The sequence below is a fragment of the Calonectris borealis genome, chromosome W (assembly GCF_964195595.1).
Source record: "Calonectris borealis chromosome W, bCalBor7.hap1.2, whole genome shotgun sequence".
Taxonomy (NCBI): Eukaryota; Metazoa; Chordata; class Aves; order Procellariiformes; family Procellariidae; genus Calonectris; species Calonectris borealis.
In genome coordinates this window covers 53,872,787-53,994,682 of record NC_134351.1, presented here as the reverse complement: position 1 = coordinate 53,994,682, position 121,896 = coordinate 53,872,787, and the positions used below count along the sequence as shown (strand labels likewise).

General features: G+C 42.3%; 1 protein-coding gene across 4 annotated transcripts; it reads right to left on the bottom strand.

The window, feature by feature from the left end:
- Nucleotides 1-288: 288 nt before the first annotated feature.
- LOC142075115 (chromodomain-helicase-DNA-binding protein 1-like) lies at nt 289-71,540 on the bottom strand. 4 transcript variants are annotated; one of them, XM_075136139.1, is made up of 38 exons: nt 71,198-71,540; nt 70,101-70,140; nt 69,461-69,661; nt 44,593-44,800; nt 42,396-42,497; nt 40,993-41,060; nt 38,586-38,729; nt 38,033-38,286; nt 32,491-32,716; nt 31,443-31,543; nt 31,004-31,182; nt 30,392-30,519; nt 30,093-30,309; nt 29,392-29,481; nt 28,328-28,518; nt 27,045-27,233; nt 26,712-26,874; nt 24,856-25,008; nt 24,496-24,567; nt 18,721-18,870; nt 17,914-18,062; nt 17,535-17,631; nt 17,349-17,444; nt 16,156-16,332; nt 15,793-15,953; nt 13,932-13,973; nt 12,826-12,956; nt 12,253-12,391; nt 11,385-11,535; nt 10,254-10,376; nt 9,751-9,885; nt 8,285-8,542; nt 7,223-7,363; nt 4,905-5,083; nt 2,887-2,983; nt 2,622-2,679; nt 1,437-1,647; nt 289-1,238 (listed from the first exon to the last, which is right to left on the bottom strand). In XM_075136139.1, exons 3-38 carry the CDS (start codon nt 69,511-69,513, stop codon nt 875-877), a joined length of 5,397 nt encoding a protein of 1,798 aa, XP_074992240.1. In that variant the 5' UTR covers nt 69,514-69,661; nt 70,101-70,140; nt 71,198-71,540; the 3' UTR covers nt 289-874. The 4 variants fall into 4 exon arrangements, with proteins under 4 accessions (XP_074992240.1, XP_074992239.1, XP_074992237.1 ...); XM_075136138.1 differs by lacking the exon at nt 71,198-71,540 and adding an exon at nt 70,758-70,877; XM_075136136.1 differs by lacking the exon at nt 70,101-70,140.
- Between the last annotated feature and the right edge of the window lie 50,356 nt (nt 71,541-121,896).

The window sequence follows — 121,896 nt, the reverse complement described above, 5'->3', positions numbered from 1 at the left end:
AGAACACCCCCCCCCAAAAAAAAAAGAGTATCCGAAGCATCCAATAAAAAGGGGGCACTAAATGGAATAAAAATGTTCCTTTTCCCCATTTTTGCAGTCTGAACAGTGATTTCATAAAGATATTTTATTAAAAAGTGTTAGTATACTGACTAGTATACTGACTTTGTTTCATACTTGTGACAAGAAGGCCTGAGGTGGTGGGGAAAGGAACAAGAAAAAAAAAAAAAAAAAAGAGAGAGAAAGAAAGCTCATTTAATTAGTTTGCAATAATTTTCAGCCATTTATTTTATTTTGTAAAAAGGCATTATTACAACTGATCACAAACAGGAGAAATCCTGGCTATTTTACAGTTATAGGTACAGAACTTAAATATTCAAGCTTGTGATGAAAAGCGGCAAGGTGGTTGCAGTGTACAATGTAAACAAATAGCTTTGGAAAGTGAACAAAGTCCTTGAGAATTCTTTACTAAGAAAACAAAACAAACTCCTCATTCCTTCCTTAAACATGATCACAGGTCAGTGTTTAAAAATTCATTTGCAAACACAATTTAAACTGTGTTCAGCCTAAAAACCGTTTTATGAGATCCAGTCTGAATGGGGCAGTGTTGAGGTCCCTGTAAAAGTAAACATTTTCTATTTCTTAAAGAGGGGAAGAAAAAAAAAAGTGCCACAACATTTGCAGCACAGTGCAGCATAAATTTTAAATACAAAAATATTTTTCTATTGTTGGGATAATAGACCTTGCATCCTGGAAAGAAGTAACAATACTGCTACTGACAGAATATCCAGTCCACATCTTTCAAGTCACATAAGGCAATTACTGTGTTAGCTTACTGTATATGGCTAAAAGAAGGTCCAGAAAATGTCAGTCTTTGTTATGTTTTCCGGCTACTCCATGTATGTTCAGGTGTACTTTTGTGATCTGATGAGTGTTCAAATGGAGATCTGTGTCCTAAAGGAGATCTTGAACCATAAGGAGACCTCTGATCTAATGGTGACCTTGGGCCACTACCAGAAGCTCTGTGGTCCATTTGCCAGTCTGAGTGGTACCTATAATCTCTGGAAGATTTATGATGGCTGTACTCTGAAGTGGAACGGTGATCTGAATGTATCCTGTGGTCTGAATGGGAACGGTGATCTGAATGAGGCCGACTGTCTTTTAAACTTCCTTCCAGGTTTGACCTGTGATCTCTGCTCCTGTGGTCATCCAACTTCCTATGTTTACTATCACTATAGTATCTGAAAAGATTTACTTATATTAGTATTACTGAACACATAGTAAGAACTACAATTATGTCAATTCAACAGAACTGCATTAGAGAAATTTCTTTGCAATTCTGCATTACTCAGAAAAGATGCTTTGGTGCTTACTACAAGCATACTGCAAAACCAGGAAGGGAATTCTTAACAGATTTTACAATTGCTGAAGCAATTTACCTGCTGTCTTGTTTATAGTGATCCCAGTCTCTGTGGTCTTTTCCATTGCTGAAGGCTGAATAGGACCTTTTCCTAGAGTCACTTTTCTTATAAGCATCCCCCTGATGCCTGTCCTTATGATGATCATGGTATTGTGACAAATGTCTATCAGAAGAATAACTGTCCCTGCTACTGTCATCATGGTTTGTATTCTCTTTCAGTCTTTCAACATCTGTTTAATAAAGCAGAGGTTATAAGGAAGTCTCATACACTATAAATTTTTTTCTTCACCAATTCAAACAGCACTTCTACCTGTCAGATTTAAAGCAATTTAAAAGAGCATTATAATTTGACAGAAACAAGATCTAAATAATTGAAAGACAAATGCACTAATGTGAATGAACTGAGAGAAACCTCAGAAGTAAACAGAAGGCAAGCAAGCTAGAAATGTAGATATGTAGGGCTGAGAAACTAAAATTTTCCACCTTACAGACTGAATGGAGAGGATCAGTGTGGTCCAAATGAGCAGTGAGCAGAGACCAGGTGCCTTTAGTAGAGCAGTTTTAGACAGAATGGTAGGAAGTTCCTCTCTAAGGAGAGATAGCCCTAGCATGAACATCAGTTTTAGAGGTACACCTTGTTAATGAAAGGTTTTTAGTGGTATTCCTAAAATACATTATACTAATTTTAAACCCATGATAACATACTCAAGGTTTTACATAACATGATATAAAAACAAGTATTACAAGAAGGCAAGTGTGGGAGCACAGAAAAACAGTATTATTGTCAACAATAAAAGACATCCCATATAACTGATTGCTAACCATGACTTCAGGGAATATCTTTCTTATGATACGGTGACATTACAACTGCTAAAGACAGGTATAGAGCCTCCAAGAAGTTTATAAGTGTTGAGTTGGCCTCTCTCCCTCCTCAAAATTAAATACAAAAAAGTGTGTTGGTTTTTTTTTTAAATTTATTTGCTTTAAAAGAATGGCCAAATAACTTGCTACTAAAATCAGTAAGTACCAAGTTCAGTCTGTGCTCAGTTGAATTTCATCATCAAACTAGTGAAGTTATACTAATTCAGCCTATCCCTATGATATCCAGCAGTATGGGAGTTCTAGGAGACAGTTTTAAGCTTATTTCATTTTACATACCGTCATTTAAGATATCCAGCACAATAATATGCTCAAGATTTCTTACCTGGATTTCTAATTACATTTGTATTCACGTTGCTGCTAATATTCTGGTCACTGTGTTGCTAAAAGAGACAAGTACAAAAATTGTCATTGATAAATCCCAAAGTTGCATCTGAATCCTTCAGAAAATATCCTAAGAAAACAGACTAGTTTACTATGAACAGTAAAATACACTTCAAATGTATTGAGTGTACTCAACTGATACTTAATAAAACAGTTATAAAACTTAGAATATATATTTGTATATTTAGAGAGTCTGAAAGTATTACCTGAGATTCTTGGCGTTTTTTGATTGCATGTTTATAGAGCTTGTGTAGCTTTCTGGCATCAAATTCTGTAAACTTAGAGACAAAAATCCACAAGTTTCTGAGGAAAAAGAAGGAGAGGTTATAATTCTTCCATATATTAGTTTTTATTGTATCATACAACAGAACATGGACTTAAATGAAATTATTTCAACAGTACTTCAGTAAACTGAAATCATTGTAAAGTCTGTTACACAGAATATTACCTAGCTGCACAGCAAACATTACTTAGCTGTATTTCAAACATTTGAGAAATTAATCCCTTTAATTAATTTGTCATTTTGTGATATTTATCACAATGACTGCAGAATGCAAAGTGCATGAAAAGTAGTATTAATGGCAACTCTGTTAACAGAATGATTTGTGCAATTGCATAAAAATGTAGTTTTCAATTTGTTGTGCAAGTCTTCTGAAAGATTGTTTGAAATATTTCAGAAAACTTGAGTATTTACTACTCAGTAAAGATTCTTCCAAACTTGAAATCTCTTGCAGTGTAAGAAATTTGACCTAAGTGCCTCATTTCCTACAGATATCAGGGACAGGATTTTTCCACAGAATTCCAAAGCCTGGTCAAAGGTTTTGAAACCAAATGAGAAATCTGAAAGAGGATGGAAGTATCATGACAAAAACTTTGATCCTAATCTATGCTATGAAAGAAGAAAGGAAAACAAAATCAACTCTTTTGGTGTAAAGAAGCCAAAACCCTAAAGACAACATTTGCTTCTATGATCACAGACACCAGATCTAAAGTCTAGAATTCTTTTAGCAAAGTTTACAGGTGGGGTGCTTAAAAGACTACAGAATACTACTGTTCTAATTAGTGTTTAGTTCAGAAACATTTCAAGTGTGTAGGCTCAAGAAGCATCTATCTGCTCTTTCACTGTGATGATTTAAACATAGTTTTGGCCTAGAGGTTTGCAAAAGTAGACACAACCAGCCAATGGTGTGCCCAATGACATCTGTATAAGAAATATAGAATTAATACCTTTACTAAATTCTATGTCTTATTAAAGACAGATGAAATACATATTTTAATAATCTATGTATGGTACTGTAGCGTTATTATGAATTAATATTATAGTAGCTCTACTATGAATTTCCACTTAAAGAAATATAAAATTTACCAAGGTGTCTTTAAGACATGGATATTGGTTTTGTATTTCAGTTCACCCTAATATTTTGAAGTAAAGCAAGTACAAACAGCAGAAATATTCTATGTTAACAACAGTCTGCAAGGAAATTAAACACTTGACTGAGTGTCGTATATGGAAGTGCAGGATAGATTTGCAACCATAAAGGATTAAAGTGCACATTATGATAAAACTAACTCAAATTGTATTAAGAACTTAACAACAAAATATAACAAGTTTATAAACCAACATTTTTCTTATTTTTTCCGAAGTTATCACCTCACAGATGCATAAGAACTTAAAACTCTTCTTTCATTTTGAAATACATCTCTCAGTATTTTATGATAAATGTTTTTTATAAAGTCATAGTTAATATCTGATCTCATTTTAGAGTATATTTTTAAAAAGAATAAAGGATTCTGCAACTCAAAATCATTCAAACTTCAACACACAAATTTATAATGGCCTATTTTTAGTATGAATAAAATAAAAAAACCCAAACAAACAACAAACAAACTTCAAAGCTGAAAAAGCCAGATTCTTTAATGAGAAGAACTCTCTTCCACTAAACATTAAATATACTCTACAGTTATTTTCTGTTTGCTTCTGGTTTTAAGAAGTAAGATGACTCCACCTACTGGACAAAATGCATTGCTATGCAAGTATGAAAAAGTGAATCCACTAAAAGCTGGAGCCATTTATAATCATCTTTTTATAAGTCCTTATTTAATACATCAGAAAAATACAAGAAAGGGAGAATAAGAAACAAGAGAAATAATTAAAAACTATCCTGCTTAATAGAAGCTATTATGGATTTTCCTTTTTCAAGAAAAATAATGCAGAATAACTTACTTTCTCCACTGTTTAATTTGTTCAGGATTTGTGTACTCCTTTAGACATTCAGTAATGTGGTCCCCAATTTTGATTAGGCACTGTCTAGTATGCTCCAGCTGTTCCCTTTCAGAAAGGCCTTTCTCTGGTCTATCCAGTTGTTTCAATGCTGCTTTGACAGGCCTCATTCTTTCTTTGCACTATAAAATGTAAAAAAGGAATACATTAATTCAAAGGAAAATAAAAAGATTTTAAAAAATTGTAAAACATGACCCACCCTTACTGTGCTATTTATACAGGCAAAGACAGTACTGTTGTAAGCCAAATGAAAAACAAGTCTTCACTCACAGCTCTTTTAGTTTTACTACAAGGTTTCATTTGGAAAAAGTAGTATTTTAAATGCAGTTGAAAATTTACTCCTATATGAAAGCATTAGATTGTATGTAACAAATATTAAAGATTTAAGAAAGCACTAATTTAATATAAAAGATTTTCTGAGGGAAAGGAATTATTATAACTAGGTTTTACAATCATGGGTTTAACTTTCAGCACGAGTATATAGGACAAGACTTATTTTACTTTTTAGGACCTTGAAAGCTATACAAACTCAGTGTCAAGATTAAGTATGAAAATGTTTAATATATTTTAAGTAGATACTTTCTGCAACAATGAAACTTGGCATTCAAGAGAGGATCAGCATTCCTTCTCTGAGCAGTTTTTAAGCCCGAGTTCTATGCAGATACCGACAGAAACTGAGTTATCTAGGATAAAGCTAGTTTAGGTGTGTCTAAATTAGTAACAGTGATGACAACACAGATGTATCCATAGATATATTTCATATGTGCATACTTGAATTTTCACACTAATTCAAACGTGTTAATAGTAAATGCAGATAAATCAGTTAGCATGCTTTAAATTATAGACACTTGCTTGGAAATACCATTCAATCACAACGGCAAGGTAGACAGATGAAATACATATTTTTACCTGTCACAAGGTAGACAAGAAGTCAAATGAGTTAGTCTCAACAACCCACAGCAGTAATTTCCATTTGAAAAGGTAAACATGCTAAATTAGATTGCATCTGACCATGGCATAATGATGAATATACCTTCCAGAACAGAGGGCCTGGCCAAAAAAAATGTTCTATACACAAACCCAACCTAGAATTGCTCCCACTAAGGAAGAGGGGCAAATCTGTATATCCAGAATCAAAAACATGAGGGGTTTTGGAGAACATCACCATCACTGTGTCAACATCTAGGGACAACTCAAAAATCAGTGAAGCTGTTCCATTACCAGTTCATGCCATTAAGTAATTAAGCAGCTACATTACATATCGCACTAACCACAGCTTAAAGCAACCTTTAAAAAGACAGTTTACAAAGTACACTGCTTAAGCGTAGAGGTGAACAGAGAAGCGTAATTGTACATGGGAATCAAGTGATTTTCAGTCACCTAGACACACACAAGATATCCTGGAAATTATGGATGAGTCACTTATAACATTTAGATAAAAAATAAAAAACAAAACAAAAAAACCCACGTACATAAACTGGTCAGTACCATACTGATGAGAAAACAAGATAATTTGCCTCTCACAGCCAGCACCACAGTAGACCCAGTAAACCTGTCTGGCAGTAACAGACAACTGTTGAGACCTGAATGATAGAACTTCCACAGCAGAAAAGTAGCTGCTCAGAGTAACTCCTTAGCATCTTTCCAAAGGCCCCAATCGACCTATAAAACTTTACATAGATTGAGTTTACCTACATTTTTTTCTTCCAATATTGATTCTGTCGTGGTCAAAAGTAGTGATATAACTTAAATTCTTTTGGTATCAGAGATATTACTCTGGCAAGATATTTCTAAGGACTTTAGGATTTGTTCCTTCCTCTAACGCAGGAAGTCTGTAATACTTCAAGAACAACTTTGAAACTTAATTTCTCTTGTTAGCTTACAAAGAACAAAGGGGTATTTGATAAGGCCAAGCCAGAGACTACAGCAGCTGCATTAAAATTCATTTGTTTCTGTCCTTTAATTCATATCCATGAATTATTCTTGAGGACAGACCTTCACAGTCTGTATTTTAAAACTATTCAGCGCACAGATGACTAGACAAATACTCTTCACTATACTGCATAAATGCAATAAAACTAAACTGCTGGCCTGAAAACAAAACTGACTTTAGTATAGTGTCGATAACCCTTCGCTGATCTAAGATTTTACTGGCAATAGATACCTGTGTTATAATGCCTAATAGCAGAATCAAGAACATCAGAAATTGTGTTCATTTAGAATATCAAGTGTAAACACTAAGTTATCAACAAGGGACTTACCACACTGAATGTCTTCTGATCCAGTTCTTCAGATTCTTCAGATATAGGAACTGGTTCACTAGTTGCAGTAATATGAACTGGAATATCCAACAATGAAACTTTTTTATTTTTTTCTTTATTTTCAGATTTTATTTCATTTACCTAAGAACAAAATATGAAAATGTATCTGATAAGCAAACCTTATTTTTGGGCTGGAATTATACTGTAATTAGGCAATCACTGTAATTACTGCATTCTCTTCAATAATAACAAGAAAAAAAAAAAATCCTGACATTGGGCCCCTCACTACAAGAAGGACATTGAGTTACTGGAGCATGTCCAGAGAAGGGCAACGAAGCTGGTGAAGGGCCTGGAGCACAAGTCTGATGGGAAGCGGCTGAGGGAACTGGGACTGTTTAGTCTGGAGAAGAGGAGGCTGAGGGGAGACCTCATCGTGCTCTACAACTACCTGAAAGGAGGTTGTAGCGAGGTGGGGGTTGGTCTCTTCTCCCAAGTAACTAGCGATAGGACAAGAGGAAACGGCCTCAAGTTGCGCCAAGGGAGGTTTAGATTGGACATTAGGAAAAATTTCTTTACTGAAAGAGTGGTCAGGCCTTGGAACAGGCTGCCCAGGGAAGTGGTGGAGTCACCATCCCTGGAAGTATTTAAAAGATGTGTAGATGAGGCGCTTAGGGACATGGTTTAGTGGGCATGGTGGTGTTGGGTTGACGGTTGGACTCGATGATCTTAGAGGTCTTTTCCAACCTTAATGATTCTATGATTCAATGACAGTACCTTTTATTTTCTCTCTCCGAGGGATGGAGGAGGAGAATGGACAAGTTTCTTGCACCACTTGCACTCTCAGTCCTACTAAGCTATGCATCTTTAAAGAGGTAATTTCCCATTTCATTTGCCTGTCCTTGTAGTTACAAGTGGTAAAAATAAAACTTCAAATGATGCAAAAGATTTCAATGAAATGACAACTGTAAAGTAAATAATCCAAAATACCTTTTCAACTCAAAATTGGTCACAAAAACCTGGTGGCCTTTTCTAGTGCTATATAAGAAAAATAAACCTAGTTACCTTTTCTTCCTTTACTTCTTTTTCTTTCTGTGTGGATTCTTTTACTTTGTTTTCTCTCTTTTCTTTAATATTTTTTAATTCTTTCTTATCCTCTTTTTCTTTTTTCTCCCTTTTCAAATCCCTCTTATTTTCTTTTTCTTTTGTCTCTCTTTTTTCTTCAGCTTCCTTCTTTATACCAATATCTGGCTCAGGCTTTTCTTCATTTTCTTTTTCTGCTTTTATTTTTTTATGTGGATGTTTCACTGAAACAATCTCATCCTGTAATACACAAGCATATATGTCACATCAAATTGAGTTCCTAACTATACAAGTTTTGTAACCATCAGAATAAAATGTACTTTTTATCTGTGTGTGGTTTCTTTAGACTTAGGTTTAACACCTATCAAATGGAGCTGGATGCAGTTGCGAAACAAAATGAGGACTACTCACTCATTTCCTTGATGTGACACAAAACAAGTACTGATTGGGCAGGGGTAATGGGGGGGTGAGAGATTAAGTCCATTTAACTTTCATATCCCCAAAGAAATCTGCCCCTGTAAAAGGTAGTTAAGCTGCAAAGAGCTAAAAACAATAAGGAAGTAGGCATCACAAGACTGAGCTGATTTTTCAGGGCATGGTGATGATAAAAGACCTCTGTTCTGGTTAGCTTTGTTCCAGTAACTTTTTACTGACCACAAATTAAATATTCACAGTCAGAGGAGAAGGGAACAGAGTTCCAGCTTTCTCTTTTCCAGAGGTGTTATGAAGAATCTGGTGTTCTTTCAGCTACCTTCAAAGTCACAAAATTAGGTGCAACATGGCCCCTAAACTTTATCTATTTTTTTTTCTTTTCTTTTTCTCTCTCTCTAATGGTTTCTGCTGTGTGATAAATTTAAATAAATGACCCAACAAAAACAGAGGCTTAAAGGAATACATCAGAAGTAATAAAAACATAAAGTTGAGTAGTCTATTAGAATAATGAAAGCCCTGACATACACAGAAGCATTCACTTGCATGTCTCAAAACATCATTTATTCATGCTGTTCTTTCTAATCAAGCTTGATTTTTTTTCCTGAGCCTGAACAAAAGTTGCTACCTGAAGAATCATTATCAGTACTAATAATGGATTAGTCAGAAACATTAGTTTTATATTCAGATGTTACATTAAAATTGCATTTCTAGCAGATACAATGCTCAAGTCTTTAAAGAACATTGAAATTGCACAATGTCACTTGTAATTGGGCAACAACATTATTTTATGATATCATAATTTGGAAAACTAATCATAATGTCTGAGCTAGAGGCTTATCATTAAATTAAAATAGATATAATCTTCCATGTGATTATATTGATGCAATATTAACTGCCACAGAAGGAGGATGCCATTCAAGTGCTTCAATTTTATTAAGTTAAACAGAAGATAAAATAGAAAGCATTACTAATAGAAACAATTGAATAGCCATCTTTACCATATAAATGATGTTTACCTCATTATCCTCATCATCTTCATCAGATTTTTCTGAGGGTGGTGATGAGGAGTCACTTTTTATTTCTTCTTTAATTTTTGCAGCCTTTGTTGCTCTATTCTTCTTAGTTCTTGTTTTCCTCCTCTTTGAATTGCCCTGAATGCAAATTAGTACCTTTATTATGTCAACTGACAAGTGTCTTTGCACCACAGTTGCAGAAAAAGATTTGTTTTTTATGTTAAAGAAAGCATTCATTTTATTTATTGCCACTAATGACCACCACTTTTCTCAGGACTGGAGACCGAGCCTAATACAACAATAGAGAATATATACAAATAAGAGAGAATAAAACAATATTAAACTTGCAATTCATTCCTTGAGTTAGTCTCATATAATATGATTAGCAATACAGAGAAAAACTGAACAAAGCAAAGAAGAGTGGAACTAAGAATAAAACAAGTATCTGCTGACATGCCCATAAGCATATTATGTTATCTCACTACTGAATATCAATCTTTACTTACTGCACCAGTAAGTCTTTGCGCTTCTTTTCTTGCAAGGTCTTTATTCAGTAATTTAATGAGGTAATCTGCACGGGTCTGTAACTGCTTGGCCTGGGGTTTCTTATCTGGATCATCAGGTAAAATCTGAGGAGAGCAATGGCAGTATCAACTACGAGTACACATTATCAAATTAGGAAACTGCTAGTCTGGAGCACTGGGAACAGAAAAAGCTGAATTAAAAAAAAAGGTAAAAAACCCAATCCACTCCAACTATACCTGACCAGCATGCTTCAAGGAATGGAGAATTTCTTAAATGTTTTATTTTTCCCCAAACACACAACTAACGTAGTCTTGGAAATGGTCTCACAAAATTTACAGTAAGCTCAAGAAACTAGCCTCAGATTTCTGTTTCCACTCTCATAGTTTATCTAAAAAATTCAGAGCTCCTGTACCACTGTCATCCACAGATCTCCTAGCTCTGCCTTGTGCTTCTAAATGCATTAACTCATTACCACAGGATATTTCAGAAGCCAAAAATATAAATGAGTGGTTTCATAAAACAAGCAAATTAATGGAAGGCAGGGGCAGGATATCATTAAACAGATTTGTATATAACCCTAGCTCCTCAAATCCCAAAGCTACAGGTTGTTGGCAATGTCATTGAGTTTGCTTCACTCCAGTCTTTCCCTAAATGTTTCTCACTACTTCTAAGCAGCCATTGTACTACTTCTAATCTGATGAGTATAGCTATTCTCATGTTACGAACGAAAAACAGTTTCAAGCAAAGAAACCAGGGATAGGAAAACCAAACCAAAACCCCAAAACAACCTTCCCTCCAAAAGATCAAGAATAAAATTAACACAACTAGAGCATTTAAACTAGGGAAGCAAAAGATGGAAGAAAAAGAATTCAAGTGACAGAGATCCAAATACATAGAAATACAGAAACATAACAGACTCTAAGAAGGTATACTTCAACTGAATACACAAAATCTTGAAATCTAATAATTTACCAGAAGGATACAAAGGAGGTACAACTGACCTAACTTCTGTGCAATTTCAGTTATCATAAAATAAGCTTTCAGTAACTGTTCTTATTAGTATTATTACCTAAACAAAAAAAGTCCTTGATGAAATTTTGTAGATGACATACCTTCTGTGTCAAACTGAGATCAGGATCCATTTTTATCATTTCCCAGCTGCCATAGCCATATTCATAGATACCTATTAACAGATTGGAATCATCTTCCTTACCCCAATCTATATCAAAATGAGCTGCCTTGGTGTGGCATGGGATGACATATCTAGTAGAAATAAATTAGAAACATAAATAAGCGATCTTCTCAAACTTAGCAAGGGAGAGAGGAACATGCCACACATCACTAAGGTCCTGGTATATTTAGGTAAGTAATCCAGATATCTATCAGGTTTTCTTACAATTTCTATAAAATATTTATTGAAATCAGTACTGAAACATGTTTTAAAGCAGATCAAGATTAAGATATAAAGAACAACAGACATCTATCTGTGGCCATGAATTGAGTCAGAACTGGCTAACCATGAAGATAAGCTTAAAATATTACTCAAGTGTAACTGCTAACTGAATAAGCAGATAGTCTAGGGACTATGATACACAAGGTAGCAAGCTAAAAAGTTCAGAGGGCTAAACAACTACCAACAATCACCAGTTACTCCACTTTGACAAATATTGCTTTCTCTCAGGCAGAGGTGACACAAAGCAGCTCCTCAACAAGCCTAATTTCTAGTCTGGAATAATTAAGAGTAACTGAACCCAGTCCCCAATGAATACAGTTCAGAAGCCAAAGCAAATACTGGCCTCTAAGGAGAGGGAAGAAAGAATAAAGAAAGGATGTGGAGCAGATTGCTGCTGCCAGTTCTTAGAGAGAATGGAGCAACACTGGTGTCCCAGTGTGCTTAGAGTCTGGATTACTTAAATATATGCATAAAAGCCTTGAATAACTTTCTACATTATGGTTTCCTTTAGGAAAAGAAAAAAATACCTTTTCCTTTCTTCTGGATCTGAAGGAATGGATTTGTGCAATGGTGCCAACTCTTCTTCATGAGAGATGACTAGCTTTGCATTCACCTGCACTCCTGATATTCGGAATGTTGGGCCTTTAACTTTCCCAAGTCTACCTCCTTAAAATAAAGGACCAAATTATTAAAATATTTAGCCTTTATGTGTATCTTATAGACAAACAAAGAAAAAAGAAAGTTTGATGCTATAGCAGCAGACATTCAATTATAGCAAATGACTTTTTCTTAACCAAACGCTTTAATTAAACTCCAGAATCTCAAGGTCTTCCAGATAATAATAGCAGAGTAATTTTAAATTTCATGGTAAAGCAAAAACATGCTGCATTCTACTGCGACAACTCACTCAGGGAAAGGGGGGAAAAAAATAAACCCAAAAAGTCTTCTTACTATAATCCTTTTTTCTAAATCACCTAGCATGCTAACATTTTGTTAATGTTTCCCCCTAACACAATTGTTTTGTTATAATCAGAGTGCAAGAATTATTCAGACCTCTTGACACTTTTTATTCCTCTCCCCCATCCCCAAACACACTTTACCTGCTCTTTCTTGTCCAAAGGAATTGTCCTTTAAAGCCTTAATGCATCCATTATGTACAAGTTCTCCCAGACGTCTAAGGTCTGTCTCAGATTTATCAACTAGCTCAGCATCTCTAGCTATAGCATCTAACCTGTAAGAAAACAAATATGTTTTTATAGCTCTAAAACTTTAGTATTATGAATGACTCCTTCAGATTTTGAAACTAGAGAAGCGATCATGTAAGTTATCGTTCACCCACACTTGCTATGTTGTGTACAATTTTGATCCATGCAGTTAAAAGCAGCTATAGAAAAGAATACAGAAACTATAAAAAAGGGTGTTTCACATAGAGGACAATACAACAGGAACTATAAAGGACCCTAACTATACAGTTTTGAGTTACATTACTACACATTCTTTTAAATAGAAAAGGAACTATTATATATAATAAGATCATATAGACTATAAATACTATTAAAGAAAATGAAGGTGGGAAATTATTCTCAAAATACAGAGTAATACAGAAAGCTTAAAATAAGAACTGACAATGAGAAAAATGCAAAACTGGCAGTTAGTCTGTTGAAAGCCTATGGCTTTATCCACTCTAACAAGAAAACTGAATGACTGCCACTAATGCAGATTAAACAAGACAGTAGGTAAAGTATAAAGAAAAACAAGCAGTCTTGCAAAATTTCTTTACTGAAAGAGTGAAAAAAAAATTTCTTTACTGAAAGAGTAGTCAGGCCTTGGAACAGGCTGCCCAGGGAAGTGGTGGAGTCACCATCCCTGGAAGTATTTAAAAGACGTGTAGATGAGGCGCTTAGGGACATGGTTTAGTGAGCATGGTGGTGTTGGGTTGACGGTTGGACTCGATGATCTTAGAGGTCTTTTCCAACCTTAATGATTCTATGATTCTATGAAAATTGAAAGATTTGTCGTACTGGCTGTCTACATGAATACCATATATGAAGAAAGGAAAAAAAATTAATTTAAATTCATGTTATAGTCAAGGCAAAAGATTAGGCACACTATTTTCTCTTCAACCTAAGGTTTCTTGGTGTATTGTTCCAATTTTAATGAAAACAAGGTTCCAAGTTGCTATACAAATATAATCAAATAAGTTTACCTTTCAAGTGGGCCACCAAATTTCTTGTAACTCTTGATAAACCTAGTAAAAGAAAATAATTTTGCATTTAAAAACATATGCTTAACTACACTGGTTTTAAAAATGTATTTGTAAAGTCTTAGTACAAGGCTATATGGACAATGCAAAGAAAATAAGAACTAGAGAGACTAGGACAGCTTAGTATATCAAGATAACCCCATTTAAAGCCAGAGTTCTATTTGGTTTAATAACTGATGTAAATAAAACAATAGAAGATACAATTTATTTAAAAAATTACTTTACTAATTAGTTTCACAAGACCAAGGATTCAGCAACGTGATGTGTCTAATCATAAAAATCAAATGTGGGTTTATAGTAAATAGAGAATTCAGACATTATGTTACGCCTCTCATAATAAAGATGAGCTAGCTGCAATTTTAAGGTGATTTTAAGACTTAGGAAAACATAACATGAAAGATAAAGGAATGCAAGCACAAGAATACTCCTGACAAAAGCAGCAAACCATTATACGTTAGATGAAATGAAAAGGAAACAAGGCTCTTTAAGGTTATTTATATATCAAAAATATTTTATAAGCTTTACAGTATTTTAGAGAAACATGAATACTTAAATTACAGAAGCAAAGTAGCATTTCACAAACCAATCAAAGTAAAGCAAAACAATTTCTCCTCCTTCTAACAAAGTAGTATTTTTAGCACCAAATATTGATGGGACCAGCTGTACAGATTCACTTATGTACTGGTTTTTGCTGAGATAAAGTTAATTTTCTTCAGAGCACCATACCTGCTAGCATGTTTTGGATTTGTGATCAAAACAGTGTTGATAACACAGGGATGTTTTAGTTATTGCTGAGCAGTGCTTACCCAGAGTCAAGGCCTTTTCTGCTTCTCACACCACCCCACCAGCAAGTAGGCTGGGGGTGCACAAGAAGCTGTGAGGGGACACAGCCGGGACAGCTGACCCCAACTGACCAACAGGATATTCAATACCATATGACATCACACTCAGCAATAAAAACTGCAGGGAAGAAGGAGGGAGAGGGGACGTTCGGAGTGATGGCATCTGTCTTCCCCAGTAATGGGGAAAAATGGGAAACGCATGACGAAGCCCTGCTTTCCAGGAAATGGGTAAATACCTGCCTGCTAATGGGAAGTAGCAAATGAATTCCTTGTTTTGCTTTGCTTGCACATGCAGCTTTTGCTTTACCTATTAAACTGTCTTTATCTCAACCCACGAGTTTTCTCGCTTTTACCCTTCTGATTCTCTCCCCAATCCCTCTGGGGGAGATTGAGCAAGCAGCTGTGTGGTGCTTAGCTGCCTACCAAGGTTAAACCACAACAACTTATCAAAATGGATTTTGTATTTTTTTTTTTTTTCAGTTTTAAAAAGCACCATATAACATTAATTCAATTACAATGGCAAGAAATTTAAAACAAAACAAAACTCACTGAACCTTTTGTAGGTACTTCCACAAAAATGTGCGCATTGTTTCTTCAACTACAGTTTTTAGGTTAAATGATGGGAAGTAGAATATTTTGTTTGTGGGGTTAAAAAAAAAAGCTCACCCATTTTAGAAACTGGTTTTTGAAATCACTGTCTTCAGGGGATGCAGGAAGAATAATACATATTAAAAGATTGTAAAACAATTGAGAACATTTTTCAAACCCAAAATAGGTTCAAATTCTGGACATAACAGTTCCTTATGTCAGCACCCCATACACAGAGTAAAGCCTTAAATGCCTAGAATAAAAATTTTCAACTAAATTCAGGAAAAATAGACTGCTTTCCATATTTTTAAACTCTAAAATGATAAAGAAATATGTTTTGTCCCTTTAAACATGCATGTCCCCCCACATCTTACCGCCTAATCTCCGCATCACTAAATCCTTTAATATTTTCTCGAGGAATAGTTCGTGGTCGTCCACGTTTTTTTGGTCGTTTTCTTTCTGAGATGGAGTCACTATCAGATCCAGAATATCTTCTGCTCCTACTGTGTTTCCCTTCACTTCCATTAAAGCTGATCTGGAATTTCAGATTAAGTAGTTCAAAGCTATGTGACTAAAACATTTTATTAATGTGTTATCCAGCCTGTCAAAGGGGGGGGGGCATCACACATGAAAACCACCCAACCCAAAAGTAAAAGCCAAAACAACAGCAACGAAAAAACAAACAAACAACACAACAACATAAAAATCAAAGTTAGTTGGTCAAAACCCAGAGATACCTGTTTTGCACAGTTTCTCATCCTTGGGAGCATATATATTTCTTCAAGCTCTTTTTGTCTTTCCTCCTCTTCTATTCGTCGTCGCTGGACTTCTGGAATGATTTCTTCCCAGTTTCTTAAATTTTGTTCTGGTTCGAACTCAATGTCATCTTCATCCATATTGGAAAAGTTAGCCACCTTATGTATTGGAACATAAGTATTTTCACCAAATCGATACATGATTTTATTTAAACAAAGAGTCAGTAATTAATATTTTAGGAAAACTTAGTTCAGAATGGCATATTTTATTTATTTATATATACACAAAATGTACACATATAAAATGCTTCATGAAGCACTGTCTCTAATGAAAGTATTTTCATATATGAAACACACACACTTCATGCAACATGGCTGAATATAAAGATGAGAATCTTTTTCTTCTTTTACAAGTTGAGTAATATAGAAACACTATGAAATGCCTCCCTAATAGCTGTGAATGTTGTTTAATTTCCTTCAAAGCAGAAAGCAAGTCTAACTGAATGCCCGAGTTAATATGAAACTATAATAATGTAGAACTAAACAAACATTAATAAACTGTAGAAATCACAATATGTTGCAAATGAATGATTAGCAGGAAAGTGATTTAGTACTCTACTGATCTAAAAGAGTCCTGCCCTGCTTTAAACAAAAAACAAGCAAAAAACACACCACACACACCAAACCTAAACAACAACAACAAAAAGATCCACAAAAAAACCCCAACCAAAACCACCACACACAATTTGGACCCACTTAATATTTTAAGTGTTATCCAGTTAAGCATATCTGGCATTCACGTTTACATGGGGGCTGAATGGAATTTCTAAAAGTCATCAACTAAGAAATCCAAACTTCATTCTCTGTTTTCAGAAGTACCACAGGTGCTTAACAGCATAAAGCATTAAATGAAAAACAGTCCTCCCCAGTATTCTAATAATTAAATCAAAGACTAATGTATTTGTAAATACATTATGTATTTTTAAAATGTTTGCACTGGCAGTAATTACCCTGTATAGGTGAAAAGACATTCTATGCCAAAGAGGTGACTTATTGTTGCACCTATTTCATAAGAATGAAGAAAAGATGAATAGGTGCACAAAAGAAGAAGAAGAAAAAGTAGCATTTACAAAGGAAAGTATAATTAAGGGAAGAGGGAGGGAACAGAGCAATACCTTGAACTGTGAAAGCAACTCATCTCCTACAGTTAGTGGGCCTGGCTCATTTTCTCGAGTTTCAGCCCTCTTCAAGATTTCATCTATATCCATTTCCTGAAACAGAAGTTTCTCTTTACAACAAAATAATTCATACGTATTTTTAGTTTCTCTGTCCATCAAGTGTAGATGCACTGTTCCATTTACCTGAGGCTCCTCTTCTTCCCCTTCAGGTTCTTTAAAAAGTTCCTCAGCACCGAACTTCAAAATTGCTGATAACTCTTCCTTATTAAAAGGTGTTGAGCTGAAATACAGAAAGTTTCAGATAAACACTTTATCTTAGTGAATTTTTTCAAATTACTATAACCATGAGTCAATCGAACTTCTTTTTGACTTAAATAAAAGCTATATTTAATATGTAAAAAAAAATAATGTACAAAGACAATATACTTTGCAGTCTTTACTTACATAACTTCTTACCACATATTTTTTGCCTTTTATTAACCAAGTGAAATGATTTGCATTTTTACTCAAATAGTCAGGTATACTTAAGCATAAGTTAATATGAAAGAATAAACAAATATACCTGGAAGGAGTAGAGCCTGTATGTAGTACAGTTTTCCCTGTAGTGTCCATTCTCTGAATTACTAAGTGATCCAACACCATCTTTTTCTTAGCTCTTTCAAGAATATCTTCTTCTACTGATCCTTTTGTGACTAGCCGATAAATATTAACCTATGCATATTATAAAAAAGGCTTTATTTACATGCTCATAAATTACACATGAAAACAATATTCAGATAAAGTTAATAAAAAACCCTTGAGCAACAACAGGGAGAAATGTTAGTCGTGATTACAAATCTTCTAAATCTTATTGAACTAGTATTTCATATATGAAACCAGTCAATCATGTTACCATAGTCTCTACATAAACTATTTAAAAAACTAAAAGAAAGAAATTCTTAGACCTCTCCTCTTTAAACTTCCGTGGTTAGGCACAAGCATGGCCACAAGGAAAAGTGTCATATCTGATTACTACTTGAAGTCTTCTGCAAGAAAGAAACCCAAGGAGAACTATGAAGTATTTAAGTAAAATGGATGCGCCTGAAGTATAGCAGTTACTTTCTAGAATGACATGATGCCAATGAACATGGGACAAGTCCACAATTCTTCTCCCTACCCATCCATATACTATGGCCGCCGTGCAATCTCTCCATACAGGGAGATTTTTTTTTTTTAAAGGCAAATTAGCATTATTAACATTTTTAGACATTCTTGCAAGTATTACTTATTCTCAAAATACATGAGGACTGTGATGGCCCAGACAGACAGCTTATGGCTACCATATGAAACCCTTCTTCAGGTTTGGAACTTAAAAGACAAGTGTGTGTACCTGTTTCTTCTGTCCAATCCTATGAGCTCTAGCCTGCGCTTGCAGATCATTCTGTGGATTCCAGTCAGAATCAAATATAACTACAGTGTCAGCAGATGCCAAGTTTATACCTAATCCTCCAGCTCTGGTAGACAGCAAAAAGCAGAAGTCCTGAAATAATAAAATAAGAAATAGCTTTATACATATTAGCTATACTACTCTTCAAGGAACCAATATGACACTTCTTTATATGCTCTGTGGAGCAGACTATGAACTCATACACTCTTTAAGGATATCATAAACATATGTTACACTTGTAATGCAATAAGGTGCTTGTTGTGGCTAGAGCCAGAAGATCTCTATTAGAATAAAACAGAATAGACTAGACTATTTCAGTAGGAAGGGACCTACAACGAACATCTAGTCCAACTGCTTGACCAATTCAGGGCTGACCAAATTAAAGCATGTTATTAAGGGCATTGTCCAAAGGCCTCTTAAACACTGACAGGCATGGGGCAGGCATCGACCACCTCTCTACGAAGCCTGTTCCAGTGTTTGACCACCCTCTCGGTAAAGAAATGCTTCCTAATGTCAAGCCTGAACCTCCCCTGATGCAGCTTTGAACCATTCCCACGCATCCTGTAACTGGATCCCAGGGAGAAGAGATCGGCACCTCCCTCTCCACTTCCCCTCCTCAGGAAGCTGGAGAGAGCAATGGGGTCGCCCCTCAGCCTCCTTTTCTCCAAGCTAGACAAGCCCAGAGTCCTTAGCCGCTCCTCATAGGATGTGCTTTTCAGCCCTTCCACCAGCTTTGTTGCCCTCCTCTGGACGCATTCAAGGACCTTCACATCCCTTTTAAATTGTCGGGGCCAGAACTGCACACAGTACTCAAGGTGAAGCCGCACCAATGCTGAATACAGCGGGATCATCACCTCTTTCGACCGGCTGGTTATGCTGTGTTTGATGCACCCCAGGATGCGGTTTGCCCTCTTGGCTGCCCGGGCACACTGCTGACTCCTGTTGAGCCTGCTGTCGACCAGCACCCCCAGGTCCCTTCCTGCAGGGCTCCTCTCCAGCCACTCCTCTCCCAGTCTATACTTGTGCCCAGCATTACTCCATCCTAGGTGCAGAATCCGGCATTTGGACTTGTTAAATTTGATCCCATTAATCATAGCCCAATGCTCCAATCTATCTAGATCCCTCTGCAAGGCCTCTTGTCCCTCAAGAGAGTCAACAGCACCTCCCAGTTTGGTATCGTCAGCAAACTTGCTAATGGTGCATTCAACTCCCGCATCCAGATCATTGACAAATGTATTGAACAGAACTGGCCCTAGAATTGAGCCCTGTGGAACACCACTGGTGACTGGCCGCCAGCCAGATGTAGCCCCATTCACTACAACCCTTTGAGCTCTGCCCTTCAGCCAGTTCTTCACCCAGCGCACCGTGTACCTGCTCATCCCACAGTTGGACAACTTGTCCAGAAGGATGCTGTGAGGGACAGTATCAAAAGCCTTACTAAAATCCAGAAAAACTCCATCCACCACCTTCCCTTCATCCACTAGGCGGGTGACCTTAATCATAGAAGGAGATCAAATTAGTTAAACAGGACTTTCCCTTTGTGAACCCATGTTGACTGTGCCTGAGGACTGTGAACATTCAGCTGATACAGCTGGTCCCTTACAATTTCAGTGTCCACAAATGGAAAAAATCACTGTTCCCACACTCGTGGTCCTCCGACTCAGGGGACCAGGCAGCCCAGGGTCTATCAGTATTATTAAAGACTGAGGCAAAAAAAGCATTCAATGCCTCTGCTTTTTCTTCATCCCTACTTGTCAGGTGACCCTCTTCAACAAGTATCAGTCCAATGTTTTCTTTAGACCTCCTCTTGCTATTAACGTACTTAAAAAAGCCCTTCTTGTTATCTGAAACAACACTGGCCAGTTTCAACTCTAATTGAGCTTTGGCCTTTTGTGTCTTCTCCCTGCATATACGAACCACGGCTCTGTAATCTTCCTGCGAAGCCTGACCTCGCTTCCAGAGATCATACAATTTCTTTTTCCTCTTGAGTTCCACAAGGAGTTCCCTGTTCAGCCAAGCTGGCCTTCTGCCCCACTTGCTTTACTCACGACACAGTGGAATTGCCTGCTCCTGTGCTTCTAAAAGGTGGTTCTTAAAGACTGACCAGCACTCGTGGACTCCTAAGCCCTCAAAAGCAGATTCCCAGGGGACTCTGCCAAGTAGCTCCCCGAGTAGCTTAAAGTTTGCTCTCCTGAAGTCCAGGGTAGCAACTCTGCTGTCCTTTTTTCTCATTACACCAAAAATTTTAAACTCAACCATTTCATGATCACTGTGGCCAAGACACTCACCTACCATCACATCCCCCACGAGTCCTTCTCTATTCACAAACAGCGAGTCTAGGAGGGCATCTTTCCTAGTTGGCTCACTGAGTACTTGTGACAAGAAGTTATCATCTCCTACAAACTTCAAGAATTTCCAAGACCTGCTCATCACAGCAGTATGATATTCCCAGTTGATGTCTGGGAAGTTGAAATCTCCCATAAGGACAAGGGCTACCGATCCAGAGATTTCTCCTAATTGCCTATAGAATAACTCATCAGCACTTACATCCTGGCTGGGCCATCGGTAGTAGGCACCCACTACAACATCTCCTTTGTTTTCCATCCCCCTAATCCTCACCCAGAGGCTCTCAACCACATCATCACTAACTGTAAGGGCTGTACAGTCAAACCTCTCCCTTATGTATAGTGCGACACCTCCACCTCGCCTGCCCTGCCTATCCCTCCTGAACAGCCTGTAGCCCTCCATCCCAGCACTCCAGTTGTGGGACTCATTCCACCAAGTCTCACTAATACCAACGATATGGTAGCTCTGGGAGCTGACCAACACTTCCAGTTCATCCTGTTTGTTTCTCATACTGCGTGTGTTGGTGTACAAGCATTTGAGATATGCTCCTGAGCCCTCCGTGCTCTCTGGAGCAGTGTAAATGTTCCCACTAGCATTGCCACCCTCAGGCAATGTGATGCCATGCCAACCCTTGGCTTACCTACTGCAATCCTGTTGGTATCCCCTTCCCCCATCGATTCTAGTTTAAAGATCTCTCGATCAGTATGTTGTGGGTTAACCCCCGTAGGCAGCTAAGCACCACGCAGCCACTCGATCACTTCTCCCCCACATCCCCAGTGGAACAGGGGAAGAGGAAAGGAAGACTAAAAGCAAGGAAACTTGGGGGTCGAGATAAAAATTGTTTAATAAGCAAAGGAGAAGTGGAAGAAGAGAGAAAGAAAACAAAACAAAACAAAACAAGTGATGCAAAGGCAATCACTCACCACCTCCCATGGGTAGGACGAGTGCCCAGCCAGTTCCCAAGCAAAAGATGGCTAACCTCCCTAAACCTCCTCCTCTCCCTTTTTATTGCTGAGCATGACATTATATGGCATGGAATATCTCTTTGGTTAGCTCGGGTCATCTGCCTGGTTGTGTCCCCTCCCAACCTCTTGTGCACCCCCCAATCTATTCACTGGGGGGGCAGAGTAAGAAACAGAGAAGGCAAACTATGCAAACACTGTTCAGCAACAGCTAACACACTGGTGTGTTATTAGCATTGTTTTTGTCACAAATCTAAAACACAGCACCATACAAGCTGCTATGAAGACAATTAACTCCAGTCCAGCCAGACCCAGTATAAGTATAAAGCAAACTGATATCAATTTCTCTTGTGAACAGTTATTGACTTCTCTGTGGTTTAAAGGAAGCAGCATCCTAGAAGATGAGCAAAAGCCACTTGGGGAGAAAAAAAACAAGCAAAACACTGGCCAAAAGTACAAAACCCCTTGTTGTTTAAGTCTCATGTGTGCCCAAGTCCCTCTGGTTTTTTTTGTTAAGATAACTGAAGTGTTCTGCCAGGGTCAATGCTCTTCAACATATTCATAAACAATATTAAAATGAGATGAGCAATGAGGTGACAAAGTTTGCAGATGATACGGAGTTATTCAGGGACAACTAAAAAGGACTATAGAAGGATCTTATGAGACAGGCAATAAAAAAGCATATGAAATTAAAGATAAAGTGAAATAGGAAATAAATTTGGGTTTTAAATACAGCGAAAGGTAATAGCAAGCCATTACTACTCAGGAATGAGTCCTTGGAGTTGTCATAGATATTTCCATGAATACCTTAGCTCAGTAATAGCAAAAAAAAAAAAAAAGGTATGAAGTTTTATTGATTATTAGGAAAGAAATAGAGAATAAAACAGGAAACAATTTTCTTGCTGCACAACTCCATAGTTTGCCTCCATTCTTCAATACTGTGTGAAGTTTGGATCCCCCTTCATCTTAAAAACTGTACAGTACAACTACAAGGATTCCAGAAAAAGGCAATGATGTCTATACTAGACATTTAAAACAGAACTAACTTCTGTATTTAAAAAATATCTGAAGTTTATGTTATGAAATTAAGTCCTTCCTCCTCAACCATAGCAGAAACATAAGCTCAGCAGCAACTGACAAATGCTATGCTTCTGTTGCTGAAAAATCCTATCAGTGTAGGACAAAAGACCTAACATTATCAAAGGTATGGAATGGCTTCCATAGTAGGAAACCTAAATAAACTAGGAATCTTAAGTGGTACACAAACAATGGCTAGAAATCAGTTCTTCAGTTTCTTCCAGGGCAAGGAAATGAGGCAAAAAATGAAGATAACAGAAGCCAGATTTAAAGCTATTAAAGATAGTTTTTCTTCATGCAAGGATATACACAACTCAATTCTGCCCATTGCCTAAGTAGGTTTTTGATGTCAAAAGCTTGTGTAAAAGTTCAGTGCTCCTGTAAAAATTGAAGGATTAAGTCCTACACAAAAAAATAAATTAAATTCTTCAGTTTTTATACAGTACTTAAAATTACTTTGATAAAGAGCACTGACAAAAATCTAAAAATATAACTATGTAGTTATATTAGTTAAACACCATTTTCATAAATTCTGTGTTTCCTATTTAACCTCCTCCTAGTTTTTTGGGAGTTTTTTGTGTTTGTTTGTTTTTGGGGATTTTTTTTTTTGGTTGTGTGTCGTGGTTTAACCTGGCAGGCAGCCAAATACCATGCAGCCACTCACTCACTCCCCCCACCCCTAGCGGGACGGGGAGAGAATCGGAAGGGTAAGAGTGAGGAAAACTCGTGGGTTGAGATAAAGACAGTTTAATAGAACAGGGAAAAATAAGGGAAAATAATAATGATAATGATAAAATATACAAAATGAGTGATGCACAATGCAATTGCTCACCACCCGCGCTGACCGATAACCAAGTAGCGATTGGTACTTCCTGAATCACGCCTACCCTTCATATACTGAGCATGACGTCACATGGTATGGAATACCCCATTAGCCAGCTGGGCTGGCTGTCCTGATTATGTTCCCTCCCATCTTGTGTACCTAGCTCAGTCAGTAGGCACGGGAGCTGTCCTTGGACTAGGAGGGCACTTAGCAACAACTGAAAACATCAGTGTGTTATCAACATTCTCCTCATACTAAATCCAAAACACAGCACTAGGAAGAAATTTAACCCTATCCCAGCCAAAACCAGGACATTGTGGATTTGTGGCGGTTTTTTTGTTTGTTAATAGTTGTAAACCTTATAGTCTAGGCAATAACAACAGAATTTCAACATAATACATCCCTCACTTTATTCTATCTTCAATTTTTGTGTAATATTTGTTATATTTCTTAGGGGAAAAAAAAAAAAGCTGAGTAGATTAAAAAAACAACCACCCGCTAATACCGTACCTCTGATCCTTCTGCATTAAAATGATCCAGGGCTTGTTTCCTCAATTCCCCTTTTATTGATCCATCAAGTCTCTAAAGAGATTGAATAATACAGTCAAAAAGGAACTCCTACTATATTCTAATCGGAGCAACTTGAATTCTCAATTGCAAAACAATTGGGGGGGGAATAAGAGTAACGTAACACTTCATCTTTCTAATTCATCAGTTTCATTTCAAAATACTATTTAGCATATAGTAATTGCCAGTCTTTTCCTGTACAGAAAATTAAACTTTCATAAATCTTTCTACAAAAAGGACACTTTTCTTAAGATAAAGTAGTAAAGATCAAGGCTTCTTGGCTACTACCAGCAAAATTCTTACCTGAAAGGGAAACTGACGATACTTCAAATACTCTGCTAGGATGTCTAGCATCCTCACCATCTGAGAGAAAATCAGTACTCTGTTGCCACGTTCTCGTAGACGAATCAGTAGCTTGTCAAGAAGGATTAATTTCCCACTGCTACGTATTAAATGCTACAAGACAAGAAAACGTGTATTGCAAAATAAGTTCACCTCAACACTAATATAGATTGCAGCTGGTTAGACATTCATTAACTGAACATGAAAGTTTAATAAGTATTTAGTCAGTCCTGATCTTGTAAAAACTTATTATAAAAGCATTAAGTACTCTAACTGAAATCAACAGAAGTACTGACTAGCATGTTTTTCAAATAAATGCATTTCTCAGCTCTGGCTCGTAAAACAGCATCTTAACATTTCATTAAAATATTAAGTAAATATACTGTGTTATGAGTTGGAGCAGTTATAGTGTAAACTCAAGTTCTTGTCTACCAAATAAACAATAACAACGAGACTACCTGACTACCTCAGTACTACTTGCTTCTCACTTTCTGTCTTTTGAACCAAAATAAGCATTGCTACTTGATCCTCTAAGTATTTTTAAACAATGCCTAATCAGTCAAGTTTCTCAGGCAAGATAAAAGTGAGAGGAATCTTGTTTGTAGAGGTCAACAGGCTTTAGCTAGGTTACAGTGTTAAGCCTTCTCAGCTCCAGTGGGAACAAGTAGAACAGAAACTCAGGTGCATACCAAATTTAATGTTGAAAACGTTAGGCCTCTTTAGCTGAAGAGGCTCAGGATAGAATTTTGGGGAATAAAAAAATTTGGAGTTAGGTGCTTTTATTCTTTATGCCAGAAATGAGAAGGATGTATCATTCATAATTAGAGCTAACAAAGCTTATTCAGATGAGCCAAGGAAATAATTGTTACAAGTATGCAATTATTAGCAATAATGGCTGAACAGTTCTGATGAGTTTAATTATAAATTTAAGTAGTTAGAGTGTGCCAAGTTGCAAATGAAACATCCTTTAGCTTTGATAAGCACTTCATAATATAAAATAGCTTGTGCAGTGACAGCTTGTGATTTCAATCTAGTAGTTTTGGGAAAGTATTTAAATTACGAACTTCAAAGCTTACAGAAAAAAAACCCTGATCTTTAGAAACATTTATGTTATAAACTGCATCAATTATAACAGTCCTTTTATTTGTTGCTGTGGTTCTCAACAGTTTTTGTACAAAGATTAGTTAACCTTTACAAAAAAACCAAACTATAAACCCACAACACAATCACAGACTATCTTTGGTAGTGATGCTATAATTGCTTTCATTTATAACAACAACAAAACCAGACTAAGCTTTGGATGTTTATTACTTTTATTTCCTTTCACTTTGGTTGTTTGAAGGCATGCAGAGAACAGTGTTTGATTACAAAAAAGCTTAAAGAGATTCTGCAGATTACTTTCTGCTATCACATGGATTGTTGGTATACCACTGCCAGTCACATGCATTTGCATTTATCTTCAATTTACCTGTATATTTAACTGTTTTATTTTAATCTGGGTTTAAAATAGGTCTTAAGTTTATTTAGTCTGAAAATACATAGACTATTTCAAACTATTTCCTTTTTATTTTGATCATAAATCAAGCCAGGGATATTTTATTTAGTATTGATCTCTCTATTATTCAGTTCTAGTTAAGAAACAAACAAAAAAATCAATTCACTTACCTGTAAAACCCAGGATGCACATTTAATAGAGAACTTGTTCTTTCTTAATATACTTTAATAAGAACTAATAAATTGCCAGAACACTATAAAATTACTGCGTGCATATTAGAGATGTAAAAACACTTTTTAAAAAAAAAAAAAAAAGGTATTACCTGTAAGGCCTCCTGTTTATTATAGAATTCATTATCATCCGGTGGTTTAATGAGGTAGCAATGGTTACAACACTTCTTGAGTTCCATCATGATGTTCAAAAAGCCTGAGGTACTGCCTTTTGAACCTTTACTCAGGGCTTTATAATTCCTGGTTAAAATCCACCTATGATATAGAACGTGCAATGGAAGTAATTTCTAATCATTTGTGGAAATATGAAGGATGTAAGCTCTCAAATATCAGTTCAAATTGCATTATGAGAACTATTACACTTCAGTAATTTTCGTATAGACATATCATTAAAATAGCAGGAATTAAAAAGTGTCATTACTTACTTGTAATATTGCTTCTGCAATGCACTCATTTCCATCCTCAAAATTTGTTCAACCTTAGCAGGTAAAGACTTTTCTACATCTTTTTTAACTCTTCTGAGTAGAAATGGTTCAAGTTCTTTGTGAAGACTTGCATAACCAAACTCCCTCCCTTTGCCATGCTCCTCTTCAAAATCTTCCCAGGAAGAAAACCTTCAACATAAGAAAGAATACAGGTAAAATAGTGACATACCATGAACACAGACACACAAAGACCATAAATATACCACATGCGCACAAAGACATATGGACTTCTTCCCCACTCCCCTCTGTTTTATTTAATAAGTTTCTGAATTTGCATCTCACAAGAAATTCCAAATATTTTGTCTGCAAATAGGAGTATGGAAATTTCCAAACACTTTTGCATAATGAAAATTCAAAACAAACTACTGAATTTTAATTTCTCCAGTGAAAACCCAACATTTTACTTTTCTGCATGGAAACCCAGGTAGAAGGTTGCAGAAATTCCATTATATTTCTCAAGAGCGGCATGAAAAAATAGTTGTATAGCTGGAGGAAGTGCAAGAGAACAGACCACAATTTTTGCAGCTTGTATGGACTAGCTGAAATGTGATTATCCTCTGGTATGTGCTAACAGACTAAGAGAATGGACTTCATTCTAATCAAATGAAGAATAGGTGCCAGACAACAACCTTAGTGGCTTTGCTTGTAAGGTTCTGAAGAAGTCAATGCAACACATAGCTCCAAAACTAATTGGAGCTACAGTCCCTTGTATTTACAAGATATCTGAAAGGAACAGGTGCTCTTATTTATCCCAGATATAAAGAGAGGTCAGTATAGAATAACGTCAATACAGTAAACCTATACTATACAAACCATAAGGGCAAATTGGCTGCCTGACTGAACTACTGGATATCGGGCACTGTGATACAATCTTGTTTTCATTCATGGTACTAACACAGAAAAGATGACATCTTCAGCCCCATTCTATTTCCCTAGAGTAAATCCATGTGATTTTCCTTTTAGATTAAGATGAAGTGTCTTTTCAGGGTTCTGAGCCATATATCAATCCATCTTTTTTGTGGACTGCTAAAACAGAAAAAGTGACAACTGCTACCAAAACAATTTATCAAGAGCAGCATGAAAAATATGTGCATCTATTTTATATAAAATATTTAAACTATTTCACAATGCAATTCTTTATCTCTATTGATTCTCCAATCACCACAATATTCCGCCGTAAGAAACTTGACCACAAAAAAAAAAAAAAAAATCACGTTCCTTACTTTTCTGGCATGATGAAGTGCAGCAAAGACCAAAGCTCTTTGAGGGAGTTTTGCAGAGGGGTTCCAGTAATAAGAAGACGATGATTAGACTTAAAGTCTATTAAAGTCTTGTACAGAAGGGAATCATCATTTTTTAACCGATGAGCTTCATCAACTCCTATAAATACCCAATTCAGACCACCAAGGAATGACTTAAAGAAATTGGGGGGGGGGGGGAGACATTATACAAGTTAATATATTATGCAATTTCTGACATTTTACATGAGGTTATATATACACCATCACTCATTTTAATAATAAATGAACACCTATATGTTTTTAGTATTAATTATGGTTTTTATGTTTGCTGGATTCAACAAAAGGCTATGTAGGCATCCCAAGTTTAAAAGGAAAATATAAACCAAGTTTATACTGGGGGGGGTGAAGGAGGAAGGCAAAAAGCTGATCTATAAATTTTCAATTGACCAAAAAAAAAAAAAAAAAAATCCACTATTGACTCTCTTCTTTCCAGCATGTACAAACAAATGAAATAGAAAGCCAACAAGCAGAACTTTTTTAATTAAAGTTTTCATATGCTGTTAGGATTAACAATAACTCTATGTGCTACCATCATGAAGAGAATAGTAATATATATATACATAATACTGCACACACAAATACAAAGATAAAACATGGGATTTGAGAGTTGTAAATCACAGGTGTTTGGGGCTAGGGGTTGGTTTGTTTTTTCAGTTCCTGGATGATTGTCTACAGGAAAGTAGAGATTTTGAGATGCAAAGAAATTACTACAGTAATGCGAAGCTCAAGCAAACTGAAGAAAAAGTAGTTCTACCCACTTGATGGGGGGGGGGAGGGAGGGGGGGGGAGGGAGGGGGCAGAAAGCCTCACCACACATACATAAAATCTGAAAGTGCTTAAAGAAAACTTCACTGTCATACTTCCAAGAGTAAAGCTGTCATACTCCCCATCCATTTAATGGCCCAGAACCCAAATATGTGCCAACTCTAAAGGAGTTTTACATTCTACAAATGATTTTATCTCCCTGAAGAAGTAAGTGTGATTACCTTATCCTTCAGCAAAATTTCATAAGTTGTTAGAAGTATATTAAATTTTAATCGCTTGGTCTGTGGATGCATCCATTCATGAGTTCTTATCTACAAGAAGAATCAAGTGAACTATAAGCTAGAGAAAAATGGTCTTATTGATCGGGATGACTTCAGGTACTACAGCAATATAGATGTTAAGTGACATACAAGAATCTGATTTTTTTTTTAAAGTTATTAAAAAGTGGTGGTGGGGGGGTGTTTGTTGTTTTTTGTTTGGGTTTTTTTTTATGGATTTTTTTGTGTGTGTGGTTTTTGGTTTTTTTTGTGGGGTTTTTTGGGATGTTTTGTTTGTTTGTTTTTAAACTTTAATGGATAAGGTTACTTACATTCCTCCTTTCAGAAAACAAATTAAGATTATGTCTGTCTGGTTTAAATATTTATTTTATGCATCTAAATAATCACATGACAAAAGACAATTTATTTTCAAATGCAAGGTTGCATTTTTAATCCTTTTTATTATTAAGCAGGAATGAAATCTTTCACATACATTTATATTGGATCAAAATTTATGCTTTTAATTTGCATTTTAAACACATACAATGTTTCAAATAAGTATTTGCTCATTCCTATTCAAAATATTGGAGATTAGCATAAGACAGGAACATGAAGTGAGTCTTGTTTACCACTAATCTTTTTCAATGATACAAAGAAATACTCACCATATTTCTGCTAGTTATATCTCCTAAGTAAACCACAGCATTCATCTGAGGAGCCCAAGTTTGAATCTCTCTTTGCCAAGATGTCAAGGTAGAAAGTGGCACGACTAGCAAGAAAGGCCCATACAGTTGATGTTCATGAAACAGGTAGTTCAGAAAAGAAATTGTTTGTATTGTTTTACCCAGACCCATTTCATCTGCAAGAATACAACTATTCCCTCTAAAAAACAAACAAACAAACAAACAAATTTATAAATGCTTTCAAATTAAAAACAGCAAGACTAATTTAAGACTATACTTACTTGCACCACGAGTGAGCAAGCCAGTTCAGTCCATTTAACTGATAATCTCTTAACTCTAAACTCTCATGTCCTCCAATATAAGATGGTTGCTTCTTTAGTGCAACAAACCTCGGCCTCTGTTTTAGGATCTGTCAAAAGCAAATTGAGCATCAGTCCTACTACTAAGTGAAGTTACCAAAATGTCTTCTTATAGAAACAAAGTAGCAGTAGGAATCTGTTTGGTCACCAAGTCTAGTCTTTATTCACCACAGACAACTAGGCCATATAACAATATCAACCCATTTGCAAGCTAAAATTAGTTTGACTGCTGATCTAAATTCCACAACAGAAGTGACATGAACTCATTCACAAAGGTTACTTTTAAAACAAATTAAAGTACTAAACAATTCCATCTTTGAATGGCAATAAAATAAGTAGGGAACAAATATCTACAAAAGGCTATTTTTAATAGTGATACTTGCTACATATATAAATATAGCTATCATTATTACTGTTCTGGACAACATTCAAAAAATATTTTATAATATGCATCTTATTTCTGGATGTGTAAAATACATCAACTTTTTTTTTTATTATCGCAACTGTATAAATCCATTGAAATTACACACTCACCTTGCAGTCCTTAAATGGAGTGGTCTTGGATTGATTTCTGCTAAAATACTCATCAATACACGCCTGAAATTTTTTGGCAATGAGAGCACCGTCTTCCCAGCTACATTCTGAGTAAGGCAGACCCTGCCATTTGCAATAGTAATCTGGATAACCAGCTGCTGATTTCTGATTTGAATGAGCTGCAGAAATGCATCAGAGATACCAGATCAATATTTTCCTTCTGTATTTTAAGAAAGCACTCATTTTAGGTGATAAGACAACATGAACTAGTTTCACAGCAAAGACAGTATGACAACTTTTCTCTTCATCAGAGATTTTGTTTTGCCTTAAGTTGTTAGGGATATTAATAACCTAAATTTCTTAACTATAAATTCAACATGCAAGCAATAAACTTGTAATATTCTCAACACTCTTTTCCATCTGGAAGTTTGTCACATACCAATTATCCTTTCCACTATTTGATACTGTTTATGTAGATCATCTGTAAGTTCCTGCTGGCAGTTATAATATTCCACGTCTTCTGGAGAAGCATTTTTCAGCCTGAAATGGGAATTTATTTGCAGCACTTATTACATTGTGTAGTTCTAAAACTAAGAAAAACTGGCAATTTTAAAGCTCTGAACGTAGGCACCATAGGAATGCTGCTTAGAGAGCTGCTTTGAAGAAGCTACAACTCTGAAATTCCTGCTATAAGTGTTGCATATGGCCTAGGTACCTCATCACTGATGACTGAAAAAGCTTATCAAGAGACATTACTATCAGCTACAGCTTGTACTAGTCACGCAGATCATTTACAATATCTGTTCTCAACACTGAGTAGTGTACTTCACATGGTATTTTCACAGAACAGCACTGATGGCTCACTATAAGAATCTATCTTATGAGTAGGAGTCACTAAAAATCCCACCGCTATTCATAGATTATATTAAACATACTAATAAAATGGAATACCAAAACATAGCACTAAAACGTAAGGATTTTTTTCACTTCTTGGTTCTGAGGCTTTAACAGAAGTTTGAGCCAAGAAAACTAAATGCCGTAATGCTTCGAGTGCTTTAGCCATTTCTGATTTTTTTTTAATCTCTACAGTAATTCCTGAAGAACTCTGATCAAAATACAATCAATCAATGACAAAATTAGTAAAAGGTAAGATTTAAAACAAAAACAAAAAACCCACGACCCATCTTGTTAAAACTTCATTTATAACAGACACATTAAAATCTAGGTGCAAAAGCTGCTTCCTTAAAGGCCTGATTTTACAAGATGTGTGAGTATTCTCACTTGCTCAAGTAAAGTTGGTATGCTCAGAATCTTACAGGATCATAAGGTATTAGGGAAGCTTCAACTTTAAAGCTTTTGTCTTCCTGTTGTATAGGCACTTGAAACTATGCCTTCACAAAGAGGCAATAGAACTCTCAGAAACACAATAAAGCATCTATATTGTTACAAAAAATATGCAATGTGGAAGTAGTTATAAAAATACTCACCAGCGTTTTGTTTCCTGATCCTTTTTCTTATAGTTGTCCAGTTTCTTCATTCCTTTAACATTTTGTTGCTTCAGTGTTTCCTCAGTTTCCCAAGTATTATGGATGTGTGACCAGCCTTTCCATTTAATAAGATACTGTACTTCTCCTAGCTCCTTTGACTTTTCAAACCCAGTATTTGGGTCACCATCTGCCTCAACTGCATAGATGGTAGTTGCAGCACCAGTGGCTGATAAAGAAACCACACCATAAGGCTTGATTAAGCATGCACTGCCATAAATTAACCAGTAAAAAACATACTGCAGAAAGCAATTTGTGATACTCTTATATGAGCATGTAACTTGACTAATTATATCTACAACTCTTATGTCACTTCTCTTACTTGAAGAATTATGATGTAGCTATATTAACACACGCACAAGTATACCAACGAGATTCAAAAAAGCAACCAAAAAACTCTGCATCTAACCTATAGTATCTCACGAGAATTTTCTTAGCATTCCTAGTTTTTCTAGTGATCCCCAGAGAATGCTCCACTAACTGCTTGCTGTCATCTTTGCTATATCCTTCTCATCTCTGAGAATATAACAGATATTTCATATTTTGCTTAATCAGCCTTAGACTTGAATAGCCTACTATTCAATTATTACCATGGATGCTATAAATACAATTCACAGAATCGAAGAATAGTTGAGGTTGGAAGGGAACTCTGCAAATCATCTGGTCCAACCCCCATGCTCAAACAAGGTCACCTAGAGCCAGTTGCCCAGGACCGTGTCCAGATGGCTTTTGAATATCTCCAAGGAGAGAGACTCCACAAGCTCTCTGGGCAACTTGTTCCAGTGCTCAGTCACCCTCACAGTGAAAAAAAGTCTTTCTTGATGTTCAGATGGAACCTCCCGTGTTTCAGTTTGTGCCCGTAGCCTCTCATCCTGTCACTGGGCGCCACTGAAAAGAGGCTGGCTCTGTCCTCTTTGCACCCTCCCTTCAGGTATTTATATACATTAATGAGATCCCCCTGAGCCTTCTCTTCTCTGTCCCAGCTCTCTCAGCTTTTCCTCATAGGAGAGATGCTCCAGTCCCTTCATCATCTTCGTGGCCCTTCGTTGGACTCTCTCCAGTAGTGCCATCAGTCTCTTGCACTGGGGAGCCCAATACTGGACACAATACTCCAGATGCGGCCTCACCAGCACTGAGTAGAGGGGAAGGATCACCTCCCTCGACCTTGCTGGCAATACTTTGCCTAATGCAGCCCAGGATACCATTAGCCTTCTTTGCAGCAAGGGCACATTGCTGGCTCACATTCAACTTGGTGTCCACCAGGACCCCCAGGGCCTCTTCTGCAAAGCTGTTTTCCAGCTGGGCAGCCCCCCAGCATATATTGGTGCCTGGGCTTATTCCTCCCCAGGTGCAGGGCTTGGCACTTCCCCTTGATGAACTTTATGAGGTTCTTGTCAGCCCATTTCTCCAGCCTTTCCAGGTCCCTCTGGATGGCAGCACCACCCTCTGGCGTACCAGTCACTCCTCCTAATTTGGTGTCATCTGCAGACTTGCTGAGGGTATGCTCTGCCACATCATCCAGATCATTAATGAAGACGTTGAACAGGACTGGACCCAGTATCAACCCCTGGGGTATGCTGCTAGTTACTGGCCTCCAGCTAGACTTCGTGCTACTGATCACCACTCTCTGGGCCCAGCCATTCAGCCAGTTTTCAACCCACCTCACTGTCTGCTCGTCCAGCCCACACATCAACAGCTTGTCCATGAGGATCTTACGGGAGAGTGTCAAAGGCCTTCCTTAAGTCCAGTTAGACTAAATCCACTGCTCTCCCCTCATCTACCAAGACAGTCACTTTATCGCAGAAGGTTATCAAGTTGGTCAAGCATGACTTCCCCTTGGTGAAGCCATGCTGACTACTCCTGATGACCTTTTTGTCTTTCATGTGCCTGGAAATGGTTTCCAGGATTAGCTGCTCCATCACCTTCCCAGGGATCGAGGTGAGGCTGACCAGCCTGTAGATCCCTGGGTCCTCCTTCTCGCAGATAGGAGTGACATGCAAACTGGTAACAACAGACGAGGAGAAGGCTGAGGTACTCAACAACTGTTTTGCCTCAGTCTTCACTGGCAACCTCTCTTCCCACACCTTGAGAGTGGATGGACCTCAAGGCAGGGACTGGGGGAGCAAAGTCCCTCCCACTGCAAGAGAAGATCAGGTTCGTGACCACCTGAGGAACCCGAACATACATAAGTTTATGGGGCCTGATGGGATGCATCCCAGAGTCCTGAGGGAACTGGCTGATGTAGTTGCCAAGCCACTCTCCATGATATTTGAAAAGTCATGGCAGTCAGGTGAAGTCCCCGGTGACTGGAAAAGGGGAAACATTGCACCCATTTTTAAAAAGGGTAGAAAGGAGGACCCTGGGAACTACTGACCTGTCAGCCTCACCTCTGTGCCTGGGAAGATCATGGAACAGATCCTCCCGGAAGCTATGCTAAGGCACATGGAGGACAGGGAGGGGATTCGAGACAGCCAGCATGGCTTCACCAAGGGCAAGTCCTGCCTGACCAACCTAGTGGCCTTCTATGATGGAGTGACTACATCAGTGGACATGGGAAGGGCTACCGATGTCGTCTATCTGGACCTCTGTAAGGCCTTTGACACGGTCCCCCACAACCTCCTTCTCTCTAAACTGGAGAGGTATGGATTTGATGGGTGGACTGTCCGGTAGATGAGGAATTGGTTGGATGGTTGCATCCAGAGGGTAGTGGTCAACAGCTCAATGTCCACATGGAGATCGGTGACGAGTGGTGTCCCTCAGGGGTCCGTATTGGGACCAGTCCTGTTTAATATCTTCATCAATGACACAGACAGTGGGGTCGAGTGCACCCTCAGCAAGTTTGCAGACGACACCAAGCTGAGTGGTGCGGTTGACACGCCTGAGGGACTGGATGCCATCCAGAGGGACCTGGACAAGCTGGAGAAGTGGGCCCGTGTGAACCTCATGAGGTTCAACAAGGCCAAATGCAAGGTCCTGCACCTGGGTCGGGGCAACCCCTGGTATCAATACAGGCTGGGGGATGAAGGGATGGAGAGCAGCCCTGCCGAGAAGGACTTGGGGATATACTGGTGGATGAAAAGCTGGACATGAGCCGGCAATGTGTGCTTGCAGCCCAGAAGGCCAACCGTATCCTGGGCTGCATCAAAAGAAGCATGGCCAGCAGGTCGAGGGAGGTGATTCTGCCCCTCTGCTCTGCTCTGGTGAGACCCCACCTGCAGTACTGCGTCCAGCTCTGGAGCCCTCAGCACAAGAAAGACATGGACCTGTTGGAGCGGGTCCAGAGGAGGGCCACAAAAATGATCAGGGGGATGGAACACCTCTCCTATGAAGAAAGGCTGAGAAAGTTGGGGTTGTTCAGCCTGGAGAAGAGAAGGCTCTGGGGAGACCTTATTGCGACCTTTCAGTCCTTAAAGGGGGCTTCTAAGAAAGATGGGGACAGACTTTTTAGCAGGGCCTGTTGTGACAGGACAAGGGGGAATGGTTTTAAACTAAAGGAGGGTAGATTCAGACTAGATATAAGGAAGAAATTTTTTACGATGAGGATGGTGAAACACTGGCACAGGTTGCCCAGAGAGGTGGTAGATGCCCCATCCCTGGAAACATTCAAGGTCAGGTTGGACAGGGCTCTGAGCAACCTGATCTAGTTGAAGATGTCCCTGCCCATGGCAGGGGGGTTGGACTAGATGACCTTTAAAGGTCCCTTCCAACCCAAACTACTCTATGATTCTATGACATTTGCTTTCCTCCAGTCCACAGGCACCTCTACCAGTTGCCATGATCAATCAAAAAGTGGCCTCGCAATGACATCTGCCAGCTCCCTCAGCACTCGTGGGTGCATCCTATCAGGGCCTATGGACTTACGTATGTTCAGTTTGCCTAAGTATGCCTGACCTGATCCTCTTCCACCAAGGGTACGTCCTCCTTGCTCTAGACTTTCCCCTGGTCTCTGGGGTCAGGGATTCCTGAAGGCCGGTCTTGCTAGTAAAGACTGAGGTGAAGAAGGCATTCAGTACCTCAGCCTTTTCCATGTCCTGTGTTACCAGGACCCCGCCCCATTCAGCAGCATGCCCACATTTTCCCTAGTCTTCCTTTTGTCACCTATATACTTATAGAGGCCCTTCTTGTTGCCTTTGACAACCCTCACCAGATTCAATTCCAAGTGGGCTTTGGCTTTCCTAACTGCGTCTCTGCATGCTTGGAGAGTGTCTCTGTATTCCTCCCAGGTTACCTACCAGTCCCTGCTTCTGCCTTCCGTATACCTCGTTTTTGAGTTTTGCCAGGAGCTCCTTGTTTATCCATGCAGGCCTACTGGCATTTTTGCCTGACTTCCTGCTCGTTGGGATGGGCTGCTCTTGAACTATTTCTTCCTAAACTCGTTTTACTACTTCCCCCCTCCGTCTTTGGAATCTTATGTGAGGTAATTTTTAATTAAATACAGTCAGTATTACAGCTGAAGCACACTAGCAGCAGGAAACAGGCTCATTTCTGTGAGGAGAGCCAAATAAGGAAGTGGACCCAACCAGATGCAAGGGACAGATATAGAAACAGAGCATGGCAATAGCAAAGGACAGCACAAGCAGTAACAACATCTGGGCATGCAGAATATAAGCAGCCTAGTCCAAAAGGCTTTTAAACACAGCGGTGACACTGTGCATTGGAGTAAGGGGCTAGAGTAAGAATACACTGGAATTTAGGACAGTATGGGAAAAGAAAGTTGAGAGGAAAGAGAGTGCAAGCTCCGAGATAGGTCAGAAACTCTAGAGATCATGTATAACTAACAGAGAAAGGCAGTTCTGAAGTGTGAGTAGGCCCAAGTTTTCTATAATCAGAACCCTAATTTGCAGGCAAAAAACAAACAAACAAACAAACAAAAACAAAAAAAACCCCACTCACCACAAAACACATAAGCAGGACACTGCATCCCATCAGCTGCTGGAAATATGACACCCCTACCATCATTCATAAAATTACTTTTATGAGTGCACATGCAAGCATACCACTGAAATTTTAAATTCCACCATCCATTGCATTGTATTGGGACTATTTGTACAGGAATAACTGAAATCACAGTCTCAATGGTTCAGCCTTCCCAACATCATCCTTCAGCATTCGGGCTACTGGTTAGCTGTCCTATTCAGTCCACTTTTTCTCCACCCCCCTGTATACAGTTTATACCTATCCGGTATCAATAAACTGTACAAATAGTGGTGTAACAGTATGGTATACATTTATGCAATATGGAGCTATATTCCACTTCATTTTTTCTTTTTGCATTAGTTAGTTACTTAAGTTCTTCTATGTTTCTTTTGTAAGCCTTATAAAGTAAAACATCCTTATGAGTATGAAAAACAAAATAAGATTACTTTCTGGTATTTTTAAACTTATTCTTTACAAACATCGTGGGTTACCTACAGCTGAGAACAATTGCTGTTTACATTGCACCACAATGCACTGCAGCATCTTAAGAACACCGATAAAAAAATACCTCCTTTTCGGCCAATTCGACTATCCATAAACTTCTCTATAGTTTCAAATTCATCTTCTTCAGGCTGTGGGACATCTTCTCCACAAACTTCCAACAAGTCATCAGAATCTGTCTTGGTTTCTTCAGCTTCTTTGTAACTAACATTGACTGTTGCCTGGCGACGAGATCCTCTCTTGTCATAGTCATCATCATCTGATGAATCAAGCTGCCTCTTTTTCTGTCCTGCAATCTTTTTGCTGCTTTTTGGCTCAGTTCTTGAAGACAATAAGATACAACACAACCGTGGGGTTTCAACACCGACAACTACAAGCCTTCTGTATTTGTTTCTGAATACATATATTTCATGACTGCTCAGTTACACCACTTTCAGTTGGAGCAGACAGGAAAGAGGTATTCAACAGAAACCACTGGTATGATAACATCTTTTGTAGCTTAAAAAAAGTCTTCAAGTTCTGTAATAAATATTAATGTTTTCATTTGCCTGTATAGTAGTATAATACTTGATTACTAATTAGAAATAGTACCAGAGTATCTAAAATGCAAGACTTCTTACCTGCTTGGAGGTTTCCGGCTTTTGACCTTGTTTTTTGGCTCATAGTCAGATTCACTATCTTCACAACTGCTTTTCTCTCTATCTTCCTCTGATTCAGAATCAGAACCAGTTCCTGATACTGACCCTGACATTTGCCAGTCTTCACTGTACATATTGAGAGACAAAACAGTAACTCACATTAGTTTTTGGGGGTTTTTTGTTTGTTTTGTTTTTAAATCAGGTATTCACCACAGGTTTGCTGCTTTAATTTCAACATTCTTCACAGAAATAAAAATGTTATAATAGTCATTTCAGCTGGAAGGACAGAAACTTATCATGAATGAATAACAGGTAAAAATGCCCAATGGCTTCAAAGGGAGTTGAATTAAGTTTTCTGTTATCAAGAGGTAGATGTAAAAACCAAATCAAACAAAAAAATCTGGATTTCTGTATAAATTACAGCTTTAATAATTGAGTTAATTTGACATCAATAAACCCGAAGTCCTTAACAAGACTTTAGCTGGAAAGATACATATTTACTGGAACTTACCTATGCTCAAGCCATAAAACCCCATAACATTATATTTTGCAGAATCCAAAATTCTCTAATAGCTATGTTCCCTGTGCCTCATGTGAATAATTAGCAACTTCAGCACAGGAACCAAAAATAATGCAGAATCAGATTTGAGAAACACACAGGAAAGACTTGAACCATGGTAATCTGAGAGGCATCAGCTCCCAAAAGCCCCCACTGAGCTTCCAAATCAGTGCTTCACACCCATGCAAGATACTATGAGTAAGCCACTTGCGACTCCCAGTGGCAGTATCTCTGTGCTCCTGCTTAGCTGAGATCTACTTTGCAACAGGAAAGATGTACCCACTGATCAACAGTATCTTACCTCAGACTCTGTTTGTACAGAGAAATTTAATCTTAATAGCTTGGGGGGCGGGAAGAAAAGTCTGGCATGCATTCTTGAAAGGTTGCTAAATCTTTATACTACCATCTATTATCAGGTTTAGGGGTCTTTGACCAAGATGCTCAAACAGTATTAATGGCCTTCAAAGGTGGAATATTACTCAAAGACCTTTTAATTAAATTTCAGATCAGGAAGCTTAAGAATCAGTGCTTTGACACTTCTTTCACTTAAATATACATTGGTCCTAGAAGTTACGTTCTCATTGTGGTCAATACATCTGTGTGTCTTGGAAATACTATAGAATCATCTGTCTCCTTAAAAGATTTTTTTTCTGCAAGCAGTAAATTAAAAAACACCCAAACAAATAAAAACAAAAAAACCCCACCCCAAACCAACCAACTCCCCCACCCTATGCAAATCCACAACCTGTATTTATTTGGAGATATAGACAACATATAAAACACCATACTCTAGGGCTTGGATCCTGTACTAAGTTATATATAGAGAAATCTGATCTGCATGTCAGATAACAACTGCAAACATACTTGTTCAAAATAGGTATAAATCAAAATTGAAGCACAGAATATATGAGGTTATTTGGTTACTAGTTTCTAAACTTAAATCTTTCCTGTAACAGAGTATGTTATTAGGTGTAATCACATTCTTAAGTAACAGAAGACTGTTAATAACAATTCATCACTAGAGAAGTACTATTTTGCATAGCAAGCTTTTTTGCCTCCCCTTCCCCCTCCCCCCCAATACCATTTCTTGAAGATATTATATTGGCAACCCTGAATATTGAGATGATTCAGTTAACTGGAGAAGAGGAATGAGAGAACGATTCAATTTCTATACACCGTTCATAAAAAAAAAACAAAGCCAAAAAACCTAAACAAAAAAAAACCCACAAAAACCACAAAACCCCAAACAAAACACAAACAACACACCCACCCACACCCACACCCACACCCTGCCCCCGGTCACTACCAGTGAGAAGGTATAACCTTTTTCACAAACTTTTTGATCTACTGCTTAAAACCAGCTCAATTTCAACTTAGCTTTATTGACTAGCCAAGACAGTTTATTACTGTCAAACCTGTAATAGTTTGGGGGGTTTTTGCCTCTAAAGTGTTTAAAAATTTGGCATGAACGACGGGATTCCAACTTAAATTTTATCTGAGACAACCTACTTACGTAGTTTCTCATTTCTTCAATAATTTTCAGGGAGGACCTTCAGCTCAAAAATATGCTGCAAATAAGACTACTTTAAAAATAAAAAGTGCTGATGAATGTTTTTCAATAACACTGTAGGTAATAGTCTCTTTTACTCAGAAATGAATAGTGATATATATGTTCCTTTGAGAGTATTTATTTTAAAATATTCCAAAACGTTAATCAAAATTGAGAAGCACAAGATTATGTATTTCAAATGCAGAGAAGTGAAGCCTGGGTAATTATAAGCATTATGTCACCATAACAAAAAATTATATTATTTATGAAAAACATCTTACTCTCTATGTTTTTTCTTCTTGGTTTCACTGGAAGAGTCATCTGCAGAATCTTCACTGCTCGATGAATCCTGCAGATGAAGAAAAGAATATATACGATTCATTACCACAAAGAGAGTGAAGTATTTTTAGTATTAAAAAGATAATTCAGCTCCCACTTTCAAACTGAAATCATATTCTTAATGTCTTATCCTCTTCATCCCCCTCAGTGTACCCACTGATATTGAATAAGATCAGGATTGCTATTGATTTTGTATTTCTCCATCTATGAATATACCACATCAGCAGAACTCTAGAAAACACTACAAAAAACCTGTCTTAAAATATAATCATTGTGCCTACATATAGTCATAGTTTAGACTGCTGCAAGTTAATAAATCAAGATGAAGGTTCTATCAAAAGCCTAATAAAGTCTCCTGCCCTTTGAGAGCTCTCTCACCTTTCATATCCTCTCACATTTAACCACCACTAAGAAAATTTTGAGAATAGGATGTATGTTTCTTCTCTCTCCACTCCTAAACAAAAAATAATAAATAAATCTATGAACCCTCTTAAAATTATTTTCCTAAAACCAATCTCATAGAAATTAAAATTTAGATCATTTTTATCCTGAAAGAGTCTTCAGGAAAAGAGTACTTAGCAACAGCTATAAATTAATATTTTAACTATATATGATTAACTCCTTTGTTTAGTTTTAATGATGAGCAGCTAAATCTGACTAAAAAAAAAAGACGCCCAGAGTAATGATTAAAGACTTGTGATCACAATGCTCACTTTTTTTTTTTTAATAATGAAGGAAATACGAAAGTCTGCTTTTAAATAAATTCTAATTCACAGTCACTAGTGTCCTTAAAAGATATTCCTACTGCACAAAGTCAACTTTTGTTTAGCCTATGGTTTAGGTTTTAAAAATCTCTAAAATTGGTTCTCAAAATACAAGAATTCTTTTATAACTGTTACAAGAGTTGCAAAAATCTAGCTTTCTACTCCATATAGTGTTTTTGAAAACTGCAGCAGCTACCTTTATATAGAAACAATAGTGGAAAAGTCTTTTAGTATTTTTAACTGTCTTTATGGAACTCAGAAGGCAGAAATACAATGAAAGTTAATACTACATGACTTGAAAATTTTGTCCATACATCACAGAATATCTAGCTAAAATATCAATCTAAACTGCTATCCTTTTGGGACAACTCACCTGAAAACATGCAACTAAATATTTTTTCCTCTCTATGTTTCCTTATAAACGTCAGTTATTTGAACATTACTTTTATAGACTAAAATCAGACTTTTTAAACACACACACTTAAGAGAACAGAACTTGGCTCTACATAATTTTATTCTAACATATGGGGTAATGAGACATGCATGTTTACATTTTATTTACTAACTTATATATTATTCACCTCTTCTGAACCACTGTCTGATGAGGCTGCCTTCTGCTGTTGTTGCTTCTTGAGCACTGCTGATCTCTGCATAGCAAGTATACTTGGACTGGACTTCCAAAACTGAATTGGAATTCAGATACAAGAGTCATTTAAACCTATTGAAACTTTTAAGTTTACCACATACTTACTTTTCTTAAGATGAGCAGCATCACTATTAAGATGGATCTCAATTTTATTAATAATAAAAAACTCACTATAAAATACCGCACACATTAATAATATGGGATAGCATTTTAAAGTAGTGAGACTTCTGCAGAAAGGAATGTTATATGAGAATTGCCGGCACAATTTCTACAGTAAGTATAACAATAGTTGTGCAGGCCTCTGTATTATTAAGATAGCTTTTTTTTTTTAAAGTAAATTTTTAAAAACTGATCTAGATAAGTCCTTTCAGGCCACTTAGCCAATATATTTTTGCTTCATATGAGAATACCGAAGTACATAGAATCATAGAATATCTCAAGTTGGAAGGGACCCATAAGGATCATCGAGTCCAACTCCCTGCTCCTCGCAGGACTACCTAAAACTAAACCATATGACTAAGAGCGTCGTCCAGATGCTCCTTGAACTCTGACAGGCTTGGAGCCGTGACCACTTCCCTGGGGAGCCTGTTCCAGTGACCGACCACTCTCTCAGTGAAGAACCTTTTCCTAATGTCCAGTCTGCACTTCCCCTGACGCAGCTTCATTCCATTTCCACGTGTCCTATCGCTGGCCACCAGAGAGAGGAGATCAGCACCTCCCCCTCCACTGCCCCCCTTGAGGAAGTTGTAGACTGCGATGAGGTCACCCCTCAGCCTTCTCTTCTCCAAGCTGAACAAGCCAAGTGACCTCAGTCGCTCCTCATAAGTCTTGCCCTCGAGACCTCTCACCATCTTGGTCGCCCTCTGCTGGACACACTCCAATAGTTTGATGTCCTTCTTATATTGAGGCGCCCAAAACTGCACACAGGACTCGAGGTGGGGCCGCACCAGTGCAGTGCAGAGTGGGACAATCACCTCCCTCGACCGGCTAGCTATGCTGTGCTTGATGCACCCCAGGACACGGTTGGCCCTTTTGGCTGCCAGGGCACACTGCTGACTCATATTCAACTCGCCATCAACCCAAACCCCCAGATCTCTTTCCGCGGGGCTGCTCTCCAGCCTCTCGTCCCCCAATTTGTACGTATAGCCAAGATTACCCCGTCCCAGGTACAGAATCGGGCAGTTGCTCTTGTTAAATTTCATACGGTTGGTGATTGCCCAGCTCTCTAGTCTATCCAGATCTCTCTGTAAGGCCTCTCTACCCTCGAGGGAGTCCACAGCTCCTCCTAGTTTAGTATCGTCGGCAAACTTACTTAATGTACATTTGATTCCTGTGTCCAGATCATTTATAGAAACATTAAAGAGCACTGGCCCTAAAATTGAGCCCTGGGGGACCCCATTGGTCACCAGCCTTATGTAACCCCATTTACTATTAACTCTTTGAGCCCAACCCATCAGCCAATTACTCACCCATCGTATTATGGACTTGTCTAGCTGTGTGAGAGACAGTATCAAAAGCACGAACATGAACAACCACCAAAAAAACCACAAAAAAAGAATCCTTAACAGTCTTTGAATCTTACGGTAGGAAATATTTTATTACCTTTCATATATATCATATAGCATCCAAATTAAGGCCATATTACACAGAGAAACAGGAGAGTTCAGGTAACTTCATCCATTGCATTTAAGAGATTTCTAAACACCACTTTTTTTTCTAAATTTGGCAGACTTTTTCCCCATACAGAAGACAAGCCGTATCTAAGCATGAAATTGTTGTACAATCATTTATTGATATGAAGAAACTAAGCATTAGAGAGACAACTTAAAAAAATTTTAGAAATAACAACATTATGTGTGGCTTTGTCTTCAAAAATATGCAATAAGTTAATAGGTGCTTCTGCGTGATAAAATTTAGGTAAGTATCTAACTGTAGGTATTTACAGAGATGAGAATTTAAGAGCCCAATGTTTGTTATGAGAGCTAAGCATATGCATTCACTAACCCAATCAAGTTAAAATTCTAAGTAAAAATTATGGGGTTTTTGTTTGTTTAAATTAAAACTGCTCTTGTAACTACTCTGCACAGAGTGGTTTTCCCCCCCACAAAGGGTTAATTTATGTTTTGTTTTACCTCAGATCCATCAGCTTTTGGTGGTGGTTTAGCTTGAACTTGTTTCTTCTCTCTAGATGTGTCAGACTCTGATTCTGATTGACTGCCTGACTCTGAACCAGACTCAGAGTCACTGCTACCTGATTGACTGCTACTTCCATCACTACTGCTTCCAGAGCTTGAACCAGATCCAGAAGCTGATGCTGACCCAGAATCATCATCTGATTGGCTGCAATTACAAGTTAACAGGATATTACACAATTGCTAATTAAACAGGATTAAAAAAAATTCACATTAAAAAGACTTTAAGTTCACCTATAAATCAATCGTTAGGTTAGCCCAGACACATGGATAGCATACAAATGAAAGCACTGGATTAAATAAATCAGGAATGAAAATTCAGAGTTTAATCAGATACTTTTCACTAAACCTTAAAAGAAAGAAAAAAAAGAGAGACAAGAAAGAAGGGAGAACATTAATCATTAATGTAGGAGTCAAACAAGGGTATTTCTCACCCACCCAAACCCTTACTTAGCTCTATCAAACCCCACATATTTTTGTCTATATACACACACACACAATTATTTTAAGTCTTTTCAGATCAGCAGTGTCCCCTCCCACCCGTTTTTTTTTTGAGCATGCATTTCTTCAAAGCAAATATAAACTCCATTTTGTTTCCCTAGTTTTACTTTTTACATAAAAACAATAGGGAAAAAAAGTATCTTTAAGGAAGTACTTGCAAACTACATTTCATGTTGTTATTTGGACCAACTATATACAAAATACTACCAAACACTTGATTAAATAAAGCGTTTATAAAAGTAACTGGAAAAACAGAAGTGTGTTGTCACACATAATATAAATCCATGCAGACCATTTTATACTGTTAAAATAACAACAGTAAAATTCCCCACACAGAAAAACTCTGAATTTGTCACTGATTATGACTTGGCACAAGTCATATAATCAGTGACCGTAGAATATTCTTGAGCCACTGGATTATTCCACCTGTACATTCATTTCACACTAGATTTAACATATTTAAATAGACTAATATTTAAAGTTAAACATTTATTTCATGACTATTCAAAAACATAGAAACATTTGGTTTACTAAAACAATTTTACAAAGGAAAGAGTTAAAACTTTAATCAAATTCCTCATTAGGTTAAATACTACCATACTTTAGAGATACCATGAGGGAAAGCATTGGAATTACAACACCACACAAGCAAAAAAATTTTAAATTATGTACACTTGGGTTGCAAGCATTTAAAAAGAAACAAACCCCCAGTAAAGATAATACCAAAATCCAAAACAATAAAAACCCAAAAGCTGATTGTCCTGGTTCCAGCTGGGACAGAGTTAACTTTCTTCCCAGTAGCTCGGGGGGAGGGGGGTGTGTGTGTGTGTGTGCGCGCTGTGTTTTGGGTTTGGTATGAGAGGAGCGTTGATGGCCCATTGATGCTTTGGTTGTTGCTGGGTGGTGCCTGCACCGGGGACTTTTCCGCCTCCCATGCTCTGCCAAGTGCAGGGGAAACTGTGGGGGGGAGCATAGCCGGGGCGGTTGACCCAGCTGGCCAATGGGGTATTCTATACCATATGACGTCACGCTCAGTATATAAACTAGGGGTGGGGGGGCTTCTCTCCCGGTTCATGACATGCGGTCAGCGAGCAGTTGCATTGTGCATTGCCTGCTTTGTATATTCTATTATTGTTGTTGTTATCATTGTTATTACTACTGTTCTACTTCGTTTTATTTCCATTATTAAACTGTTTTTATCTCAACCCATGAGTTTTCCTACTTGTGCCCTCCCGATTCTCTCCCCCATCCTACTGGAGAAGGGGGGTGAGCGAGCAGCTGCGTGGGGTTTAGTTGCTGGCTGAGGTTAAACCACGACAGTCCTTTTTGGCACGCAACGTGGGGCAGCGAAGGGTTGAGATAACAACAGATTCACTAGAGCGTATTAAGGAAATTATATCTGTTAACAGTTGCCAGTCACAATATTGATTCGTCTACTCTCAATATTAATTTATCTGATCTGCACCATGCTCTTGTTTTTGCTGTACCTGTTAAAGATTGGTGTTGGGTTTTGCAGCCTGCTGTGCTCTGCAGTGATTAGTGATGTTTTGCCTGGGAGATTTGTTACTAAAACGCTGGCATTGGGGGTTATTTGGTGTTTGGGATTTGTAATGAAGCCATTACTGTATTTCGGGTACCACCTCATGGAGACAATTAGCAATTATACCTCTTCCTCTGAGAGGTTTTTTATGGAGGAAATAGAGAATGGCACCCTCACTACCTTCCTCTATGATGTCGTCTCCTTCGTTAAAATAACTTGCCAGTACCTTGAACATCCCTGGGTAGTTAAGATAAAGCTATTGGTACTCCTTGGGAATATTGTTGCGGTTTTGTCCAAGGTTAATGAGCAATTTAAGAATGTCATCCAGAGATCTGCCCCAAGGCTGGATAGTTATGAGTGGCAGGGTGCGTGGGATAGCATGGGCAAATGTCTAGGACGGTGGGCATCCCCAGTGTTTTGGAACTTCACCCCTGAACAAGTGCAGAATCCTGAAAAACTATGCTGGAAAAAGTATGCTGTCACCCTGGCCATTCTAGGGAGACACAAATCACTGCAATGTGCTGGGGCCTGGCCCACGCCTACCGAGCCCTGTTTAACACTACTCAGAACCCCCAAGGGGAAGGAAACGTCTCTGCAGCTGATGACAAAGCAACAGGCCCTGTGGCTACCCCACCCCCCATGGCAGGCACTGCAACTACCCTACCCCCTGCGACAGAGAACCAACCCGTGCCGGTATCAGTCACCCCTATACAAAAAAGAAAATGCACAAGAAAATCAGCTCGTTTAGTAAGGGATGAAAATGAACCAGGGCCATCACGAGAACAGGAGGAGGAAGAGGCAGAACCCGTAAATGAGATGGTAACCACCCGATCCCTATCCCTGGGTGAGCTCCGAGATATGCAGAAAGACTTCAGTCGTCGTCCAGGTGAGCACATTGTCACCTGGCTGCTCCGATGGTGGGATAACGGGGCCAGTAGCCTGGAATTAGAGGGTAGGGAAGCCAAGCAGCTGGGATCCCTTGCTAGGGAAGGGGGCATTGACAAAGCAATGGAAAAGGGACACAGGCCCTCAGCCTCTGGAGGCGACTGCTGTCAGGCATGAAGGAAAGGTATCCCTTTAAGGAAGATGTTATATATCGCCCAGGCAAGTGGACCACCATGGAGAGAGGTATCCAGTACCTGAGGGAATTAGCCGTGCTGGAGGTGATTTATGATGACCTGAACAACGAGCAGTTATCCAAAGACCCAGATGAAGTCAAATGCACCCGACCCATGTGGCGGAAGTTGGTACGGAGCATACCAGCGTCGTATGCCAGTTCGTTGGCAGTACTGTGCTGGAAAGATGGAGAGGAACAAACGGTGGATGAATTGGCTGGCCAACTCCAGCAATACGAAGAAAGTCTCTCTTCCTCCCTACGGGCCTGCGTCTCTGCTGTGGAGAAACTGTCTCAGGAGTTCCAGCAACTCAAAGAGGATATGTCCTGCTCCCCACCTGCACAGGCCAGCATCTCAGCCATTAGGAGTAAGCGTCCCTCTGCTCAAGAGAGGAGATATGGTGAGTACACACCCCGGGGCACCCTGTGGTTTTACCTGCGTGACCACAGAGAGGACATAAGGAAGTGGGATGGAAAACCTACCTCAGCCCTAGAGGCACGGGTACGTGAGTTGCAAAGAAAAACAAACAAAAAAGGTGGTTCTTCCAGGAAAACTGCTGCTCCAGTCTCCAGTGAGCAGTTCCCCAGACAGAGTAGAAGGGCTGATTCCACTTCTGATATCAATAAAGGGACTTCTGATCGAAATTAAGAGTGGGTAGTGAATACGATGACCAGGACTAGAGGGGCCCTGCCTCCAGCTAGCTGGAGGAAAGAGACAACCGGGTTTACTGGACTGTGTGGATTCGATGGCCTGGCACATCAGAGCCACAGGAGTATAAGGCTCTCGTAGACACCGGTGCACAGTGTACCCTGATGCCATCAAGCTATAGAGGGGCAGAACCCATCTGTATTTCTGGAGTGACAGGGGGATCCCAAGAGTTAACTGTATTGGAGGCCGAAGGGAGCCTAACCGGGAACGAGTGGCAGAAGCACCCCATTGTGACTGGCCCAGAGGCTCCGTGCATCCTTGGCATAGACTACCTCAGGAGAGGGTATTTCAAGGACCCAAAAGGGTACCGGTGGGCTTTTGGTATAGCTGCCCTGGAGACGGAGGAAATTAAACAGCTGTCCACCTTGCCCGGTCTCTCGGAGGACCATTCTGTTGTGGGGTTGCTGAGGGTCGAGGAACAACAGGTACCAATCGCTACCACAACAGTGCATCGGCGACAATACCGCACCAACCGAGATTCCCTGATTCTCATCCATGAGCTGATTTGTTGACTGGAGAGCCAAGGAGTGATCAGCAAGACTCGCTCACCCTTTAACAGTCCCATACGGCCAGTGTGAAAGTCCAATGGAGAGTGGAGACTAACAGTAGACTATCGTGGCCTGAACGAAGTCACGCCACCACTGAGTTGCTGCCGTGCCGGACATGCTAGAACTCCAATACGAACTGGAGTCAAAGGCAGCCAAGTGGTACGCCACAAGTGACATCGCTAAGGCGTTCTTCTCAATCCCTTTGGCGGCAGAGTGCAGGCCACAGTTTGCTTTCACTTGGAGGGGCGTCCAGTACACCTGGAACCGACTGCCCCAGGGGTGGAAACACAGCTCTACCATTTGCCATGGACTGATCCACACAGCACTGGAACAGGGTGAGGCTCCAGAACACCTGCAATACATTGATGACATCATCGTGTGGGGCAACACAGCAGAAGAAGTTTTTGAGAAAGGGGAGAGAATAGTCCAAATCCTTCTGAAGGCCGGCTTTGCCATAAAACAAAGTAAGGTCAAGGGACCTGCACAGGAGATCCAGTTTTTAGGAATAAAATGGCAAGATGGACGTCGTCAGATCCCAACAGATGTGATCAACCAAATAACAGCCATGTCCCCACCAACTAGTAAAAAGGAAACACAAGCTTTCTTAGGCGTTGTGGGCTTTTGGAGAATGCATATTCCAGATTACAGTCAGATCGTAAGCCCTCTCTATCGAGTGACCCAGAAGAAGAATGGTTTCGAATGGGGCACTGAGAAGCAACAAGCCTTTGAACAAATTAAACAGGAGATAGTTCAGGCAGTAGCCCTTGGGCCAGTCCGGGCAGGACAAGATGTGAAGAATGTGCTCTACACCGCAGCCGGGGAGAATGGCCCTACCTGGAGCCTCTGGCAGAAAGCCCCAGGGGAGACTCGAGGTCGACCCTTAGGGTTCTGGAGTCGGGGATACAGAGGATCCGAGGCCCGCTACACTCCCACTGAGAAGGAGATATTGGCAGCATATGAAGGGGTTCGAGCTGCTTCGGAAGTGGTTGGTACTGAAGCACAGCTCCTCCTGGCACCCCGACTGCCGGTGCTGGGCTGGATGTTCAAAGGGAGGGTCCCCTCTACACATCATGCAACTGATGCTACGTGGAGTAAGTGGGTTGCACTGATCCCACAACGGGCCCGAATAGGAAACCCCAGTCACCCAGGAATCTTGGAAGTGATCACAAACTGGCCAGAAGGCAAAGATTTTGGAATATCCCCAGAGGAGGAGGTGACGCGTGCTGAAGAGGCCCCACCGTATAACAAACTACCAGAAAATGAGAAGCAATATGCCCTGTTCACTGATGGGTCCTGTCACCTTGTGGGAAAGCATCGGAGGTGGAAGGCTGCTGTATGGAGTCCTATACAAGTCGCAGAAACTGCTGAAGGAGAAGGTGAATCGAGCCAGTCTGCAGAGGTGAAAGCCATCCAGCTGGCCTTGGACATTGCTGAATGAGAAAAATGGCCAGTACTTTATCTCTATACTGACTCATGGATGGTGGCAAATGCCCTGTGGGGGTGGTTGCAGCAGTGGAAGCAGAACAACTGGCAGCGCAGAGGTAAACCCATCTGGGCTGCCGCGTTGTGGCAAGATATTGCTGCCCGGGTAGAGAACCTGGCTGTAAAAGTACATCACGTAGATGCTCACGGACCCAAGAGTCGGGCCACTGAAAAACACCAAAACAACCAGCAGGTGGACCAGGCTGCTAAGATTGAAGTGGCTCAGGTGGATCTGGACTGGCAACATAAGGGTGAATTATTTATAGCTCCATGGGCCCATGACGCCTCAGGCCATCAAGGAAGAGATGCAACATACAGATGGGCTCTTGATCGAGGGGTGGACTTAACCATGGACGCTATTGCACAGGTTATCCATGAATGTGAAACGTGCGCTGCCATCAAGCAAGCCAAGCGAGTAAAGCCTCTTTGGTATGGAGGACGATGGTTGAAATATAAATATGGGGAGGCCTGGCAGATTGATTGTATCACACTCCCACAAACCCACCACGGCAAGCGCTATGTGCTCACCATGGTGGAAGCAACCACCAGATGGCTGGAAACATACCCTGTGCCTCATGCCACCGCCCGGAACACCATCCTGGGCCTTGAAAAGCAAGTCCTATGGCGACATGGCACCCCAGAAAGAATTGAGTCAGACAACAGGACTCATTTCCGAAACACCCTCATAGACACCTGGGCCAAAGAGCACGGCATTGAGTGGGTCTATCACATCCCCTACCACGCACCAGCCTCCGGGAAAATCGAACGATACAACGGGCTGCTAAAGACTACGCTGAGAGCAATGGGTGGTGGGACATTCAAGCATTGGGATACACATTTAGCAAAAGCCACCTGGTTAGTCAACACCAGGGGATCTTTCAATCGAGCTGGCCCTGCCCAATCAAAACTCTTACGTACTGTAGAGAGGGATAAAGTCCCTGTAGTGCACATAAAAAATATGCTGGGGAAGACAAGTCTGGGTTACTCCTGCCTCTGGCAAGGGAAAACCCATCCGTGGGATTGCTTTTGCTCAAGGACCTGGGTGCACTTGGTGGGTAATGCCAAAGGATGGGGAAGTCCCATGTGTACCTCAAGGGGATTTGATTTTGGGTGAAAATAGCCAGTGAACTGGATTGTATGATGTTAATTACTATATAATACCGTACGTCGTCACTTCTATGATTGCTGTATGTCATATCAATGCTATTGCAGTAAGAATCACCCAGATTAATGAAGAAGGAACTCTGATGAAACTAAGCGAAGTGCAACGATGATAGAACCGGATGAGTGCAGTGATAACTGAACCAGAACTGCCTTCAGGATGCAACAGCCCAACACCACACACCATCTCTCCTGCCCTGAAAGACTGTTATGACAGATAGAGCCCAAAGTCATGGACTAAATGAACTCAACGGACATTTTAGAGGGATGGCCCATGGACTAAGGGAATGATATCTGTGTTTATATATCAAAAGACAGAAAAAGTGGTGATGATTAATTGGAATGTATTGGAAAATGTGAGACCTGGGCATGACGTAGATGGTATAGAATAAGGTGTGGATATTGTCCTGGTTCTGGCTGGGACAGAGTTAACTTTCTTCCCAGTAGCTTGGGGGGTGTGCTGTGTTTTGGGTTTGGTATGAGAGGAGCGTTGATGGCTCATTGATGCTTCGGTTGTTGCTGGGTAGTGCTTGCACCAGGGACTTTTCCGCCTCCCATGCTCTGCCAAGTGCAGGGGAAGCTGGGTGGGGGAGCATAGCTGGGGTGGTGGACCCAGCTGGCCAATGGGGTATTCTATACCATGTGACATCATGCTCATTATATAAATGGGGGGGGGGGGCGGGGGCTCCCCCCCCGTTCATGACACGCGGTCAGCGTTCGGTGAGCAGTTGCATTGTGCATTGCCTGCTTTGTATATTCTGTTATTGTTGTTGTTCTCATTGTTATTTTTACTGTTCTACTTTGTTTTATTTCAATTATTAAACTGTTTTTATCTCAACCCGGGAGTTTTCCTACTTGTGCCCTCCCGATTCTCTCCCCATCCTACCGGAGGGAGGGGGGTGAACAAGCAGCTGCATGGTGTTTAGTTGCTGGCTGGGGTTAAACCACGACGCTGATTTCAAAGTCTAAGCCTATCACTGCCAGCACAATTCATCTGGCTGTCAGCCAGCAAGGGTGTGGGGGGGGGCGGTGGTGGTAGGTTGATCATCTTCTGCACTAGAACACACTTAATTGACAACATTTAAAGCCACAAAACAGAACCACTGCTCTCCCTGTTGCTAACACCAATTAAATTGTAGTAGTGAGGGGAAAAAAAATGAAGCAAGCTATTCACAAACTGATTCCTGTAGACAGCACCTCAACCAACCATCTGCATCTGTTAACTTTGAAAGAAAGAAACAAAGCATGAAAAAGCTTCCTTATTTTGAAGTGGGGGATATGAAGAAATACAACTGCTGGGTTTACTTACACTTGCTGAGGAGAAAACTGGGGAGCAACAAGGCTGCTTCCAAACTTCCCATTCCTGTCATCAAGGGCCTAGTTCAGGCATGATGCTATAACACTAACATATTAACCTGACTTGAAAAATAAAAGCAAGGCACCCACTGTAGAAAATGACTGGAGGTTAAACTATTTACCAGAAATTAAGGGCAACATCCACCGTGATTCACCAAAGACATTTTAAATACAGTAGTATTATTGTACACAACAGTTACCTTACCGTTAGTGTTGGGTAAATTAGAAGGTTATAAAACAATAGCATTTCTCAGCATAGCACAGTGCCATAGGTAAATGTCACAGGGACTGTGGAAGATGGTACATGAAGAGAAGAAAATTCAGCAAGGAGAAACCTCGAGACACAAGTAAATACCTGCCAGACAAGTCCCTGTGACAAAATGCCACCAAAAATGACTAAATCCTACATTTAGATAAATATGCAAAAATCATGTCAGTAAGATTCACAGTTGATGGGAAATTTTAACAGTTTAATGTTTTTCAATATAGGAAGTAAGTGGCAAGTTCAAAAACAAAAGGATTGCGAGATAGAAAGAAAAAGTCTAATAGATATTGCAAGTATTTGCTCAGGAGCTAGATATAAAGAACTCGACTAATTCCAAATCATTTTCTTTATGAAGAGATCAACTAGCTATGTTCTATGCTCTCCATTAAGTAATACCAATCCATCAACAGATGTGGATCATACAATATTCAGTGTTCAGACAAAATACATAGACTCCTTATCTTGGCAACACTGCCTCTTAACAATGGCTGCCTGGGAATGGATTCCCCACTGGGCTTAGCAGGATCAGCAAAATAAGACCTATCTCATCATCCCTGCTTCTCACAATAAATTGACCCAATTTGGACATGAGGAAGGTAATATGACCAGACCGCATATCAACTAATAGTAACACCTGAAAAAGAGTAACAGTTTCAAAGTCAGTATTCAACTGACTTATTAATAAATACAAATCTGTAGCTAGAAGCAAGAGGGATGGGGAGATGAAGAAAGGAAAATACAAGAAACAAGAAAAAAAAAAATCAAATAATAAGGTTCACCACAATTGTTTCAGGGCTACCCTAATGAAACCCTCTACGAGGAAGAATGCAGGATCAGTACCATAGACTAACAGCTAATTTGTACTTAGAATAAAGAAAAAACAGAAAGATAAAGTTTAAAGGCCCTACCATCCACAAGGTCTTACTAATCTGTCTTATCCCACAGTGTTAAATCAGCACAAAAAGAAAATGGGAAAAGGCAAACTGAGCATCAGCAAGTTTTCTTGAAAACAAGGCCTTGCTAAAACATTTATCAAATCTTGAGATGCTATGGCAGTGCTCATACATGCTTTAAAAAGTTTCAAATCCATTGGTAAAAAGTACCTATGGGAGTTCAAGCACAGAGGACTAGTGTGTACTGGGTAGAGTTTACTTCAACTCTAGTCATCCTAATTAATGCAGATGTGTGAAACTACATTAGTTTCTGTCTGTACACCCTCTTATATGTACCACATATTCGCAGAGATCTTGATGTAACTACAGCACACACAGAAAACAGACAAGATGAATAGCTGTGACTTCATTTTTACTGAAGTGTGGAGAACTTGCCTGTTCACTGGCCACAGGATGACCAGCTGTGGAAGGCTCTGAGGACTACCAGCACACATTTAATTTATTATGTGTTCTCACTGGAGGGGGAGGTCCATTTCTACTCTAAACTTCAGTAGAACTTTGACTTGGAGACACAACCCCTACAAGGGCAGTATTATAACCCAAAACCCAAAAGTTTGTATCTACAAAGGAGGTAGGAAGCAGGGCAATATATGAGTACATTCTGCAATGAAGATACACTATAGATTGCTGAGACCGTACAAGTAGCACTGCATGACACAATACTTTTAAAACTCCAATAGTTGCAATAGTCTGTATATCAAAGGACTTTCCTCTGAGAAATATAATGGATTTAAACCAACAGTAACAGTGATGAGGAACCCTAGGCAAAACACACACTATATAGTAAATATTACAGGATAAATGCTCAATTTTCAGCATTAAAAAAAACACACACCACCAACCCCCCGCCCCCAAACCCAACTTTTCCAAACATCAGAGAGAGAATTGATATTTTTATTTCTACCACTGAGATCACTGTAGTCTAAGAGCCAGAAGAGAACAAGTTTATGCCAAGGCAAATCACTAGCTGTCACATATTTCCAGGTGCAGACTGTGTCCTTGTTTTTCCTGTACTTCGGCCAAACCTTAAAAAAAAAAATTTTTTTTTTTTTTAAACAGTCCTTCTTTCACAAAGTGTAAAACTGATATGTCAGTATTTCAAACTATGACGTTCAACTGACTTTTTTTTTTTAAATAAGAACTTAATACTAGCATCTTTCAAATTCAATTTTACACTAACATAGGTGTCATGAAAAGGCTTAAGAACAAGGAACTCAGTTTAGCCACTCCCTCTATCAAACTCGCTGCCTCTGCTCTCTCACAGGAATAATTTTTTTCTTAAACCTAGGGGAAAAATATATATATTTATATACACACATATACATACACACACACAAAAATAAAATCATAGAATCATAGAATCATACAGGTTGGAAAAGACCTCTAAGATCATCGTGTCCAACCGTCAACCCAACACACCATGCCCACTAAACCATGTCCCTAAGCGCCTCATCTACACGTCTTTTAAATACCTCCAGGGATGGTGACTCCACCACTTCCCTGGGCAGCCTGTTCCAAGGCCTGACCACTCTTTCAGTAAAGAAATTTCTCCTAATGTCCAGTCTAAACCTCCCTTGGCGCAACTTGAGGCCATTTCCTCTTGTCCTATCGTTAGTTACTTGGCAGAAGAGACCAACCCCCACCTCGCTACAACCTCCTTTCAGGTAGTTGTAGAGCACGATGAGGTCTCCCCTCAGCCTCCTCTTCTCCAGACTAAACAGTCCCAGTTCCCTCAGCCGCTCCTCATAAGGCTTGTGCTCCAGGCCCTTCACCAGCTTCGTTGCCCTCCTCTGGACACGCTCCAGCACCTCCATGTCCTTCTTGGAGTGAGGGGCCCAAAATGGAACACAGTATTCGAGGTGCGGCCTCACCAGTGCCGAGTACAGGGGCACGATCACCTCCCTACTCCTGCTGGCCACACTATTCCTAATACAGGCCAGGATGCCGTTGGCCTTCTTGGCCACCTGGGCACACTGCCGGCTCATGTTCAGCCGGCTGTCAATCAGCACCCCCAGGTCCTTTTCCTCTGGGCAGCTTTCCAGCCACTCTTCCCCAAGCCTGTAGCGTTGCCTGGGGTTGTTGTGGCCCAAGTGCAGGACCCGGCACTTGGCCTTGTTGAACCTCATACAGTTGGCCTCAGCCCATCTATCCAGCCTGTCCAGGTCCCTCTGCAGAGCCTTCCTACCCTCGAGCAGATCAACACTCCCGCCCAACTTGGTGTCATCTGCAAACTTACTGAGGGAGCACTCGATCCCCTCATCCAGATCGTTGATAAAGATATTGAACAAGACTGGCCCCAAAACTGAGCCCTGGGGAACACCGGTCGTGACCGGCCGCCAACTGGATTTAACTCCGTTCACCACAACTCTCTGGGCTCGGCCGTCCAGCCAGTTTTTTACCCAGCGAAGAGTGTACCTGTCTAGGCCGTGAGCCGCCAGCTTCTCTAGGAGAATGCTGTGGGAGACAGTGTCAAAGGCCTTACTGAAGTCCAGGTAGACCACATCCACAGCCTTTCCCTCATCCACGAGGCGGGTCACCTGGTCATAGGAGATCAGGTTGGTCAAGCAGGACCTGCCTTCCATGAACCCATGCTGGCTGGGCCTGATCCCCTGGTTGTCCCGGACATGGCTCGTGAGCGCCCTCAAAACCAACCGCTCCATGATGTTCCCCGGCACCGAGGTCAGGTTGACCGGCCTGTAGTTCCCCGGATCCTCCTTCCGGCCCTTCTTGTAGATGGGCGTCACATTGGCGAGCCTCCAGTCGTCTGGGACCTCCCCAGTTAACCAGGACTGCTGGTAAATGATGGAGAGTGGCTCGGCAAGCTCCTCCGCCAGCTCCCTCAGTACCCTCGGGTGGATCCCATCCAGCCCCATAGACTTGTGAGCATCCAGGTGGCGTAGCAGGTCGTTAACTGCTTCCTCTTGGATTATGGGGGATTTATCCTGCTCGCTGTCCCTGTCTTCCAGCTCAGGGGGCTGAGTACCCTGAGGATAACCACTCTGACTATTAAAGACTGAGGCAAAGGCGGCGTTGAGTACCTCAGCCTTTTCCTCATCCTTGGTGGCAACGTTCCCCCCCGCATCCAATAGAGGATGGAGATTCTCCTTGGCTCTCCTTTTGTCATTAATATACTTATAAAAGCATTTTTTGTTGTCTCTCACGACAGTGGCCAGGTTGAGTTCTAGCCGGGCTTTTGCCTTTCTAATTTCCACTCTGCACGACCTAACGCGATCCCTGTACTCTTCCTGAGTTGCCTGCCCCTTCTTCCACAAGTGATAAACTCTCCTTTTTTTCCTGAGTCCCAGCCAGAGCTCCCCGTTCAGCCAGGCCGGTCGCCTTCCCCGCCCGTTCTTCTTGCGGCACATGGGGACGGCCCGCTCCTGCACCTTTAAGACTTCCTTCTTGAAGAACATCCAGCCTTCCTGGACCCCTTTGCCCTTCAGGACTGTCTCCCAAGGGACCCTCTCGACCAGTGTCCTGAGCAGGCCAAAGTCCGCCCGCCGGAAGTCCATGGTAGCGGTTTTGCTGGCCCCCCTCCTTACTTCACCAAGTATCGAGAATTCTACCATTTCATGGTCGCTAAGCCCAAGCCGGCCTCCGACCACCACATCTCCCACCAGCCCTTCTCTGTTCGTGAACAGCAGGTCAAGCGAGGCATCTCCCCTGGTGGGCTCGCTTACCAGCTGCGTCAGGAAGTTATCCTCCACACACTCCAGGAACCTCCTCGACTGTTTCCTCTCTGCCGTGTGGTATTTCCAGCAGACGTCCGGAAAGTTGAAGTCCCCCACGAGAACAAGGGCTAGCAACTGGGAGACTTCTGCCAGCCTCTGGTAGAATATTTCGTCTGCCTCCTCATCCTGGCTAGGTGGTCTATAACAGACTCCCAGCAGGATATCTGCCTTGTTGGCCTTCCCCCTCATCCTTACCCACAAGCACTCGACCTCGTCATCACTACCATTGAGCTCTAGACAGTCGAAGCACTCCCTAACATACAGGGCTACCCCACCGCCTCTCCTTCCTCGCCTGTCCCTTCTGAAGAGCTTATAGCCATCCATTGCAGCACTCCAATCGTGAGACTCATCCCACCATGTTTCCGTGATGGCGACTAAGTCATAGCTACCCCGCTGCACAATGGCTTCCAGCTCCTCCTGTTTGCCGCCCATGCTGCGTGCATTGGTATAGATGCACTTGAGCTGGGCTGCCGATTTCTCCCCCGACATTGGCGTGCGGTCCCTAGGCTCTTCTCTAGAGAGCCTGGTTTTATCCCCTTCCCCCTTCGAATCTAGTTTAAAGCCCTCTCGATGAGCCCCGCCAACTCATACGCGAGAATCCTTTTCCCCCTGTGAGACAGCTGAACTCCGTCCGTCGCCAGCAGGCCCGGTGCCGTGTAAACCTCCCCGTGGTCAAAGAAGCCAAAATTCTATCGATGGCACCAGCCCCTGAGCCACGTGTTGATCCGATGAGTTTTCCTGTTCCCTTCAGTATTCCTCCCTGCCACTAAAGGGATCTAGGAAAACACCACCTGTGCTCCTGATCCTCCCACCAGTCGCCCCAGTGCCCTGAAGTCCCTTTTGATCCCTTCGGGACTTCTCTTTGCAACCTCCTCACTGCCAGCCTGTATAACCAGTAGCGGGTAGTAATCGGAGGCCTGCACGAGACTAGGGAAAACTCATGGAAAACTCATTCCCTAACCAAGCTATTTGGAGATTGCAGCAGTTGAAAGAAAACATCTTTGTATCAATACCACAAAAAAAAAGTCTCTTGCCTAACAGGACTACTTACCTATTCAAACAGAAGTTGAACAGAAATTTTCAGCCTAAGATTTATTTCTCGATTATCTTTAAAAGGTATATAAAGTATAAAAAAAAACAGATCAGCATCAGCTAGATTACCAACTTGCATGATCAACTTCCGAGATAAAACAATGCCTTACTTGTTTTTGAAGTAATACTTGTAAGAAAGCAGCAACAATAAAGACAGACCTATTTAACTTTCTAAAAAAAAAAAAAAAATTCAAGTCTCTAAAATATGCCAAGACTTGCTTGGAACAAAGGAAGAAGTGTTATCTAAAGAGAAGACTAAAAACCTACTTCTTCCCTCACACCAAAATGTCTGCAGCATTCTAGCCACGTCTCTTAAGCAGTGCCCATAATAAAAACTGGGGTATTGAAAATTAAGTATTTTGAAAATTACGTCTTACTGGAAAACTACTGTAGTAAGCTACCATAATAAGAGTTTTCAATTTCAACGTCTTTTCAACACAGCTACTAGCAGTTTGCTACACCATGTCAATTTACCACCAGAGAGCATCCCTTTCTAGCACTTTGCTTTTGCAGATGTAACTTCACTGGGATATATATGTACTTGGCTTTTTATTTTTGTTTCACTTGTCTAGTGCTGACCTAGTCAAAATTTAACGGAGTCATTACTTCTCAGTATCACCTAAGCAGGGCCCAGATTCACCCTGCCTCAGGACTTAATTGTAGCCAATTTTTTTTTCTACAGTATTTTAGCTAATGTATTCATGAAAGAAAAACAGAACTCTCCTCCCCCAGCCTCCCTACATTTTACTGCAAACACAAAACTACTGGCACACTAAGGGGGAAAAAACAGTGACGGAGAGCAGCCTTCCTTTCTCCCTAACACAGACACATTAAGCAACCCTTAGTTATTAAAAATGAACATAAATTTCTAATCCCTGTCATGGGATTACCTATGACCTCTACCACATGAGCAGTAATTCAGATTAAACCCTAGTAATTCAGATGCTAACCCTAGGAGGAAGGATGGAATTATTTAAGAAAAGGTACACAGTTACACACATGCATGTGTTAAAAAAAAAAGTTACATCTATCATCTCCTTGCAAATAGAGGGGGAACTAAGGAAGAAGCAACTTCAAAATTTCACTTTAAATTCTCCTACATTTACTCTGAATTTCAGCAATTTTCACACAATTTGAAAAATGGTACAAAGCAGCAGTATGAGCTATCACAGCTGAAGCCAAGCACCTTGAAAACACAGTCTTGGTCCTCAAACAATATATTTGCCTGCTGGTGAGTGATGCTCCATGAGAATAACTTATTTTGACATTGCTATTAATGCCCTCTCCAACCTTCCCCCAACACAGCACCCCCTTAGTGGTGTCAGTGCAGTCTGTAAAGGAACAGATTCAGCTTTTAAAAAAACATCCTACCAACTTACAGACCCCACAAAGCAGTGTAACAAGTGAGCACAATTGAACAGGGCAATATTTCTTAAGACTGCTGTCCTGAAACCAAAGTATAAAACGGTGCAAATCAATACAGAATTTAGGAAAACTAACTAAATAAATTTCAAATGAAAAGGGTTTTTTTGTTGTTGTTTTCAATTTTAGTACACGCACACACATTCCACATTGCATCATGACAGACTGCAGTTGCTTTTCCAAGTGCTTAAAATGCTATGCAGTCTAATACCTTTTCCCCTTTCTTCAAAAAAAAAAAAAAAAACAAAAAAAACCCCACACAACCAACAAACAAAACCACTGCAGAACTCATTACACTGCAACATCTACCAGCATCACTGTAAGTTCAGAGAACTTGTTTGCCATAGTTTTAAAAATCTAATTGTTTGAGTTTTTGAAGCTTGTAGGAAAAGACATACAAGATATAGAAGTTTCATGCACATTTCTAGCAGCTCAGATGACATTTTCTTGATCTGCTAAAATGAATACTGTAACAGCTATTATAGGGCAAAACCAATCATAATCAGCTCGAGAAAAGTTCACATTCTTTTGAGAACTTAAAAGACAAGCAATCTCTCACTCCAACAACTTCTATCAGCAGCATGCCAGAAGTGGTTTAATCTTTCTTGAGGTTGAAAAGGAAAGAAGATACAGTTTAAGACATGTACATTTTCTAGAAATAATCATTGCAAGCCATCATTGCTAACCAAGCTATAAGTGAGAGCATTTCAGACCATACCAAAATTTGACTTTTAAAATAGTTGTTCCATTAGGGGAAAGAGAAAACACACCCCCCACCAAAACAAACCCCCCCCAAAATACAACACACTTTCATGATAGCAAGACTGTTTCCTTTCATCCTTTTATTAAAAGAAGCAGAACCTAATTTCTATAATAAAGGTGTTTAAAATGTAAATTCATGGAAATAATAGCTGTGAGGTAGTCATATTTTAACATCCTTGTCACGTTTTCTTTTCCTCCTTTGCCTATGGGCTTCTTTGATTTTCCCTGCATTATCTGTGGCGTAGTATACAAGCAATTCCTCCTCTACCTAAAGAGCTTTAAATATTATCTGATGCTGTCCAGCTAGGGTCCATAATTTGTCTAACTTTTCTCACAATGAGTAATGCCTATTAACACAAAATAGCACCACTGACCTCTACAAGATTAATCACTTGAACTGGCACTACTAATTACTGAGATTCTGGTATTGTATCCCTAGTGTTAGGATGCAAGGAACATTAAAACTCAAATATTTCTTCAACCAAAGACACAGAATATTGTCATAATTACCTGCTACCTAATGCTGTTACATAAATATCATCTCAGGAACAGCAATTCTGATCCTCTGCTCTCCAGAATTCCTCTTACATAAGAGGACAGGCAAAGTGCTTTATTTCTTGCCCCCTTCTCTTCCTGTACAGTCCAGGGTCAGTGCCTTTTCTTTAGATGCTTTTATTTGAAACAGTTCAGCAAAAGGTGAAAGAGGACACTGTACTCATCCTGTTGTGGACACCTGAAGTAGCCTAAAAGAGAGGGTTTGGGTACAACACAACCAGACTTTTTTCCCCCTCTTTCAAAAATGCCTGCTTGAAACTGGAAGGCAGGAGGCAATCTTCAGGCACCTAAGCCTAAATTAGAACCTTCCTGTCTTTCCCTCACCCTTTCTGAATATACTCAAGAGACTGGTAGAAAAACCATACATACCTTACATATAATGAGAGAAAGAGACAGCATACAAAACTTAATTTTCAGTTAGCTATTCACCTGCGTTTGTCAATTTACCCTATCCTACCTTGTCACATTATGTCCTCCCTTTGCTCTTGCATTGCTGTCCTCTTCCAACCAACTCTATCTTGTGGTGTAATTTGCTTTTTTTTTTCCTCTCCCTTCTTCACTGATGAATGTGCTTCCAAGAAGAGACCAAACATCAACAGAAATTATAAATACTATCAAGACTAGAATTGGAAGAACTCTAGATCTAAAACAATAGGGCAAGGCAAATTAAGCTACAGAATAAAGATGCTGTTAATATGTTGTATACAGAAAGGGAATATTCAGTATTTGCTGTTGAAGAGCATTTGTGCTCTTTTAGATACTTAATTCTGTTACTCAAAACAGAATTCCTGCTTTTGTAAGTCCCTCTTTCAAAAATGTGTCATATAAGCCTTCCTCCCCCTGCTTCAAGCAATTTTTTTATATTGTTTATATATTATATATATAAAACCCAATAAAATTAAACCAGCATTATTTGATAAAAGGTATTCTTGAATAAGAAACCATACATTACATACACTGTACTTTGTTCAATTGAAAAAAACCAAACAAACAAAACAACCACCAAACCCAAAACCAACAACACCAAACAAAGACAGGAATGCATGAGACTGCACAAAACAGTTATAGGAGCATCACAGGACCATGGAAAAAAAGAAGCGAAAGTGATGGATAAAGCAATAATGATGACCTCTTCAGTCCTGTTGAAGTGAGACTACTTCTCTACCATGCAAACAAATCACTGCAATGATGACAAAGTTAACTGACAATGCTAACCTGTAGTAGTAGGCATGCAGGAATATATACTAAGAATGAATAGCATGCTCTCAGGATGGGATTTCTACATGAAAAAGTACAGTTTCATGTATGTTGGCAAACCAATGTAAAGTCTACAGAGAGCATCTTCCAGGATATGTAGTAAAGAAGCTTCTCACACCCCTTGAGTCAAATAGTTGCATTTGTACAGCAGCATATGTCAAATCTGATTTGGTATGAAAGTTTGACACAACTAAGAAGTTAGTCTGTATTACATTTTATAGACACTGTCTCTGGATATTCTCAATATATTCAAGAGCAATTTAAGAGAGATCCACGAAAGCAATATTTATTTTCAAACTATTTTGCAAGAAAAGCAAGATAGCTTACTGAGAGTACCAAAAGAGATAATTGTTGCATGTTTGCACCTGTTAATTTTTCAAACCCCAATAAATACCTATGGAATAAAATAAGAGTATGCTTTGGGGAGATGACAGAAGACAGACTTAAAGAAAAACATCACTGACAAACATTAAAAGCAAGCATTCTGTCACAGAGCCACTATTCTTTTCAGTAGTCTTAGGTTTAGCTTCACTAGCTTACCTCTTAAAACAAGGTCCCCCTGATCAGAACATACAACTAGGAACAGTCAGCTAATTTATACAAGGCACTAGGAAGAGAAACTTCAAGACAAAAAGCTATACAAGCCATGCTGCAAAAGCACTGTTAGACTCCTGTATAAGGTCTAGGTTGATAAAGGACCCAAGAGAGGACAATTTATCACTGCTGATTTAGAGGGCATTCATTACATTAAACTGCTTTAACAATCCTCCAATTTAAAACCAACAGGGAACAGAATATCAATTTGAGCAAAATAAAAGTTTAACCCATTAAAACCAGAAAAGATTAATTTCTGCAAGGTCTTTGAAAAGCATCTGAGATGACAGTTCACCATTATTTTAATAAACCAGAAGTCCAAGGAAGGTCATGCATTTGAATATGAAGGGCCCCTTCCAGAATGAATAGGAGTAACAGACACTAAATGCCAAACTCTTAAAACTGAAAGTTCATAGGTAAGTTTATTTAGGCAAGTGGCCTTTTTTTTTTTTTTTTTAAAAAAAGAAAACTGAACTACTCAATCTGATTTAGATGTGTAAGAGATTCATCTTATTCATCACCACTAATATAAAGCAAAGGGAACAAAGAGTATTAAGTTCAGGCTATCAAGAAGTGTTGTTTCCTGCCCTCATCTATTCTGAAGCATGAACTCGATTCCCTTTTCCTGACTTAGGCTGACAACTCAAATTAATTTCTTGCCAATTAAAAATAAAGTAGGATGGTGAGACACAAAGACAAAACTGAAACACCTTCCTCCCCCCAACCCCCTTCTTCCCAGGCTCACTTTCACTCCTTCATTCCCAACTTTCTACCTCCTCCCCCCACCCCCGGGGGGGGGGGGGAGAATGTGGAATGGGGGGTTGCAGTCAGTTCATAACAGCTCATCTGCCGCTCCTTCCTCCTTACACTTTTCCCCTGCTCCAATGTGGGGTCCTTCCTACAGGATAGTCCTTCAAGAACTGCTCCAGCATGGGTCCTCTCCACAGGGTACAGTCCTTCAGGAATGGACTGCTCCAGCGTGGGTCCCCCAGGGGCTACAGTTCCTGACAGAAAACCTACTCCTGCGTGGGCTCCTCTCCAAAGGCCACAGTTTCTGCCAGGAGCCTGCTCCAGCGTGCGCTCTCTACAGGCTGCAGCTTCCTTCAGGGCACATCCACCTACTCTGGGGTGAGGCCCTCCATGGGCTGCAGGGTGGATATCTGCTCTGGAGTGGTCCTCTCCACAGGCTGCAGGGGAATCTCTGCTCTGGCACCTGAAGCACCTCCTCCCCCTCCTTCACTGACCTTGGTGTCTGCAGAGCTGTTTCTCTCACATTTTTCCCCCTCATTCCTCCCTCTCTCACACACACTCTGCTGCACAGCGTTTTACCCTTTCTTAAATGTTATCACAGAGGTGCCACCAGCTTCACTGATTGGCTCATGTTTGGCCAGTGGCAGGTCCATTTTGGAGCCAGCTGGAACTGGCTTTGTCCAGCACAGGGGCAGCCCCTGGTCTCTTCTGACTGAGACTGCCCCTGCAGTCTCCTCACTACCAAAACCTTGCCACATAAACCCAATACAACTCCCTCTATACATACACACTTTTTCCTTTTTTTTTTTTTTTTCCTAATTTGTTTTACCTACTTCTACCAAAAAGAAACCAATAGATGAGAATACTTCTGTAATTATGCTTGGGGAATCTTTGTTTTAACTCCCACTTAGGTTTCTTGAAAGCAGGAACTTAGAATAGTGGCTTTCAATTTATCTTTTTAATCTTCTGTGGAAGGTATGAGTTTATACAGCAAATTCAAGCCTACTGACAAAGAGCTGGCTTTACTTAACTATCTTTTGTGGTCCACAGACTATTAAATCAACAAAGCAAATTAAATCCACAGAAATTACAGTCTTGTATTAACATCAGCTTTCAAGAACATAAACAATGGTAAGGGACCTTGGTGTAAGAAGCCACTTTCTGCTTACTGGAAAAAGGAAGTACAATGCACCCCAGCCAGCTACTTTCCAGATAAGCTTTACTGAGCACACCCTTTTTTACCTACAGAGAAGTAAGGTCTGCTCAAGTGCTCCATGTCTTGTTCTACAGGAAACATAGGAAGAGCAAAGAGATAGGAAACCAGATTGCTATTCAATTGGCACCAATGTTTCACTTCTGCATTCCCTGTTCTACCTGGAGCTTGCGTTGCAGTTCAGCTATAACTGCCCTCCCTTGCTCATTAAGCTTTCTTAATGCTAGCTAACTAATATGTATTTACTCCTATTCAAGTTTGCAACAGAATGCTTTCAAGAACACTACACAAAAATGCTTTTCTTAAATTTAAGAGTCAGTTTCTCAGAGCGTTGCTATAAAGTTTTTGTGCTTATACTTACTTGCTATCCAGATAATGTTTATCTGTGATATTTCACCTAGAACTACTGAAAACATTCCAGAGCAGTGATTTCAAGTAAATAAAAAACTGGAGAGTAGACTCCACTGTAATTATTACACAGAAATTCTAACATCAAGCAGCAAGATTAGATTATAGTGTTTATGTCAGTCTACAACCTTTACCATGCTTGGCACTAGCACAGATTTATAGCTTCAGAGGTTGCTAACATGGCCAAGGAAAGTCCAAACAGTGCAACAACAAATTATTAAACCGTGAAAATACAAAAGATTCGCTTTTACTTGTGGCCAAACAGAACTTCAGGCTCAGCACCTGCAGCAATAGAAAGATTTCTGGTCATCTACCAGCCAGATGAAGAGACTCAACAGTGGAAAGGAACACAGGAGCATGGCAAATAGGCCATTTCTTTCCCACATGCTTCAGAAATGCTTCTTCACAGCCAGTCACAGGGAATAGAAGACAGCTACAACTCCTTACCACAGTGCTAGCCAGTGTATACAATCTAAGGTTTCCAGTTAGCCCCTTCTCCAGCCCTCCTATTGCTGAGAATACTACAGGCTTTCCACAACTTCTGCAATTCACGGTAAGAGTTTCTTTAAAACAATATAAAGCAGTATCCATGAGGCTGTGTATTTCTGTAAAGCCAGCCCTGATCCACTGCTTCTCTTTACTTTCCAAAGTAGTGATGGTGGCTCCCCTAGATCTGGCTATATTTGTGATCAGGACTGTCACCCCAGAGCAACAACCATGGGAGCTTACACAGACATCAAAGAGGGAAAAACAGCCTTGCTACATTTGTAAAGTGTCATATTTTTAAAGTGACATACTTTTAAAAGATTCATTGTTGTTATTACCAACTGTATCACCAATGCTGCTTCCTAAATTTGTCACTGTATCTGCCTTCATCTCTCCTTTTCTACCTACTTTTGAAAGTCTGACTTTCTCTGCAGTTTCTTCCCAGCAGCAATTCTCAGTTACTTTCTCAACTTGTTTTGCTTCTCTTCCTAGTATTCTGAATGGAACAGGATCACTAAAAGCCTAGTAATGATAATTTGCCATCAATAGTAGCTATTTTGTTACTGATTTTATTTCCATTCTGTAGAATTCATATTTCCAGACCATTTGAAGACTAAATGCAGCTTCACTTCCCTGGTTACAGTTAGATATCTGTCTGCAGTCACAGCTAGCTTAAGGCATTTTCCTCCTAGTGAAAATCATTTAGAGTTCTGGAAAACTTGAAGGGGGGGGAAACAACGACACGACACCAACAAACAAAACCAAACCACAACAACAGGGGCAAGTCATTCTAAGGTACCCCATAAGCATCAAACACCTTTCACAATAATTATTTTAATAATGAAAATAGGCTGGACATTAAAAGGGCTCAATTCTTTAATATTGGAAGCCTTCACCCTTCATTTACAAAAACAGAGTTTCCTGATAGCAAATGGCAAGCATACAACTAGGTTTTCCAAGATCTGTCTGCGAATTAGGCTACAGGGTTAATGACTGATACAAGCCTAGGGGAAAAAAAGTTTTAAAATGTGCTCAGCAGCACATTTAAGATGCAGAACAAAGTCTCACTTCACAGGCAACTATCATGTTTTAAGTAATTTGCATCTTTCTGATATTTACTTATAATAAAGTTGTCTGGAAGCTTTTTTGATATTTAGTTGGTTTAGTCTTATGAGAATTGCTACAGCTTTTGAATAACTTTGATATACTGGTATTTACAAGTGGTCATAGTTTGATATGCAGTATTATTCCTACATTATCTTTAGCTAGGTGGCTCATTTCAAGTAGTAAAAAACTTCATAAATACAAAGTCATCAGAGTTGTCCCCAATAAGTTAATGTTTATTGGAGGTCTTATTTATAACTCTCTAAAAGTTCAGAAGACTAGCTTTGTTCACACTTTTATTTTGTTCATGTTCCTCTACTCAACTGACAAGGCTTGTTTTGGGTTTGGTTGGTTTTTTTGTTTTCTTTGTTTGGGGGTTTTTTTGGTGTTTTTGTTTTTGTTTTTTGGTTTTTTTTTTGTTTTTTTTTTTTTTAATATAAGTAATCGGGAATATTTTGCCACTTACTAGAAGAAACCCAAAATTTGTTTGCTAACTAGACAAGTACCATCTTTACTGGAAGCAGAAATCTAACAACAAAAAAAAAGCTTACAAATTATTCACAAGATTCAAAGCTTGCTGACTTTCTAGAATATTTCTAGGTATAATATGGAAGCTTGACATAAAAAAAAAAAAACAAACACAAAAGTTGTTAAAGTTTCTTTAGTTTTACTGCTCATAGGTTTCCTAGAGATTTGCACCTAATATCACCTAAACACTTCTCTCTTCCCCCTTCTTCCCACCCCATTACTCACTACGCTACATGCAAGCTTAATGGCCAGCACATGCTGAATGATCAGCTGTCCATTATGTTGTTCTTGGATTTCTTCACTTGGGGCAATAATTTAGATCTATCCCCTCTACCCAACTGGTTGTTTCCATAAAGCCCACAGAACTCAGTTTTCTTTATGACCTCTGACTGATGGAATCAACTAACAGGTTCAACAGGCTGTGATCAGAAAGAGGAGCAGACAGACAGATGGGTAGACTGACAGCATGATCACAACCACTTCTACTTAAGAAGGCAAGGCAAACTTACAATCTGCAGCACTCATCATATTCCCAGTTTTAGAAATATTAACTTCCTAGTGCAGTAGATACTTGTTGAACTTAGCAGTGTTCTAGAATAAGAATTTAATTCCACCCCTACAAGTTCACTGTTATCCTCATCTTGCAGCAGGGAAGTTCTAACCAGGCTTTTCCAACCAAGTGAACCCTCTACACATCCTTGAACACCAGCAATCGACATTAGAGGGGTGGACTATTATTTTTTTTTTAAATTAAGAAAACAGCTGGGAAAACTGTACTTTCACTTTGGAAAACAAACATGAAGTTAACGCTTTCCATTATAATGCTTTGACAACTCAACAAAAAAAAAGAAGCCTCACTAGAATTAACAGTCCACTGTTCCAACTTTAGAGATAGCCTAGTTCGGGGTTTACACAGCACATATTATGCATGCATGCCCTGCACTTCATAGACATGAGTTTTACTTTAACATTTCAATCTAATCTGTTTCAGCTTTTGACGCTTCAGACAACTTTTGAGGAAAAAGAGTAATGGATGCTGATAGAGCTTAAATAGTATTAAAACTGTATTATGTAAGGTATATACACATGATTGTTAGTTATTAAATGAAGCTAACTGATTCTAACAAGCAGATTAAGCATCTGTAAAAAAGCATGGCCGGTCCTCCTAAATAATGGTCTACTTGTCACCAGGAAGCTTTGGCACAAAGTCAAAATGTAAACCAGTTCTAATAAACAAAATACAGGAGAATACATAGCCAAGGACTGAAAGTGCTTACCTTGACTCTCCACTACTGTTTCTTACAATGTCTTCATCACTGTGCCCATTCATTGTAAATATTAAGAAGTTTAAAAGATAAATAGAAGTCCACTCAGGTTAGAAGGCAGATGTCAAGAATCTACTTCTTGGTACTCTGTTTTCCAGGTGACTTGTTTACTCAACTGTTCTCTGCAGGTATTGAAGATCTCTCCCAAATTACCTAAAGTAGTAAAGGAAAATGTTGACATAATTTGAAATATTTGATGGTTGCAACTGAAAGATACTGAAAATAACCTGTCCTGTCACAGCAACACTGAAAGGGAGTATCTATCACATTTGACATCTTCTTTTTAACTGAAAAATAGCTTTTGGTATGCCATAGTACTGTCTTAAGAACAACCAGATCTAACTTTTAAAGGAAAACAGCCTCCCCAAACACATAAATATAAATTATGGATATTAATGCTCTAAGATCTGATTAGCAAAATTATTTAATGCACAAAACAAACATATCAGAAGCATTTCCAGACACGGACATAATGTTTACAACCAGTTGGGGGTAGAGGCAGAAAAATAAAGACTGTCCCATTTTAAAAAATTGGCTCAACTACATCAAGCTAACAAGATCCCACAGACAGAGTGATAGTTATTTCACATACATGAACATCTTCAATCAGATCTCTGCCGTGTCAGATGCACCTAGAAAAAGTTTAGGCTCACTTTAAATAGAGTGCAAGTATGAACTCACTGATAATCAGCTAAAGAGCAGCGCCTCTCACAGATTTAGCGGCGTGAAAGCGATTAGGGGCTCGCCTGCAGGTTGCCTGCCTCGAGGTGCTCTCATCTAATACAGCCCGACCTACAGCTCATGATGGAGGCGAGGGCCGCCTCGTTCCGGGATGGAAAAAGCCCCGCGCTCAGGCACCATCTCAGACACCAGGGCCACTCCAGCCAGCTAACAAAGGCGATGACGGAAGAAAAGTGATAGGAAAGAGCCCTGTAACCCCAGAGAGACCGCGAAGCGAGGCCGGGCAGCTTGGTGGTTCCTCACGGATCAGCCGCTGCTGCCCAACGAGGCCAAGCTCCGCGCTGTCTGCCCTCCCGCGCCCAGGGTGCGAACACCCTGCCGCCTCCGGGACCGGCATTCCCCGGGCCCAGGAAACATCTTTAGTGGCCACGAAACTCGCTCCTTGTCGCCCACTCCCTGCTCCGAGACGATCCTCCCCGACCACCCGCACCGCGCTCTCGCGGCCTCCCGTGACCGACCGCTCCCAAGGCGCTCCCGGGGAGAGCCCAGGCCAGGGCTACCTCCCTACCTCCTGCGGATTCACCTCCCGCCCCCGGAGACGGCCCTCTGCTGGTGGCGCGACCCTCACAGGCGCCGCTCCTGGCCAAGGCTCCCTAGCAGTATAGCCAAGGCGGCCGCTGTCCTCCGTGCTCGCTTCTCCCAGCGCCCCCCCATGGCCAGAGAAGAGCGAAGGCCGCACTCCTGCCTCCCAGCCGGTTCGTCACAGGCTCCCCCCGCAGGAGCCAGCGAAAGAGTCTCAACCCCAGCTGCCCGCCTCAGCTCTCGCAGTTCCCTCCCTCCCTCCCTCTTCGGAAAACAGCGAGCGGGCCCAGGAGCCCAGCCCCGCGCTGGGCATCCAACCCCTTCTTCTCAACGCCAGTCGCCTCCCCATCCATCTTCGAAAGCGACAGCCACCGCACAACTCCAGACCAGGGAAAGGGATAGGAGCCATGGCGGGCCTCTGCCTACCTGCGTGCGTGCGCCCGGCCCGGCCTCCCTAGGGCTGCCCTGGTCCGAGACGGCGCTACACCCACGAAGAAGTCTGTGCTGCAACCTAGGGTCGGAGGCTGCTCCTGCGGCCGCCACAGGGCCTGGGCCGCCGGCTCCTTACAGCCCCACGCGGCGGGCTACGCCTGCAGCCCCCACCGGCTTGAACAATAGGGCCCCAAACCGGGCAGGGAAAAGCCTAGGGAGTAGGTGCTGTGTTGCTCTGCCGCCGTTTCTTAAGTCCTCCCGACCACCGCCATCACGCTGCCACTCCGCTCAACCTCCTCCTCCTCCTCCCTTAGTCGGATGGAAACCCTGGGCGTGATGTCAGTCCTGCGCCCTGGGACAGAGCAGGGAGGAGGAGCAACAGCCGGGAGGGGACAGCGCCGCTGGGCCATGGCGGCAGGAAGGGCCGCTTGGAGGGGGTGGCGGAGCCAAAGCGGCCTCCTTGCCGCGCCGGATACTGCCGGGGCCGGGGGCAGCAGGCGCCCGCCCGCCGCAGCAGCAGCGAACGGGCGCTGGGGCCGGTGCCGCTCCTGGTGCCCGCTGCAGCTCCTGTGTGAGGGGGCAGGGCCCGGCCTGGCCTGAGGGGCGCCCATGACCCACGCAGCATGGCAGGGAACCTGGCCTAGGCCACACGTTACTGTTTAGTGTGATGTGGGGTTTTTTTTGTTTCAGGTTTTTCCTGTCTAAAATCAGAGCCCCCTAACAAACACATATGTATTTCTTAATCTTCCTATGCGGTTACAAGTGGCATTAGGGCATATTTAGGAAGGCTTGGCATACAGCTGCACAGAGGACACTTGCTTCCATGAGGAAGGCATCCCCCAGCTGGAGGCAGAGCACTCCTTTCTTCCTCTTGATATCTAACTCGAGTTGTTTTGAAGTGATTAATGAGAAAGCTGTTTGTTTAAGGTGGTTCATGTTCAGAAAAAAAAAAAATCATGTAAATCGTGCTACTGCTGGAGTCTACGTGTTCCCAGAGTGGCAAAAGAAAGTAGTGGCTGCTGAGTGAAAGACTGCGCTCTGAGCAACACAATTACACAGCCAAATGTGTTGGAAAGAGGAAGTGATTTACCTGCTTTCTCCTCTTTGGATTCCCGCATATGCAATTACACTACATCATGCTAGGGAAGATTGTGGGGTGTCCTGGTTTCAGCTGGGATAGAGTTAATTTTCTTCCTAGTAGCTGGTATAGTGCTGTGTTTTGGATGTAGTATGAGAATAATGCTGATAACACACTGATGTTTTAGTTGTTGCTAAGTAATGTTTATGCTAGTCAAGGACTTTTCATCTTCCCGTGCCCTACCAGGTGCGCGGGGGGCTGGGAGGGAGTGTGGCCGGGACAGCTGGCCCAGCTGGCCAATGGGCTATTCCATACCATATGATGTCATGCTCAGCATATAAGGCTCGGGGAAGAAGAAGAAGGGGGGGATGTTTGAAGTGATGACATTTGTCTTCCCAAGTAACTGTTACACGTGATGGAGCCCTGCTTTCCTGGAGATGGCTGAACACCTGCCTGCCAATGGGAAGTAGCGAATGAATTCCTTGTTTTGCTTTGCTTGCGTGCGTGGCTTTTGCTTTCCCTATTAAACTGTCTTTATCTCAACCCACGAGTTTTCTCACTTTTACCCTTCTGATTCTCTCCCCCATCCCACCCGGGGGGGGTGAGCGAGTGGCTGTGTGGTGCTTAGTTGCCGGCTGGGGTTAAACCACGACACAGGTGTACAAGAAGCTGGGAGGGAGCATAGCCAGGACAGCTAACCCAACTGGCCAACGGGGTATTCCATACCATATGACGTCATGCTCAGCATATAAAGCTGGGGGAAGAAGAAGGAAGGGGGGGATGTTAGGATTGATGGCGTTTGTCTTCCCAAGTAACCGTTACGTGTGATGGAGCCCTGCTTTCCTGGATGTGGCTGAACCCCTGCCTGCCGATGGGAAGGAGTGAATGAATTCCTTGTTTTGCTTTGCTTGTGTGCGCGGCTTTTGCTTTCCCTATTAAACTGTCTTTATCTCGACCCATGAGTTTTCTCACTTTTACTCTTCCGACTCTCTCCCCCATCCCATTGTGGGGGGGAGTGAGCGAGCGGCTGTGTGGTGTTTAGTTGCTGGCTGGGGTTAAACCACAACATGGGGTCATTACTGACCAGGATGTGGTACCAGACTTGGAATTTTCTTCAGCACCCTGCAAGAGTAAAAGAGGTTGAGATTAACATGAAAACACAGTTTGCTCATGAAGGAAGGAAAGGCTTGAAAGAAGAGAGTCATTGTGTGGGTATACCAGAGCAAGGTGGCTACAGTAGCTGTCAAATCAGTTCATACTTGAAGAGTTGTGTTGGCTAGGAGCCAGCATCTGAGCCACAGTCAGTCAGCTGGAGATGTTGGCCTAGGGTTTATCTCATGGCTGCCCCCCCCCCAGGGTGAACAAAGCTGGGCAGCCAAGGCACCTGCCACCCCCTCAGCAGGGCTGTTGGGATCAGCTGTTACACACAGCAACTCCATCTCCATTTTGGAACCAGACTGAAGCAGCAGGGGCTAGGTGAGGCACTTCCACTAGTCCATCTCTCAAGCACCATAGGAAAATACCTCAAAAGCTCAGGAATTAAAGACAGAGAGAATAAACATTTTTCCCCCTTAGAGTTAAAAAAAAATGCATAAGAAGGTGTTCAGACAAGAAAACAGCTTCAAAGCCTACAAAAAAGCTGTATTAGACTATGTTCCTTCCTGAAGCACTTAAGTTTGCCTATGTCAGCTTAAGGGAGAATACTTCATTGTGATAGACAAAGATGCCACAAGATCAATAGACTTTAAACTCAAGAATGTCAGAATGAAAATAACTGCTTTAAATTAAATTAAAACTGAAAATTTTAATTTAAATTAAGGTAATTAGCACTGAAACACTTTACCAAGGTATACTGGGTGTGGCTGGGATGGAGTTAATTTTCTTTGTAGCAGCCCGCATGGCACTGTGTTTTGGATTTGTGGCTAAAACAGTGTTGATAACACACCAGTATTTGGGGTATTGCTGAACAATGCTTGCACAGCATCAAGGCTTTCTCTTTTCCCCACTCTGCCCCCCCAGCAAGTAGGCTGGGGGTGGGCATGAAGTCTGGGAGGGGACACAACCTGGACAGCTGACCTGAATTGGCCAAAGGAATATTCCATGCCATACGATGTCATGCTCAGCAATAAAAACTGAGGGGAGGGGGTTTTGGGGGAGGTAGCCATTTCTCAGAGGCTGGCTGGACACCAATCTGTTTGTGGGAGGTGGTGAGTGATTGTCTTTGCATTGCTTGTTTTGTGTTTTTGTTTTCTTTCATTTTCTTCTTTCCTTTACTTATTAAACTATCTTTATCTTGACCCAGAGTTTTCTTGCTTTTGCTCTTCCTATTCTCTTACCTGTCCTGCTTGGGTGGGGGGTGGGTTGAGTGAGTGGCTGTGTGGTGCTTAGCTGTTGGATAAGGCCCCAAATCTGCAAACATTTTGAATATTCCTGGCATTCCTCTGGTGAGTAGGGCAATTGCTTCATTAAGAAGGATATATTCTGCAAGATTGTCTATAGAGTAAGAAGGTGTGACTGTACATAAACTAAGTATATTTGTAATAGCTTATTTTAGCTATCAAAAGTAACAATAGCTGTGAAAATATGACAGCATTAGCATAAATTAATAATTGGAGTGTGTGCTAGGGAAACTTACCAGGAGTACTATCAAGATTATAACATCACCTGTTGTGGCATATGCTTCCTTTTGCAGATGCACAGTACCTCTACAGTTACATCCAACCCAGCATATCAGATGTCTATGGAGAACTGTTTCTAGAAGGCTCTGGAATGTATGATGCTACTTTAGATTAATTAAGCAATAACGCATGTACTTGCACCCACTATAAACGCCCCTTTGCCAGGAAGGCATTACACATCATCTTCATTATAATCTGTTACTACTGGGTAGTTTGCTAAAAATTTTTTTTTTTTTTTTTTTTTTGCCAGGACTTCAACACCAGTAGTTTCCACATCCAAATTAATATGGTTAAACCTACCTCTTTTCCAATGAGGATTAATCCTTAGCTTGTTTGTAAAGTTTCATGGTTTACTTAGAGCTGTGAGGTGTGTCTGCTTTCTGTCTGTAGCAGAGATGCTAGCCTGTGTCCACTAAAAATAAATTGCTTCCTGAACACAGCACTTAAAAATATTAGCCACCCTTTGTAACCCAGGAGATACTCTCCAGTCCCTAAGACTTCTAAACATGTCTCAAAGCGCAGTTCCCCCAGGAAGTACCTGCATGTGCCCTTTTGTTTGTGTTCAAAGAAATGAAGGTGCTCTATTTACATTTGCCAACCTCACCTGCAATCACTGCCAATACTAGACAAGCTTAAGACTCAGGCAGAATAAAGTTCTGTTTCAGCAGGACATGAAGTTAAACTCCTAATTACAAAATTTGGGAGAAATCTACATTTTATGTTATATTCTACTTAATCTTCTTAGCTGCTTCAGTTTCCCTCACCTGAGCCAATTCAGTTCTGGTAGCCTGGTCTACCTGTTTGTTGTTTCGGTGTTCTTCAGTGGCATGGCTTTTGGGCATGTGAGCATCTATATGATGGACCTTTAAAGAAATGTTTTCTATCTGGGCAGTGATATCTTGCTGTGCTGGTTTTGGCTGGGATAGAGTTAATTTTCTTCATAGTAGCCTGTATGGGGCTATGTTTTGGATTTGTGCTGAAAACAGTGTTGATAACACAGGGATGTTTTAGCTATTGCTGAGCAGTGCTTACACAGAGTCAAGGCCTTTTCTGCTTCTCACCCCACCCCACCCCACCAGCGAGCAGGCTGGGGGTGCACAAGAAGTTGGGAGGGGACACAGCTGGGACAGCTGACCCCAGCTGACCAAAGGGATATTCCATACCATATGACGTCATGCTCAGCATATAAAGCTGAGGGAAGAACGAGGAAGGGAGGGATGTTCGGAGTGATGGCGTTTGTCTTCCCAAGTAACCGTTACGCGTGATGGAGCCCTGCTTTCCTGGAGATGGCTGAACCCCTGCCTACCGATGGGAAGGAGTGAATGAATTCCTTGTTTTGCTTTGCTTGCGTGCACGGCTTTTGCTTTCCCTATTAAACTGTCTTTATCTCAACCCACGAGTTTTCTCACTTTTACCCTTCCAATTCTCTACCATCCCACTACAGGTGGGGTGGGGTTGAGCAAGCAGCTGTGTGGTGCTTAGCTGCCTACTAGGGTTAACCCACAACACCCTTACATTAAACTGAGATATATACATATTTTGTAAGTGATTATTTACAAGTTAAAATGAAATAGAACAACTTCAACTGGTACAAGTGTGTGCATACATTTACTTTAACTACATTGGTTTAATTGAATTGAATGATAAACTGATAATTGGGCAATTATGATTCAAGGCTGTCCTTAAACCTGATATGTAGTACAATAAACTAAATCCTTTTTACAAATTACTGCATTGTCTGGACAGAGTATCTGTACATGATTGGAACATCTGAACAGTGACACTGAATTAGTGCATTGACTGAAGGTTTTGTTGAACAGATTAAAGAAATAATTAAAACATTGGCATTTAAATGGTTATAATGAGGCTTCAAAGTTAAAATCCATCAAGACAGCTGAGAAAAGTTCACACTTCTCTTTCTACTGCTGTTTTGTTTGGTCTGCCTTTAAATTGCTCTTGGCTTGCTAGAAGCATTAATTCTCTCTAAAAGTCTCTTGCCTGCTTTATAAATATGGTGTTCCTATTAGTATGACCTTCTCAATGTTTAGCTAGGGAAAGTGTAAAGTGAGAATGAAGGTTGTGGTTTTTTTTTTTCCTTAGGCAGTGACACTTGATATTTTTAAGATAAAGGCAAACCTATAACTACAGTAGACTGCTTCAGACTATATTCTGGAGTAGGGGAAAAATTAATTTCTGAAGGCTTACTCAATCACAATAAGCACTTACATGGTGTGGTGGTGCATTCATATCCCCCCCTTTCTTCCCTTTTTAAGCGGCCTCTAAACCACTCATTCGCGACACATGGCTGAAGGTAAAAACAATACATTTAGCATCCAGGGTTAAAAAAGAATTTTATAGACAATTTACTGCTTGTAGGGTCATGTCTTTGTATAAAGAAGTGTCAGATGATGGTTTTAAACATTAATATTTTCTCCTTAAGTATACTTCTTGATTTAATTAAATCTTATCATTTTTATTGCATTTTTTTTAAATCACGCTAATCCTATACACATCTATTTTAAATAACCTATGAAAGAATTATTAAAGAACTTCTTTATTAAGGGGAAGATGAGTTTGCCACACAGTCAGTTTTAGAATTCTTGTTATTTAGTTCTGTTTTGGAATTGGATAATGAGAGAAATAGACTGTTTTCCCTTAATTGCCTGTGATGTCCTCATTCTGTGATGATATTGCCAATCTTTAGTTTCCTTTTAGTTTTGATGTGTCTGGAAAAGGAAAGACATTTTCTGATATGAATAGAATGTATATGGTTGCTGGTTTATATTGAATTTATTTATTTTTGGCCTATGCTTTTGACTCTTCCCACTCTTTTCTAGGATCATGGATAATTGTGCTCGTAAAGGAGCAATTACAGCTGTTACTGTAATTAGTAAAAATTGTATTCTTAGTCCATGTCTGTATTAGGAACCTGATAATTTAAGGTCTATGACTTTTATATCTAAAAAAGCCAAGAGGCTAGACATAACAGCAGAGAGAGTTCTTACTCTCTTAATTTGGAAATTGAGTAAAACCTTTTCTCCTTCAGGACAGGCTGTGCTTTCTTGTGATGTTTATTGAGTGCTTAAGTTATCCAGAAAAAAGTATATGGGTTCAGTAACAGCATCCAAGACAAGATACAGCTTATTTTGATTCTTACCTACACATTTGCAAATCAGTATCTTATTTCAAAACAGCACTTTGGTTTTAAAATCAATCAGGCTTTGAATGTTGTTTAGAAAAAGTTATTTTTAGAAAAAAAAAAAAATCACCAAAGGACAGGTTCAGCCATAACCACACCAGCTATATAGATCTTTCTTTTGTTTACAAGGTGAGATTAGTTAGCTTTGTTGCAGGTTCAGGCTGTGTCTGGCAGTCTCCAAATACTTAAAAGAAGGAAAACAAATAGGTGTTCTGGGAACAACTAAGAGGATATTTCTTCCTACAATTTTGTATTCTGTATACCACCATCTCAATCTCTGTTATGTTCCCTATGACTTTCCTCATGCTTCAACACCTCAAGTTCCTTTTCATGTCCATTAACTGCTGGCTGGACAAAAAGTATCATGTGCTGTGATAAGGGGAGGAAGGCAGGAGGAGGCTGATTTGGCTTTGTTGGATACCAGTTGAGCTCAAGCTAGAGCCTTTTTCTTAAGTAGGACATTCACTTAGGCCTCTCTTGACAACAACAGGCATTATATTTTTAGAGCCCCTGCCATTTTGATAGACTTGGTTGAACTTGCTAGCTGATAAAAAAGTTATTGAGGAAGAAAATGGAGAATTAAAAAATAAATAGACACAATGCAACCATGTACTCCCCCCCCCCCCCCCCCCATTAGGAAGCTCTACTGAAGAACAGTATCAGTAATGGGTAGGAAAGAAACTACCTCTTTTAAGGACTCTCTTCTGTCTGACTGCAAAACACTCCTCGACATTTACGTTTAAACTTATTTAAAACATCTATTGAACAGTCAAAAATTGTCAACTCTGACATGTAGATTTAAGCCATCATAAATCTGTTTTAGAGAGTTGTTAGGGGATTTCTGGGATATGTTTCCTTCTTCAGGATATGCAACACTAATATCATACAGGGCTTGTTCACCTGGCCCCTTTATTGCTTTACTTGTTTGCATGCTGGTGTTTCATGAACCTGTAGTAGTCTCTTTCCTGATCACTCCTCCTAGATTCAGCTAGCTGGCCTGGTTGGTGGAGTGTTGGTCAGATGCATCCGGCAGATAGAGTACCACAGCAAAAGGTGTAGAACTGGGCAGCTGTCAGGTAGCATGCACCTTTACTTACCAGAAGGCCCTTCTTAGCTGCAGGCCCTCCTCTGTTGTGACACAGTGTTTCTGGGAAAATGTTCCTCATCTGATAAGCATTAACATTATGTGAACTAATGCATGAGATACTGTGGTGGATTGACCCTGATGCATAAGATATTGTAGTGGGTTGACCCTGGCCAGCAGCTAAGCACTACACAGCTACTTGCTCACTTCCTGCCCCCTGGGTCAGACCAGGGAGAGAATGGGAAGGGCAAAAGTGTCAAGGTTAAAAACTTCAATAAGGAAAGAAGAAGAAAAAAAAAAAAAAAAAACCAAAATAAAACAAGTGATGCAAAAGTAATCACTTGCCACCTCCCACAAGCAGATGCCCAGCCAGTCTGAGCAATGGCTACCTCCCCCAAAACCCCCTCCCCTCAGTTTTTATTGCTGAGCATGACATTGTATGGCATGGAATATTCCTTTGGTCAATTTGAGCCAGCTGTCCTAGCTGTGTCCCTTCCCAGCCTTATGCCCACCCCCAGCCTACTTGCTGGGGGGGCAGAGTGGGAAAAAGAGAAAGCCTTGATGCTGTGCAAGCATTGTTCAGCAATACCCAAAATACTGGTGTGTTATCAACACTGTTTTAGCCACAAATCCAAAACACAGTGCCATGCAGGCTGCTACAAAGAAAATTAACTCCATCCCAGACACACCCAGTATAATCTCCACCACTTCTTCCATACCATTTGCATCATACTCAGGTCCTACACTATCCAATGCATCCTCATTAACCACCATTCCCTTCCTGTCTGTATTGGGCTTGCATGGCAAGGTTTTGGTAGCAGGGGGGCTACAGGGGTGGCTTCTGTGAGAAGCTGCTAGAAGCTTCCCCTATGTCTGATAAAGCCAATGCCAGCCAGCTCCAAGATGGACCTGCTGCTGGCTAAAGCTGAGCCAATCAGCGATAGTAGTAGCACCTCTGTGATAACATATTTAAGAAGGGGGAAAAAAAAACGCGCAGCAGCAGCTGGAAGAGAGGAGTGAGAATATGTGAGAGAAACAACTCTGCAGACACCAAGGTCAGGGAAGAAGGAGGGGGAGGAGGTGCTCCAGGTGCTGGAGCAGAGATTCCCCTGCAGCCCATGGTGAAGACCATGGTGAGGCAGGCTGTCCTCCTGCAGCCCATGAAGGTTAACGGTGGAGCAGATATCCACCTGCAGCCCGTGGAGGACCCCAAGCCGGAGCAGGTGGATGTGCCCGAAGGAGGCTGTGACCCCGTGGGAAGTCCATGCTGGAGCAGGCTCCTGGCAGGACCTGTGGCCCCGTGAAGAGAGAGAGGAGCCCACGCTGGAGCAGGTTTGCTGGCAGGACTTGTGACTCCATGGGGGACCCACGTTGGAGCAGTCTGTTCCTGAAGGACTGCACCCTGTGGAAAGGACCCATGCTGGAGCAGTTCATGAAGAACTGCAGCCCGTGGGAAGGACTCGCGTTGGAGAAGTTTGTGGAGAACTGTCTCCTGTGGGAGGGACACCACGCTGGAGCAGGGGAAGAGTGTGAGGAGTCCTCCCCCTGAGGAGGAAGGAGCGGCAGAGACAACGTATGATGAACTGACCGCAACCCCTATTCCCTGTCCCCCTGCAGCGCTCAGGAGGAGGAGGTAGAGAAAATCAGGAGCAAAGTTGAGCCCAGGAAGAAGGGAGGGGTGGGGAGAAGGTGTTTTGTGGGGGGAAGGTGTTTTAAGATTTAGTTTTTTGTGGAGAAGAATTGTGGAGTTGGGAGTTTCGGCCAAGATAAGACAGGAATTCGGCCTGTGCGCTGAGAACTAGCAGACGCGCACATAAGCCTGAGATAAGACCTGAACACCTGGCTTAGTTGTCTCCTCTGTAAGGAAACTGAAAAACATCAAGAGAATTATGTAACTGGTTAACCGTGAGAATAAGCGGATCTGAGAGCAGTCGTGTGGATCTTTGCCAAAAGGAAGAGAGACTGTTTTTCTTAGTTAATAAGGGATACGAATTGGGTGATGATTGGGGGAGACAGCGGGACCTCCCCGTTATGGTAAAGGATATATTCTCCTGTATTGTAACAATAAACGATTCTGCGCATGCTTATGTGAGAGTCCGTGCAATCATACACCACAAATGGCGCCCAACGTGGGGCACGATTGAGAAAAAAAAAAAAAAAGACGACGACCTGAAGAAAGAAGGTCTTGAAGAAAGGAAATAGAAATATCCGGTGGTGTACCCCTGTTGAGCTGGACGGAGGATAAACGGAGGATCAACATATCAAGCTCGATTCATCACCGGTCGCAGGACGATTCAGGTGAGCAGCCGCGGGGAAGTTATACGAACTTTATACATTGGTCATGGGGCAGTCGGCATCTCAGTCACAGAAGCTTCAACTTGAAATATTTCAACGTATTTTAAAGGAACAAGGTTTTAAGGTCGCTCCAATACAATTGGTGAGACTCCTTGCGTGGGTCCGGGATCACTGCCCTTGGTTCCCTTCTGTAGGAACGGCTGGGTGTTATGATTTAAAGCAATGGCAAAAAGTGGGTGAGGAATTACAGACTAAACAGATTTTGCAACTAGAAGTTCCAGAGGGAATATTGATTACCTGGCGAGTTGTGTATACGGCTCTGCAAAAGTTATGCCCTGCCGAACAGGTGTTGCAAAATGTGACTGATCCAGCAATACCGGGGGGAGAATCAAAAGATGGGGAAGATTCATTTGAACTGTTGGCTCCTGATGAAACTGTAATGCCTCAGGCGGAGTCCCCGCCTCTGAAGGATGATTCGGAGCCAGACGATCCCTTTGACACGGGCTCGATAGACCCCGAACGAGAGCCTGATTTATACCCTCCACTCTCGCCAGTTAAAGCAATGGTTGCATCCGCGCCAACGGCGGATGAAATTTTACAGCGACAGAGACAAAAGACACTTTCTCGGTTGTCCGTCATGAAACCACCACCATTTGCGCCTCCCCCCCTCGAGGAGAACTGCTGCAGGGATCCGCGCACCCCCCCCACATATCAGCCTTTAGGTACGGTAGCGCCAAGGCTGTCCTTTGATGAGTGTCGTACAGAGGCATTAAAAAAGGGGGATATAACGCTTCTCCAGGCAATGCCTGTAATTTATCGACCTGGCAGAGCGCCAGAGTATGCTCATTTACCATATGAGGTGATTAAGGAGGTGCGCAAATCGATAAAGGAGTACGGGTTACAGGCTTCATTTACTATAAACTTACTGCAAGCAATAGGGGAATCTTATACGATGACTCCTTTAGATTGGAAGTCTGTATTACGCCTTGTTTTGTCAGCGGTGCAGTATTCTGTGTGGTTTTTTGAGTATCGTGAACTTGTTATTGCAAAGGTAATGGACAATTTGGACAATTTGCAACTACCCTATGGGTGAGATGAAATGTTAGGTGAAGGGAATTGGGCGTCACCTGCTGCACAAGCCACCTTACTCCGTGAACTGCTTACACAGGCGGCTGATTTGGCTATGAAAGCATTAAGGCGAGTGCCGGATTCTGGCAAGCCGGAATCATCATTTGCTACGATCCGGCAAGGGGCGCAAGAACCCTATGTGCAATTTTTAGATCGATTACAAACTGCTATACAACGTCAGATAGAGTCTCCTGAAGCCGCCGAGTTGTTGCTTTTTCAGCTTGCAATTGAGAATGCTAATTCTGATTGTAGAAAAGCCATAGACCCCGTTCGGAATCAGGCAAAGACTTTAACTGATTTGATCAGAGCTTGTCAAAATGTGGGGTCAGAACAGTTTAAAGCGGAGATATTAGCAGCGGCGTTGGCTCAACAACTAACAGTGGCTCGAGCGGCGACTAAGTGTTTTGTATGTGGCCAGGAAGGTCATATTAAAAAAGATTGCCCCAGAGCAAGACGAGGAACAAAGGGCCAAATTAAAGGTCCCGCTCAGCTGTGTCCTCGTTGTCAGAAGGGATATCACTGGGGTAACCAATGTCGATCCAAATTTGATAAGAATGGTAACCTGCTCCCGGGACTGATGCAGGGAAACGGGAGGAGGGGCGCGAGGTCCGGTGCCCCGAGAACCTTCAACAGGACCCCGATTTCAGGGCCGGTGGCGCAAGCCTCAACCTGGGCGGTGAATTCGCACGAAGCAAATGTCAACAATTGCCAACCGTCCATGCCCTTAAGCCAGCTACATTCGGAAGCACCGGGTTGGATCTGGCCACCAGCCAATCAACAGTAATATGAGATCAATCTGTTAACATACTCCCCACTGGAGTGTACGGCCCTTTACCAGCAGGGTTTTGTGCCTTATTGATAGGACGTTCCTCAACCTCCAAGGCAGGACTTTTTGTCCTTCCTGGGGTGATTGATACTGATTATACTGGGGAAATTAAAATTATGGCTTGGACTCCTACTCCTCCGTGTACTATTCCCGCAGGGGAGCGCATTGCTCAGCTAATTTTGTTACCTAATGTTCAAAGGGAGAAGGGAGATCCTATATCAGGCCAGCAGAGGGGGTCAGCAGGATTTGGAAGCACAGGTTTGCCTCGAATATTCTGGACTCAAAAGATAACTACGGGTCAGCCTATGTTGATGTGTAAAGTAAATGGCCGTGCTTTTACTGGACTGGTGGATACAGGGGCGGATGTCTCGATAATTCAGAGATCTGAATGGCCCTCTGATTGGCCATTAGTACAAGTTTTTGCTGCTGTTACCGGAGTTGGTGGTACCCAAATACCATGGCAGAGCTTGCATTCTTTACTGGTGGAAGGTCCGGAAAATAAACATGCCATGCTGAAACCCTATGTTTTAAATGTCCCATGTACCCTATGGGGATGTGATCTGTTGCAACAATGGAATGTAGCACTTACGACACATTTTTAATGAAGGCCACTGAAGTACAGCCGCGCCTGAAACTGACTTGGCTCACAGACAAGCCAGTGTGGGTTGATCAGTGGCCTTTGAAGGGTGAGCAGCTAGAAAAGGCTTGGGAATTAGTACAGGAGCAATTACAATTAGGACACATAGTGCCATCCACCAGTCCTTGGAACACGCCTATCTTTGTCATACCTAAAAAATCAGGAAAATGGAGATTGTTACAGGATTTGCGAGCTATTAATGCCGTTATGGTATCCATGGGGGCCTTGCAGCCCGGGACCCCAAATCCTACCATGATCCCTGATGATTGGCATTTAAAAGTTATTGATCTCAAAGATTGTTTTTTTACAATTTATTTACACCCAGAGGATTGTATTCGGTTTGCTTTTTCTGTTCCTACAATTAACAATGATCGACCTATGCAACGGTTCCATTGGGTTGTTTTACCTCAAGGCATGAAGAATAGTCCTACCATTTGTCAAATAGTGGTGGGAGAGGCACTTTTGTCAATTCGTCAACGGTATAAAAACATTGTATTGTATCATTATATGGATGATATCTTGTTGGCAGCTGAGACAGAATCATATCTCTCTCAAATCTTTGAGTGTTTGTCCACAGAATTACATCGATATGGATTTCAGATAGCAGCAGAGAAGGTACAGTCAGTTTCTCCTTGGAAATACCTAGGCTGGAAACTCTTCGAGTCGCATGTGTGTCCACAAGCCTTGCGGCTTGCCACTACTGTAAGTACTCTGAACGATCTACAGAAGTTGTTGGGCACAATCAATTGGGTGCGACCTCTATTGGGAATTACCACCCATGAACTGTCACCCTTGTTCTCGTTGCTGAAAGGGGATCCTGATTTGGCATCCCCCAGATCTCTTTCGGAACCAGGCCAAGAAGCATTGCAACAGGTAATGGATAAAATTAATGATACCTTCGCACATCGAATCCGGCTATCGTTGCCAGTTCGATTGTTCCTTATTTACCACTCTTTTCAGCCGTTTGCCTTACTGGGACAATGGGATGCTAGGGTACAAACTGAAAAGGATGCCTTACGCATTCTGGAATGGATGTTTTTACCTCACTCATTTAGTAAGACATTCACCACTGCAATTGAAATGATCTCTCGTTTGATATCACAAGGTCGACTACGATGTCAACAATTGACAGGTCGAGATCCAGATGTTATGCATTTGCCTTTCACAGGAGATGAATTTTGGACATTATTACAAAACAGCCTGAGTTTTCAGATTGCAACGGCGGATTACGTTAATTCCATAGAACACAACTTACCACACCATCGACTTTTGAATTCCTTACAGTCTCTACCACTACAGCCACGCATACTATTAAGTTCTGTGCCTATTCCACAGGCGCAAACTGTTTTCATTGATGGATCTGGAAAAACAGGTAAAGCTGTAGTGGTGTGGAAGACGCCGGGAGGACGGAAAACGTCTGAACACCAAGCGGAGGAAGCAGATCAGGCCTCCTGGTCTTCGGATGTTACTTCTCTACCTGGATCTACGCAGGTAGTTGAATTAGCAGCTGCTGTTCACGCTTTTGAATTGTTTTCTCAAATACCACTTAATATAGTGGCAGACTCAGCTTATGTCACAGGCATAGTACAGCGCATAGAGACTGCATTTATTCGAGAAGTAGATAATAAGCAACTATTTTCTTTACTAATACAGTTAGCACAGCTGCTGCGTGTTAGACGATTTCCGTATTTTATTATGCATATCCGATCTCATACTAATTTACCAGGACCGCTCATTTCCGGTAATGCTGCTGCGGATGCACTCACTCTGATGGCAGTCCTACCTCGCCGTTTGGAACAAGCAAAATTATCCCATGAATTTTTTCATCAGAATGCTCGCTCCTTACGGAAGCAGTTTTCTCTTACAGCTGAACAGGCCCAGGACATCGTTCGTGCTTGCCCGGATTGTCAGCGGCTCACGCCAATGCCAGTAGTAGCTGCTGTGAATCCCAGGGGACTGACTTCCAATGAACTATGGCAGATGGATGTTACTCATGTTTCCTCCTTTGGTCATTTGCGCTTTGTTCATGTGTCTGTTGATACCTTTTCTGGGTTTTTGGTCGCAACGGCTCATATGGGTGAACGTGCTCGTGATGTTATCAAACATCTTCTTCGATGCTTTGCAGTATTGGGGGTCCCCCGTAAACTCAAAACAGATAATGGACCTGCCTATGTCTCTAAACGGTTGTTATTATTCCTACAGGCATGGGGCGTGTATCATGTTACAGGTATTCCGCATTCCCCCACAGGTCAAGCAATTGTGGAACGTGCTCACTCTTCCTTAAAGCTGATTCTTGAAAAACAAAAAAGGGGGAATCCGCTGGGAACTACCCCTCAGGAGATGTTAGATAAAGCCACATATGTATTAAATTTTTTAAATTTGTCAGGGTCAAAGCAGCAATATCATTCAGCTGCTGACCGGCATTTTCGAACAGGAGAGGTTACTGAAGTGTATCCGAAGGTATTTTATAAACACTTAGAATCTGGTCTATGGAAAGGTCCGGTTCCCTTGCTTACCTGGGGACGGGGATACGCTTGTGTTTCTCTTCCTACAGGCCCATATTGGGTCCCTGCGAAGAATGTCAAGCCAGCGCAAGTGTTGGCAGATGGCCCAGAAAAAGGACCCGAGGAAAAACAACGAGAGGATGCTGCTCCTACGACGGTTCGGTAATGCAGTCAGGTTAACATTAGTAATATGGTCTACAGTGCTGTTTTCTGTTCAATCTTGTCCCACGATAATGCTATGGGGAATTGGCACTACCATGATGTTTCAACCTGTGGAAGCTCACGTTTATTGGGCACATGTGGTGGACCCTCCTTTTTTCCGACCTTTGACATGGTGGGACGCGTCGTTACCGATTAGCAATAGTGATACTTTATGGTCAGGTGGAATTTGGGTTCCCCCATCTCTAGATGGGAAAGATGATACATATTATGCTAATGACACAATGTTTGTTTCTGATTTTTCTCCATTATGTCTTACCGTAGATAATAAGTCAGAGTATTGTGTGATCGTTGAAACACAGCAACACTTAGTAGCAGTGTCACATGGAAAACGGGCGAACCTTACAATGGTCACCATTCCTGGGTTGGCATCAAAAAATACTATTAATAATGATATGTTAATTGGTGACTTTGTTCCTGATTTTCCGCAATGCATTTTGCACAAACTCTCATCGATCACACAATTTGGTTGGAAGCCATGCTTGGGAGAACGGCCTCGAGAGCAAAATTTAACTGTTGGTCGTATTGTAGATTGGGGCCCTTATGGGTCATTTTGGGATCCATCTTTGAATCAATCTGTTTTGCCTTTTCAGAAAGCCAATCATTCAATAGTCTGGCACAATGGTGGGTCCGCAGGACCCATCCTGCAGATGGAGTATAATGGTTCATTTTCTCCTCCACAACCGAATGTGTGGCGTTTAGCTTTGCCTTTTTTTACGAGGCAACGATCTCAAGTATGGATTGTCAACAAAACACAAGCTAATCTGAGTATAATACATGAAATTAATGTGACGGTATGTACTACTCATCCTTATCTTTTTGCTATGACTTCGCATGTAAACATTACTCGATGTAATCACTCCTTTTGTATTCAGCTTTATTCTCCTTCTTTTAGAAGTTGTATATCTAAACATGATTTTAATGAAACTGCTTATATTTTTCCCCTTCGACGTCGGGCAGAACTATGGATACCAGTTAATTTAACCAGACAGTGGGAAGGGGAGGATGGTTTGGGTAGATTTGTTAGAATTCTAGTAGAAGATATAGATAATTCTAAGAAAAGAGCAAAACGATTCTTAGGTTGGTTAATTTTTGCAATTATTTCTGCTGTTATTATTTTAGCAAGTGCCACTGCAGCTATCGCTTCCTTGACACAATCTGTAAAAACTGCACATGAGGTAAGTGAGGCATTGACCAATGTTACTAAAGAATTCCAAATTCAAGAGAAAGTTGATGAGGAGGTATTATCTCGGCTACAAGCCCTAGAGGCTACTGTGATGTGGTTGGGGGATCGGCAGGAAGCGTTAAAAACAAGAATTAGTCTGCCGTGTGATTGGGAACACGTACACAAATCTTTATGTGTAACCCCCTTACCATGGAATTCATCACAACATGATTGGACTTTTATTAAGCGACATTTGATGGGAGCATTCGATTTGTCATTGCAGCAAAATATTCAATCTTTACACGATCAGCTGCAGGATCAGGTTCACAGGTTACAGGAATTGACTAGCCAAAGTGTGTTTGACAGGTTACAGCAAGACTTGTCTTGGATAAATCCAAAAAATTGGTTTAATGGCCTCAATCTACGCATGTGGGTGTTTATTGGCATAGGGGCAGGAATGTTTATTTTGTTCCTAGTGTTCCTGCAGGTCCTTCGGTCTGCGATCTGCAACGTGCGCAAAATGGAAGCTCGCGTCATGGTGACCCTACTTACCAATGGGGTGGTGATAAACAAAAAAGGGGGAGATGTGGAGAAGAATTGTGGAGTTGGGAGTTTCGGCCAAGATAAGACAGGAATTCGGCCTGTGCGCTGAGAACTAGCAGACGCGCACATACGCCTGAGATAAGACCTGAACACCTGGCTTAGTTGTCTCCTCTGTAAGGAAACTGAAAAACATCAAGAGAATTATGTAACTGGTTAACCGTGAGAATAAGCGGATCTGAGAGCAGTCGTGTGGATCTTTGCCAAAAGGAAGAGAGACTGTTTTTCTTAGTTAATAAGGGATACGAATTGGGTGATGATTGGGGGAGACAGCGGGACCTCCCCGTTATGGTAAAGGATATATTCTCCTGTATTGTAACAATAAATGATTCTGTGCATGCTTATGTGAGAGTCCGTGCAACCATACACCACAGTTTTTATTTCTCATTATCCTACTCTGATTTGATTGGCAATAAATTAAATTAATTTTCCCTAAGTTGAGTCTGTTTTGCCCAAGACGGTAATTGGTGAATGATCTCTCCCTGTCCTTATCTCAACCCATGAGCCTTTCATTATATTTTTTCTCCCCTGTCCAGCTGAGGACGGGGAGTGATAGAGTGGCTTTGGTGGGCACCTGGCATCCAGCCAGGGTCAATCCACCACACCGTCCTTTAATATATACACAGATATCATTCCCTTAGTCTATAGGTCACCCCCAACAAATGTCCACTGAGTTTATTTAGTCCATGACTTGGGCTCCATCTCTATGGTGAGCGTTCAGGACAGCAGAGGCGGAATGTTGTGTTGAGTTATTGGTTGCCAACGACAGCTCAGGTTAGGTTACTGCTGCACGTGCCCAGTTTCTTGCAAGGCGCATCCTCCATTGGTTCAGGTATTTCCTGCTGCATTACTTCCTATAACATGCAACTCAAATCATGGGTTATTTTCCCCCAAGGTTATATCTCCTTGAGGTACACACTGGATTTCCCCATCTTCCTGCATTACCCACTGTGGTGGGTTGACCCTGGCTGGCAGCTAAGCCCCCACCCAGTCTCCACCCTTCTTTCCACACCATTTGCATCATGCTTGGGTCCTACAGTATTCAATACATTGTCATCAACCATCACCACCCTCTTCCCCATCTTTGACATACACACAGATATCATTCCCTTAGTCTATTGGCCATCCCCATTCAAAGGTCCAATCAGTTCATTTAGTCCATAACATGGGTTTCATCTGTTGTGATGGTCACTCAAGACAGGAGAGATGGCGTGTTGCGTTGGATTGTTGGGCACCAAAACCAGCTAAGGTTGGATCACTGCTGTACTTGCCTGGTTCCTTATGAGGCTCATTCTCCATTGGTTCAGGTGACTTCCACTGTGGTACTGTTGTCCAAAAAGCGGATTCGTGCCTGGCATGCAAGTAACCAATTCCACATGCTCAGGAGAGATATTGTTTTATTCAGGCCTGGGTGCTTGGTGGACTTGCCACAAATCAAGCACACCTGGTCTAGTCACCTTTCTGCTTATATCCATGCTTCTCATACATATTTTAAATTTCTCTTTTACATATTCATTAAATTTCCGAGAACTAATTATAATATTACATCATCCTAGACACATGCGCACTAAAGTCTTTGGGGTCTTCTTGAGGGTCTCGAGTGGTCTCTGGTGGTCGGCAGGGTAGTGAACTCTTCATGAACCCGTTCCTTTCTTTCCTTCTAAGGTCGAGGTTTGTCTCCGAGCCATGTCTGGACCACGTTCATTTATGGTTCTTAATTTCAAGGTTAATCATTACTAGGGTCTAACAATGCTACACACCTGCAAACACAACACCTGCTAGTTACCTAACTCCTAAGCAACAAGTCTTCATTGTTTAGAATTAAAGAAGCGAGCAGTATGGAATAAGAGGTACTGTAACAGACTGTACCTACTGCATCAATTCCCCCCTTTGAGACTTATGATGTTGAGCATCATGAGTCTCACACCATTCACTTATAAGCATTTGGTCTACAAAAAGACATACATTGAATCATACAACAAGTAATTATAGCTAAGATGACGACCAGTATTGCAAGTAAAAATAACTTTTTGAGCCAATTTAAATTTGGAAGCCATGAAAATAACCAAGAAAGATCTTATCCTTCTCGTTCCTTAAATGCAGATGCTAAGTCCTTTAATTGTTGAATTTTCTTCTCAACTAACTGTGAATTATCACTTAGGTTCTGCAATACAAAAAGAAGACATGTTGGTTACTTCTCGGGCTAAAAGTTCCCAGATATTTCGATTTCTATCCCATTTTGGCAATAGAAATTGGGATTCAGCTTTACTGATCATCATAATTAATATCAACAGGCTCCACATTTTCTACTCCTAAACCCACAATTTCCTAATTAATTTGGTTTCCCTTCTAACAATAAATATTTTAAATATCACAAATAATTCAGCAACATCTCCGGTGACTCATCAAGTTAAAGTTAATTTCAATGCCTTAAAGTTAATTTCAATGGTTCCTTAGGTGTAGATGTCCACGGTCTAGGAGGTATTTTCTTTATTCTGGTGTAATGAATCCAAGAGTCTATTTCTTCTAATTTTACAGCAGTGTTTGTTGTTAATAACACTTGGAAGGGTCCTTTCCACTTTTCTCCAAAGGGGTCGTCCTTCCACATTTGCAGGTAGAATTGGTCTCCTGGACTGAATGAACATACCAGAAATTCAAGTGGTAAAAGTGTGCTCAAAAGAACATATTTGTGTAAAGAACTCGCTATTTTACTCAAAGAGAAGAGACATTCAGTTAACACTTTTTTCTCCTATTATATGCATTTGTTCAAACCTTCCTGTTAGATTGACATTATAAGGTTTACCATACAGAATTTCAAATGGACTTATTTTTTTTCTCTAGCTCTCGGGGTTACCCTAATTCTTAACAAGGCAAGTGGTAAAGTTTCAATCCATTTCAACTGAGCTTCCTGACATATTTTAGAAATTTGTCTTTTTAATGTTTGGTTCATTCTTTCTACTTGTCTACTAAATTGTGATCTTCTTAGTGTCTTACTCACATTCTTAATAACTTCCGCCACAAGATGTGGACCTCTGTCCGAGGACATTCCTAAAGGGACTCCAAATCTTGGAATAATTTCCTTTAATAAGTGTTTTGTTACCTCTTTTGCTTTGTTGGTTCGACACGGGAAAGCTTCTGGACATCTAGAGAAGGTATCTACCAATACCAATAAATATCGGTATTGATTGCACCTTGGTAATTCTGAAAAATCTATTTGCCAATACTCACCGGGAGTTATGCTTTTCCTTACCTCTCCAGGAGGGGGTCGGATTTGTATTTTCGGTTTGTTCCTAAGACAAATCTCACATTTATTACTCACACTTTTAGCAATCAGTAACATTTTAGTCCCTATTGCATATCGTTTTACTGACTCGACCATTGCTTCTGCTCCCATATGTGTCTCAGCATGGGTTGTGACCATCAATTTCTTCATGATTTCGGGAGTTACTATACATTGTCCATGTGAAGTAATCCATCATCCTAGATCATTCTTTTTGCACTGTAATAGTCCAATAAATTTAAAATCTCTGTTCCATACTTTATAGGTGAGCCACTGGCAGACAAAAGTTCTCGCTCTTTCCATATCGCTCCATGGGCATGAACAACTCCAAAAGCATATTTAGAGTCTGTATAAATATTAACTCTTTTACCTTTAGCCAGATCTAAAGCTCTTGTCAAAGTTATTATCTTTGCCTTCTGGGCAGATGTATTTGGAGGTAATGCTTTTACTTCTCGATCTTCAGTTAAAGTTATCACGGCATAGCCAGCCCTCCTTGCTCCTTTCACAGCAAAGCTGCTTCCATCAGTAAATAATTCTTCATCCGGAGTCTGGAGAGGGACATCTTTCAGGTCTGGCCTGCTGGCATATGCCTGTTTGATAACTTGTAAACAATCATGATTAGGATCACTCTCTTTTTCACTTGGCATTAAAGAAGCAGGATTTAAAATTGCACTTACTTCAAAATGATGTCATCTTGTTCCACTAACAGAACTTGATATTGTAGATTGAGGGGGTGCCATCTTGCAAATGGCTTTTTTTTTTTTCTTCTATTATTTCCCAATCTTCATTGTCCTTGGGAAATCTCAAATCCCAAATAAATTACAGTTTGTTTTGCAATTTGTGCTTTCTTTTCTGACACCCTGTACCCAGCCATTCCCAAAAAGTTTAGGAGGCTAACAGTCTTTTCTTTGCAGAGCTCAGTAGTATCTGCTCCCAATAGGATGTCATCAACATATTGAAGGAGGGTGATTTGATCTTCCTTACCGGACCACTGTTCCAATTCCTTGGTCAGGGCTGCTCCAAAGATGGTTGGGCTATTTTTAAACCTTCGTGGCAGCACAGTCCATCAGAGCTGAGTTCTCCTCCCAGTCGATGGGTCTTCCCCTTCAAAGGCAAAAATCTTTTGACTGTTTTCTTCCAGAGGTATACAAAAGAAAGCATCTTTCAAATCTAAAACTGAGAAATGTGCATTTGATTCACTGATAGTTGTTAGCAGCATATATGGACTGGATGAATGTCTACCACTAATTGCTTTTTCACTGGAAGGATAGAGTACATTCTCTTAAAAGTCCATATTTGAGAAAATTATTTATTATTGTTCCAAACCTTTTCTGGCTTCTATACTAATAGGATATTGTTTCTTTCTTACCGGTCGAACTTCTGTATCCAATTCAACTTTTACCGGTTCCACATTTTTCACTCTTCCTGGTTTTTCTGTTGCCCAAACAAAAGGGTAAACTGCATCTTTAATCTCTTCTGGTATTTCTTCAGATTCTTCTGTGTTTGTCTGTAATAAATAAACTTGGGCTTGCCAGGCATTAGCTTCAGGAAAATGAACTTGGATTTTTCCTTTTTTTAAAGTTAATTTGTGCTCCCAATTTATTCAATAAATCCCATCCTAAGAGAGGCATGGTGCATTCCGGTATATATAAAAATTCATGCATCAATGTTTTTCCTCCAATTTTACATTTTAAAGGTTTCAAAAAAGGCCTTATCTCTTTCTTTCCCGTGACCCCAACAATAGATACATTAAATTTACTCATTGGTCCTTTACATGTATTTATAACAGAATATTTTGCTCCAGTGTCCACTAAAAAATCAACTACTTTATTTCCCAGCTTTACTGGAACCAGGGGCTCAGCTGGGAGAATATCATTTTTTGCCCCCAGTCCCCATTATTCAGAATCTTCTCCCTTCATAAGTAGATCAGCTTCAGGTGAAATTTGCTGTGGCCGAATCACAGCAACTTTCTTATTCTCTGGACACTCATTTTTCCAGTGTCCTTGTTTGTTATATGCAGCACATTGATTGATCCCTAACAGAGTAGACTGTTTAAATATATTTCCACATCTTCTACCTCTGTCCCTTAAGTACTTTTTGCTTTTACCTCTCAAATATTTTCTGCCTCTACCTCCAGCAGATGCTCGGTCATTCACAAAAGCAGCCACAAGAATTGCAGCTTTCTGTTTCCTATTTTTTTTCTTTCACTTTCCGTATTAGTTTTTTTTCCAATACCACCCTCTTTTCTCCAGGAGTTAACAAATTATTTAAAAAAAAATTTGAATATCTTGCCAATATGGATTATGTTTTTAATAATTGTCTTAAAAGATCTATACACCTTTGCAGGATTTTCTCTATATGATCCTACCAATTCTTTCCAATTAATCAAATCAGAAGTAGTAAAAGGTATTTTTACAAACACGGGTTCCCCCCTTAGGCCCACAGCCTGACGAAGGGGTGGTAATAAGACAGACCCCTGTTGGGTCCTAGTTCTGCCAGCTATTGGACTAAATGTATTACTTCCCCTTGCTTCAGTTTCAAAACTTTCATTTTTACTCGGTGCCACCAACATCTGTATATCTTCTTCCTCTTCTCCTAGTTTTAAACACTGTTTTCCTAGACTACAAGCAGAACAACAATGCGTTTTTGGTTCCTTGTCCTCCATCATCATCATCATCACATTAGAATCTGAGTCTAAAAGTTTACATTTCTTCCGAATGTCATGATCATTTCTCAAGGTAAAGAACAAGTCCACATAAGGGACCTCATCCCATTTACTCTGGTTGTCCACAAAATAACATAAGTTGCAAGATAGTACTATATTGCAAAGTTTCCAATTCTGGCCATTTTATCTCATCTTCTAATTTATACATTGGCCACCATTTAGCATAATACTCAATTAATTTCTCCTTTCTCAAAGGATCTCCCCCAAATTTTCCCCAATGTTTTATGATGCATCCAAGGGGAGAGCAAGGTGTTACTTTAGACTATTGAGTTCCCATATTTTTGCCCCAAAAGAACGTTCTAAACCATGATTTCATATACTCCAGTCGTCACTGTCAAACGTATATGAATGTACCTTTTTACCTTTGGCCACAATTCCTTACCAAACGCATGCACAATTTTATACCCCAGAACAATATCTCATTTACCTTAGCGTTGCACCGTTGAATCGCTCACCTGCTCTGGTCGGGGAGAATACTCACGGAGTCCCCGATCAAAAGGTCGGTGTGCGCTGGAGTCCAGAGAGCAGGGTCTCCCCACCGAGAACCGACAAGTCGATGCGGGCAAGGCTTCACAGCAGTCCCATCTGGGTCGCCAAAAACTGTTGTCCAAAAAGCGGATTCGTGCCCGGCGTGCAAGTAACCAATTCCACACGCTCAGGAGAGATATTGTTGTATTCAGGCCTGGGTGCTCGGTGGACTTGCCACAAATCAAGCACACCTGGTCTAATCACCTTTCTGCTTATATCTATGCTTCTCATACATATTTTAAGATTCTCTTTTACATATTCATTACATTTCTGAGAACTAATTATAATATTACATCATCCTAGACACATGCGCACTAAAGTCTTTGGGGTCTTCTTGAGGGTCTCGAGTGGTCTCTGGTGGTCGACAGGGTAGTGAACTCTTCGTGAACCCGTTCCTTTCTTTCCTTCTGTCGTGGTTTAACCCCAGCCAGCAAAAATAAACGCCACGCAGCCGCTCGATCACCCCCCCTCCCCGGTGGGATGGGGAAGAGAATCGGGAGGGCACAAGTAGGAAAGCTCCCGGGTTGAGATAAAAACAGTTTAATAATTGAAATAAAACTAAGTAGAACAGTAATAATAACAATGAGAATAACAACAACAACAGAATACACAAAGCAGGCAATGCACAACAGAACCGCTCACCAACCGCCGACCGCGTGTCACGAACGGGGGGGCGAGCCCCCCCCACCTGGTTTTTATACTGAGCATGATGTCACATGGTATAGAATACCCCATTGGCCAGCTGGGTCCACCACCCCGGCTGTGCTCCCCCCTCCCGGTGCAAGCATCACCCAGCAACAGCCAAAGCATCAATGGGCCATCAACGCTCCTTTCACACCGAACCCAAAACACAGCACACCCCCCAAGCTACTGGGAAGAAAGTTAACCCTGTCCCAGCTGGAAACCAGGACACCTTCTAAGGTCGAGGTTTGTCTCCGAGCCATGTCTGGACCACGTTCATTTATGGTTCTTAATTTCAGGGTTAATCATTACTAGGGTCTAACAATGCTACACACCTGCAAACACAACACCTGCTAGTTACCTAACTCCTAAGCAACAAGTCTTCATTGTTTAGAATTAAAGAAGCGAGCAGTATGGAATAAGAGGTACTGTAACAGACTGTACCTACTGCATCAGTACTTTTGACATACAACTGTGGCATCATACAACTCAAATCATGGGTTATTTTCCCCCCAAGGTTAAAACTCCTTGAGGTGCACATGGGATTTCCCCATTCTCCCGCATTACCCACTAAGTGTACCCAGGTCCTTGAGCAAAAGCAATCCCATGAATGGGTTTGCCTTTTCCTGAGGAAGGAGTAACCCATGCTGTCTTTCCAAGCCAGTTCCCTACATGCACCATGGGGACCTTATCTCCTTGCACAGTATGTAGGGGTTTCGTTTGGGCAGGGCCAGGTTAGCAGATCCTCTAGTGTTAACCAGCCATGTGGCTTCTGCTAATTTTGCATCCCAATGCTTGAATGTGCCAGCACCCATTGCTCTCAGTGTAGTCTTTAACAGTCCATTGTATCATTCTGTCTTCCCGGAGGCTTGTGGGTGATGGGGAATGTGGTACACCCAATCAGTGCCCTGTTCCTTGCCCCAGGTGTCTAAGACATTGTTTTGGAAATGAGTCCTGTCATCTGACTCAATTCTTTCCAGGGTCCTGTGTTGCCACAGAACTACTTTTTTAAGGCCCAGGATGGTATTCTGGGTGGTGGCATGGTTTACAGGTTATGTTTCCAGCCACCCGGTAGTCACTTCCACCATGGTAACCACATGACACTTCCCTTGGCAGGTTCGTGGCTGTGGTCCAATATTGTCGATCTGCCAGGCCTTGCCATATTGATATCCCAGCTACCATCCTATATGCCAGAGAGGCTTTACTCGCTCGGCTCTTCTGATTATGTTGCATGTTTTGCATTCATGAATTACCTAATGCAGTGGCTTCAGTAGTCGGGTCCACCCCTCAATCTCAAGCCCATCTGTACGTTGCATCTCTCCCTAGATATCCCAATGTTGCATGGGCCCACTGAGCTATGAATAGCTCACACTTACATTCTGAGTTCAGATCCACCTGAGCCATTTCAATTCTAGCAGCCTGGTTGACCTGCTCATTTCAATGTTCTTTGGTGGCACAGTGCTTGGGCATGTGAGCATCTACATGACGTACCTTTACAGCAATATTTTCTACCTGGGTAGCGATATCTTGCTACAGTGCAGCACCCTGGATGGCTTTACCTCTGCGCTGTCAGTTGGTCTTCTTCCATTGCTGTAGCCACCCCCACAGGGCATTTGCCACCATCCATGAATCAGTATAGAGTACTGGCCACTTTTCTCATTCAGCAATATCTAGGGCCAACTAGATGGCGTTCACTTCTGCAAACTGACTCGATTCTCCTTTTCCTTTGATAGTTTCTGCAATTTATCATGTGGGACTCCACACAGCAGCTTTCCACCTCCGATGCTTTCCCACAATACGACAGGACCCATCAGTAAACAGACTGTATTGCTTCTCATTTTCTGGTAATTTATTACACAGTGGGGGTTCTTGGGCATGAGTCAACTCCTTCAGCGATGCTCCAAAATATCTGCCTTCTGGCCAGTCCATGGTGTCTTCCAGGATTCCTGGGCGGTTGGGGTTCCCCATTTGAGCCTGTTGCAAGATCAGTGCTACCCACTTACTCCATGTAGTGTCAGTTGCATAATGTGTAGAGAGGACCCTTCCTTTGAACATAGAATAATAGAATCATAGAGTAGTTTGGGTTGGAAGGGACCTTTAAAGGTCATCTAGTCCAACCCCCCTGCCATGGGCAGGGACATCTTCAACTAGATCAGGTTGCTCAGAGCCCTGTCCAACCTGACCTTGAATGTTTCCAGGGATGGGGCATCTACCACCTCTCTGGGCAACCTGTGCCAGTGTTTCACCACCCTCATCGTAAAAAATTTCTTCCTTATATCTAGTCTGAATCTACCCTCTTTTAGTTTAAAACCATTCCCCCTTGTCCTGTCGCAACAGGCCCTGCTAAAAAGTTTGTCCCCATCTTTCTTAGAAGCCCCCTTTAAGTACTGAAAGGCTGCAATAAGGTCTCCCTGGAGCCTTCTCTTCTCCAGGCTGAACAACCCCAACTTTCTCAGCCTGTCCTCATAGGAGAGGTGTTCCACCCCCTGATAATTTTTGTGGCCCTCCTCTGGACCCACTCCAACAGGTCCATGTCTTTCTTGTGCTGAGGGCTCCAGAGCTGGACGCAGTACTGCAGGTGGGGTCTCACCAGAGCAGAGCAGAGGGGCAGAATCACCTCCCTCGACCTGCTGGCCATGCTTCTTTTGATGCAGCCCAGGATACGGTTGGCCTTCTGGGCTGCAAGCACACATTGCCGGCTCATGTCCAGCTTTTCATCCACCAGTATATCCCCAAGTCCTTCTCGGCAGGGCTGCTCTCCATCCCTTCATCCCCCAGCCTGTATTGATACCAGGGGTTGCCCCGACCCAGGTGCAGGACCTTGCATTTGGCCTTGTTGAACCTCATGAGGTTCACACGGGCCCACTTCTCCAGCTTGTCCAGGTCCCTCTGGATGGCATCCTGTCCCTCAGGCGTGTCAACCGCACCACTCAGCTTGGTGTCGTCTGCAAACTTGCTGAGGGTGCACTCGACCCCACTGTCTGTGTCATTGATGAAGATATTAAACAGGACTGGTCCCAATACGGACCCCTGAGGGACACCACTCGTCACCGATCTCCATGTGGACATTGAGCTGTTGACCACTACCCTCTGGATGCAACCATCCAACCAATTCCTCATCTACCGGACAGTCCACCCATCAAATCCATACCTCTCCAGTTTAGAGAGAAGGAGGTTGTGGGGGACCGTGTCAAAGGCCTTACAGAGGTCCAGATAGACGACATCGGTAGCCCTTCCCATGTCCACTGATGTAGTCACTCCATCATAGAAGGCCACTAGGTTGGTCAGGCAGGACTTGCCCTTGGTGAAGCCATGCTGGCTGTCTCGAATCCCCTCCCTGTCCTCCATGTGCCTTAGCATAGCTTCCGGGAGGATCTGTTCCATGATCTTCCCAGGCACAGAGGTGAGGCTGACAGGTCAGTAGTTCCCAGGGTCCTCCTTTCTACCCTTTTTAAAAATGGGTGCAATGTTTCCCCTTTTCCAGTCACCGGGGACTTCACCTGACTGCCATGACTTTTCAAATATCATGGAGAGTGGCTTGGCAACTACATCAGCCAGTTCCCTCAGGACTCTGGGATGCATCCCATCAGGCCCCATAAACTTATGTATGTTCGGGTTCCTCAGGTGGTCACGAACCTGATCTTCTCTTGCAGTGGGAGGGACTTTGCTCCCCCAGTCCCTGCCTTGAGGTCCATCCACTCTCAAGGTGTGGGAAGAGAGGTTGCCAGTGAAGACTGAGGCAAAACAGTTGTTGAGTACCTCAGCCTTCTCCTCGTCCGTTGTCACCAGTTTGCCAGTCTCACTCATTGGGGGGGGTACGCGCTTTCTTTGACCTTCCTTTTCTGGCTGACATACCTGTAGAAGCCCTTCTTATTATTCTTTGCATCCCTTGCCAAGTTCAGCTCGAGCCACGCCTTGGCCTTCCTGACCCCATCCCTACACAACTGGGCAGCATCCCTATGCTCTTCCCAGGATACCTGTCCCTGCTTCTACTGCCTGTGCATTTCCTTCTTGCCCTTTAGTTTGACCAGCAGGTCTTGACTCAGCCATGCCAGTCTCTTGCCTTCCTTTCCTGATTTTTTACACATGGGGATCGAGAGCTCTTGCGCTCTATGGAAAGTGTCCTTAAAGATCTGCCAGCTCTGTTCTGCTCCCTTGTCCCTGAGGGCAGTTTCCCAGGGGGTCCCATTGACTAACTCCTTGAACAGCTGGAAGTTTGCTTTCCTAAAATTCAGGGTCCTGACTTTACTCTTTGCCTGACCCATATCCCTCAGGACTGCGAACTCCACCAGTGCATGATCACTGCAGCCCAGGCTGCCTCCAATCTTGACATCACCGATTAGCTCACTTGCGTTGGTGACCATCAGGTCCAGTGTCGCATCCCCTCTGGTCGGGCTGTCTATTACCTGGCTTAAGAAGTTATCCTCGATGCACTCCAGGAGTCTCCTGGATTGTCTACAGCTTGCCGTGCTACTTTTCCAGCAGATGTCGGGGTGGTTGAAGTCCCCCAGCAGGATGAGAGCCTGCGAGTGCGATGCCTCCTGGAGCTGAAGTAAGAAGGCTTCATCAATAGGCTCCCCTTGATCGGGCGGCCTGTAGTAGACACCAACCACAAGGTTCCCTTTGTTGCCTCGGTCTCTAATTCTTACCTATAAGCTTTCAACCTGCTCGTGGCTATTCTTCAGAGACAGCTCCTCACAATCTATCCATTTCTTGATGTAGAGGGCAACCCCTCCGCCCCTCCTTCCTCTCCTGTCCCTTCTGAACAGCCTGTAGCCATTGATAGCCGCACTCCAGTCATGGGATGCGTCCCACCAAGTTTCAGTAGTGGCAACTAGGTCGTAGCTTTCTAACAGCACAGTGGCTTCCAACTCCTCCTGTTTGTTGCCCATGCTGCGTTCATTGGTGTAGAGGCGCTTTAGCTGGGCTGTTGGCCGTGTCACCTTTTTAGAGGAACACCCCTTAATTCCTTTGAGGTATTTCACTGGTGTTTCCCTGCTGGCTCCTATTACCTCAGGAGCCCCTGGCTCATCTCCATAACACTTCAAGTGTGCTCCAGTGTACCCAGCATGTCGCAGAGCAACAGGCTAAGAGCCCTCGCTAGCACCCTGTCCCTCTAACCTTGGCGTGTCGTCCCACAGGTTGTCATGGGCAAGCCTGATATTATCCCCCTCCCCCTTCAAGTCTAGTTTAAAGCTCTGACAATGAGCCCCGCTTGCTCGTGAGCAAAGACCCTCTTCCCCCTTTGAGAAAGGTGAATCCCATCTGATGCCAGCAGGCCTGGTGCCGTGTAGGCCATCCCATTATCGAAAAACCCAAAATTGTGGTGGTGACACCAGCCATGGAGCCATGTATTAATAGACTGGGTTTGTCTGTTTCTTCCAATGTCGCTGCCCGCAACTGGAAGGATAGAGGGAAAAATAACCCGTGCTCCAGATTCCCTTACCAACTGTCCCACGGCCCTGAAGTCTCTTTTGATTGCCCTTGGACTATGCGTTGCGGCTTCATCGCCACCCACATGGAAGACCAGTAATGGGTAATAGTCCGAGGGCTGTACCAGGCTAGGAAGTTTCCTAGTGATGTCCTTAACCCAGGCCCCAGGGAAGCAGCAGACTTCCTGTCGTGGTTTAACCTGTCAGGCAGCCAAATACCACGCAGCCGCTCGCTCACTCCCCCCACCCCCAGTGGGACGGGGAGAGAATCGGAAGGCTAAGAGTGAGAAAAACTTGTGGGTTGAGATAAAGACAGTTTAATAGAACAGAAAAGGGAAAATAATAATAGTAGTAGTAGTAATAGTAATAGTAATAATAATAATAATAATGATGATGATGATGATGATAGAATATACAAAATGAGTGATGCACAATGCAATTGCTCACCACTCGCGCTGACCAATAACCAAGTAGCGATTGCTACTTCCTGGATCACGCCTACCATTCATATACTGAGCATGACGTCACATGGTATGGAATACCCCATTGGCCATCTGGGCCAGCTGTCCCGGCTTTGCTTCCCCCCCAGAGCCTGTTTTGTTTTGTTTTGTTTTGTTTTTAAGCTGAATGTCCTTGACTAGCAGGGTACTTAGCAACAACTACAAAAAAAAAGTGTGTTATCAACATTCTTCTCATACTAAATCCAAAACACAGCACTAGGAAGAAATTTAACTCTATCCCAGCCGAAACCAGGACAGTATCCACCCCTTATTCCATACCATTTACGTCATGCCTAGCTCTCACATTTTTCAATACATTCCAATTAATCACCACCACCTTTCTTGTCTTTATATATACCAGGACACTTCCCTAAGAGGAGGGTCTGTCCGGCATATTGGACCCTCTGTTCCCCTCAGAAGGGAGTCACCTACAACTATAACCCGTCTTTTCTTCCTCGTGGAGGTGGTTGTGATACGGGGGGGTAGGCCTTTCTGACCGTGGCAACATCTCTGGTGTAGATGGACCGTCATCCACATCATCCATTGACTGGCCTTCCACATCTAGAGCCTCATACCTGTTGTATAGAGGCACCTGGGAAGGCAAGGTGGGCAAGGAGGGGGTTCGCCTGCCGCCCCGAGCATGGACTTGCCTCCATTCACTCCTTCCCTTTAAGCTACTGCCTTCAGCCTGGCGGGGGGAGGATACAGGATGCCCTTGATCTTGGTTTTCTTCTGGTGGCTGTTCTTGTTTCTGTCTCAGGGAGGGCAGAGCATGGTTCTACCAATCTATCTCTTTCTCAGCCTCCCATGCAGCACAGACATCCAGTGCAGCGCAGGAGATCATGGTGCCAAGAGGAGCTGTGCTTCTGTACTGACTAGTTCTGAAGCAGCTCAAACTCTTACATACACTGCTAGTGTCTCCTTTTCAGTCAGAGTATAGTGGGCCTCAGATCCTCAATATCCCTGATTCCAAAACCCTAGAGGTCGACCTCAGGTCTTTCTGGGTGCTTTCTGCTAGAGGCTCCAGGTGAGGCCATGCTCCCCGGCTGCAGTGTAGAGCATGTTTCCCACATCTTGTCCTGTCCATACTGTCATGGTCTGTTCGGATCTCTCAAATTTACAGGACAATGTACTCTGTGATTTAAACTTTATTTCATGAGCTCATTAAGAAATACAATAAACAAACACAACAAACAGGGGCTCAATCCTCTTCTGCCCAGACTAGTCTATCATGTGAATTCACTTATTCACCATTCAAGTCATAAGGTTTCATAACTTATAACCCGTAACTCTTAATATCGTGCACCTATGAGCAAAAGAAAAGAATTAGTTACCTAGCCGACAGTGAGACTGCTCATCCTTCCTCCTCTGTCACAGTGCAGGCGTCCCCTTTATCACACCAGGAAGCATGAAAGCCTCAGCAGTCCAGCTGCTGTTGGATCCACTTCAAAAGTTTTTTGGGTAAGCTGATGTTTTATACCTTCCAGCTTGCAGGTTTGGTCTATATAATTTCCATAAGTTAGCAGGTTCTGACAAAACTGCCAGACAAAAGATAATGGCTGCAGGAGACAGCAATCTGCAGGTGATAATGGCTGCATAATGGTCCTTTAGCTCTTTCTGGCCACCTGTCCTGCCTACATGGTGCTTTGACCTAATGGTGCTGCTCCCAGCATACATCAGGCCTTAGCATGAGCTGGGTTAGCTAAAATCTAAGCAGGAGTTGAGTGAACAGTCACGCCAGACTGGCCCCAGGGCTACTGCACAAACTATCTCCTGTTTAATCTGTTCAAATGCTTGCTGCTGCTTAGGGCCCCACTCAAAAATGGTGCTTCTTTCGGGTCACGTGGTAGTGAGGGCTCACAAGCTGACTGCAACCCAGAATATGCATTCTCCAGAATCCCACACCACCTAGAAAAGCTTATTCCTTTTTTTATTAGTTGGTGGGCATATAGTTGTTACCTTAATGATCATATCCATAGGGATGTGATGACGTCCATCTTGCCATTTTATTCCCAAGATCTGGATCTCCTGTGCAGGTCCTTTGACCTTTGTTTTTCTTATGGCAAAACCAGCTTTCAGAAGGGTCTGGATTATTCTTTTCTCCTTCTCAAACACTTCCTCTGTTGTGTTGCCCCACATGATGATGTCATCAATGTATTGCAGATGTTCAGGGGCTTCACTTTGTTCCGGTGCAGTGTCATGGTTTAACCCCAGCCAGCAACTAAACACCATGCAGCCGCTCGCTCACCCCCCTCCTCCGGTAGGATGGGGGAGGGAATCGGGAGGGCACAAGTAGGAAAACTCCCGGGTTAAGATAAAAACAGTTTAATAATGGAAATAAAACAAAGTAGAACAGTAAAAATAACAATGATAACAACAACAATAACAGAATATACAAAGCAGGCGATTCACAATGCAACTGCTCACCATCCGCCGACCGATGCCCAGCCCGTCCCAAGCCACAAGAGCCCCCCCCTAGTTTATGTACTGAGCATGACGTCACTTGGTATGGAATACCCCATTGGCCAGCTGGGTCAGCCGCCCCGGCTATGCTCCCTCACCCAGCTTCCCCTGCACTTGGCAGAGCATGGGAGGCAGAAAAGTCCCTGGTGCAAGCGCCACTCAGCAACAACCAAAGCATCAATGGGCCATCAATGCTCCTCTCATACCAAACCCAAAACACAGCACCCCCCCCCAGCTACTGGGAAGAAAGTTAACTCTGTCCCAGCCGGAACCAGGACATGCAGTCAGGATCAGCCCATGACAAATGGTAGGAATGTGCTTCCACCCCTGGTGGCAATCGGTTCCAGGTGTATTGGACACCTCTCCACCGTGTGAAAGCAAACTGTGGCCTGCATTCTGCTGCCAAAGGAATCAAGGAAAACACATTGGCCATACCAATTTTGGCATACCACTTGGCAGCCTTTGACTCCAGGTTGTATTGGAGGTCTAGCATGTCTGGTATGGCAATGTGACTTTGTTCAGGCCACAATAGTCCACTGTTAGTCTCCACCCTCCATCAGACTTTCACACTGGCCATATGGGACTATAAAAAGGTGAGTGAGTCTTGTTGATCACTCTTTGGCTCTCAAAAGTGATAATATGACTTATGGATGGGAACTAGGGAGTTTTGGTTGGTGTGATATTGCTGCCGGTGCACTGTCATAGTAGCAGTTAACACCTGCTGTTTGATGCTCAGCAACCCCACAACAGGTAGATCGTCTAAGAGGCCGGGCAAGGTAGACAGGTGTTTAATTTTCTCTGTATCCACGGTGAGTACACCAAAGGCCCACTGGTACCCTCTCGGGTCCTTGAAGTATCTTCTCCTGAGGTAGTCTATGCCAAGGATACACAGAGCCTCCGGGCTGGTCACAATAGGATGCTTTTGCCACAAGTTCCCTGTTAGCCCACGGGCTTCCAGGATAGAGGAAGGTGCGCTGTCCCACTTCCTCATGTCCTTCCCGTGGTTGTGCAGATGGAACCACAGGGTGTCATGCATCACGTGCCCTTGGTTCCCTTTCCCTTGAACAGACTCTGTGCCGACTCTGTGCGGCACCCTTGATAGCTGAGACACAGGCCTGTAGGAGCATGGAGGAATGGAGATTCTCTTTGAATTGCCTGAGCTGGTGGGACAGTTTCTCCACAGTTGATGCCTCAATGTCTGGCCAGTCCATCATTGCCAGGGTGTTGGCATATGATGTGGGTGCATTCTGTGCAAACTTCTGTTACATAGACCACGTGCACTAGATGTCATCTGGATCTTTGGAGACCTGTTTTTTGTCCAGGTCACTGTAGACCACCTCCACCACCTCTAATTCCCTCACATACTAGATACCTTCCTCAATGGTGGTCCACTTGCCTTGGTAGTTTTTAAGATCTTTCTTGAGGGGATACCTTGCCTTCACGCTTGACAGGAGCTGCCTCCAGAGGCTATGAATTGTTGCTCCTCTTCCGATCCCTTTATTGATTCCCTGATCCCTAGTGAGGGATCCCAGCTGCCGGGATTCCTTGCCCTCTAATTCCTGACTGTGGGCCCCAGTATCCCAGCACTGGAGCAACCAAACAGCAATCCAGTCTCCTGGCTGGTGGCTGTAATCTTTCCACATAGCTCACAGCTAGCTCAGGGATAGGGACCTGGTGGTTTTCAACTTGTTTATGATTTCTATCTCTTTCTTATCCCGTTCTTGTGGCTGATCAGCTGCAGAACAGGCTGCCTCTTTTGATTATTCCTTCTGCTCCCTATCAGGAAGACCTGCTTCTTCCTTTATTAACCAGGTCGACCTCTGCTTCCATTGTTTCTTCTTGACTACAGAAGTGACTGTTATAGTCAAGGGTTGGGTCTCAGGTTTAGCCAGAATGTCCATTTATATATCCTCAGATCCAGAGACCCTCTTGCTCCTTTGAGGGTGCTTGACACAGGCCCAGTAGACGTAGACCAGGCCCCAACACAACTCTAGAAGTCTCTGTCTCTTTTTGGTATAGGCACTTCCTTCAAGTGGTCTGCCATTTCAACAGGATTCCATGTCTGTTCAAGCGTAAACTCCCAGAGGGCTATCAATCAGAGGTGAAAACCACTCTAGGCACCTGCCCAAATTCTCTCCCACACCTTGCCACCCAGGAATTGGCTGCCTCAGGGCACATTTCTGTGTGTCATCCCCAACCGGTTGATTACTGGAGGTTCCACTGTGATCTGAACTTGGATTGCTGGATTCAGAGTCCAATGTGGTGGCAGCAGGTGTGGGGCAGCGGTGGTGGTGGGGGCCACATGGGCGCTATTGTAACCCTTATGAACAATAGTCAAAATTAAAATCAGGCTCATGGCACACACCAGTATGAATGTTCCAGTTGTGTAGAGATAGTCAAGAAACTGTTTTAGCCACAAATCTAAAAACCAGCACCATATGGGCTGCTCTGAAGAAAGTTAACTCCATCCCAGCCAGATCCAGTATGCCTGGTTATTAATATATCTTCTTATTTGTGGGTCTTCACAAACCATCTCTTGTTCACTCTTATTCAGAGCAGTCATAGTCTTTTTATCCGAAATGAACACGAGCAGCAAGTCAAGTCTGAAATGATCCTAGAATACCAATATAGGCTTCTTCAAGCCTGTTTCTAACTCTTCAGAGACTGGGTTGCATTCTTCTCTTCAAGTCCTGGACAGAAAACACTAACATCATGGACTTCTTCAGTTACTAAAGTTTCTTTTTCCTCGGTTGCAAGAGTAAAATGTGTTCATGTCCTGGTTTCGGCTGGGATAGAGATCCCAACTGCTTGGCTTCCCTACCCTCTAATTCCAGGCTACCGGCCCCATTATCCCAGCATCGGAGCAGCCAGGTGACAATGTGCTCGCCTGGATGACAACTGAAGTCTTTCTGCATATCTCGCAACTCACCCAGGGATAGGGATCGGGTGGTTACCATCTCATTTACGGGTTCTGCCTCTTCCTCCTCCTGTTCTCGTGATGGCCCTGGTTCATTTTCATCCCTTACTAAACGAGCTGATTTTCTTGTGCATTTTCTTTTTTGTATAGGGGCGACTGATGCCAGCATGGGTTGGTTCTCTGTGGCTTGGAGCAGAGTAGCTGCCGTGCCTGCCGTAGGGGTTGGGGTAGTCGCAGTGCCTGCCGTGGGGGATGGGGTAGCCGCAGGGCCTGTTGTTTTGTCATCAGATGCAGAGACCTTTTCTTCCCCTTGAGGATTCTGAATAGCGTTGAGCAGGGCTCGGTAGGCGTGGGCCAGGCCCCAGCACATTGCAGTGATTTGCATCTCCCTAGAATGGCCAGGGTGACAGCATACTTCTTCCAAATATTCTACTATTTTTTCAGGGTTCTGCACTTGTTCAGGGGTGAAGTTCCAGAACACTGGGGGTGCCCACCGTCCTAGGCATTTGCCCATGCTATCCCACTCGCCCTGCCACTCATAACTATCCAGCCTTGGGGCAGATCTCTGGATGACATTCTTAAATTGCTCATTAACCTTGGACAAAACCGCAACAATATTCCCAAGGAGTACCAATAGCTTTATCTTAACTACCCAGGGATGTTCAAGGTACTGGAAAGCTATCTTAACGAAGGAGACGACATCATAGAGGAAGGTAGTGAGGGTGCCATTCTCTATTTCCTCCATAAAAAACCTCTCAGAGGAAGAGGTATAATTGCTAATGGTCTCCGTGAGGTGGTACCCGAAATACAGTAACGGCTTCATTACAAATCCCAAACACCAAATAACCCCCAATGCCAGCGTTTTAGTAACAAATCTCCCAGGCAAAACATCACTAATCACTGCAGAGCACAGCAGGCTGCAAAACCCAACACCAATCTTTAACAGGTACAGCAAAAACAAGAGCATGGTGCAGATCAGATAACAGATCACATGGGGGTGTTCATGTATAATTCACCAGCAAACCTCAAGCTGAACTAGCTAGCCCTTGGTCCAGGCAGGGGATATCAGGCAGGCAAGGGTCCGTGCTGGTATGCCCAGGGGGACTTGTGAGTGTGGAGTGCCTGTGGGATGAGCGTGTGAGTGCATGCATGTTTGCTATCGAGCATCAAGCTGGACTAGCCAGCGAGTAGGGGATACGCGAAGCGGGTAAGAGGGCCCAGGATCTGGGCAGTGGTACCAGCAGCGGGCCATGCCAGTACTCAGGGGGATCTGCAAATGTGTGTGTGTGTGCTTGTGAAACTGGAGTGTTGTGCATGTGCTTTCACTAGTGAACTCTCTACCAGCCAAAGAGGAGGAAGGGGACTTGACTGCCTATAATTATATTTTATGTGAATCTGTGGAGAAGAATTGTGGAGTTGGGAGATTCAGCCAAGATAAGACAGGACTTCGGCCTGTGCACTGAGAACTAGCAGACGCGCACATACGCCTGAGATAAGACCTGAACACCTGGCTTAGTTGTCTCCTCTGTAAGGAAACTGAAAACATCAAGAGAATTATGTAACTGGTTAACCATGAGAATAAGCGGATCTGAGAGCAGTCGTGTGGATCTTTGCCAAAAGGAAGAGAGACTGTTTTTCTTAGTTAATAAGGGATACGAATTGGGTGATGATTGGGGGAGACAGCGGGACCTCCCCGTTATGGTAAAGGATATATTCTCCTGTATTGTAACAATAAACGATTCTGCGCATGCTTATGTGAGAGTCCGTGCAATCATACACCACATGAATCCTGTACATAGGTGCTGTTGAAGGCAGGACCTAGTCTGTGGTAGTTTGTGTGACTGGCCGTGTCAGTGTCCTCTGTGTGTCCGTGTGTGTCTGAGTCTGTGTGTTTCTGGTCTATGTGCTCAGCTTCACTACTAGTTGAACCTGTGTATTGGGTTTATGTGGCAAGGTTTTGGTAGCGGGGGGTGGCTGCAGGGGTGGCTTCTGTGAGAAGAGACTGTGAGCTGCCTCCATGTCAGACAGAGCCAGTTCTAAAACAGACCCACCACGGACCAAAGCTGAGCCAATCAACGAAGCTGGTGGTGCCTCTGTGATAACCTATTTAAGAAAGGTTAAAAAATGTTGCACAGCAGCTATGAGAGAGGGGAGTGAGAAAAATGTGAGATAAACAACCCTGCATGTATGCAAGGTCAGTGAAGAAGGAGGGGGAGAAGGTGCTCCAGGTGCCGGAGCAGAGATTCTCCTGGAGCCCGTGGAGAAGACCATGGTGACGCAGGTTGCCACCCTGCAGCCCATGGAGGACCCCATGATGTGTGAGCAGATGGATATTTCCTGAAGGAACTGTAGCCCATGGAGAACCCATGCTGAAACAGATTTTTTTCCTGATGGATTGCAGCCCATGGAGAGGACCCACACTGGAGCAGGGGAAAAGTGTGAGGAAGGAGTGGCAGAGAGGAACTGTTATGTACTGACCACAACCCCCCATTCCCCACCCCTCCTGTGCTGCCCTGGGGGCAGAGGGGTAGAGGAGTCAGTAATGGAGGAGTGAAGTTTAGCCTGTTTTTGTTTCTCACTACCCAAATCTATTTTAATTGACAATAAAGTAAATGAATTTTCTCCAAGTCGAGTCTGTTTTGCCCTTGATGGTAATTGGTAAGTGATCTCCCTTTCTTTATCCTGACCCACAAGCCTTTCCATCTTTTTTTTTCCCCCTGTCCTGTTGAGGAGGGGGAGTGACAGAGCAGCTTGGTGGGTGGCTGGCTGCTGGCCAAGGTCAACCCACCACAGCATTTTATTAAAATCAAGAATACTATCTTATATCCAAATGAATAGGATCTGGATTTTTTTCCTGAATTATAACTGAGGTCTTCTTCAGAACACACTTTGTCTTTGAGACTCTGTCTGATATTTAGTGTGACTAGCATGTTGCAAATTTGGAACTGTAAAGCAGATGGAACAATACTGATTGTTTTATATTACAACTATTCTTTGTGAAAAAAAGTCCAAACCACTTACAAAGTACACCTTCAGACAGTATATTCCCATCCACCCAATTTAGATCTTATCTACTTTTTCAATGTCGGGGTGGGGAAGAAACAGCCCCCCTCTCCAAAACCCAGTCAAATCACTGAGAAAAAGAGAATTCATTTTCATAACTTCATACTCAGAGGTGGATTTGGAGATCCTAAACCTAAGAACTACAGTACAGGAGTTAAAAGAGGCTTTTTAGGAAGTTGAAATATTAACAAACAGAAAAGGAATTGACACTCTGCTTTCCCATCATCAGAAGAATAATTTTGTCCAGTCATCAGCAGATGTCCTCAGTTCCATGCTTTATCCAGGTTACTGCATACCAACTGTTCACTGTAATCCAGTACAGACTCCTGTGTCTGTTTAGTTCCTTCAACCAACTGATTGTAATTGAAGTAGCCAGCTCTGGCTAGCAGAGGATACTTTCTTATTTCACAAAGAAACACGATGGAATTAACACATGCCGGAAAAATTATACTCAGGTATGTCAGGAAGGGTTGACAGAGTCAAACCAGGAAATGAGACATGCTGCTGCAGAAAACAAATCTCAAACATGTTAAGATACCATGGTCAGCTTGGGTTTTTTCTCCTTATTTTTCATTTTGAAAAGAGAGCAAGTGAAGTGAGTATAAGGGGAAAAAAGTGGAAATTCTTAAATAAACAAGCAAAAGACCATCCTTCTACCATAAACAGAATCTCCTGGTACCACATGGTTTGAATCTTCACTGGCTATTCTGTCAGGGCCTGCTGTAACGTATAAGTTAGTTGCTGAACAAATCAACAATACAACACATGGATTTTATTGAAACATAGGTCCAAGGACTACAAGTTTTCCATATTGCTCTAGTGCACACGTGGATGCAAAACATTCACCTGAAGAACTTCATGATAAAAGCCCTCCTTCATAGCGGTACCTACCTACATAATGGTAGGTTTAAAAATAGTTAGCATACTGCAAGAGTTACTTTTCAGAAGTGCCTGCTTAACTATGAAAAAGAAAACATGTTTTTATTTAATTCAAGGGTTTCAGTTCTTAAACATCAATCCTGAGCAAGTGTGTCTCCAAGATAATCCTTCTATTTTTATTGGCTTTGCACACTGTAAGAATTCAAAGAAAGTGGCTGTCTATACAAATACTTCATACATCAGTGTGATACATAACATAGATAGTAGTTTTGCTGCTATTTTCAAGAAAAATCCCGATATATGTGAAAAGGAAATTTAGTATCTTCTATGTTTTATTCATCTAAGCCTGCAATTTTTGTTCCCACTAAATTCTCCATCAAACTACAAACTGTGCTTAATCAGTCCTTTAAAAATGATAGTATAAGCTCTACCAATTCTAAAGCAGAATTTTTTAGAAAATATTTTATTATATCTTGAAAAATTGAGTTTTCCTTATAATTTCTGACTTATTCCTATATAGCTCTTGCAACACACCACAATTCCAAGCTCTCAAAGCATGTATCTTTATTAATCTGTGAGGTTCTTTACTAAATTTAACTTCTCTGAGATAAGAAATGGAAGGAGGATGGCATCAAGTGAATATTTCCACATGGATTTTTCATTATTTTATATGTTTTATTGTTGTTGCTCAGAAGTCAGTGCTGTCTGTAATAGGCTAAGCACAAGGAAAAAAGAAGTAATGATTTAGATTGAGATTGACTGCTAGAAAAGATGTGCATGTTCAGTAAGTTACTGTCCTGGTTTCGGCTGGGATAGAGTTAAATTTCTTCCTAGAGCTGTGTTTTGGATTTAGTATGAGAAGAATGTTGATAACACACTGATGTTTTAGTTGTTGCCAAGTACCCTGTAGTCAAGGACTTTTCAGCTTCCCATGCTCTGCCAGGTGCACAAGAGGCTGGGAGGGAGCATAGCTGGGACAGCCAGCCCAGCTGGCCAATGGGGTATTCCATACCATGTGACGTCATGCTCAGTATATGAATGGTAGGCGTGGTCCAGGAAGTACCGATCGCTACTTGGTTATCAGTCAGCGCGGGTGATGAGCAATTGCATTGTGCATCACTCATTTTGTATATTCTATCATTATTGTTGTTATTGTTATTATTATTATCATTTTCCCTTCCTTTTCTGTTCTATTAAACTGTCTTTATCTCAGTCCATGAATTTTACCTTTTTTTTTTTTTGATTCTCTCCCCCATCCCACTGCGGTGGGTGGGAAGTGAGCGAGCGGCTGTGTGGTGTTTGGCTGCCTGCCAGGTTAAACCACAACAGTTACATTCATTAAATAATGATGTGATATTATTAGCAATATAGGTGAACCCATTGTGCAACTCAAAACAATGTGCAGCTGCTTAGGAAGAGTGAGTGTCAACCAGAAAATACTTATGCTCTTTCTAAGAGCAAGTCGCTCTTCAGGAAATTATTACTTTGCCCTTTATTATCTTGGTTAAGGATATTTTTTCTTGTCAATAAGCATAAAGACTATATACATTTTTAAATACTGAAACAAATTTGAAAATTACATTCTAATTCTCTTCTTATTGCATATGGCTTAGTGCTGAAGGCTTTGGAAAAATCCAGACCTAAAGATAAGAGGCAGTGGAGGTAAATTGCAGGAATAAGGGATACAAGTTTTAAGATAGATTCATAATCAGGTATTATTCAAGCAGCCATTCAAAAATGATAATTTGGGTATCTTGAATCTGAGTGTTATGGTATTAGCTGATTAACAGAACTGAAGGTTGGTAGTGTAATGAATCTGTGGCCAGCTAAGACAGATGTTAACAAATCACCAGAACTTTGGTCACAAAATTCAGGTGATGCTTTTACAGAAAGACTTGCCATTGCTTATCTGAGCTAGAGACTCCTGTTTGGAGAAGACCATTATTTGAACAGAACTTCAAATGCATAGACAAGTAGTTATCATCTCATTTAATAGATTGTAGAAATACTCATGAGCACTAAGTGATTCCTTATAGTGGTGTTTATAATCTAGAACCATTCTGTTTAAAGAATAACACTGATGCTACGGTCAAAGAAAGATTGGTGAGAAAAAAAGTTGTTTCCTTGACAAGAAGAGGCATAAAGAAGTAATGCAGGTGTGTGTTATGTGCGTCTCTTCTGCTTAAAGGTACTCTGTATATGCCCAGAGATATTTTTTCTCTGTGATACATTGCACAATGGTGGCCTGTGGAAGTGCTCAAGGAAGGGTGTTCTCTGTGCAGTCCCTGGAGTTTACTAGCTTTTAGTCTGATATCAGTCAGATTTAATGAGCTTTCCAGAATATGGCAAAGGCTGATTGTTTCATAGAGTTTATGGGGAAGGATAAGAATATGTATTTGGTACAATTTGGGGGCAAAGATATTTTTTTGTCGAGTTGCCTTTTTGTTGAACTTATCTGTTATCTTCATTTAAATACTTAAGGCTTATTAAAGGACCTGATGAATCTTTTATATAAGATCAACTGAGTTTCCAGTAGTACTGGATCTAGAAAGCCCAAGAAAATTTTGTGGTCTTTCTTATATTTGTATAGGTGGGTTTATCTAGGCAGATGTATTTGGCTAGTAAAACAGAGTGGTATGTAGCAATGTCAAATTCACAAAGAGCAAACTGAGAGAAAATCTATTCTGTAACATCTTCAACAGAATTTTTTTAAATCAGTGATTGCGGTGGGTTGACCTTGGCTGGATGCCAGGTGCCCAACAAGCTGCTCTATCACTCCCCTCCTCAGCAGGACGAGGGGGGGGGAGAGAAAATAAGATGGAAAAAAACCTTGTGGGTTAAGAAAAAGGCAGTTTAATAAAGCAAAAGCAAAGGCCGCGCATGGAAGCAAAGGAAAATGAAAAGATTTATTCTCTTCTTTCCATCAGCAGGCGATGTCCAGCCACTTCCTGGGAAGTAGGGCCTCAGTACGCATAGCGGTTGCTTAGGAAGACAAACACCTTAATAACAAATGCCCCCCCTCCTCCTCCTTTCTCTTAGCTTTTATTGCTGAGCATGACGTCATATGGTATGGAATATCCCTTTGGTCACTTTGGGTCAGCTGTCCTGGCTCTGTCCCCTCCCAAGATCTTGCCCACCCCCAGCCTACTGGTGAGGGGGGAATGTTGGAGAGACAGCCTCCATGCTGTGGGAGCACTGCTCAGCAGCAGCCAAAACATTGGTGCGTTATCAACACCCTTCTAGCTACCAATACAAAGCACAGCACTATGAGGGCTGCTATGGGGAAAGTTAACTCCATCCCAGCCAGACCCAATACAGTGATACTGTTTGTTCTTTAAATCGGTGTTCCTTTTACCACATCCTTATTCTTTGGAAACATTTGAAGGGGTTTTTTTTGTGGTTTCTTTTTTTTAATTCAGAGGTGCTTTCAGTATATTTTATTATAGATAAGTGTCTTGTTTTAAAGTGGGCTTGTGTAGAGATCATGCTAATTTTTGTACATTTATGTGAGCTATTGAGACAAACATAATTTTAAACTTGCTTAGAAAAGCAGTTTATTTTTCATCTAAGAACTGGTTTCCCCTTGGAAATGGAATTAGGGCTCTGTAGTCATCGAAACAGGTTTCAGTAATTCTGAAATTCTGCTTTGGAGGGCTTAGGAGTCCACGAGTGCTGGTCAGCCTTTAAGAACCACCTTTTAGAAGCACAGGAGCAGGCAATTCCACTGTGTCAAAAGTCAAGCAAGCAGGGCAGAGGACCAGCGTGGCTGAACAGGGAACTCCTTGTGGAGCTCAAGAGGAAAAAGAAATTGTATGATCTCTGGAAGCGAGGTCAGGCTTCGCAGGAAGATTACAGAGCCGTGGTTCGTATATGCAGGGAGAAGACACAAAAGGCCAAAGCTCAATTAGAGTTGAAACTGGCCAGTGTTGTGTCAGGCAACAAGAAGGGCTTTTTTAAGTACGTTAATAGCAAGAGGAGGTCTAAAGAAAACATTGGACCGATACTTGTTGAAGAGGGTCACCTGACAAGTAGGGATGAAGAAAAAGCAGAGGCATTGAATGCTTTTTTTGCCTCAGTCTTTAATAATACTGATAGACCCTGGACTGCCCGGTCTCCTGAGTCGGAGGACCACGACTGTGGGAACAGTGATTTTTTCCATTTGTGGACACTGAAATTGTAAGGGACCAGCTGTATCAGCTGAATGTTCACAAGTCCATGGGGCCTGATGAGATTCATCCCAGAGTTCTGAAGGAGCTAGCGAATGTTAAGGCAGGACCCTTCTCAATCATCTACCAAAGGTCTTGGGAGCCTGGGGAGGTCCCTGCTGACTGGAAGCTAGCCACTGTTATTCCAATCTACAAGAAGGGCGTGAGGGAAGACCCAGGGAACTACAGACCTGTTAGTGTAACCTCAGTTCCTGGAAAAATTATGGAGAAGATCATACTGGGTGCTATTGAAAGGCATTTAAAGAGCAATGCAATCATCAGGCACAGTCAGCATGGGTTCACAAAGGGAAAGTCCTGTTTAACTAATTTGATCTCCTTCTATGATTAAGGTCACCCGCCTAGTGGATGAAGGGAAGGTGGTGGATGGAGTTTTTCTGGATTTTAGTAAGGCTTTTGATACTGTCCCTCACAGCATCCTTCTGGACAAGTTGTCCAACTGTGGGATGAGCGGGTTTACGGTGCGCTGGGTGAAGAACTGTCTGAAGGGCAGACCTCAAAGGGTTGTAGTGAATGGGGCTACATCTGGCTGGCGACCGGTCACCAGTGGTGTTCCACAGGGCTCAATTCTAGGGCCAGTTCTGTTCAATATTTTTATCAATGATCTGGATGCGGGAGTTGAATGCACCATTAGCAAGTTTGCTGACGATACCAAACTGGGAGGTGCTGTTGACTCTCTTGAGGGACAAGAGGCCTTGCAGAGGGATCTAGATAGATCGGAATATAGGGCAATGATGTGAAATTTAACAAGTCCAAATGCACCTGTGATGGAGTAATGCTGGGCACAAGTATAGATTGGGAGAGGAGTGGCTGGAGAGGAGCCCTGCAGGAAGGGACCTGGGGGTGCTGGTCGACAGCAGGCTCAACAGGAGTCAGCAGTGTGCCCTGGCAGCCAAGAGGGCAAACCGCATCCTGGGGTGCATCAAACACAGCATAACCAGCCGGTCGAAAAGGGTGATTATCCCGCTGTACTCAGCGTTGGTGCGGCCTCGCCTTGAGTACTGTGTGCAGTTCTGGGCCCCACAATTTAAAACAGATGTGAAGGCACTTGAATGCATCCAGAGGAGGGCAACAAAGCTGGTGGAAGGGCTGGAAGGCATGTCCTATGAGGAGCAGCTGAGGACTCTGGGCTTGTCTAGTTTGCAGAAAAGGAGGCTGAGGGGCGACGTCATTGCTCTCTCCAGCTTCCTGAGGAGGGGAAGTGGAGAGGGAGGTGCTGATCTCTTCTCCCTGGTATCCAGCGATAGGACGCATGGGAATGGTTCAAAGCTGCATCAGGGGAGGTTCAGGCTTGACATTAGGAAGCATTTCTTTACCGAGAGGGTGGTCAAACACTGGAACAGGCTTCCTAGAGAGGTGGTTGATGCCCCATGCCTGTCAGTGTTTAAGAGGCCTTTGGACAATGCCCTTAATAACATGCTTTAATTTGGTCAGCCCTGAATTGGTCAGGCAGTTGGACTAGATGATCGTTGTAGGTCCCTTCCAACGGACCTATTCTATTCTATTCTGTTCTGTTCTATTCTATTCTATTCTTTCCTATCCTATCCTATCCTGTCCTCTGAAAGAGTATGTCTCTCTCCGCTTCCTATAGATAAAGCCTAGGAAGAATAACCACATGAGGATAAATGGGCTTTTCTGAATGTCCTGGTTTCGACTGGGAGAGAGTTAAAATTCTTCCTAGTGCTGTGTTTTTGATTTAGTATGAGGAGAATGTTGATAACAAACCGATGTTTTCAGTTGTTGCTAAGTACCCTGCTAGTCAAGGACATTCAGCTTCCATGCTCTACCAAGCACAAGAGAGGCTGGGAGGGAGCATAGCTGGGACAGCTAGCCCAGCTGGCCAACGGGGTATTCCGTACCATGTGATGTCATGCTCAGTATATGAATGGTAGGTGTGTTCCAGGAAGTAGTGATCGCTACTTGGTTATCGGTCAGCGTGGGTGGTGAGCAATTGCATTGTGCATCACTCATTTTGTATATTCTATCATTATCATCATCATCATTATTATTATTACTACTACTACTACTACTACTACTACTACTACTACTACTACTACTACTACTACTACTTCTTTCCCTTCCTTTTCTGTTCTATTAAATTGTCTTTATCTCAACCCACAAGATTTTCTCACTCTTACCCTTCCGATTCTCTCCCCGTCCCACTGGGGGTTGGGGGGAGAGAGGGAGCGGCTGCGTGGTGTTTAGCTGCCTGCCTGGTTAAACCACGACAGTCCTTTTTGGCACCCAACGTGGGGCTCGAAGGGTTAATATAATGACACATCTGACCCGAACAGGTTAAAACAAATTTGTTATAAGCATTCATTATATCAGTTTAGTACTTGCTGGTCACAATGTTGGTTTATTTGCTCTCAGAGTTGTTGGATCTGTTCTGGGAGTCTTGGTCTGTAGCACCTTACTGGCTGTCTATACTGCTGATTATCAGTTTTTATGTGGGGTTGGTCATCTCTGGGAAATGGATTAAGGTCATCGCTTTGCTATACTGTGTGACACTGGCTTATGTTATAATAAAATTCTTGGTCAGGAGACTGTACTCAGCACTGCTGTCATTCCTGTTCTTTGGGAGCTATCTTTTGGAAACTATTAAAAATTACACTTTTTACCCCTTCTCCTCGGAGAGCCAATTTACAGGGGAGACAGCTTCCTTCACCTTCCCATTCTCCTCCAGGCTGATTACAACAGCTCTTGAGGATTTTGAATATCCTTGGGATGTTCAAACCAGCACGTTCCTATTCCTATGTCTCCTGAATGTGTTTCAGGCCTTGTTTAAGGTTAAACAACTATTTAAGAATACCACCCAGAGATCTGCCCCGAGGCTGGATAGTTATGAGTGCCAGGGTGTGTGGAATAGTATGGGCAAGTGCCTAGGACAGTGGGCACCCCCAGTGTTTTGGAGCTTCACCCCTGAACAAGTGCAGAATCCTGAAAAACTAGTAGAATTTTTGGAAAACGTATCCTGTCACCCTGGCAATTCCAGAGAGACCCAGATCACTGCAATGTGCTGGGGCCTGGCCCATGCCTACCGAGCCCTGTTCAACACTATTCAGAACCCTCAAGGGGGAGAGAAGGTCTCCAGATCTGATGACAGAACGACGGGCACTGCACTTATTCCAACCCCCGCGACGGGCACTGCAACTACTCCAACCCCCATGACGAGCAGTGCGGCTACTCCAACCCCCACGACGGGCACTACAGCTGAACCAGAGGACCAATCCTTGCTGGTATCAGTCGCCCCTGTACAGAAGAGGAAATCTTGTAAGCGGAAGTCAGGTCATTTAGAAAGGGATGATGGAAAAGCAGGGCCATCACGGGGAGGGGAGGAGGAAGAGCAAGAACTCATAAACAAGACGGAAACCACCCGATCCCTATCCCTGGGTGAGTTGCGAGATATGCGGAAAGATTTCAGCCGTCGTGCAGGTGAGCATATTGTTACCTGGCTGCTCCGATGCTGGGATAACGGGGCCAGTAGCCTGGAATTCGAGGGGAAGGAAGCCAAACAGCTGGGATCCCTTGTTAGGGAAGGGGGCATTGACAAAGCGATTGGAAAAGGGACACAGGCCCTCAGCCCCTGGAGGCGACTGCTGTCAGGCGTGAAGGAAAGGTATCCCTTCAAGGAAGATGTTATATATCGCCCAGGCAAATGGACCACTATGGAGAGAGGTATCCAATACCTGAGAGAATTAGGCGTGCTGGAGGTGGTTTATAGTGACCTGGACAACGAGCAAGTACCCAAAGATCCAGATGAAGTCCAGTGCATGTGACCCATGTGGCGGAAGTTGGTACGGAGTGCACCAGCGTCGCATGTCAGTTCGTTGGCAGTATTGTGCTGGAAAGAGGAAATTAAACAGCTGTCCACCTTGCCTGGTCTCTCGGAGGACCCTTCTGTTGTGGGGTTGCTGAGGGTCGAGGAACAACAGGTACCAATCACTACTACAACAGTGCACCGGCAGCAATATCGCACCAACCGAGATTCCCTGATTCCCATCCATGAGCTGATTCATTGACTGGAGAGCCAAGGAGTGATCAGCAAGACTCGCTCACCCTTTAACAGTCCCATATGGCCAGTGCGAAAGTCCAATGGAGAGTGGAGACTAACAGTAGACTATCGTGGCCTGAACGAAGTCACGCCACCACTGAGTGCTGCCGTGCCGGACATGCTAGAACTTCAATACGAACTGGAGTCAAAGGCAGCCAAGTGGCACGCCACAAGTGACATCGCTAAGGCGTTCTTCTCCATCCCTTTGGCGGCAGAGTGCAGGCCACAGTTTGCTTTCACTTGGAGGGGCGTCCAGTACACCTGGAACCGACTGCCCCAGGGGTGGAAACACAGCCCTACCATCTGCCATGGACTGATCCACACCGCACTGGAACAGGGTGAGGCTCCGGAACACCTGCAGTACATTGATGACATCATTGTATGGGGCAGCACAGCAGAAGAAGTTTTTGAGAAAGGGGAGAGAATAGTCCAAATCCTTCTGAAGGCCGGTTTTGCCATAAAATGAAGTAAGGTCAAGAGACCTGCACAGGAGATCCAGTTTTTAGGAATAAAATGGCAAGATGGACGTCGTCAGATCCCAATGGATGTGACCAACAAAATAACAGCCATGTCCCCACCAACTAACAAAAAGGAAACACAAGCTTTCTTAGGCGTGGTGGGCTTTTGGAGAATGCATATTCCAGATTACAGTCAGATCGTAAGCCCTCTCTATCAAGTGACCCGGAAGAAGAACGACTTCAGATGGGGCCCTGAGCAACGACAAGCCTTTGAACAAATTAAACAGGAGATAGTTCAGGCAGTAGCCCTTGGGCCAGCCCGGGCAGGACAAGATGTGAAGAATGTGCTCTACACCGCAGCCGGGGAGAATGGCCCTACCTGGAGCCTCTGGCAGAAAGCACCAGGGGAGACTCGAGGTCGACCCTTAGGGTTCTGGAGTCGGGGATACAGAGGATCCGAGGCCCGCTACACTCCAACTGAGAAGGAGATATTGGCAGCATATGAAGGGGTTCGAGCTGCTTCGGAAGTGGTTGGTACTGAAGCACAGCTCCTCCTGGCACCCCGACTGCCGGTGCTGGGCTGGATGTTCAAAGGGAGGGTCCCCTCTACACATCATGCAACCGATGCTACGTGGAGTAAGTGGGTCGCACTGATCACACAACGGGCCCAAATAGGACACCCCAGTCGCCCAGGAATCTTGGAGGTGATCACGAACTGGCCAGAAGGCAAAGATTTTGGAATATCCCCAGAGGAGGAGGTGACACGTGCTGAAGAGGCCCCACTGTATAATAAACTACCAGAAAACGAGAAGCAATATGCCCTGTTCACTGATGGGTCCTGTCGCCTTGTGGGAAAGCATCGGAGGTGGAAAGCTGCTGTTTGGAGTCCTATACGCCAAGTTGAAGAAACTGCTGAAGGAGAAGGTGAGTCGAGCCAGTTTGCAGAGGTGAAAGCCATCCAGCTGGCCTTGGACATTGCTGAACGAGAAAAATGGCCAGTCCTTTATCTCTATACTGACTCATGGATGGTGGCAAATGCCCTGTGGGGGTGGTTGCAGCAGTGGAAGCAGAACAACTGGCAGCGCAGAGGTAAACCCATCTGGGCTGCCGCATTGTGGCAAGATATTGCTGCCCGGGTAGAGAACCTGGCTGTAAAAGTACGTCACGTAGATGCTCACGGACCCAAGAGTCAGGCCACTGAAGAACACCAAAACAACCAGCAGGTGGACCAGGCTGCTAAGATTGAAGTGGCTCAGGTGGATCTGGACTGGCAACATAAGGGTGAATTATTTATAGCTCGGTGGGCCCATGACGCCTCAGGCCCTCAAGGAAGAGATGCAACATACAGATGGGCTCGAGATTGAGGGGTGGACTTGACCATGGACGCTATTGCACAGGTTATCCATGAATGTGAAACGTGCGCTGCAATCAAACCAGCCAAGCGAGTAAGGCCTCTTTGGTATGGGGGACGATGGTTGAAATACAAATATGGGGAGGCCTGGCAGATTGATTATATCACACTCCCACAAACCCGGCACGGCAAGCGCTATGTGCTCACCATGGTGGAAGCAACCACCGGCTGGCTAGAAACATACCCTGTGCCCCATGCCACCGCCCGGAACACCATCCTGGGCCTTGAAAAGCAAGTCCTATGGCGACATGGCACCCCAGAAAGAATTGAGTCAGACAACGGGACTCATTTCCGAAACACCCTCATAGACACCTGGGCCAAAGAGCACGGCACTGAGTGGGTCTATCACATCCCCTACCATGCACCAGCCTCCGGGAAAATCGAACGATACAATGGGCTGCTAAAGACAACACTGAGAGCAATGGGTGGTGGGACATTCAAGCATTGGGACACACATTTAGCAAAAGCCACCTGGTTAGTCAACACCAGGGGATCTGTTAATCGAGCTGGCCCTGCCCAATCAAAACTCTTACGTACTGTAGAGGGGGATAAAGTCCTTGTCGTGCACATAAGAAATATGCTGGGGAAGACGGTCTGGGTTACTCCTGCCTCTGGCAAGGGAAAACCCATCCGTGGGATTGCTTTTGCTCAAGGACCTGGGTGCAC

Excerpts from the sequence above, each read along its gene's own strand:
- LOC142075115 (XM_075136139.1), bottom strand. The coding sequence starts at position 69,513 with ATGAATGGGCACAGTGATGAAGACATTGTAAGAAACAGTAGTGGAGAG. Across the intron at positions 15,954-16,155 it reads TGAGAAACTGTGCAAAACAG|ATCAGCTTTAATGGAAGTGA; the intron begins GTATCTCTGGGT and ends CTGAAATTCCAG. Across the intron at positions 2,984-4,904 it reads CAAATTAAACAGTGGAGAAA|AAACTTGTGGATTTTTGTCT; the intron begins GTAAGTTATTCT and ends CTTTTTCCTCAG.